Below are 144,179 nucleotides of genomic sequence, written 5' to 3' on the forward strand. Positions count from 1 at the left end.
TCTCTATTATAAGTTTCTTTTCTCAGGCATTATCTCTCGATCTAGGACTGTTATACTCTTAAGATGGCTTCGAAAACATGAAGCTCTGGAAACTTTGTCTGTATTGAGAGTTCTACCATAAAGAAATTGTGAGGTTGATGACGCATAACATACACTGCTACAGATAGGCTAAGTGGTTGGCAGTGAACGCCTTCAAGAATGCTGTTAAATTTCTGATGGAACAAGATGCTGAATGAAAGTGAATAGGCCAATGCATGTATCGTCGTGTAACTAATGCTCTAGTACAAAGCTAAAACAGATGCCCTACACTGATCTCAGTGAAGGTTGTTACGCGAACTATTAAACAATGATAAGTTACTCTCAATGAGTATTCTCATGTTGCTCAAATAATTTGTTTATTGTAAACAAAAATCAGTTTTAAATGCCAGGTAAACATTTCTGACTGTACTGATGTTAGCCTCACAATGATGTAATGTTTCTGTTGTGGTAACAGCAGAGCCACAGCGTCTCCAGCCAATAGGTGATGTCTTCTCTGTGCCCGTGACGTCGACACGTGGTGTTTCTAGTGTATTGGCTGCGCTTATAGTATGCGGATGCCCACCACAATAGAAAAAGAAAACATCGTCAATGATGAGCTGCTGTTATTGCCTGGAAGGTGGGTGTCCACCCCGATACTAATGACTTTGTCGCTGCTGGCTGACCTGTCACAGGGGACATTAGGAGTGTCCAAGACAACCGAGCACACCTGTGGACAACAAAGACACTGATTTAAGTGCTGGTGCCTATGCCACATAAGAGAAATGTCAAATTTCAAGTTTTATGCCAAAACACATAGACCTTACACATAAAGAGTAGAGGGAGGTGCATATCACAAGGAACAGTTCATCAAAAGGAGTCAGTTTCCAAGTATGAAACAAATTTTAAACTGGAAACAATTATTACATTTTAGAAGTTTCGCCTCTTTAGCTGTTACCACGGATTTCAAACGTATAAGCTACAGTTTCTACATTTTATAGTTATACTAGGGGCATCCTCACATTTTAATCTTGTCATGTGGCTTTATGGTTAATGATACTTTGACAAAGGTAATGATATAAATTAATTTTTGCCTAGTGAAGTTACTAGTGCCTATATTTTGTTAATTTTTGTTTGTTTCATTGTGCTCATAATGTTTGTTACTATTTATACCATTAAGTTGCACCATAATATCCAAGAGTGTGAAACTAGCTATGGATGAAACTCAAAAGGAGTCAGTTTCCAAGTATGAAACAAATTTTAAACTGGAAACAATTATTACATTTTAGAAGTTTCGCCTCTTTAGCTGTTACCACGGATTTCAAACGTATAAGCTACAGTTTCTACATTTTATAGTTATACTAGGGGCATCCTCACATTTTAATCTTGTCATGTGGCTTTATGGTTAATGATACTTTGACAAAGGTAATGATATAAATTAATTTTTGCCTAGTGAAGTTACTAGTGCCTATATTTTGTTAATTTTTGTTTGTTTCATTGTGCTCATAATGTTTGTTACTATTTATACCATTAAGTTGCACCATAATATCCAAGAGTGTAAAACTAGCTATGGATGAAACTGGCTAATCGCCTAACATCTTTCAGTACAATCTTCTCGTACTTCCAGCCATGTCAAGAAGTCATACTTCCATGTGTTTCTGGACAAGTTGCTATTAGCCCACTGTGAAGCAGTAACCGACTGTTGCCTGGTTGCTGTCCTCATCTTTACTTAGCCATGGAACCAGCTGCGGCTAAGGCCATCCACATAAGACTTTGAGGATATAGCCTTGGATACAACTCGCAGAAAGTCAAGTTGCTCTTACTACCTTTTCTACAACTCATTCGCTGTCTGTTTCTTTTACAGCAGAGCAATTCAAAGATGCTGTCTTTAGACAAGTGAATGATGTAACTAAGTACTGTAATAATTTACAAATTATCAAGGTCCAATTTTTGAAAGAATATTGGTCTACAGCAATTCAGTGAGAACTGCTCATACATTTCTGGATCGAAGACTAGTTCAACCTGTCCAGGGCACAATGAAGGCAATCTGTAAGTACTGATGTGGGGTGGCTGTACAGTTGTTGTTGTTGTTGTGGGTATAAAACTTTTGTTACCATTCTGTGTTTGGTGAGAACTTGTAGCACCACTCCATGACAATTACGAGAATTATGAACATTTTCTTGAAAGAGTCTAATATTCTCATGGCCCTTACAGTACAGTGCAAAATATAACATAGGAGCTGCGGGAAGGTGGAAGACTCGTGCCACTTATGATGATGTGCATGGCAGGCAACAGAATTTCAATCATTCTGATGACCAGTTTTAAGTAGAAAACTGGCAAGTAATAGTGAGGAACATAAATAAAGTGTATATAGCAGCTGCCACAGGTGACCTTGGTGGGGAGGAGGTGCACTCAGTGGGGGAACAAGATTGCTGAATAGCTTGGTTGGGCAGCTGATGGGAAGTTCTATTGAACTTTGTAAGAATGGAGACACTAATGAGTGGGGGAGACATTCCTGCACCACTGAGTGTGTGTGAAGAGTCACCTGACTTGCATCCCATTTATTATTATGACATAACTGGTGGATTAAATGCTGCTGGTACTATTGGGATAGTGTGACAGTTTGACAAAAAGCAACTGACTGGAACAGGAACAATAAGAAGTAAAAATTCGTTGATGTGGCAAGTGTGAGGACTTCAGGCTCCAGAACAGTATATGAAAGACTGCAAGGAAGCAAGCACTTCTGAACTGCAAGGGAGAGAATTCAAATAAGAATGTTCATTACAAAACACAAGAGTGCCTCTGGACAGCACTAATATGATTTATAAATTCGTATTTGATGGAGATGCCAAATATGACTGCCATCAAGGTTGGACAGCACTCATGCAGTGTGCTTTTAGACTCCCACACTCAATGGTGAATAGGAAGAGCAAAGATAGAAATTCGATGCCTGTGACTGAGTTGGGTAAAAAAAAAAGCCAAAATAAAAGAGTTGTTTTGTGGGGGAGAGCTGGTGCCCATTTCAGCTGATGTCAATCCGATTGTAAAAGTAGCAGTAGGTGGCTTAGAAAGTGAGGTACTGGTTGACAGCTGTTCACAGATTTCAGTGACTTCACCTAGCAAAATGAACACAGTACTACTGCTGACCTGTAACGTTAAAATTTTTGGTGCTACAGGGATGGTGTCCAAAAACAATCCAACATGAAGTCAAACTACTCTTGCAGTTCAAAGTTGTGGTCACAGAATTGCACATGTTTGAGAATTCAGAAACTGTGTTAACATAATCATAGGTATCAATTCTTTAATATAAATTGTTGTGATGTAAATGTCGAGCGGTGTTGTATAATAATGTACATGCAGTGCTAATGTTGGTAATACGCACCTGTGTGTGGTTTTTCTGGATATTGTTTTTCTTGTTGTACGTACTTTGTGTTGAACCGGTACCTAATAAACCATATGTATTTCCAATCATCATCATCATCATTTAAGACTGATTATGCCTTTCAGTGTTCAGTCTGGAGCATAGCCCCCCTTATAAAATTCCTCCATGATCCCCTATTCAGTGCTAACATTGGTGCCTCTTCTGATGTTAAACCTATTACTTCAAAATCATTGTTAACCGAATCCAGGTACCTTCTCCTCGGTCTGCCCCGACTCCTCCTACACTCTACTGCTGAATCCATGAGTCTCTTGGGTAACCTTGCTTCTCCCATGCGTGTAACATGACCCCACCGTCTAAGCCTGTTCGCCCTGACTGCTACATCTATATAGTTCATTCCCAGTTTTTCTTTGATTTCCTCATTGTGGACACCCTCCTGCCATTGTTCCCATCTGCTAGTACCTGCAATCATCCTAGCTACTTTCATATCCGTAACCTCAACCTTGTTGATAAGGTAACCTGAATCCACCCAGCTTTCGCTCCCGTACAACGAAATTGGTCGAAAGATTGAACGGTGCACAGATAACTTAGTCTTGGTACTGACTTCCTTCTTGTAGAAGAGAGTAGATCGTAGCTGAGCGCTCACTGCATTAGCTTTGCTACACCTCGCTTCCAGTTCTTTCACTATGTTGCCATCCTGTGAGAATATGCATCCTAAGTACTTGAAACCGTCCACCTGTTCTAACTTTGTTCCTTCTATTTGGCACTCAATCCGTTTATATTTCTTTCCCACTGACATTGCTTTCGTTTTGGAGATGCTAATCTTCAAACCATAGTCCTTACATTTCTGATCTAGCTCTGAAATATTACTTTGCAAACTTTCAATCGAATCTGCCATCACAACTAAGTCATCCGCATATGCAAGACTGCTTATTTTGTGTTCACATATCTTAATCTCACCCAGCCAGTCTATTGTTTTCAACATATGATCCATAAATAATATGAACAACAGTGGAGACAGGTTGCAGCCTTGTCTTACCCCTGAAACTACTCTGAACCATGAACTCAATTTACCATCAACTCTAACTGCTGCCTGACTATCCATATAAAGACCTTTAATTGCTTGCAAAAGTTTGCCTCCTATTCCATAATCTCGTAGAACAGACAATAACTTCCTCCTAGGAACCCGGTCATATGCCTTTTCTAGATCTATAAAGCATAGATACAATTCCCTGTTCCACTCATAACACTTCTCCATTATTTGCTGTAAGCTAAAGATCTGGTCCTGACAACCTCTAAGAGGCCTAAACCCACACTGATTTTCATCCAATTGGTCCTCAACTAATACTCGCACTTTCCTTTCAACAATACCTGAGAAGATTTTACCCACAACGCTGATTAAAGAGATATCTCTATAGTTGTTACAATCTTTTCTGTTTCCATGTTTAAAGATTGGTGTGATTACTGCTTTTGTCCACTCTGATGGAACCTGTCCCGACTCCCAGGCCATTTCAATTATCCTGTGTAGCCATTTAAAACCTGACATTCCACTGAATTTGATGAGTTCCGACTTAATTTCATCCACCCCAGCTGCTTTATTGCACTGCAATCTATTGACCATTTTTTCCACTTCCTCAAATGTGATCCTATTTCCATCATCATTCCTATCCCATTCTACCTCAAAATCTGAAACATTACTGATCGCATTTTCACCTACATTGAGCAACTCTTCAAAATATTCCCTCCATCTGCCCAAGGCATCCACAGGATTCACCAGCAGTTTTCCTGACCTGTCCAAAATACTTGTCATTTCCTTCTTACCTCCCTTTCGAAGACTGCTGATTACACTCCAGAATGGTTTTCCAGCAGCTTGACCCATAGCGTCCAACCTGTTTCCAAAGTCTTCCCACGATTTCTTCTTGGATGCTGCAATTATCTGTTTGGCTTTGTTTCTTTCCTCAACATAATTTTCTCTGTCTACCTGGGTTCTGGTTTGTAGCCATTTTTGATACGCCTTCTTTTTCCTTTTACAGGCTGCCTTGACTGTATCATTCCACCAAGCTGTTTGCTTCATCCTACTTTTACACACTGCTGTTCCAAGACATTCTTTAGCCACTTCTAGTACTGTGTCCCTGTACCTTGTCCATTCCTTTTCCAATGACTGTAATTGACTACATTCAACTAACTGGTACCTTTCTGAGATCGCTGTTATGTACTTGTGCCTGATTTCCTTATCCTGAAGTTTCTCCACTCTTATCCTCCTACATATGGACCTGACCTCCTGCACTTTCGGCCTCACAATCCCAATTTCACTGCAGATTAAATAATGATCAGTGTCATCAAAGAATTCCCTGAATACACGTGTGTCCCTCACAGCCTTCCTGAATTCCTGATCTGTTATTATATAGTCAATGACAGATCTGGTTCCCCTGCATTCCCAAGTATACCGGTGAATGTTCTTATGTTTAAAAAAGGAGTTTGTGATTACTAAGCCCATACTGGCACAGAAATCCAAGAGTTGTTTCCCGTTCCTGTTGGCCTCCATATCCTCTCCAAATTTACCCATAACCTTTTCATACCCTTCTGTTCGATTTCCAATCCTGGCGTTAAAATCACCCATGAGCAGAACACTGTCCTTGTCCTTTACTCTAACAACTACATCACTGAGTGCCTCATAAAAACTATCCATCTTATCTTGATCTGTCCCTTCACAATGCGAATATACTGACACAATCCTAATTTCTTGCTAGACACTGTCAAATCTATCCACATCAGTCGTTCGTTTACGTACCTTATTGCAACTATGCTAGGTTCCATTTCTTTCCTGATGTAAAGCCCTACACCCCATTGTGCTATTCCTGCTTTGACTCCTGACAGGTAGACCTTGTATTCTCCCACTTCCTCTTCTTTCTCAACCCTTACCCGAATGTCACTAACAGCTAAAACGTCCAGCCCCATCTTACTTGCAGCCTCTGCCAGCTCTACCTTCTTCCCAGAGTAGCCCCCATTGATATTAATAGCTCCCCATCTCATTACCATTTGTTTGCCAAGTCGTATCTTTGGAGTCCCTGGTTTGTCAGTTAGAGGTGGGACTCCGTCACCTCCAAAGGTCCGAGGCATTTTGGTCTGATTGTTGCCAGCATCATATTTAAAGTATCAGGGAAGCAGGTTGCTAGCCTTACTTGCCCCGAGTCCCATTGGGTTTTACCCCTAACCGCTGAGGGGCTAACTGGTGGATTTAGTAGTCTTTGCCGTATGAGCACAAAGGTGACCACGACTCAGAATATGTCCGAGATGCCCAGCCTTATTCCAAAGTAACTGGTATCCCGACTGTCGGGACCACTTACTTGGCCACTCATACGTTGCCCGTGGTTCATGAACTAGGACATGACTACAGGAACCCACACCATGAACCACATGTATTTCCAAATATGCAAATATTTTTTTTTCTAAGAAAATCTCAGCAGGTTATGGGCCCAGGTGTGTGTTAAAAGGACACTTGTACAAAAATAATAACGTAGCTCTGTGCAAAAGGTTTTTAAAGTTATCTCCAAGAAGACATTTTTGAAGTTGTTAATTCCATGCAACCACTATGGATTCAATGAGAATTATCAACATCGGAGTTGTGGAAGGCAAAACAAATTGGAACATTTGGAAATACAAAATAAGTATTTGTCTATGAGGAATTCCTGGTGCACTTGATGTTGTGGAAGGCAGGACAGTGAAACCTAGTATTATTTCAGAAAGTGCTACCGTTGAACAAAGGGCGATCTATAAAAGTGCTTTAGAAGCTTTTAACAAAGTAGACAGCAACGCTCTACTTGTTTTGACTACAATTATGTTGGAAAAAACTTAACAGAAAATAATGCATCTAAATACAGCGTATGAAGTGTGGACAGAATCACACAAAATATTTGATGGTGTCTCTGAAGACAAAGTGTACAACCTTTGTTTGGAGTTCTTTAGTTACAAAAAGGCTCCTGAAGATGATATTGTGACACATATTTCCTAACAGAAATATTTGTGGAGTGAATTGAAACCAGAAATGACCAAAGATATCGTAAATAATTCAGAAATGCCTGATTTGTCTTTTATTTGTAAAATTTAAGGAACACTACCAGAAGACTATTTTTGGTTTAAATCTAGTTGGATGCTAACATATAGAGATGACAGAACAATTGATAATTTAACAAATCAATTGTGTGCATATGAAAAAGCTCTGAGTACAAAGGAGGGTGATTTTAGTAAACAAGAAGCCCTCACTACAGACTCATCAAGGCTGTCATTTCAGCAAGTAAATCCAACAGAGAAAAAGAAATTAATATGTAATTACTGCAAGAAACCTAACCATACAATTAAAGTGTGCAGAAAGTGGGCAGCAGATGGCAAACCTCCAAAACCAGCTACCACAGATACAAATATGCTACTTCTTGCTATGACATCTTCTGTGATGAACTCTGAATGTAGAAATGATGACTGGTATATAGACAATGGTGCAACAAGTCATATTACAAATGACAGGAATTGTTTCAAAACATTTCAGCGTTTTCTAACAAAACAGTCAGTTACTACAGCTAATGGTGACATAATTGAAGCAATTGGAAAAAGGTTCAATAGACATTAAAGCAGCAGTTGGAGGAAAATGGAACAGAATTACCTTGACAGATGTATGGTATGTACCTCAGATTCACAACAACCTATTATCTGTTCTTGCAATAAAGGATAAACATCCAGAAAGTAAATTCACATAAACTGCAGAAATTTGTCATCTTAAGATTGATAATGTTACTAGATTGGCAGTTGTCTGTGATTGCTTTGTAGGCCATTTTAAACTTGCTGTAAGAAATGTGAAACCTAGCTCCCTCAGCGCAGTTAATACCACTAGCAGAGACAATACGTTGCAGCTTTATCATGAAACATTTGGAAACCAGAACAAGCCGCCATGTGAAGTCTGTACTTTGTAGCGAGTTAAATAATGAGGTGGAAATGGACAGTGAACTTTGTGAAGGCTGTATTTATGTCAAGGCTCTTCGTTTGCCATTTGGCAACAGAAAGAGGACAGCAGAACCAGGTGAACTTATTCACGCTGATGTATGTGGTCCGTTTCAAGTACCTTCTGTGTCAGGGAACTGGTATTTTGTTCTTTTCAAAGATGATTGTACAAAGTTTAGGGCAACATATTTCATGCAAGAAAAGTCTGCAGAAAAGTTAAGGCAGTTAATAGCTGAAGCAAAAGCTGCTGGACATACCATCAAGGAACTTCTGAGTGATAATGGGAAAGAATTTGACAACAAACAAGCAAAAGAGATTCTTCACAAAGAGGGTGTAATTCAACGCCTCACAATGCCTTACACTCCAGAACAAAATGGGTGCAGTGAAAGAGAGAACTGCACAGTTGTGGAAACTGCCAGGGCCATAATGCATGCACATGCAAACATTCCACAGAAACTTTGGGCAGAGATGGTGAACACCACAACCTACATTCTAAACCGAAAAGGGCCTTCCAGTATTCCAGGAACATATTCATATGAATTGTGGTATGGAAGGAAGCCTAGCCTGAAACATCCGCAGGTGACAGGCTCCACTTGCTATGCTCATATTCCAAAACAACAGAGGAGGAACATGGACCGAAAAGCACTGAAATGTGTCCTTATTGAATATGATCATAATGAGGGTTACAGAATTTATTGTGGAGAGGTGTGCACACTCATTAGGTCATGAGATGTCATCTTCGAGGAGAGGCCACTGAAGAGTGAGAAAAGTTCAACTCTTCCAGTGAATGTTTTCAGTCATCAGGATCCAGTACCTCAGACTGAAGACCAATGGTATTGATAGTGAGAGTGAAGAGGATGGCAGTTCCTTGGATGTAGATGAAGACCCTCAGGAGGAAGATCAGGAAGACACAAGTGCAGAAGCTTTACCATGTCTGCGTGATCGGTTAACCCTCAGACCTCCACAAAAGTTTAATGATTATGTAATGAACCTCTCAATATCTTTTCAAGAACCAGAAACATACAGCGATGCCATGAAGTCTGTTCAAAACGATTTCTGGAAGGAAGTTATGGATTCTGAAATAAAAGCTCTTCAAGAAAATGAAACGAGGGATGTGGTTGACCTACCATATGCAAAGATGTCCATTCCTAATAGATCGGTGTATAAATTCAAACAAATGCTGATGGCTCAGTCAATAAATTCAAGGCAAGATTGGTGATTAAGGGTTATTCACAGCAGAGATGAGTTGACTATGAGCAGACATTCAGAGCACGTTCAGAGCACTGCTAAGTGTTGCTGCAAGGGAGAGCATGAAACTTTTACAAATTGATGTTTCAACAGCTTTTCTTTATATTGATTTAAAAGAAACCATTTATATGCAACAACCTCAAGAATGTGATGATGGGTCTGGGAGAGTATGTTGCTTGAAGAAAAGTCCATACAGACTGAAACAGGCTCTGCATTGCTGGAATTAGAAGTACAGTAATCATCTCACTAAACTGGGCTTTCTGAGGAGTGAAGCTGATCCATGTCTTTTTGTGAGACAGTAAGGCTGTAAGAAAATATTCCTTGTGCTTTATGTTGATGATGGTCTGATTGCAGCTCACAGTGAACAGGAATTTGAAGACATTGTCAGTGATTTAAGAGAAGAGTTTAAAATTACTTCAGTGCCTGCATCATTTTTCTTAGGTCTGGAAATTGACCAACAAGAACGTGGAACTGTATGTGCAAGTCAGACTCATTACACAGGAAAACACCAGAGCGTTTCAACATGAAGAACTGCAAGGCTGTACCTACACCCATTATAAATGACAATGATACAGAAGAAAGTCCTTGCAACTCTGAATTTCCATACAGCCAAGCTGTTGGAGTACTGATGTTTCTGATGTGTGGGAGACATCCTGACATTGCATATGCTGTCAGGTGCATCATGAAATCAACAGATTGTGATGTAGTGAAAGTTAAAAGAATCTTACAATACCTGAGAGGCACAACAAATTATGGACTTTTATATAAAAACAATTCTAGGAAGCAGGTTTTAGAGTGTTCTAGTGATGCTGACCACATTGGTGGTGATCTTGGCTCTGGGCTCTCAACATCTGGTGTCCTTTGTCTGTACTCTGGGGTACCCATCACCTGGATTAGTCAAAGGCAATCTTCTGCTGCCATATCCACAACTGAAGCTGAGGTTGTGGCTGCCAGTGGAGCTGCTCGGGAAATTGTCTGGATCAAGAAGCTTCTGACAGAATTGGACCAATTGGAGGCAACACCAGTTCTGGAGGTTGACAATGAAGCTGCTATCTGGCTTGCCCAGAATCCCAAGTTTCACTGAAGAACGAAGCATATTCATACAAGGCATTTCTTTGTTTGTGAACTATTTAGTGCTTATGAAATCATAGTTGCAAAAGTAGATACTGTAGAACAACTTGCTGATATACTAAAAAAGCCTCTGTTTTCGATTAGATATCAGTATTTATGTAATAAGATTAGACTTTGCAAGTTATTAAATAAGGGAGAGTGTTAATGTATTTTACATCTTTGGTGTTCTTTAATAACTAAAGTCAGTATTTCATGCTCAGTGGTTAGTAATATGCACCTGTGTGTGGTTTCTCTGTATGTTGTTGTTGTTGTTGTTGTTGTTGTACGTGCTTTGTGTTGAACCAGTAACTAATAAACCATGTGTATTTCCAAGTATGCAAATATTCGTTTTCTAACAAAATATCAGCATGCAGGAAAAGGCAGTCATCAGATCAGCGTAGTTAAACACTGTCAGAGTGAGCTAGAACTTGGACGGTCTGTTGAGCGCTGCTGGTAAGTGGGGTGTACTCAGCCCTTGTGAGGCAAACTGAGGAGCTACTTGTTGGAGAAGTAGCAGCTCCGGTCATGTAAACTGACTAACGGTCAGGAGTGCGATGTGCTGACCACATGCCCCTCCACATCCATATTCATTGATGCCTGTGGGCTGAGGATGACAAGGCGCCCATTTTGGTACCACTAGAACTTCATAGCACCTGTTCATGCTGAGTTTACTTAGGAAAAGGCAGTAGTAACACAATTTTTTTAGTAAAAGGAGCCATTTCTGGGAAATTTTGAACTTCCAAGTAGGACCAAAGGTTGTACCGAAAAAGAAGTATGACAAGATTTTAAACATGGCTGCAGCAGCAACTGTTAAAATTCTTCACAATAAAGGATGGCAGCCAAAAACAGTTGCAGGATAGAATTTTTTTATTAAAATTCTTGACCAAGGTTTCGGTACATATAAACATACCTTCATCAGAAGTACATTTCTGAAATTACATCATGCACTGGAGAATAATGAAACAATTATGCCAAAAGGCGTCGTCAGTAATTAAAATATCATCTCTATTTGTACGACATGTGTAATGGGTACAGGATCAAAGCGAACAGTTTAACAATGTTACTTCGCCTAGGCTTTGATCCTGTACCCATTACACATGTCGTACAAATAGAGATGATATTTTAATTACTGACGACGCCTTTTGGCATAATTGTTTCATTATTCTCCAGTGCATGATGTAATTTCAGAAATGTACTTCTGATGAAGGTATGTTTATATGTACCGAAACCTTGGTCAAGAATTTTAATAAAAAAATTCTATCCTGCAACTGTTTTTGGCTGCCATCCTTTATTGTGAAAAAAGAAGTATGAAATATAAGTTATATAAGTTTATATTGTTTTGGAGTTCAAAGGGAAGCAGAAAAAGGATGTAAGAGTTATCCTCTGGAAGGAGGACCAGAAACAGATCTGTGGAAAGTTGATCAAGGGATGGTGGATGAGGCACATTAAAAAGGGTATGAGGTTTCCTGCTCTATGGGAAACTTCACAGTGAGGCGACTGTGCGTACTTGAGCTGGGTAGAACAATGCATTCTTTCCTTCTTCTATTCTCTTCCTCTTTTGTTTAATATATTGTTGATAATCTTCAGTATGTGCATATAGACAATTGAAGTGGGGAAGTCATTAAAATGGCAAGAGAATATGTGAAGTAAGTCAATGGTTGGATACAGGATGTCATGAAGATATCATGATAAACGTAAAATCCCAAAAGTAGAACAGTGTGAATAGAGTTTTGAAATACAGAGAAAATAACAAGGGGGACATGAAGTGAAAACAAGACAAAATTCTGGGTAAATCACAACATTGGAAGTAACACTCTGATATACAAGTATGAACAGTGTTTTTATGGTTTAAGTGAAATAGGTTACAAGAGGAATAAATATAATACAAATGTTACTTGGAACTAAAGTAACAGTGCGGAATGTGTAATATATACGATTGCAAGGATCTGATGTTAAGAAGATGAGTGATTTGTGTCACAGACAGGTGTGTGACCTGTATATTTTATGTGATTGGCTAAGGAAATAAGAGACTGAGCAGTGTGGAGCACCAGAATAGGTGGACTCAGGAGTGTAAATATAAAAAGATCTAGTGATTGAGTAAATGTAGCAAATGCATACAAGAAAGTATCATTTTCAGTCTATGAAAAACAAAAAAGTACATTAATGGACAGGGAAAAAAGTCTATGGAGTCATGAGTGGTATTCCTTGGACAGAGTAAATCATAATGAGCAATAATGGTAAGCTTCCATCACTAAAGTCATGACTAAAATTATTCTGAAAGTATTTGGAAAATGCAGCATAACAAATTAATCTGTGTGTAGTTAGAAAACAACCTTTGTTACATGGTGTGGAAAATGGTACCATTCAGGTGTCATTGTGAGGCTTATATTCTGAGATATATGAACCTAGCTCACATCTTGAGAAAGAGGGCTCTGGAGTAGCAATTGAAGTGGACCATGGTGTTGATGAGAAAGAAGGTGTCATGGCAGACATGGCGGACAGCAATACTCTCTTTTGTCCCATGCCTAGGGTTACATCTCAAGGTGGAGGATCATAATCACTTACCTCATATCTTATAGGTTAACACACCAGCACTAGCATGTGAAACTGTGTGGTGAAGTTAGATGCGAAGTGTTAAGTGGTACGACAAAGTAACTGTGATAACACTACATACATAGCATAAAGAGATACTCTTACTGAAATATGTTGTATTGGAATTAACTGGTGTTACTATCAGTGCATGTTTTCTTAAGATATATAGTGCTAAATGTTGGGGGGTGTTCTAAAAACTGGTAAGACTTGGTAAAGGAAATGAAAATGCCAGAATTGAAGGCTGTGAACAGTTGGGGCCAGGAGAAAATGTGAGAAAGTAAAATATACCTACATGATGTAGAAATAAAGGAAAGAGAAGTTTATCATGAACCGATATTCAGAGCTCATGGAAGTTTCAAAAACAATGTGAGAAGATTGAGACATGACAGTGGTAGATTCTTCCACTTTGCATGCTCAGCAAACTCATAGCTAATCTCTCGATAAATTAAAATAATGAAGGAGAGTGATAAGTATATGCAGTCACAGGATGATGGGCATACAATTTGATTACAGTAAGTTTTGTGAAAACATGCTTTGTGATTTGAGAGTTAGATCTCAAGATAAATCAGTTTCAACTAAGCACTGACATTAGAATTTGTAGGACCACCTGAAGGCAAGAAGCTACCATTGTTGCATAGGGAGGAAAGGGAGGGGGAAGGGGGGACAAGGGCACCACGTCATTAGAGCTGGCAGGAGAGCATAGTTGCTGAAAGTTTCTGGAGAGCTGACATAAGGTTTCGCTAAGGCACAAACAATTAGTAAGACTGAATTTCTGAGGACAGATATCCCTTGGAAATTAGTGAACAGATGAGTCTAAGGAAAGGACAATCAAGGAAAGAAAAATAGTACATCCGAAAAATGCATTTTAAGACAGTAAAAATGAAACGAAAATTTTTCAGACAGTTTTGCTAAAGAGTATCAAATGGCTCTGAGCACTATGGGACTTAACATCTATGGTCATCAGTCCCCTAGAATTTAGAACTACTTAAACCTAACTAACCTAAGGACATCACACAACACCCAGCCATCACGAGGCAGAGAAAATCCCTGACCTCGCCGGGAATCGAACCCGGGAACCCGGGCGTGGGAAGCGAGAATGCTACCGCACGACCACGAGATGCAGGCTAAAGAGTATCCACTGGAGAAAACAATATAGGACACTGCAGTTTTGATAGACAAATAACTGATAAAGTAGCTTGTCTGCTGTCACAGCAGCCTCCAATGTTCTAAGTAAGACAGACAGGCCATTGAATGGAAGAAAATGTCTTGGGGCTTGGCTGATGTCGGACCTACTTCAGACTGTAATCTGCCTTGGTTACATCATCCACATAGGCAGTCTTTTTAGTTGCCGCTTCAATGTTTATTTTTCCTGGTGGCAATATCTACAGACTTAGATGGAGGTAGTTTAAGAGAACAAAGCATATGGGAGGCCATACATCATGACTCAACCAACTGTCGGTCAGTGGGTTGAGACCTTCATTGGTATACTGGCTCATTGTTGTAACAGGATGTTGACGATGGCCGTGTGGTTGAGTCCAGGTTGTTAGTGTGATTTTTGTTCTGAAGAAATCACGTGATTTTATTAAAGGCAGAGTCCAAAACTTTCCTAAGAGCCACATGGCACAACATCAAAGGGATTTTAAGGTTATCTATGAGTAACTAAATACAACACAATGGGATTGTTTTGTATCCACATAAGTTTGTCTCCCAAACTCCCTGAATTCAGATAAGTACTGTTCTCAATTTTGCATAAATGTTGTGCATTCTTAATGTCAACCACATTGGCAAGTAAGGGGCCTCAACAAAATAGTTGATTTTATCACATAGTCTGTTCTTTCTGTGTTGGTACACTGACCCTTTTCCGAGTGTTATTGTAGTCATGCAAGATTCAGTGATGTGTGCAGACTGGAGTGCAGCATAAAAAGAACTGCCTCATAGGTACGGATTGTGTTGCTGGACTTAAGGCATGCAGTCTCTTAACGTAGGTCTATGATAAAATGAAATTCTGCACTCCTGTTAGATTGTCAATTACCGTCACATGCAAGTTGTTCCATATTATGTTACCGTACTGTGTATTGTCTTGGTTGTTTCTCTCTGTGCAGTCCAGTGTACTTATTTATATTAACATCAAATTGATAAAATATGTTCACAAAATAACCGAGAGAAGGTCAGTTTTAAGTTCTTAACAAGCATGAAACAAAAATTTGTTTAATTCACATACTGTGTAAATTCTCTTATGTCTGTAAATAAGTAAAAATCTGTTCTTATTTTTAAACACACCCAGTGTTACATTAAACTTGTTGAAACTGCTGAAATTTTCCTGTTTGTAAAAGTTAACTTCTTGAAAACTAGCAGTCATAAAGCTTTGGGCAGCGGAAATGATAACAGTGGGATATGACAATGCCAAGCTCCAAATGGTGCGCTGGAGGCGATACCAGTGCAGCATGCTAGTTGTCAGCAGCCAACTGCTTTAAACTTGACCATATATGCCTTCTTGCCTCTATACACCCAAGATCCATATAGCATGTAGGAAGGTAGGAGATGAGGTACTGTTGGAAATGGACCTATGAGGGGCCATCATGAGTTGTGCTTGCATAGCTGAGTCAGTAGAGCACTTGCCCACAAATGACAAAAGTTCCAGGTTCACGTACTGGTCTGGCACACAGCCTTACTCCACAGGAACTCTCAGATCAGTTCTTGCTCTCCTGCACAGTGAGAATTCATTATGTCCTCTCCAAGGCAGGCCATTCTCACATGTGTCATAAGGCCTATAACATCTATCCCTCAAATAATAGTTACCAATAGGTACTGACGTAAAGAAGAAATTGGTGCAGGAACAGCTCTTCATTGTGTCATACAATAAAAGCATATGGGTGATACAGCAAGAATGCATTTATGTATGTTGACATCAGCAAATACTACAGGACAACTTTGGCAGTTTCTTTACAAGCCTTTAAGATTTTCCACAGTAGATGCATTAGCTTTGCTGTGAATGTATTTATTGTAGAACATTTGACAAAGGCAACTGGAACAGCATGCAAAAGAAAATACTCTGTAATGAGTCACTAGATACCAATGATTGCTTATGTCAAAACACTCACTGGATAAAACTCATTGATCTTTGGAAACTTGTCAGCATAGACAGGATTCAAACCACCTAATTGTGTTTCATTGGAGAGCTGGTCACAGAGGCCATGATAATAATTAAGAATCTATTCTCTGCAAAATGGGTTTTTATTATTTCAGAGCCTCATTGCTCACTATTTTTTTAATGAGACAGAAATTAGCATCATCAACAATTTTACAAACATTGATTGTTTGATTTTTATTAATGCACACCACTGTTGCTTCTCTGAGGCTTTGCAGAAATGCAGTGTCTGCCATAGACAGAGGTCATATTGGATGTGGTATGCAATGAAATTAGTTAAGGCTTTCACTTCTCTGAGAGACAGATGTGCTTGTCTTGCACTGAATGACTTTTGAAATTTCTTACATGGTTATGCATTCAGAGTTAATGCCCTACACCGATGCTAACAGCATGCATCCCAGTAACAGCAATGCATTCATGTGTGAAGTCACATAAAGTTGATAACCTATTCGTGTCATTTTGATCAGGGGCATGGAATTTGGGATTCTGGTCTGCTACTCATTTTGTTTACTTAGTAGCATTTCATTTGCAAGTGCTGGAATTTCCAACACTTAATGCAACATACAGAGCTGAGAGAGATCACAGAAAAACAATGTAGGATACACTAGATGCTGAAGAAAGATACCTTGAAACAAAGGCAAATGCTTTTACTTGAGGTTGACAGATGAAGTGAATGTGTCATTGCTTACTAGGCCATTCATTCTTTTCATTGTGTTTATACTTGCTGTACTGAAATAAAACTTTCACAGTTGTGAAACAACTTGAGGTGCTCATAAACAACAGAAGTAGATGAGAAATTGACACTGCACACTTATTGAAAATTACCTATCAAATTATTAAGTTCTATTTGTGCTTGCACAGGTTAAGATGAACATTAAAGATTAGCTGGAAAGCTTCTACTTTATGGGAAGAAACCATTGTTAATACCACAGTTCTCTTATTACTGCTTCTTGCTTTGAATTTACAGAATTCTAGTTATAATTATCACAGAACAAGTCTGCTTTCAAGTAACACTTTTAATCACTTTTTCGCAGAAGAAGCTGACTTGCACTGTGGTGTAGTGGTTATTATACTAAACTATTGAATGGGGAGTGCTGAGTTCAAAACTCACCTGCAGTATACCATTTTAATTTCTATATTCAGTTTGAGTACATTCTAGAAGTATCCACAAATGTCAAGAATCATCGTACTGGAATGTTCTATATATGTGTGTGTGTGTGCGAGTGTATACCTGTCCCTTTTTCCCCCTAAGGTAAGTCTTTCCGCTCCCGGGATTGGAATGACTCCTTATCCTCTTCCTTAAAACCCACATCCTTTTGTCTTTCCCTCTCCTTCCCTCTTTCCTGATCAAGCAACCGTGGGTTGCGAAAGCTTGAATTTTGTGTGTGTGTTTGTGTTTGTTAGTGTCTCTATCAACATACCAATGCTTTCATTTGGTAAGTTACATTGTATGTGGTTTGGCCAAAGGCTCTGTGCTCTTGTACGTGCAAGTGCTGAATAAATCTTCTTTAAGTGAAGTAAGTGTCCATCATTCATCTAAGTACACCTTCTTCTACATGACATTATTCTGGTGGAGATGCTGGGTATTGGAACCTGTGACGACACAGTTGCTCCCATCAGGCCACAACAGAGCCACCGTTAATGTGGCGAGAAACCTGAGTTTGGGCCATATTCAACAGATTGCAATCTACCGGAGACAGAAGAAGAAGAGGATATTACAATGACAGCGACTGTGTGCCACCACATGAGACATCCTTCTGGGTTCTCTGGTGACGATGGCCAAGATCCAAACAAGTGGCTGAAGGTATATGAGCATTTGGCCAAATTTAACAAATGGGATAACACTGTGTGTTTGGCTAACGTATTTTTCTACTTGGAGGGTACTGCCAAGCAGTGGTATGAGAACAACGAGGGGAAGTTAACAAGGTGCGAAGTATTCTGGGTGGAACTGCGCAAGTATTTCAGTGACACACAGTGACAGAAAGGCAAGGCTGATGATAAATTAAAGTGCAGGGCACAGCATCCACAAGAAACTACTGCATCCTACATTCAAGACAGCTTCGAGCTGTGTAAAATAGTGGATCCTAGAATGAAGGAGGAAGATAAGGTTGCACATATCATGAAGGGTGTTGCTGAGGACATGTATCAAGCCCTACTCCTGAAGGAGGTTTCGACAGCAGACGACTTTATAAAATGGTGCCAGTATATTGAGACAATGCATCAAAAAAGAATTACATGCAAGAAGTTTGAATGGCCAGATTAGCACTGTAGACTATCAACCAATAAGCCAGAGAGCATACCATGTGTCAGCAACTGAACGTCAAATAATTTGCGATGAGATAGAGAAAATGACGAAAAATGACTTCATTCAACCTTCGCAGAGCCCATGGTCATCACCAGTGGCCCTTGTCAGGAAGAAGGATGGCAGTTGGTGCTTTTGTGTTGATTACAGGAAGCTTAATAAGATAACTAAAAAGAACGTTTACCCTCTTCCAAAAATTGATGATACACTAGATGGTCTGAAGGAGGCTAAGTTTTTCTCAACCATGGACATGTACCCGGGATACTGGCATATTGAAGTAGATAAGCCTGATCATCAGAAAACTGCATTCATCACCCCTGAGGGCCTGTATGGGTTTAAGGTAATGCCATTTGGTTTGTGTAATGCACCAGCAACTTTTGAATGGATGATGGATAACCTTCTACGTCACCTGAAGTGGACGATTTGTCTTTGTTATTTAGATGACATTATAGTGTACTCAGAGACATGTGATGAACATATCAAAAGACTGAGGGCTGTTCGTAAGTGTCTCCAACAAGGCAGACTGAAAGTCTGTCTTTGGAGCAAAAGAAATCAAAATACTTGGACACCTAGTGTCAAACTACAGTGTGTGGCCAGACCCAGAAAAGGTGAAATCTATAATGGAATTTCCTATTCCTAAAAGTATTAGAAATGTGGGAAGCTTCCTCATATTATATTCTTATTACCATTGTTTTATCAAAGACTTTTGCATCAAAGCCAGGCCACTCCATGAGTTGTTAAAAGCTGATGCTAAATTTATCTGGGGTGGTGCTCAACAAGATTCTTTCAATGTGCTGTGAAAAGTTCTGAAGACTGACCCTGTAATTGGTCTGTATGATGAGAGAGCACCTACAGAACTACACACAGATGCCAGCGGTTATGGGCTTGGTGTTGTTCTGGTGCAAATTTCGGATGGAAAAGAAAAGGTTATAGCCTATACTTCTAGGGCACTTACAAAAACTGAGAGAAACTACTCAACTACAGAAAGAGAATGACTTGCTGTGATCTGGGCCATGTGCAAATTTTGACAGTATCCCTATGGAAGGCCATTCACAGTTGTTACACACCATCATTCATTTTGTTGGTTGACAGAATCGAACAGGACGACTCGCCAGGTGGGCACCATGTTGGGCACCATGTTTTCAAGAGTATGACATTACCGTAGTGTACAAAAGTGGAAGAAAACACCAAGATGCAGACTGCCTCTCAAGAAACCCTGTGCAAGACCATCAAGGCTTGGTGAAGATAGTGACTGTCTCACTACACTTCAGGATCTCTCTGCTTAGCAGAAGAAGGACGCCAATATATCTCAAATTACGCTTGCCCTAAATCAGTCAGAGGATGTGAAAGGACAATTTAAGGTAGTTAATGGATTACTTTGCAAGAAAAACTTTGATCTGTTCGGAAAGAGGTGGCTACCAGTGATTCCTGAACACATGTGCTCAGATGTTCTACAGAAATTCCATGACACACCTGAGGCTGGACATTTAGGATTTGTTAAGACATACGATAGAATCCGCAAGAGATTTTTCTGGCCAGGTTTATTTAGGAGTGTCCGTCACTATGTATCGTATTGCAGAGAGTGCCAGAGGAGAAAGGAAGTTCCTCAGAAACCATCTGGCCAACTCATACCAATTCCACCAGCCGAAACACCTTACCAGCATGTTGGGATTGACCTCCTTGGATGATTTCCAACGTCTGCTAGTGGAAATAGATGGATTATTGTTTGCACTGATTATCTGACACACTATAACATTACAAAAGCTGTGAAAACAGCTGAAGCATCCGAGGTAGCCAAATTCATTGTGGAAGACACTGTATTAAAACATGGTGACCCAAGGTCGTTAATTACAGATCGAGGGAAAGTTTTTCAATCGAATCTTGTGACAGAGATAAGCCGTCAGTAACATTAATCATCACATGATGACTGCCTACCATCCGCAAACTAATGGGCTTACTGAATGCCTTAATAAGACCTTGGACAACATGCTATCATTGTTTGTTAATGTTGAGCAGAGCAGCTGGGAGGGGGTGCTACCTTTCGTGATGTTTGCCTACAACACCGCAAAACAAGACACCACAGGATTTACGCCATTTTTCCTGGTGCATGGGCGTGAGGCGACTATGACAATGGACATTGTGTTTCCATTACATCTTATGGTGTGGACGATGACCACATCAGCCAGGTGTTAACCAGAGCTGAGGAAGCTTGGCAGTTAGCTCAACTCTGCATGTTGGAGGCTCAAGAAAATGATCGCTGAAGGTATGATGTGAGCTACCGCCCTGTTGTCTACCAGCCTGGTGACCTCGTTTGGATCTTCACTCTGGTTCAGAAGGTTGGTCTCTCTGAGAAGCTCCTCAGGCCCTAATTTGGACCTTATAATGTTGTAAGACAGTTGTCTGATGTTACTTAAGTTGAAGATTTTGACCCCGACGCAAGATTAAGAAAGATCAGAGATACGGTCCAGGCCCTTCAAATGAAGCCCTACAAGGATCATGCTACCCAGGGTAAATTCAAAGTTCTGGTGACAGGCAACAAGCAGAAACATGATGAACAGCAGAGTGGCAAAAGAAGTTCTAAGAAGATCACCGCCAGGGTAAGCATCAGTCATCGAGGGTCAGGGTGTGCAGTATCGATGACTCGTTCCCGGACTAGGACAACGTAACACAGAGATGCAGTTCTCTTAAGGAGGGAGCAATATCACAGAACAAGCTGAGTAGTACTGTGGTGTAGTGGTTATGATACTAAACTGTTGAAAGGAGGGTGCTGAGTTCATAACTCATCTGGATTGTACCATTTTAATTTCTATATTCGGTTAGAGTACATTCTAGAAGTATCCACAAATGTCAAGTATCACTGTACTGGAATGTTCTGTAGTTGTACATATACTGTATGTGTTCTAGCTGGAGGCAGTCCTCTCCCCACTCTTATATGTAGAAGTGCTGAATAAACCTTCTTTAAGTGAAGTTAGAGTTCATCATTCATCTAAGTACACCTTCTTCTATATGACAGTATTGTTCTGAACAGAAGTTTTTAATCTACACAGTGGCAATGACTCACTCAGTGATTTGCACCCCATAAAATTACCAAATGTTAATAACCAGAAAGTCAAAACTGATAGTAAATAATGAATTATTTATCAGCAGCTATCAGCAGTTTTGTGAGTATAATTTTTTTCAAAGCCAGTGCAAAAGTTACAGTACAGCTGGTGTATGACTGCCACACTAGTGGCTCTGCCTCAGGTAGGATAAGGTATGCCTGGAAAGATAATGGGAAGTTATGTGCTAGGTAAGAACTTAGAACTGATCTTGCACCTGGGTTTTTTGAAGGAACAGAATCCATTTGGAGATGGGTTGTATTTAAAGTAGAATAATGATGGAGCAAGATATTTTTTAGCTGTGGTGGATGGTGGAATACCACTTTGGGAGGAGTGGGAAAGAATACAGGTAGAATGTATATCAATCCCGAAACCAAAGATGCACTTTTAATAATGTTAATCAACAACATATTTATATTTCAACAGTGCCAATGTCAGTTCCATGTTAAAATTAGGACGCAAAATAGAAATCTCACATTCAGTCTGTGTTGGGAAAAACCAAGTTACATCAACTGAATATTACAGCACCACACATTAGCATACGACCTGATACCAAATGTCTCACATCACTGTATACTTTACGTAAGTGTATTACAACAAATTATATCCATCATTGCAACAATAATGACACCTGTAAAGCTTTGATTAGCTAATTAAGTAACAGAGTGGTACTTCGAAAGTAATTTCTTGAGCAAATTTTAAACAAACAACATAGTTTCATATTTTGATACAACCTATTTATTTAATAAAGAAACAAGTTAACGATAATACCAAGTAATGTATTTGAATCTTAAGGAAATGTTAACTACAACATCTGAACTTTAATTAAAAAGGAAATCATCATTATATATTTTCAGTTATCGTATCCAACATAAAACACTATTTTGTACAGAAAATCACAAAATCCAAGACAATCATTACTATTTATGGATATCAAGTAACACATTGGAGTTCATGAAAACATTATCAACAAAAGCCAATTTGTAATTAAGAATAAGATCAATATTTTATACTTTGCATTATTGGGTCAGAAATAAAAGATTATTTTACACTCTAAAATACAAAATTCACAATTTCAACCACAGAATATCTATCTGGCAATTTGTTTGATGTATAACTGTTGCAGCAAGAACTATTGTAATTAATTTTTTTAACTTTAAGTATTGTATTTGACTGTTTCAATAATTACTATTTTGTTTACTTGATTATTAAGAATATGTTTATATCTGTCAGCTGCAGAGGCAGGAGGTGAGAGATATTAGTTGTTGAGAGTTTTGTTATTTACTGTTGTGGAGTGGAGGAAATTCACAATAAATACCAAGGAGATGTAAAATGGTGTTAATTTTTAGAAAGCCTGGATTACAAAAATTATGATTATTCAGGCTGCAAAGAGAGATTTACACCCTGCATTCTACATGGAGGGTTGTTAAACATAGGATGAGTATTCCATTCTACTAAATTACTCATAGCAACAAATACTTGTTTGAAAGTTCATTGCTGGCCATATTTAGAGCGTAAAGATTCATGCTTGATTAGTAGACGGTATGCTATAAGTCCTAGATAAAGTCCTTGCAGTGGTGGTTCAATCTTGTCTCCCATTGACTTGAAAAGGAGGCTCAAAGTTAGCATCTGCATCATACGAGTTACTATCACGAATCCTAAAACATTACAGAATTGGGTTTTTGTTGTTATGAAGGAGTATGTTTGAGTTTAGAAGCCTTATTGCCTCCTGGCTTGGTGTGGGAGACCAACAGAGGAACAAGGTGGAGTTCCATACACTTGATCACTATAGGATGCTGAGTACGAAGCTAGGCTACTACAGAAAGTGGACTGAAATTCCTGAAAGGATTGTGGTGTTTGAGCCAGCTATAGATATGTGGCTGACTGGTGAAATGTCACTTTCCAGTGACAATATATTATTTATGATAATAACATACACAAGTGGTAAAAGTAAAGTACATGAGGAAATCAAACTGTGCATCTTGATGACTTGAGTTCAGTGGAGTACTGCATGATATGGTGAAAACTTTAATTTTTAATGGACTTAGATCTTTATAGGTAATGATTACAAAACTTTTTAAATTATACTACTGGTAAACCAAAAATACTACTATCATAAACAATATGTCATATAAGGGCTGAACTGCAAATTGAACATGTATTGATATTGTTTGTCTGAAACTTATCTGGGTCTAGAGTATCAATGATTTGATTAAAACCACTTAAATTGAACAGAATCTTATAATGTCAACATGTGTTACTCTGTGCCCTAACCGTTCATGTAAGTGTATTTGCAATCAGATATGCAACATATTTCTGTGCCAAATTAAGTTTATTTTGTTTGATTAGGTTAGGCCTCTAATTAAATCAGCTATGATTCACATGCAGTGTGCTGTGAGAAAACCAAGAGCACCATATAAATGAGCAAGAAACTGTGCTAAGTTTTCATACGCAGTGTTTATGTATGTAGAAACATTTTCTTGTGTTTGCTTGTTTTAAAAGTTTTTCATGATAGCACCATATCATTTTTTTTTTCATATCCAGTGTAAAAAAATAGTCTCGAGTCCATATGGATGAGCCTTATTCATCTTCTCCAGAGCTAAGTTATTTTTAATGAATTTTTGTCAAGAACCTCTGAGGAAATAGTTTGAGGAAAGGCTTGATGTGGCAGACAGATTCTTTAAAAAAGTAACAATGCTAGTCGCAGCAGTCAACCTGCTGTAAATCTAAATGTATTTATTTATTCAGTTTCAGAGTCTGATACTTGCCCACAGGTAAAATGAATGCCATTCAATATCTCCTTTTGAGCTGAATAGAAACTGATGGGGAGGCTGAGATTTGGAATACAATGCTCCTACTGTTTCAGTGATGCAAAATATCAACCATCATTCCACTATTGCATCAAGAAAGACTTTCAGTCTTCAATGAACAGAAAAAAGGAAGTAACTGACCAGGGTGTCTGCTAAAAACCCAACCCTCCATTCACCCCAAATGATATTCTGCATATGCATGACTACTCTGAAATTCACACTTCAGTACTTGCCCAAAGCGTTCAGTTTACAACTTTCACACGCCATCTCTAATGTTTCACTATATAACAGTGCACGGGAAAATCGAACACTTAAATCTTTTCATGTGAGCTCTATTTTTCTTATTTTGGTACAATGATCATTTCTCCCTCTGTTGGTGGGTGTCATCTAAATATTTTCACACATTGGAGAGAATGTTGTAGATTGAAATTTTGTCAAAAGATCTCAAATCAGTGAAAAATGCCTTTGTTTTAATGATTGCCAAGCCAACTCGCACATTATATCCATGACACTCTTTCCCTATTTTGCAATAATACAAAAGGAGCCACTCTTCTTTGAACTTCCTTGATGTCCTCCGTCAATACCATCTGGTAAGGATCCTATACTGCACAGCAGTACTCTTAGCAGAGGATGAACAAGCGTAGTTAGGCAGTCTCCTTAGCAGAGCTGTTGCATCCTCTAAGTGCTCTGCAGAAAAAATGCAGTCTTTGGTTTGTTCCTCACAACATTATCTATGTGATTATTACAATTTAAGTCATTTGTAAGTACTTAGTTAAATTGACAGCCTTCAATTTTGTCTCTTTTATAGTGTAACCGAAATTTAACTGATTCCTTTTAGTAATCATGTCAATACTTTTTATTACTTAGGGCCAATTGCTAGTTTTTGCACTGTAGAGATATTTTGTCTCAACCATTCTGCACTTGATTTTGGTCTTCTGATGACTTTACTAGACACTAAATGACACTATCATCTGCAAACAGCCCAAGAGGGCTACTCGGATTGTCTCCTAAACTGCTTGTAAAAATTGGGAACAGCAGAGGGCCTATGAGACTTCCTTGGAGAACACCAGAAATCACCACTGTTTCACACTATGACCTGCCATCAGTTAATCTGAACTACAATCTTTCTGACACGAATTCACAAATCCAGTCACACAACAGAGACGATACTCCATAGGGACACAATTTGTTTAGACGCCACCTGTGAGGAACAGTATCAAAAGTCTATTGGAAATCTAGATATATGGAAACAACACTTGAGATTCCCTGTTGGTAGCATTCATTACTTTGTGAGAATAAAGACATAGTTGTGTTTATCAAGAACGGTATTTTCTGAATCTGTGCTCACTGTGTGTCAGCAGATTGTTTTCCTCACAGTAACCTTCAAATTCAGTATATGTTACAGAGTCCTACTGTAAATCTATGTCTGTGATATGGACCTGTAAGCCATTGGATTACTCCTTCCTTTCTTCAGTAATAGTGTGACCTACACAACTTTCCAATTTTTAGGAATGTATCTTTCGCGTTGTGAGCTATTTTACATGGTTGTTAAGTAAGGAGCTATTATATCAGCATACTCTGGAAGGAATCTTATTGCGATACAGTCTGGACCATAAAACTTATTAAATGATTTAAGTTGCTTCGTTACACCGAGGATATCTACTTCTAAGACACTCATGTTGGCAGCAGTTCTTAATTCGAATTCTAGAATATTAACCTCATCTTCTTTGGCAAAGAAATTTTGGAAAACTGTATTTAGTAACTTAGCTTTAGTGGTGCTTTCATCGGTAACATTACCATTGTTATCACAAAGTGAAAGTATTGATTGTATATTGTCATTGGTGAACTTAAAATGCGACTAGAATCTCTTTGGGTTTTCTACCAGATTTTAAAACTGAGTTTTGTTGTGGGAACTATTAACAGCATCTGCTACTGAAGTCTGGATGAAATTCAAAGAGTTTGTAAAAGTTGTCCAAACTTGTGGGTTTTATGAGTAAGGAAACTGATGTCTACATAGCAAGACATGGGTTCCAACAGCCCGTGCCCCTAATATGAATGACATGAAGTTACATCGGTTGACCTCTGTCTTTGTGGAAAACTGAGACTTTAGACATGAATCAGCATCATTAGTTGCTTATCTGATTCAGCAGACTATATGATTACAATTAATTATAGGTCTCATGACATACGAGCAGAAAATTAACCGGCAAATGAAGGAAATGAAAAAATGCAACCATGTAGAAATATTTGACAACTTCTAAAATGAGAATGTGTATTTTGGAGAAAACAGCTGTATATTGAAGTTAAATGACCCTACCCAACACTGGAAATAAGTCAAATTGATGAACAAAAATGTTGAGGGGTTGACACAACCAGCGCGCTCAGTTAATAAAAAGGGCATACCCAAAGCTGAGTTATGAACATCCCTGTCATTATCAAATCGGATTTTCTCGTCCAAAGTGTGGCCTACTGAAGGCCATAAACCACAAGCACCTCATACTGATGGGCCTTCTTGCCCAAAAATGGTCCCATGCTCAAACACAGTTGAGTGCCCATACATGGTTTACCAGTGCGTGGGAGCAGCCGCACTGATGGCTGATTGCAGTCCCCCACTGGAATCCCCTCCTGTTGCAAGAGAGGCAGGACTCTGTGTCTCTGCAGGGAGATCAGTGCATACATGGCAAATTCACATTGCGCCACAATAGTTAAACAGTAATGAAATCCTAAACTCAGATTGGAATGTATACCGCAGAGACAGGCTGGACAGTGAAGGGGGAGGCGTGTTTACAGTGATTAGAAGTGCAATAGTATCGAAGGAAATTGATGGAGATCCGAAATGTGAAATGATTTGGGTGAAGGTCACGGTTAGAGCAGGCTCAGACATGGTAATTGGATGCCTCTATTGGCCCCCTGGCTCAGCAGTTGTTGTGGCTGAGCACCTGAAGGATAATTTGGAAAATATTTTGAGTAGATTTCCCCACCATGTTATTGTTCTGGGTGGAGATTTTAATTTGCGGGATATAGACTGGGAGGCTCAAACGTTCATAACGGGTGGCAGGGACAAAGAATCCAGTGAAATTTCTTTAAGTGCTATATCTGAAAACTACCTTGAGCAGTTAAACAGAGAACTGACTTGTGGTGATAACATATTAGACCTTCTGGTGACAAACAGACCCGAACTACTTGAAACAATTAACGCAGAACAGGGAATCAGCGATCATAAAGCGGTTACGGCATCGATGATTACAGCCGTAAATAGAAATATTAAAAAAGGTAGGAAGATTTTTCTGTTTAGCAAAAGTGACAAAAAGCAGATTAAATTGTACCTGATGGCTCAACACAAAAGTTTTGTCTCAAGTACAGATAGTGTTGAGGATCAGCGGACAAAGTTCAAAACCATCGTACAATATGCATTAGATGAGTATTTGCCAAGCAAGATCGTAAGAGATGGAAAAGAGCCACCGTGATACAACAACCGAGTTAGAAAACTGCTGCGGAAGCAAAGGGAACTTCACAGCAAACATAAACATAGCCAAAGCCTTGCAGACAAACAAAAATTACGCGAAGCGAAATGTAGTGTGAGGAGGGCTATGGCGAGAGGCGTTCAATGAATTCGAAAGTAAAGTTCTATGTACTGACTTGGCAGAAAATCCTAAGAAATTTTTGTCTTATGTCAAAGCAGTAGGTGGATCAAAACAAAATGTCCAGACACTCTGTGACCAAACTGGTACTGAAACAGAGGATGACAGACTAAAGGCCAAAATACTAAATGTCTTTTTCCAAAGCTGTTTCACAGAGGAAGACTGCACTGTAGTTCCTTCTCTAGATTGTCATACAGATGACAAAATGGTAGATATAGAAATAGACGACAGAGGGATAGAGAAACAATTAGAATTGCTCAAAAGAGGAAAGGCCGCTGGACCTGATGGGATACCAGTTCGATTTTACACAGAGGACGTGAAGGAACTTGCCCCCCTTCTTGCAGCGGTGTACCGTAGGTCTCTAGAAGAGCGTAGCATTTTCAAGAAGGGACGTCGAACAGATGTGCAGAACTATAGACCTATATCTCTAACGTCGATCAGTTGTGGAATTTTGGAACACATATTTTGTTCGAGTATAATGACTTTTCTGGAGACTAGAAATCTACTCTGCAGGAATCAGCATGGGTTTCAAAAAAGACGGTCGTGTGAAACCCAGCTCACGCTATTCGTCCACGAGACTCAGAGGGCCATAGGCATGGGTTCACAGGTAGATGCCATGTTTCTTGACTTCCACAAGGCATTCGATACAGTTCCCCCCAGTCGTTTAATGAACAAAGTAAGAGCATATGGACTATCAGACCAATTGTGTGATTGGATTGAAGAGTTCCTAGATAACAGAACGCAGCATGTCATTCTCAATGGAGAGAAGTCTTCCGAAGTGAGAGTGATTTCAGGTGTGCCGCAGGGGAGTGTCATAGGACCGTTGGTATTCACAATATACAAAAATGACCTTATGGATGGCATTGGAAGTTCACTGAGGTTTTTTACAGATGATGCTGTGGTGTATCGAGAGGTTGTAACAAAGGAAAATTGTACTGAAATACAGGAGGATCTGCAGCGAATTGACGCATGGTGCAGGGAATGGCAATTGAATCTCTCAATGTAGACAAGTGTAATGTCCTGCGAATACATAGAAAGATAGATCCCTTAGCATTTAGCTATAAAATAGCAGGTCAGCAACTGGAAGCAGTTAATTCCATAAATTATCTGGGAGTATCCATTAGGAGTGATTTAAAATGGAATGATCATATAAAATTGATCGTCGGTAAAGCAGATGCCAGACTGAGATTCATTGGAAGAATCCCAAGGAAATGCAATCCGAAAACAAAGGAAGTAGGTTACAGTACGCTTGTTCACCCACTGCTTGAATACTGCTCAGCAGTGTGGGATCCATACCAGATAGGGTTGATAGAAGAGATAGAGAAGATACAAGCAATTTCAAAGACTTATCAACACAGTAATGGCAAAAAGGTGCAACAATCAAATGATCTTACAAAACATAGAGGAGCAGGCATTAACTGCCAAAGTTTTACGTGTAGTCCATAGAGTTTCTACAACACTAGCATACTAGATTACACTCAAGACAAGTCTGTGAAATTTAGCAGCATTTACAGTTTTCTATGTGCAAAAATATTTGTAAGGTTCTTGTAAGAAGTCTGTATGTTGTTTCTTGAAACCAGCTGCCACATGCATGGACAGATGACGGATTTTAATTTAGGATGCATGAGAGTGTATCATTCCCATCCCAATGTTTTTGTTGTAATCGAATGGAAAGGAAGGCAGATCAGAGTTTAATGGCCTGTCAACAGTGAGGTCATTGGAGAAGGAGCACAAGCTTGGACCACGAAATGATGGCAAGGAAATTAGCCAAGTCCTTTTCAAAGGAACCATCCCGGCATTTCCTGGAGCAATTTAGGGAAATGAGAGAGAGCCTAAACCTGGATGGCCGAAGGAAATTTGGACCGTCATCCTCCAGAATGCAAGTCCAATGTGCTAATCACGGCACCACCTCATTTGGCGCTGCCAACATTTATAGTTTAATATATGATATGATACAAGATACATGTATACAGTATGACCTGCAGATGCTAAATTGTGTATGAAGTATTTTGATTAAAGGATTTACAAAAGAAACGTAAAACAAGAATAGGGACTGTAAAAAAAGCTAAGACATGTAGTTCGCTCACAAAGGCGTCAGGCCCTCTCATGAAAAAAGGATCCCATGTGCATTGACAAGTGAGTGCACTATACAGAGGTGACAGGCAAGAATGTGGTGTAGCCAGTGCCTGGGAGCAGCCGTGCTGGGAATATGATGTCACTAATGGCTCGATGTAGTCCCCAGTGCCAGCTACTCCTCTTGCCAGACAGAGAGGACTCTACGTTTCTGTAATGAGATCAGTGCACGTAGTGGGACTTCACTCTGTGCCTAGTAGCTATCCTGGGAAAGCTAGTGTCTAAGCTGTGTTAACCAGAAGTTTCAATAATCAACTACTCCATAAAACATTGCAGCTATCAGTTGTGTTTAACTATTTACGTGGGACACTAGATAAGATGCAAAACTTGAAAAGAGTTATTGGACACTCAGTTCATTGCTTCCCAAAACAGATGGTAGGATAACATTGAGACAAATTTGTGTTCTTGTTCTGAATACAGAATGGAATCTGTCAAAATGTTGCTCACAGCAACAGGTATGTCACAGACACCACAAACCGGCATATCTCATTCATGCTGGAAAGGGTCATGTGCTATGGGACGCTGCATAATGTTAGTTCCATTCCATTCTCTTAGACAGATTGGAAAGATGTCCACTATTGCCTAGTAACAAGTCTTCCCCTGGCGCATCTCGCTGGTTTGTATGCCCTATCATTCGTTCTTGCGCTAGCATAAAAGTGTTCTTCTGAGGTACGATATGGTAGCATGTAATCTGTCTGGTTGCTGAAAAATAACTGAAATACATGATGTGGAACATCATATTTGTTGTACTCTGTCAAATTCAAATACAATGTTAATTATTTTAAAAGCCATGAGAGAATAGCCATGGGGGTTATTAATGCCATCTCTGGATTTGGACGCTCATCTCCATCATGCCTAAGTTTGTGTGGTGTCTGTTTGACTGAATTTGAAAGGGTCTAGTTCCTGCTCCATAATCTATGAAGGCATGTCCAGCTGATATTCAAGAAACTAGATTAAATACAAATAACTGATGGAACGTCATATTATAAGCGTGTTGGAACTTTCAAAGAGTAGAGAGTGATGGCTTGCCAGCTCTGGTACTTAATGCTAACAGTATGGCTAGTTCTTCAAGCACGTGTATCTCACCAAATGCCCCATCATAGATTCTATGTAACGTTGTTAGATATGGTCTATGTTGATCCAGAGTCACACAGTGGTGGTACACCTGGGGTTGAAGAAAGGCTGTACAAAGCAATAAAAGGGAAAACATGATTGTACCCCTTGTCTTGCCACAGAGGAATTCAATACACTCAGAACCTTAATTTTTTTTAAGAATTTTAAGTTTATTAACTAGCTTGGTTTCTCATAAAAGGTGGGACTGAGGAATAGCTCTTATACTCTGAAACTGAGAACGGTGTCTCCCAGACTCATATCCTGTACATTATAAAGATGACGCATATGGTTAAAATTCATACACACCTATTCTTAGTGGAGAACTAAAACCCTCTAGCTTTCGTCACCACAGTCTTTTGTCTCCTCAGCTTGAATTATATTTGATAGGTAGTGCCTGAAAGAGAGGAGCCAGGGGGGAGGATTCTTCAGTTTTCCACAACTATATGGCAATATCTGCAAAACAGAAATCAGAGTTTTCTATTACATATTGTTTTATAAAATCCGGAAAAATTCATGGTGTTAAAGCCATCACCATCTAATGGTTTCTGCTGCAGTCTTTTATTGAATTTTGAAACACTGATGAACGCAATTTTTCTTACTGATAAAATCTGCGATGCCATACAAGGGTGATGTTCTTGAGGACAATATTATGGAAATGGAAGAGGATGTAGATGAAGAGGAAATGGGAGATATGATACTATGTGAAGAATTTGACAGAGCACTGAAAGACCTAAATCAAAACAAGGCCCTGGGAACAGACAACATTCCATTAGAACTACTGATAGCCTTGGGAGAGCCACCCCTGACAAACCTCTACCATCTGGTAAGCAACATGTATGAGACAGGCGAAATAACTTCAGACTTCAAGAAGAATATAATAATTCCAATCTCAAAGAAAGCAGTTATTGACAGATGTGAAAATTACTGAACTATCCGTTTAATAAGCCATGGCTGCAAAATACTAACATGAATTCTTTACAGATGAATGGAGAAACTGGTAGAAGCCATACTGTTGGAACACGTGGGGCAATACTGACCCTACAACTTATCTCAGAAAATAGATTAAGGAAAGGCAAACCTACATTTCTGACATTTGTAGGCTGAGGGAAAGCTTTTGACAATGTTGACTGGAATAGTCTCTTTCAAATTATGAAGGTGGCAGGGGTAAAACACAGGGAGCAAAAGGCTATTTACAATTTTTACAGAAACTAGATGGCAGTTGTAAGAGTCGAGGGGCATGAAATGGAAGCAGTGGTTGGGAAGGGAAGTGAGACAGGGTTGTAGCATATCCCTGATGTTATTCAATCTGTATACTGAGCAAGCAGTAGAGGAAACAAATGAAAAATTTGGAGTAGGAATTAAAATCTATGGAGAAGAAATAAAAACTCTGAGTTTCACCGATGATACTGTAATTCTGTCAGAGACAGCAAAGGATCTGGAAGAGCAGCTGAACAGAATGGACAGTGCCTTGAAAGGAGGACATAAAATGAACATCAACAAAGGCAAAACGAGGATAATGGAATGTAATCGAATTAAATCGGGTGATGCTGAGGGAATTATATTAGGAAATGAGACCCTTAAAGTAGTAAATGAGTTTTACTATTTGGGGAGCAAAGTAACTGATGATAGTCAAGGTGGGGAGGATATAAAATGTAGACTGGCAATGGAAAGGAAAGTGTTTCTGAAGAAGAGAAATTTGTTAACATTGAGTATAGATTTAAGTGTCAGGAAATCGTTTCTGAACGTATTTGTATGGAGTGTGGCCCTGCATGGAAGTGAAATGTGGATGATAAATAGTTTAGACAAGAAGAGAATAGAAGCTTTAAAAAGGTGGTGCTATAGAAGAATGCTGAAGATTAGTTGGGTAGATCACATAACTAATGAGGAGGTATTGGGGGAGAAGAGAAATTTGTGACAAGAACTTGAGTAGAAGAATGGATCAGTTGGTAGGACGTATTCTGAGGCATCAAGGGATCACGAATTTAGTATTGGAGAGCAGCGTGGAGGGTAAGAATCATAGAGGGAGACCAAGAGATGAATACACTAAACAGATTCAGAAGGATGTAGGTTGCAGTACATACTGGGAGATGAAGAAGCTTGCACAAGATAGAGAAGCATGGAGAGCTGCATCAAACTAGTCTCTCGATTGAAGACCACAACAACAACATTACTCTTGTTCCCCATGTAATTAAAGTGAACTGACGGCTGGTTTTCCCATGGAAAGTTCTGAATCATGTGGGCAGTGTGAGTGGATAATGAGGAACATGTGCTGCCATCATTTAGCACTGCCACAGATCGGGATGCGCACACCGTCTGTTATGACTGGTTCAGTCACATTAGGAAAATGTTCAGCAGTATGATGCAGATAGTATAATAGAATTCTTCTTCAGTCTACAAGATTCACTGTGCCTGTACCTATGTTTCGTCACAGTTATGATGCAGAGACAATTCTTCCTGTTGTGTTTCTTATATAATTTTACACCGTATCGTCATGAATGAAGGGTCAAAAACCTCATTAAGTGAGAGTTTTTTGTACTTAGCGGACGACAACTATGAATACTAAGTGGATGCACCATACAGAAACTTTTTATGTTTACTGCTGTACTTTCTCCCCTCCCAGTTTTAATCCCACAGGATGCTACATTTCTGAGTAACCAGGATTTACTGTGAAGGCAATGAAAATTGTCTGGACTAGAGTCTGGATTAAAATATATTTTGTAACTTCTTTGCTTCTGCATCTTTTTGAAATAATCTTTCATGTCTGTGATTTCTGTTAAAGTGTTTAGTTTCACTGTTGTAACACATTACAAAATTGAAGGCATCCACATCACGACTTATGGTACAGGTCTGCAAGCGCTTAGCATGTTGGTATCATTGGGAAAAACTGCAAACACACATATCATTCTTTCACCTTTTTGACAGTCTGTGAAAATTATTCCACTTGTGTGAGAAACAGTTTCTGACGAATCAAGTCCTTGGTAAGATTTCAGTATGGCTTAAGTGAAATAGTACAATAGTTTGACAGACTGTTATGTGATGATCTTACGTTGGTATTCACTCTCATGCCCAGCATGTATTATGTCTGATCACTGGGACTGTTGTAAGTCTTCTAATCATCCACGTTTCCTACTGATGTACACCATACAACTGTGACAGCCCTTTGATGCTATGTGGCGTGTAGAATGTACAGAGCTTAATATGGAAACACTGCGAGGTATGCATATTTGAACACAAATGCAGATTGTAGTAAAGCCTGCAGACTGCAATACTGTATTTGATCACGAACTGCACCTGTGCAATATCCTCCATTCGTTACAAGATTCACAGTCTGGTGCATTATGTCAGAGCTAACTAAATTCAAATGTGGTAACATTGTTGGTGCTGTTATGTTGGGTACTTCCATAACCAAAGGAGGTGAAGTGTTTGGTGTTTCGAGAGGCACCGTATCGAAGATATTTTGTACCGAATACAGGGAAAGTAAAAAAACGCCTTCTGCTAAGTCACAATATGGACATAAGTGTGTGTTGAGTGATCATGATGTGTGGTCTTTGAAGGGGATTTTGAAGAAAAGTAAGAGGATGACAGCTGCAAAGTCAGTGCAAAACTGAATGTCACTCTCACGAACTCTGACAGCATAAAAACAACATGATGGAAGTTACATAAGCAGGGAATTGGAGGGCAAGCTAGAATTTCAAAACCACTCATAAGTGATGCAAATGCCCGTAGCATGAACATTTGGTGTCAAAGACATAATACCTGGATTATGGAGCAACGGATAAATGTCATTTTGTCTGGTGACTCAGATTTCACATTCTTTCCAACTTGGCTGAGTTTACTTCCCAAGAGTGAACATGATGGGCATATGGTGATGATATGAGCAGCCGTATTATGGTATTTCAAGAGCCCTATAATTACTTTGCAAGGTCTCGTTACTGTCATGGATTATGTGACCAGTTTGGCTGATCAGGTCCAAAAAATGTTCAAATGTGTGTGAAATCTTATGGGACTTAACTGCTAAGGTCATCAGTCCCTAAGCTTACACACTGCTTAACCTAAATTATCCTACAGACAAACACACACACCCATGCCCGAGGGAGGACTTGAACCTCTGCCGGAACCAGCCGCAAGATCCATGACTGTAGCGCCTTAGACCGCACAACTAATCTCGTTCAGCTGATCAGGTCCATCATATGGTAAAATGAGTGATGCTGTGTTGCAAGACAACAGCGCCCCTGCTCTCACTGTTTGTGTAGTCCAGGACCGGTTTTATGAGCATGAGAATGAAACTTCTCTTGCCACCAAAGCCACCAGATCTCAGTATTATTGAGGCTTTGGGGTCGATTTTTGAGAGAAGGAAGTTTGGTTGCTATCCACAGCTATAACGATTTCCTGAATTTGCCACAATTTTGCAGGAAGGATGATATAATATTTCCTTGATACCCATACAGGACCTGTGTTTGTCCATTGCAAGATGAATGGAAATTTCTTTCGAATGCCACCAGTTTTCTGACACTGGTGTGGTAATGTGTTGTATTTTCAGTATTTTCATATTTTTGTTCACCTCTGTACAGTACAGAAAGTCTTGATGTAAATTTTCTTGACCAAAATAAATGTTAATTACCACGATGTTTTTATTACAATGTATTCATACATTGACTTGAAAATGGTACTTCCTGCAGAAAGTAGTCTACAAAAATGCATTGTTAACTGAAAGCAACTTCTGGCGGTAACATGTATTTCTAGGAATAGATTAGTGCAGTGGAGAATGCTTTACAAAAAGAAATAAAAGGTTTTGTATTAAAAGGTGGTGACTGAGCCTGTCCACTACTGATATTCAAAGATATCAGGACCGCGTCGCTTGGTAACGTTTACCCCAGCGGCCTTCTAGGCGGTGGCGAGGCATGTGATGAGGCTTTAAAGTCCTGTATGTGCATTGGCTCGTGGTCTTGGCACCTCCACGGAATGCAAAGGTGAGTTAGTCTTGTGGGACAGCGAGGAAACTGTTCACATGTGAAGCTGACACACGGTGATACCTCCAACGAAAGCTCGGCAGCAGCATTTATGGTAGATGTTCACAAGGTCATCTGCATGTGACGTGGAGTTCAAGCAGTACTTTCGAGTTTAAACTGAGCATTGTCTGGAAGGTGTTATGCTTGCCAGCTCAACTAATTCACCATCAAGATAATGAGCAGGTGTGCGCGCGCACGCTTGAATGAGCTGCTGTAACGTCCCCACAGAAAATACCCTCTACCACGCACCAATTAATCATTGTCAATCAAACCATCCACATTCATTCACTTTGGAAAAGTATCTGATCTGATTTTCTCGTAACATATGCGGCGACAGCTAGACGACGCCAAAGTATTTTCTAGCGCGTTTATTCTTTGAAATAACAGAATGCATATATGCATTCTCCATGGTTGTTAGAGTGGTAACTAGGACAGCTTCTGGAGTAGGAATTCAGGGATTGACGTATTTCTGAGAGATACATATTCTGATTTTCTTCTCGCTAAATCGAGAGAATTAACTTGTGTGCCACTAGCGGTTTGTTTGAATAGAAAGAGAGTGTAAACGGAAAATAATGAAGATGAGGAATCACCGGAGATCTGGACATGTAATGGAGATGGATTTAATACACAATTTCCTTCATAAATAAGGTTTGTGACTTTTTGTTCCGGAGTGAATGAACGAATGAGTTTTTTTCTGAACCATTTGATGATCACGTTGGCCCTGTAATTAGTGGGGAAGTTTCAGCTGTGTCGAAGAGAGCCTGCAATCACTGAGTCCGTGTTAAATCGTCCAAAAAGGCTTCGTACACATCTGGAATTCGCAATCTTTCGTAAAAGGAACAAATTGTCCACACGATTGATTCTCCCGACTGAATACAGTGTTTAACAGTAATAATAAATGTAAAGATCTTTTACAGCAAGCCAGCCGCTGATTACCAAGACGAAGGACTCCACCAAAGATTCTATTTGGCTGATTTCACGTAATAAAATATTATAATAAAAACTGTAGATAGATAAAGGAGAGAAAGAGAGAGAGCGAATGAAAATAGAGATAATATTAATAATCCTCCATTAGTATAACTTTTCGGCTGTCGTATCACGGATCAGCCAAGACACGGGAGGCCCTTACATTACTGTATAGATTTATGTGTGAAGGTGAAAGGGTCTTAAAGACAACAGATTACACGTCTATACAGACAAGACATTACACAAAGTTAGCGGCTAACTGCGTTCATCATCTATTCATAGAGGAAGAGACAACTTAATATTATTAGCTTGTTAAAATGGCCAATCCGTGACAGGACACGTTTTTGGACGTTGCTAAAATAATTTTGTTCTCTGTTTCATGTCAACTACGACGAGCTAACCTAACTGATGCTTGGAAAAGAGAGGAAAGACTTGCAGGTGATATAATTGGATCTACAAATAAATCCGAAAGACAGGACGCTGGGCGCAGAGAAAAGGCCAGATTTATATTTTTATTATTATAGCTTGCTAGTATAGTTGAAGTATACGCTTTTTTCTTTAGTATTATTGGATTTTTGAACATTGATTAACTCTGTTCATGTTAGATGTATTTTCATTGACCTGTCCCAGTTGCATTTATCTGTATATGTACATTAAGAAGGTAGACACAGAAGTACTTATGTGTGAACGGAGTTACATATAGTGACAGTAGAAGGGAGTTACATATAGTGACTGTAGAATATTTATATGGTTTTAACTAGGGCAATGTTTAGGATGAGTCAAGCACAGCAAAGCAGCACGCAACAGCCTTCAGCTGTTAGCACTGATAATAATGATGTAGTAAGAAGTGTTGTAGGACCGATGGCTACAGATAGCGCAATAGAATGCCCTGTAGACACGGCTGGAGGTGTAACAGCAAGTACACAGCAGGGATTAGATCCATTGGTAATTATCATGAGACAGATGCAGATGATAACCGAGAGCATGAATACTTTGAAAACCGATATTAACGCGAAATTAGCCTCAGTTACTGAAGGGCAGGAAAATCTGAAAACCGACATTAATGCGAAATTGGCCTCAGTTACGGAAGGGCAAAATGATTTGAATACGAAATTAGCCTCAGTTACTGAAGGGAAAAATGATTTGAATATGAAATTAGCCTCAGTTACTGAAGGGCAGGAAAATCTGAAAACAGATATTAAAGCACAATTAGTGACAGTCATTCAAACACAAGAAGAAATGAAATTAGTCCAGACTGAGATTAAGCGGCAGTTACAAGACAGTTTTTCCGAATTAGAGCAGCGGATAGAGGCGAAGACTAAGGAACTCAAAGATCAGGCCGAAGAGACGGAACGAAAATTAACTGCACAATTAGAATTGGTGAAAGTACAATGTGAGGAATCTACTCACCGCGTACGTGTCGAAATGAAGGAGTATGTGGCTATTAAGATAGATACTGTACGGGAACAAGTGGAAATGGTTCCGCAATTAATACAAAAGCAAGACGCCATGTCATGTGCAATTGCACAACTTCCTGAATTGGCACGTACACAGGCTAACCTAAAGGAAAGCGTTGAACATCTGACAGAGCGTCAAGAAGTTATAGACCACCAAATTAACGTATTAACGGGTAAATTATCCGAAATCACATTAGAAAACAAAAGGCTAATGTGTGAAAACGTTGAGCAAAATGTTAAGGCAGCATTCCAGAGTGTATCTGGCAAACAGGAAGAGAATTTGCTTGCGAAAGGACTTGAGGAGGTGCGACACCAGTTAGGTGCTGATTTGGAGCATTGGAAACAAACGATAGAAGAGTCGATGCGCGCTTCACAACAAAGCTCAGAACAAATGAATACAGGGCAGCAGCAGAAGTTGGCAGCGACTATAGAGCCCGTTACTACCCATTCGCACACAATACCAACTTGTGGAAGTAATTCAAACATTAAATTGCCACAAGCTGGCTGTTCACGTGAAGTCTTATCTAACGGAGATTACGAAAGTCTTTGCCATGCCGAAGAAAAAATGATAAAGCATCGGCAATTCCAGATTTTTAACCCTGACAAAAGGGGGGTCCATCCAATTGTTTTTATTCGAAGTTTCAGAGGCGTGTTACCCAGAAATTGGTCGGAGTGGCAGAAGATCAGTTTTGTTACAGGATATATACAAGGTTCGGGGCAATCTGGGCCTCGGACATGACTTCTGTTTGCTCGACATATGACGATTTTGAGAAGGCGTTTTTAGCAAAGTTCTGGTCAGAAGGGGTACAGGAGCGCCTAAGGCAGGAGGTGCTCTACCCAGAGCCTTTCTCCTTTTTGAAAGGAAGCCTTAGAAAGTATTTCGAAAAATATATAAATAAAACAAGATACTGGGACAGACCTATGCCTTTGCCAGACATAATAAACATACTTAAGGCAAGACTACCAACTAGCATCCGGAATCAATTGATTTATGGCAACGACAAAGACTTGGAGTTGTTCCTCACGACGTTAGACCATATAGATATTATCGAAGAGAACAACCAGAAAGCCCATAATAACAGATTCCAATATAGGGAGATAGAACCTCCGCCAAACGGTAGGCAAGGTGGAAGTATGTGTTATGCCAATGGCGATCAATCGACACTTAGAAGGAATGAACAGAGATTGTTAAGTAATGGAGAAACCCCTCAAAATCTCAATAGTAATCCCAGCAATGGTCTTGTGAGGGGCCATTCAAGGAACAACAGGAACGGGAAAAGATACAATCCCGTGTGGGGGAACGAAAGAAATTTCAGACCCCAAGCTTGGAATAATAACGATAATAGGAAGTGGAATCAACCAGGAGGAACGAATTCAAATAGCCAACATCAGTGGGGACGGACATCTATGAATCAACCGGTAATTACCGAAGTGACGGATGATGTCAACCAGCAGACAAATCAAAATCCAACAAACTTGTAAGGACCCACTCGTGCCCCGGAGGAGTGGTCAACAATTGGTTGAGGGGTAACAGGATATGTGTACCCATGTTAACGTATAATGATGGATGATTACTGGCAGATGAACTGACCGAGGACTTAGAACCACAAGATGAGGATAAGGAACAGGTGGCAGTAGCCGAAGTGCAAGTCATTATGGAGACCGTACCCATAGTGGCGGTTTTAGACACAGCTGCAACCACAAATGTTATTTTGGAGGCACTGTTCAACAGGATCAGAAATATAAGACGAGTACCAATTTTTCCAGTTCAAAATTGCAGAATAATAGGCGCCATTGGGGCTCGATCGGCTAATGTAAAGGTGCAGTCACTACTTGGTGTGGAAGTCGGAAATGTAGCAATATTAAGCACATTCCTTGTTGTGAAAAATTTGGTGGTAGATTGCATTATCGGAGTCGACAGCCTACGTCAATACGGATGCAGAATAGATTTTAAAACAGGAAAAATTTGGTTGAATGTTAATAAACAAGAAATTGAGAAACAAAAGCCTTACGAGAAAATATAATTGTGGGATCAGTGTGCAAGTAATGAGGACGGCCCAAAATTCGAAAGAGCATGTAATTAATGAGTTCCAAGTCAAAGAATATTTCGGTCAAGTAGTGTTTGAAAAGTCAAATGAATCCGACTGCATTATCGAAGATCAGAAGAAGCAGCTCAATGAATTATTATTAACATATGAAAACGTTTTTGATGAAAGGCCAGGAGTTATTAAGGGATACATATGCCGTCTCTACGTTAAGCCGCACGAAACGTATTGTAGAACTTTCTATCCTGTTCCCTGGAGGTTAAAGGCTCAAGTTCAAAAGGAAATAGATCACATGTTGAAATGGGGTTTGATCGAACCCTCTACAAGCCCATACTGCTCCCCATTGTTAGTCGTGCCAAAAGCAAATGGGACGGTTAGACTGGTACTCGATGCCAGAGAAATAAATAAAATCATAATTCCAGTGAGAACACATCCGGAAAACATAGATGAACTTATACAATGGTTCCAGGATGCTCAATATTTGATGAGCATTGATTTGCAGAGCTCTTATTGGCAAGTCAAGCTGGATGAGTCATCAAGGAAGTATACGGCTTTCATTTATTCCGGAAGAAGTTATCAATTTACTGTAGTTCCTTTCGGACTCAACATTAGTGCCGGAATCTTTATAGCAGCTCTAGATTATGCACTAGGCCCAGAACTCAGAAGCAGGATAACAGTGTTTGTTGATGATTTGCTTATTGCATCGAAAACTTGGGAGGAGCATATTACCTTACTGAACCGAGTGTTGGACGTGTTCAAAACCATGGGAATAACTGCTAACCTACAGAAATCCCATTTTGCAGTAAACAGAATCAAGTTCCTGGGGCATATAATTGACGCAAAGGGAATTTTACCAACCAAGGAGAAGCTAATTGCGATTAGTAAGTTTCCAACACCCAGGAATAGGAGGCAATTAAAAGGGTTTATGGGCCTTGCCTCATTTTTTAGAAGATTCATAACAAATCAGGCGATGAATGCAGCGGCTCTAAATAATCTGTTGAAGAAGGATGTGCCCTGGCTCTGGGCATTAGAGTGTCAAGAAGCATTCAAAGAGATAGAGAAGCAATTAGTAAATGCACCGCTTTTGTACCATCCGGACATGCAAGAAGAATTTTACTTGTCAACAGATTTTTCGAATGTGGGTATTGGAGCGTGCCTTTTCCAAGTACGCAAGATAAATGGAAAACTCACCTTCTGTCCTATTACGTTTGCTAGTTGTGTTTTGTCCAACTATGAACGAACTTACACGACGACAGAATTAGAGGCTCTTGCGGTCATCTGGGGATTTAAAAAATTTCATTGATATCTATATGGGTCAAAGACTATCGTATATTGTGATCATCAATCATTAATGTTTTTACAAACGTGTAAACTGTTACACCCCAGACTGGCTAGATGGACTCTCGCTCTGCAACAATAGCAATTTAAGATCGTGCATGTCTCAGGACAGCAAAACATTATTGCTGATGCTCTATCAAGGTCACCACAGGGTTTGACCAAAGAGATTGAAGTAAATAATAACTCAGAATTCCCTGTATTGCTGCTGCAGGAAAATCCATATAAGATGTACTATGTCAATTTGTGTGCGCATATGGCACAGTTACAGAAAAGAGATGCTCAATGGGGAAGTGTCATTCAAAGGTTACAACAGCAACCTTCGGATCAGATGGCAAATTATTACAAGCTGGTAAATGGCGTATTATTTTTCCGCTGTGGAAGGCCAAACAAAGTCCGATGGTGTGTTTGTATACCTGAGGCGCAAATAGAGAAACTTGTATGGCTCACCCATTTAACCTGGGGACATTTCGGTGCGACAAAATGTGCAAACAAGATAAGTGTGTACTGTTATTTTCCCAGCATAAAGCGCAGAGTGGATGAGGTCTTGAAGAAATGCATAATCTGTCAAAAAGCAAAGCCGGATTCAAAAGGGAGTAAGCACCCATTATGCTCTATATTAGTCCGAGAACCAAAAGAATTAATTTCGTGCGATCTGTGTGGACCGTTACCTACTTCAAGAGGAGGTGTTAGATATGTGTTGGCATTTCTCGATGTGTGTACGAAATACGTAAAGCTTTACCCGATAAAGGCGGCTACAGTAATTGTATTAAGATTGATAAGGGATTATCTTCCACGTGTTGGTATACCTAAGGCGATAATGACAGACAATGCTAAGATATTCACGGGACTCCGATGGAAACAGGCTTTGTCTCAAGTCGGTGTGAAACACATACTAACATCATTTTACCACCCACAAGGCAATTTGGTTGAGAGAATTTTTAGAGAGTTCAATCGATTTATGAGAACCTATTGCCATAATAAGCAGACTGCGTGGGCAAATTATGTGGAAGAATTTGAACAGATATACAACAACATGCCCCACTCCTCCACTGGATATACACCTCATGAATTGATGTTTGAGGCAAAAGAAGAAAACTTCTGGACTGAACATATGCCCAAAACTCAGGAAACTGAGATGCCTTGGGAAGAAAAAATAAGGCAAGCCATCATAAATATGACACAAAAGGCTGATCAGAGAAAACAACAATATGACAAATTAATAAAAAGGGTACAGGCGTACCACGTCGGAGAGAAGGTACTAGTCAAAAGACATACCAAATCATCCTTAATTAAGAAGAGTATAAATAAATGGGAGTTATTATATACTGGCCCATACATCATTCTACAAATTCCGAACCCTGGGGCTTATCTGTTAGCATACCCGGGATATAACAAAATTAAAGGGTTATTTTCCCATAACGACTTGAAAAAATTTAATGAAGATTAGAAGATAGGGAGGAATGGTGTTGCGAGTGACAGAGATGAACGCTCGAAAAAACATAAAAATAAACTGTGTGTGTTTAGTGTTAGAAAACTTTAAACTGAAATAATTAATCAGTGAGACAGATTGTAGAAATAGTGACTGAGTATTACTATCGAGTGCTGCAAAGAAGACAGTGGAGATAGGCTTCACCTGTGTTTGGGTAAACATGGAACTTTAGCATTGCTAATGTCATCAAGATTTATAAAGGATCTGAATGACCTTCAAGAAGAAAGAAATGTTTTCCAAAAATGACGCTGCATATTCAAAAGAGGTTCCCAGTGAATGTTCATATATAATTTCAAGTGCACGCTTGGATGTGTAAACGTGTGAAGTGATGCGTTTAGGCAGTGGATCACGAGTGAAGGTTAATGCCGAAAAGATAATTTCCCGCGCAAAACAATTGACGCCGGCGCGAGAGTTAGAATCGATATAGACGACACAGATATGCTTCGTAAGAGACTCGCATCAAACGCGAGGGGAAACTGATTGATGTTGAACTTCAAAAAAGTGTCATAATTAGACGTTAAGAGTTCTTGATTTATTGTTGAATGTCAAAAGAAAGTAATATTCATAGAATTAGTAGTTATTTAATGGGTCTTATTCACTTTGGAATTTTGTTTGAAAATCCATTTCCATATATGTGCATGTATGAATGCCGGATGAATTAGAGAATAAATGAAAGAAGAGAATCCACATTCCTCACTACTAATAACTTTTACATTACAGCAATCAAGCGGAGAAATATAGGTATTTAGGATAAAATTTTTATGAGTATAGATAAATGATATGACTTTTCAAGGAAATGATGGATTATGTCTTTGTATAAAATGAACCACACTTTCCATTATTCGATGATTTGAATCCAAAATCTACTGCAAGTTGCATGAATCCTTTAAATTACGAAGAACAAATCATTGACAGAAATGTGTCAGAATTTTTGGACTTACAAGCACAAATGGTGATGCGAAGTCCAAAAGAAAATTCAAACTAGAGTAATTATTATGATGTTTTCGGCAACAGCATTAGTCAATGGATAAATGGAAACTTTAAGTCAATGGCTAAATTCCTTGCAGTACATCGTAAGAAAAAGGATGCATGAAGCCATAGGGATTTTGTTTTCAAAAAGGAGAATCTTGGACGGTGGAACCTAACCAGTTCTTTTACAGGAAGAGTTTCCCTTTCGGTCATTGCTAATTCTTTTGGAATGATTGTTGCATGTGAAATCTGGTATCCCTGTTCCTTCTACTCTTCCCATTGTGGGCTGCGTAGAAGACAGACTACAAATGTGGATGTCGGGGACATGCAAGATCCGGGGGAGTTTCAGCATCGCAAGATATTGTCCTGGGAACAAGATTGTAAAATAAAGAAACTTGAGTTATTTATTGTAAATTTTTTTTGCTAGAGGCACAAATCACTCTTCTCCAAATCGTTATATAAATCGATCCCTATCTTTCCTTTAGAGATCAACTTCAAAATTATTTTTTCTCTTCTGTAGGCTTTCCTATCTTCTATGTATCGTAGGCTGGGCATCTAGGCTTAAGAGGTTTTCCAAGGTTTCCCTGCTTAAGAAAGTTCCCGAATGGGTAGACCCTGATAACAGTCTCATGAAAGATCATCTTCCTTGGTTGTGCACAGCAAACATAACACCTTGATGCACATAAAAGCAATACAGCCACGGTACCTGTCTCTTCATTTCTTCTGTTTCCAATGTTTATTTTCTTCGTCTGTCTTAAACATAATTAATCTTTTTCAGTCGGAGGACTGACACTCATCACTTCCGGGTTACCCACACTAATAGATAGCTCGCGAAGTGTGTTCGTTAAATCAAAATTAGGCTCACAAACTTCGCTCGCTGCGTGGGGCATTGTAACGTCCCCACAGAAAATACCCTCTACCACGCACCAATTAATCATTGTCAATCAAACCATCCACATTCATTCACTTTGGAAAAGTATCTGATCTGATTTTCTCGTAACAAATGCGGCGACAGCTAGACGACGCCAAAGTATTTTCTAGCGCGTTTATTCTTTGAAATAACAGAATGCATATATGCATTCTCCATGGTTGTTAGAGTGGTAACTAGGACAGCTTCTGGAGTAGGGATTCAGGGATTGACGTATTTCTGAGAGATACATATTCTGATTTTCTTCTCGCTAAATAGTCTTGTCTGTACTAATTTAATACATCGCAACCTGGCACTGGTTCCTTACCTTTCTTGGTGCAATCAGAATGTTAATATCATTGTGGGTTAGTTTGCTGTGTTATGAACCTTTAGAGCACAGATGAGAGGGAGAAAATCTCCTTGGTTGTAGGGTGGCTAGGTTACAGAAGATTGATAATTCTCGTGGATTTGGTAGAGATTTTTGCTGCAGAGGCAAGATATTACTCTTTTTTAACCAATTTATTGTTATAACGAACACATTTGCTCAGTGAGGTGTTGGACCAAAACCACTTATCAGAGTGTCAGATGCTTTCAATAATTATTAGAAAGGATCTCTCTCAGAGACAAGTGTTTGGTTGTCACTCAGTCTGCTAACTGCTGGCCACTCGGTCTAACTAATCAATCAACACTGGGAACTACATCACTAGTACTTACAAGCCATTTCACCCACTGTACAAGTGACAGGTACCAAGCAATAACTTGTTCCTGGTATTTGATGAAATTCCACTAGTCTAACTTTTTGGGACAGAGAGAGAGAGGGAGAGAGAGTGTCTCTGTTCAGCACTATTCCAATGAATGTTGTACAGCACTACTTAGCTTATATTTGCTGTGTGTTCACCAGAGTCTGGCACCATCTTATCTTACACTAGATGAAGTGTTTACAGCTCCATTGGGTGCTGGTGCAGAGCATCCCTGCCCCCTGAATGCTCTGTACTGACACTGAGAACCTCCCTACTCACTGCTGCAGGACTCTTTTATAATGTTATTAATTGACTCTGATTGCACACAGCTCTCTTTAATTTCTTTCTGGATCATTCCTTTGAAACCTTCCCATGACATGTGATCTCCTTAGTTCTTGACTGTCTCTCTATATCGTACGCGAGGTTCTTCCATTACGTGTTGTGGAAAGTTCTGTATGATTCCATTGACAATGACCCCCTGCACCGTTGGTAAGATGTCAAGTATTCTGCTTGTTCACGTGTTTGACCAGCCTCAAAAAAGGAAATAGTGTGCAGCTCCTTTGTGGAGTATTATTTGCTCTCGATATACCATTCAGCTCTCCTCTATGATGCACGCAGGCTGTCTTGCATACGGTATCCAGCTCACTTCTCTTGTTATGATCTGACATGTAATATAATTTATTAAACTCTTCTAAGGTCATCACAAATAGCTTGTATTACATTATTATTATTATAGTGTACACCAATAACCACTAAGTGATACCAAATTAAGAAGTATTATTGGAAACCATTTTCAAGTCAAAATCTATTTTAAATAGAGCCTATTGGCAGTTAAAATGTATTTCCATTTTCAAGACAGGGAAAATTGTTATGAAATCAGAGGGACTCAGCTAGTTTACAAATATTTTGTGTTTCATTGTTGAAAAACTTCTTCTGTTTCAGTTTACTATATAGTGTACGACTGACCAAGTATGGCTTCACTGCCTACACATTATGTAACTAGTTTCAAAATTACACTGAATTTTACGAGCAATGAAAGTATGTAACTGAATAATTAAAATACACTCCAAATAGCTTAAATGTATTTCACAGCCCTTAATGTGCAGATCTTGTAATACTGGCAAATGCTGCTCAAACATAGCCTCATGTCTCACTCCAACAAAAACTGTAGAAAATGACGGAAACTGCTGATAGTGCTTCCTACTGTGTATACCTTCACATGATTCACATGATGAGTCACAGTCACCGACCAGTCAGGTGTACTATCCTTCAGCTACAACTCTCTTCCCTCCTTGTATTGTCTATAATGTTGATATAGTAAGTGACAAAAGGTGAAGAGATTTGTGATACAAATTGCACCATGGCATCAGGATTGTCAGAACAAAAATCACTAGGCACATTGCTTCCAACGTAGCTGTGTAGTGTCACAGGCCAATCATGATATAAGGGAGATAGCCACACACATATGTGGAGTGCAGCTCAACTGAACTTCAGAGCACCAGGCAGATAACTAGTCCCAGGAGACATTATGTTAACACTGTGTGATACTGCCTCTAGACTTGATAATGTCCTCAATTCAGCACAGAAGAGAGTCAACAAGTTTTCTCAGTTACGCCATGTCCAGGTGAAACCCCTGACGGATTAGGTTCCATAGAGTCAAGGGTATGCAGGGATATTGATCCCTTCGTTTCACCTTTTTTATCCAGCCAGCCCCAGGCATTGTCAGTGGTACTAAGATTGAGTTATTTAGCTTTCACCTGGACACGCCGTAAGTGAAAAAACTTGTTGACTCTTTTCCGTGCTGAATTGGGGACATTATCAAGCCTAGAAGCGGTATCACAAAGTGCAACAGTGCCTCCTCTAATTATTCTTTACATATTATTGAACTTATTGATATATGATTATGAACTTTATTCATTTTATAGTGTTGTAACATTTCTGCCGGTGTGTACCCGGTTTGGTTTGGATACATGGGTCAGTCCACACATTGTAAGCATAAGCCCTAATATTTTTCATTATTTTCTCTTCTCATGAGCCAACATATCCTTACATACTCTGGTTTATGTACCTGATTAATTTTGTGCTATACTCCTACTTGTGATCAAGTATATTCTTCTGGGCAGTACCCATCATTGAGAATTTTTGAGCTGGCTCACTCATCATACATTTAGACTCCGAAATTTTTTCTTCTCTTTTGATGATTTTGAAGGTGTAACTTCATAGATGTAAACTTGCAATTTTTAATTCTAGTACATCAAGTTGTTTCTGCACTTATTTCTATATTTTAGTGTTGCAATGTTGCAGTTTTGACTTTGTTTAATTTGTTATGGAACAGAATGTTCCATAGGTCTGAAAATCTGAATGCTATGTCCTTACATAAGTATAGATTGTGACGTGCATAGTAGATATTTTTGTTATGTTTTGCGCAACTTCATGTGAATTTTGCCCACAATTTTGGAAACTGTTGCCATATGTTAATTTTACCATTTCACTACTCAGGTTTCACACTTATTTGGACTATAGACAAATTGTATGCAACAAGAACTCTGTTTATTGTAAGCAGAAATTTGTCAGATGCCTTTTGCAGTTTTTTGTAAGCTAACCTATACTTGTGTTCATAGGGAAGTGATGATCATTCAACCTTAAATTTTCTTGTAATTTCAGAATTTAACTTTGAGAATCTGTATTCTACCTTTTGGCATTATTTTGTGCACCATTTGGCAAACCTTACAGTAGGTCACAAAATATTGTAAACACATTATTTCCATATTATATGAGGGGGATGTTGTAATGGCAACTACTGCTGTAGATATACTTTTCCTCAACAGTAGTTGTTGATTGAAGTTTTATTTTTTGAGTTTTGGACAGGTCAATAATGTCTCAGCTGCTTTTCTGAAAACTTCCATATAATTTTATACACAGTAGCATACCATATGTTATAGTTCAAGATAAAATTTAAGAAAAGGAATTACTTAACAAAATATTTTAGTTTTGATGTTATAACCTGTAAGTACAGTTAAAATTATTTTCTTTGAAACATGTGAAATTACGAATTATTGGCACACTTAAAATTTGTATTATTAATTACACAATCCTGTACTGTTTAGTATGTTTATTTCTGGATTCATTTATGATATAATAATTGAAATTAATAATGTAACAGAAACTAATAGAAATTCATTTGATAAGAAAAACTGTAAGCCCTTAAGAATATTTTTATTTCCACTCAGTGTGAGAGTCCTAAATATGTCTCTGAGGTGCGGTCAGATGTATTTTTGCATGAACAATGTAATTCCAGCTTTGTTAACATGAAAAATAAAAATACTGTATGGTATACTAAAATATGAGAAAATATATTTGCATAAAAAAGCAGCAACAACAATCTTCAGATTTATTTAATTCAAACAAACCTTGAGGACCTGATGTGATTTTTTCAGTTTCAACAATCAGAACCCTAGACAAGAACAACTGGAGCCAACTCAACATGACAAGCTAAGTAAACTAGAAAGTTTATTGTAAGTTTTGCTCCTCTCAAACCATCATAAAAGACTTTGATGGACATTGTTTAATGTGGAAAATAAATTGGAATCAGGAAGGAGGCAGGGGGGGAGATTAAAGGCTCCCCATGCTACTCTATCCTGTGCAAGTATCTTGATCTCTAAGTAACTGCTGCAACCTACATCCTTCTATCCTTCTGAATCTGCTTAGTATATTCATCTCTTGGGCTCCCTATATGATTTTTACCCTCCACACTTCCCTTCAATACTACATTGAGGAGACCTTGATGCCTTAGAACAAGTCCTACCAACTGATCCCTTCTCCTAGTCAAGTTGTGCCACAAATTCCTCTTATCCTCAATTCTATTCAGTACCTCTTCATTAGTTACACGATCTACCCATCTAACCTTCAGCATTTTTCTGTAGCACTACATTTTGAAAGCTTCTATTCTCATCTTGTATAAACTATTTATTGCCCATGTTTCACTTCCATACACGGCTACACCCCATACAAATACTTTCAGAAAGGACTTCCTCACTCTTATATCTATACCAAATTTCTCTTCTTCAGAAACGCTTTCCTTGCCATGTCCAGTCTACATTTTATATCCTCTCTACTTTGATCGTCCTCAGTTATTTTGCTTCACAAATAGCAAAACTCATCTAATACTTTAAGTGGCTCATTTCTTTATTCAATTCCCTCAGCATCACCTGATTTAATTCAACTACATTCCATTATCCTCATTTTGTTATTGCTGATGTTCATCTTACATTCTCCTTTCAAGACACTGTCCATTTTGTTCAAATGCTCTTCCAGATCCTTTTCTGTCTGTGACAGAATTACAGTGTCATTGGTAAACGTCAAAGATTTTATTTCTTCTCCGTGGATTTTAATTCCTACTCTGAATTTTTCTTTAGTTTTCTTCACTGCTTGCTCAATTACAGACTGAATAACATGAGGGATGGGCTACAACCCTCTCTCACTCCCTTCTCTACCACTATTTTGTTTTCATGCTCCTCAACTCTTATAACTGCCATCTGGTTCCTGAACAAATTGTAAATAGCCATTTGATCCCTGTATTTCACCCCTGCCACCTTCAGAATTTGAAAGGGAGTATATTTCATCAACATTGTCAAAAGCTTTCTCCAATTTAGCAAATGCTAGAAATGTAGGTTTGCTTTCCTTAGCTTATGTTCTAAAGTATGTCATAGGGTCAGTATTGCCTTGTGTGTTCCAACATTTCTATGGAATCTAAACTGATCTTCCCTGATGTTGGCTTCTAACTGTTTTTCCATTCATCTGTGAAGAATTTGTGTTAGTATTTTGCAATCATGACTTATTAAACTGATATTCAGTAATTTTCACACCTGCCAACACTTGCTTTCCTTGGGATTGGAATTATTTTATTCTTCCCGAAGTGTGAGGGTATTTCGCCTGTCTCATACATCTTGCCCACCAGATAGAAAAGCTTGGTCATGGCTGGCTCTCCCAAGGCTATCAGTAGTTCTAACAGAATGTTGTCCACTCCTGGGTCCTTGTTTCTCCTTAGATCTTTCAGTACTCTGTCAAATTCTTCACGCAGTATCATATCTCCCATCTCATCTTCAACTATGTCCTCTTCTGTGTCCTTAATAGTGTCCTCAAGTACATCATCCTTGTATAGACCCTCTATGTACTTCTTCCACCTTTCAGCTTTCCCTTTTTTGCTTAGGACTTGTTTACCATCTGAGCTCTTGATATTCATACAGGTGGTTCCCTTTTCCCTAAAGGTCTCTCTAATTTCTCCATAGGTAGCATCTATGTTACCCCTAGTGATATATGCTTCTACATAATTACATTTGTCCTCTAGCCATTCCCACTTAGCCATTTAGCATTTCCTGTTGATCTCATTTTAGAGACATTTGTATTCCTTTTGGCCTGTTTCATTTACTACGTTTTATAGTTTCTCCTTTCATCAATTAAATTCAGTACCTCTAGTCCTCATCCTCTTACCTACTTCATCCTCTGCTGCCATCACTATTTTGTCTGTCAAAAGTAGCCATTCTTCTTTCATGGTATTCCTTTCCTCTGTTCTTGTCAACTGTTCCCTAACGCTCCCTCTGAAACTTCATACAACCTCTAGTTCCTACCTTTCTGCAGTCTCTTCAGTTTTAACCTTTAGTCATAACCAATAAACTGTGGTCAGAGTTGACGTCTGCCCCTGGAAATGTCTCACAATTTAAAACCTGGTTCCTAAATCTCTATCTTACCATTATATAATCTATCTGACACTTTCCAGTGCCTCCAGGTCTCTTCCACATATACAACCTTCTTTTGTGACTCTTAAACAAAGTGTTAGCAATGATTAAGTTACACTCTATGCAAAATTCTACTAGACAGCTTCTTCTTTCATTCCTTACCCTCAGTCCATATTCACCTACAACTTGTCCTACTGTCAAATTCCAGTCATCCATGACTATTAAATTTTTATCTCCCTTAACTATTTGAATAATGTCTTTTATCTCATCATACATTTCTTCAATTTCTTCATCATCTGTGGATGTAGTTGGCATACCACTGGATTACCCATATTTGATTTATATACATGTATTCACCTGACCTGAAGTCTTTTTTAAATAGGATGCCATCATCATGTAACCACACAGTAAAGCTCGGGAAAAATTAGGACTGTAGTTTCCCCTTGCTTTCAGCTGTTCACAGTACCAGCACAGCAAGGCCGTTTTGATTGATGTTACAAGGCCAGATCAGTCAATCATCCAGACTGTTGCCCTTGCAACTACTGGAAAGGCTGCTGCCCCTCTTCAGGAACCACACATTTGTTTGGCCTCTTAACAGATACCCTTCCATTGTGGTTGCACCTACGGTACGGCTATCTGCATCACTGAGGCACACAAGCCTCTCCACCAAAGGCAAGGTCGATGTTTCATGGGTGTTACTGAATAATATTTGGGGAAAACTGGAAGTATCAAGAGAGAGAGGTGGTCAGGTGGCGGGTTGGGGTGGGGAAGAGAGAGAGAAAAAGAGAGAGAGAAAGAGAGAGAGAGAGAGAGAGACAGAGAGAGAGAGAGAGAGATAAAATTGTTTGGATTTTTACTACAATTACCATCGTTCAGTAAGTTAATTCTACGTATTGCTGAACAAATGACAGCGTCCTAAATTTTTTAAAGGTCAACCATGGCACTGAAGAAGCAAGAATTCATTTGTGTTTTTAGGCTTTCCTGGCAGATGATAGTATGTGGTGCGGATGGCCATGGCCACCTGAAAATGGACAGTTAGCATCCTGAAATATTGGACCATTTGGATGATGGCACCAGGTTTAATACCTGAGATTCTGAGAGTTTATTTAACTAAAATGTCAACAGTGTGTACTGTGAAACACATTGTGTATTATATCCATTTGCAGTGATCTGGAAAGTATTCTTATTACAATATGGAGAAAAAGATCTCTCAAGTAGTATGCTGAAAAGCAAATTACTCTGTTACAAGCCTTTAGAAATTCAGAGGTACTAATAACAAAACACTCTGGAAATAAACCTAATTATTAGTGAAGCTAGATGTCAGGGAGGAGGTGGCAGTCTTAATATAATTTACTGAACAAAAAATTTTAATGTAATATCTTTTAACGCATAGACCACAATTTTCAACTCATAGTTAAAGGACAGTGACTAGTTTTGGTTGTTCTTCACAACCATCTTCAGATCATAACTTCACAAGATGATGATAATAAAGGTTGAAAACGCCCAGTGTCACTAACAAAAATTTGCATCGCAGGCCCATGATTTGCAACTGTATAGCATGTGTTATAGTGAGAGCAGTACAAGCAAGGGTAACAAGAATTGTCAGCTGTTCCATAGCCTAGCTAGCAGAGAAGTGATCCAGCATGGCATATAAAATAGTCATCTGCAGTGGTATTTTGGAACGTATACTACGTTTGAACATTATGAATTACCTCAAATAACATGACTTATTAACAAATAGCTACAATATATTCAGAAAATACTGTTCTTGTAAAATATAATTAGCTCTTTATTCTCATGAGGTAATGAGAGCTATCAACAGCAGATGTCAGACTTATTACATATATTTTAGATTTCTAGAAGGCTTTTGACACCATTCCTCACAATTGTTTTCTAAAGAAATTCTATGCGTAATGAGTATTGCTTTTGTTGTGTGAACTTGGTTCATGAGTTCCAGTCAGAAAGATAACAGTTCATAGTAACTGACAGAAAGTCATCGAGTAAATCAGAAGTAATAACTGGCATTTCCCAAGGAAATGTGATAGACCTTCTGCTGTTCCTGATCTACATAAATGACGTATGAGACAATCCGAGCAGCCCTCTTAGATTGTTTGCAGATGATGCTGTCATTTACCATCATGTAAGGTCATCAGCTGATGAAAACCAAATGTGTAATGATTTATACAAGTCATCTATATCATGTAAAAAGTGGTAACTGACTCAAAATAATAAAAAAGTATGAAGTCATCCACGTGGGTGCTAAAAGACATCTGCTAAATTTTGATTACACGATAAGTCACAGAAATCTAAAGACCATAAATTCAACTAAATACTTAGAGATCACAATTACAAATAACTTAAATTGGAACAATCACATAGACAATGTTGAGAAGAGAGCAAACCAAGAACTGCAGCAGTTTATTGGCAGAACACTTAGGAAGTGCAACAGGTGTACGAGACTGCTTACACATGCTTGCCTGTCCTCTTCTGGGGTACTGCTGTGTGGTGTGGGATCTACATCAGCTGGGAATGGTGGAAGACATCAAAAAAATTCAAGAAGGGCAGCTGAGTTTGTATTATTGCAAAATAGCGGAGAGAGTGCTATTGACGTATGTCAACTGGGGTGGTTATCATTAAAAGAAGGGCATTGTTCACTGTGTCAGGATCTACTCATGAAATTTCTTTCTTTTGAATTTCTTCAGTATCCCTCTTTCCATTTAAAATTAAAGTTTCTGATTCATAAGACATTTAGGTTTGATTACAGTGGTTAAAAGCCTAAGTTCACTGAATTTAGAAAGCGATTTTTTATTATAAATATGTTTTTCATGCCTCAAATGAGCATGTATAGCAAATTTATGCCCTGAATGCATAAATGTTCATACCATATGGTCTATGGGTAATACTTTTTTGAAAATAAATTGCATTGAAGATACACCAATAAAACTGAATAACTAATAACAGAAGGCCATTTCCCAGCAGCTCAGTTCATTTCGCAAGTGGAGGAAAGTAAAGAACTGTGGTTAATGTAAACTCACCTGACTGTATTCAGTTTCTGGCAGTGACAATATAATCTGGTCATAAGAGCACTTAAAGGGCTGAAAATTATGGTTACAAAAGAACGTCTTGAAGGCTAGATTCAAGCTAAACATATTAGATTAAGAAAGGCTAAATATCAGGTGTATGCAATACTTTGTATCAAAGATGTAGCCATTAAGGGGCAGGCGAAGGTAGTTGCCCCTCTCTTCTTGCCTACAAAAAATCACCACAAATCAAACTTGCACCATTCCTAACCAAGCAGACAGATGCCACAACATGTTGTGAATATTCATTAAGAGAAAGTGCACCCAGAATCATTTACTGTGATATCTCAAAACTATTTCATCATTTGTCCAAAAATTAACATCTACTATCTTTCTGCCCCCCCCCCCCCTCCCTCCAGACCTGAAACTCAGATTTTGAGTATACACTTGCTTTGCACTTCATGACAGAATCAATGAATGACTATGAGTAGCAACTCCATACGCAAGCATGAGTTTTGTGGAAGTCCTGCAGCATCATGACCAGCACTGAGTCAACACTGCTGTGAAACAAGTGAGCACAGAATAGAACAGTGTTCTGCTAACTGAAATAAAATCTCATGTGAGTGCAGTGCTTGTCACCGCAGTTGGGAGATAGGAATATTCTGAACATCAAACAATGCTGACTTGTAGCCTTGGCCTGCTCAGTCACCATGTACATCTCCAATCGAGCATGTATGGGAAATCATCAGATGACAACCAGCTTTATCCACAACCAGCATTAATTATCCCTGTATTGACTCTGACCAAGTGCAACAGACATGGAACTCCACTCCACAAACTCATATCCAGTACCTGCACAACAAAATGAATGCATGTTTGCATTCAACATTCTGGCAGTTACATCAGTTATTAATGTACCAACATTTCACATTTGCAATGGTTTTTCTCATGTTTACATTAACCAGTGATTTTTCAACATTAATCACTTAAATATGTTACCTAGAAAAAATGTGTTCCTGAAATTTCATTACTCAACAGTTATTATTTCTTGGTGTTGGAACTTTTTATTCATCAGTTGACTGTTACAGCCAGTTCCACAAAACCTCATTTTATCTAGGAGGATATTGTGATTTACACAATCAAACAGCTTAGACAGGTCATGCAAAATGCCAACCTGTGATGTTATGTAGTATAATGTACATCGGTCAGTGTGTTAGTTGCTGTTGTGAGCTTTGCTTCTCCATGAAAACTATTGTACACAGCCATTATTGAAAAGAAATTGTTTCACTACTATGGTGGGCTCAAAAGAGCAAATTACTCCTATTAGGGTATAACTTTCCAGCTGTTTATGGCAGCTTATGCTCCATAACATTTATTTGACCGAAACTAGTAGTGAAGCGAATTGTGCAGATGAAGGTCCACGATGAATTTTAACAATTATTTTCCAGCTGAATATCCCCATCTGCAAACATACGTAGATTAAAAACATACCTGCTACCTAGGACTGATCATGTATAGCCCCTCCATTTGAATCAACAATGATGCTGTCCTGTCCCTCATTTCACTACGTTCCATATAGGACTACATTCAATATGGATTATGTCTATTGTTGCAATGATTTTTGATGTAAGGTGAACATTTATTGGTTTTCAAATGACTTTCTTAGTCATTTTGAGTCATTTCTGGAGTATGCAACTACTGCAGGATCTTTACCTGTTCTTGCCAACAGATACACTTCTCTTTGCCTTTCACATTATGCTTTAAACCAGATAGTGATCCATGTTTCTTTACTTGGATGTTTAATGTTCTTTTTGATTATTTTATGAGGAAAGCTGTTTTCAGACAACAATATGACTTTATCATGAAATAAATTAAATTTTATTTCACCATTTAATTCACTATAAATTTTTTCCCAGGTCATGTGTTGTAAACTATTCTTAAAATTTGTTGCCTCAGAATCATTAAATATTCTAACTTATTTACACTGAGGAGAATAAACGGTAAGCCACTACCATGTATATCTTAACTAACTGTGCATCGTGATCATAGAGTGTACAGTTATTTTCTAGCTTTGAGCTTCATCAAAGAAAACATGATCAATTATTGAACATTATTCTACTGTCTTTATGCTGTCATTTTGGAAATTTAATTATTGATATCAAACTGTGATGATATCAATAATAAAATTTCCAAAATGACAGCATCAAACTGTCATAGCTAACACTTGGTTCAAGAATCATAAAAGAAGGTTGTATACATGGCGGAATCCTGAAGATACTAAAGGTATCAGATAGATTATATAATGGTAAGACAGAGATTTAAGAACCATGTTTTAAATTCTAAGACATTTCCAGGCCAAGAGATGAATACACTAAGCAGATTCAGAAGGATGTAGGTTGCAGTACGTACTGGGAGATGAAGAAACTTGCACAGGATAGAGTAGCATGGAGAGCTGCATCAAACCAGTCTCATAACTGAAGACAACAACAACAACATATCAAACTGTGAATACCAAATAAGGTGTCCAGATGTCTTTTTCTATATTCACAAAATGCACATTGAAATAACCACAGACTGTTAACTGCTTCTTGTTGTCTCATAGATAGCATGATAAGGAATCCATATGCCCCACAAACAGATCAAAATTGCCCAGTAGAAATCTGTATACAGTTACAATTAAGGCTGAACTATTATTCAGTATTATTGAACAAGCACTCACTTCTACATGTTGATTTCTATAGAATCTACTCATTTCAATGTTTTTGCACTTGTGTTCTGTGTTTATATAATTATGTAGAACCTTAACCTTCATGCACATTAGTTCTACATAAGTAAGATGCCAGAGTGCAACCTTTATATATAACTGCTTTAACTGTGATGTCATTTAGTGTTCAGATAGGCACAAAACTCAGCTCTCACTAACTTTATGAAGGAGATGAAGATCCTTTTTACCTTATTACTCAGTCCTCTAATGTCCTGATGAAGGGAGCTAACATTATTTTTCTATGCATTGTTAAACATTTGCATTGATGGACTGTTATGAGAGTTCTTGGTAGAATATTTTATACATTATGAATGAAGACACATGTGACACCAATGTAATATTCTACAATATTGTAGAATACTAGTAAGTTCCTTCACAACAGGTTGCCTGAATCTTTTGCTAACCTAAAACACCACCTCACTGACACTAATAACCACAGGGATTTTGCTTTGCATGATTTTGGCCCATTGTGCATAGCTTTCTAGGTCAGTCAATTTATCAAGCTTTTGGAGCCAGTGGCTCCTCCTTCTGGCAGAAGAGTTGAAGGGGAAGAAAGAGGAGTGAAGGGAAAGGACTGGAGAGATTAATGGAAAGGGGTACAGTTTAGAAACGTCATCCAGAAATCTAGTTCTGGGTGACTTTTGTAAACTGTACCCCTTTCGTGTTTGCCTTACGGAGCACCGGTAATGCCAGTTTTATTCTGGGCACCACTCTGTGTGGAAGGTGAATCTAGATCAAGAAGTGATCACCAGTAAAAGTCATCAACCATTTTCCACTGAGCAGTGGGCATGTGGGATGGAGAGCACACAGAAAGATAAAGAAGAATGAACGACACTAATGCACTGCTGCAGTGAATGCTCCACCCTCTGTTTAGGGCTGTGTTGTTTATGAGAATAGTCACTCCTTCTTCAGCCTTCTCTGTCATAAGGACATATTTTTTTGTGGTAGCCACAACCATGTAGTCCAAGGGTGTCATATAGCTTAAAATGTATCTGCTGAAAAATTACACACTTTGATCTTCCCTAATTTAATAGTCATAGACCCACCACATGCGCCCAAAACCAGTTGATTATCCATTGTAGTATGAAAGCCGCCTTAGCAGTGAGGTTTTTCTGCTGTTTTCCCATTGTTATTCCTCCTTGGTGGGGAGTCTGCAACAAGGGAGGGTGAGAGGAACTTCTGATCTCCAAGGCAGACATCAACATTGATACCACCTATAACATGGTCATCATCTGATTCATCAGATAGGATGAAGATCACATGGACTGATGGTTTTGGACCTGTTTTTTCTAGCCTGTTGTTTTTCATCCTCAGGTTCAAGTTTTGGGACATTGGTAAGGCTGTTTTAACAGATTTTTTTTTCTGTTTCTCTCTGACATGAAGGTGTATTATTCTTCCCAACAATATGTCCTGCAGCCACCATTGCTTCAGTTGTAAGTGGAAAGTTCAAGGGTACATATATAAGTGTAGGTTTGGCTCTGTTCAGCTGTTAGTGTCTGGTTGCCACTACAAGTCTTTTGTACAGGCTGGTATAGTTTTGAGATGAATAACTTCACTGAAGTAGGTGGCTGTGTGGCCCTATGTCTTCTTCACTTCAAAGTAAGAGAAGCATTGGTAAACTTTATCTCCTGGATTCTGTGCTCTTCTTGGATTACCATTTTGCTTCCTCCAAAATGAATGGTAATTTACACACATGTGTGGGGTATTCATTTAGGACATCATTCATGGGCAGCTGAACCACATGTTCCGCATATAACCTGACCTTTGCAAACCATGGTGGTGTGATGTGTTGACATTTAAAGCTGCACTTAACATGATGTACATTTGGCAGCAAAAATAGTGGGCCACTGCTGAATACAACCAATGTAACACAGCTATGTTGCAGCTACTCTGAATGCTGAAATCCTGTGGGGTTTAGCCACCTGACTATACACAGCAACTACCACAAGAGACCACTGGATACCACTGCTCATAACGGCAGTCAGTCCAGATGTAAAATAATACCACAATACAATAAATATTAGAAAACAAGTATCAAACAATAGAAAATCCATGGTGGAACGTAACAATATGTGTGGCTTCAGCTGCCAGAGGCTGTAGTCATGTCTGTGAGAGTTGCATTTGTGTGTGTGTGTGTGTGTGTGTGTGGGTGTTATCTGTTTTCGACAAGCGCCTTGTTGGCCAAAAGCTTATATTGTGACAGTCCTTTTGTCATGCCTATCTTCGACTCAGCATCTTCACTGTATGGTGAGAGAAAACAAGTTATTATAGATGAGACAGTCCCTAACGTTTTTAAATTAAACTTCATTAGAATATGTGACACTTCAGAAGTCTTATCCTGCTCTTTAAATGACATGTGTTGTCGTTCGTGATACGAATTTGAACCCACTGTTAACCAAACAAAGCTTGCATGTCTGATTGAGACTCGACTAGGCAATTAAGATGCATACACTATCGAAGTGTTCACCAGTATTGGTTTACGAGGCTAAATGTCCAGACTGGGAGATAAATGACAATACATTTCACACTGCACCGGCAACCCCATGACGCTTTCACTGGGCCTGAGAAATAACCCCAGAAGGTATGTAATAAAGTGCAACACACAAGTGCGTAACCCCATGAAGTGAAGTTGTGGTGATGGACGAGGAGTAAAACTCAGTACCTATATGAATTGATCAGGTGTCAGATATTAAGTATGTTCACCAATAGCATGATACTGGAACCTGAAATGACAATACAAATGATTTTTGCGTGCCAGGGATTCGAACCTGGTACCTTTCACTATTTTCTTGTGACTACAAAGAGACATGAAATGTTTATTGTCTCTTCACCAGTAACAAGATGTCACATTTTCAGGTAGAGGTAACACAATTTATAGTTCTGTGCTGCAAGGGACTCCAACCTTGCACATCTCATCATTGTTGACCCCACGTAAAGTGGTGTCAGCTGCCAAATTGAAAACTCTTTGGACAATGATTAAAGTAATTAAATAGGGGTTTACTGTAAATTAGTGAATAAACTATGTTGTTGTAATCCTTCCCTACCTTGGTGTAATGATTCTTTGCTTCCTGGTCCACTCATTTCTACATCTTTCCTGTCTTGGCATTCTGTCCCAGCTTGGTCACCCATCATCTACATCTTTCTTGTCCTACGGTTCTGTTCCAGGATGGTTATCCAACATCTACATCTTTTCTGTCCTAGAATTCTCTCTCAGTTTTGGTCATCCATCTTCTACATCTTTACCATTGTATAAGTTTCTGTGCTGAAGGATGCTTAGTCATTTGTTGAATAACACAATTATAAGCACTGTATACAGCCTACATTACATGACAGAATTTCTAAATCTTGAGTATACAAATAAGATATCAGAAGATGGAAACAAATGATGTTTAAAAGTTATTTCAGAAAAAATGTGATGCAAAATTGTCTTATATATGTTTGGGCGATTAGTAATATTGATGAGATTTGGGAAAATAATGGCAAGATATCTTTGATTTTACTGTCTTAAGTTGAGTGTGCAATCAGCAAATAATATAGCAGCTGCAGTAGCCACCAGAAAGATCACAGGAGGCGCACATCGACACGCCCCAATTCTGTAGTAACACGGTTCACGTTTTCCGTCGCACTTCTGAGTAGACCGGGAACTGTCTCATAGGCATTCCCGATGTGAACTCACTGGACCCGGCCCATGCTGCCTGAGTTGTTCTTGTTGTTCCGCTGGCAGAGATCGCGGCCAAATTCTCGTGTGCCCTCTGGTGGACGGGACTCTATTTGCGGCAACTACCGTCCGTGACGCGCCGTGCCGATGTGCGCCTCCCGCGATCTTTCTGGTGGCTACTGCAGCAGCTGCAACAGTAAATTTACTATTGTTCTGACAGAAATAAAATCAGTTTATCACAATATGTCAGTGTTCATAGCTATATATCAGTACCTTGCCGTTCATGCTAGAATAAATAATTTTGGGATGAAATAAAAGTGCTACCTAAACTAGGACAATGAGAAGCATTTGTGATAAAAAAAGGTCAATCAGGCACAATGAGAAAAAAAAAATATTTTTAAAAGTAAAACCATTTCATTACCTAAGCTAATGAAATGTAATATACAAGCTTTTATCTCTTAAGAAATAGAGAGAGATGCTGTGTTAGGTAATGGGATTGGTTTATTGCTGTAAATGTGATTTTGTATAGTCAGTTTTGTAAAAAAGGAACACAGCATGGATTTTTATCATTAAATGATTATATGATGATGTAGAAATGTATCAATGGCAATGGAGTAAGGAATCAACAAAATGCTGTGACATAAATAAAGTGACAAAATATGGTAAATATGAGTTATATTATATGCAATAGAGACAATGAGGATCTGTAACATTATCCAGTCTTCATACTATTTTGTGATTGCCAATACACTCTTTCAGTTGACAAGGTTTCTTAGGAGAAGTAATTAATGAAAACACAGGCATAAGCAAATAATAAAGTCAACTACATAAAGGGAAATATGATTACAATATGGTAAAATATCTATGTGTGTCTAGGTAATGTTTGGTACTGTATGTGTAATTTATGGCACTTTACATAATAAACTGAATGAAATATTAATGTAAACTAAATACTACTACATAGTTTATTTTCTATGATGTTGAAAATTTCCTATTTATATCTTTGGTACTAGCAGTTTCATGTAATCATGCACAGAAAGAAAATATGTTCTGATAATTGGCCAATTACTGTATATGAAGTAAATGTGGGTGTTCTGACAGAAACGATCATAATAAAACCGTAATTTCCAAAAACATTGAGTAAAGTTTAATAAAACCAGTAATTTTTAGTTTAAATGAAAGAGACTTGAAGAACAGCTTCCACAATGTTTTGAAATATCTTGTCCTTCACACTATGGTGCCCTTCACAGGATTGGTGGAACAGGCGATTGGTGAAGAGGAGGAGGTTGGGCATGGAGGAGGAAAGGAGCACAGTGGCATAAGGATGAAAGACATGTGCGTGGTATCGATGAGATAGGAGTGGTTGTTGGGAAATGAGAAGGGGCGGGGAGGAGATGGTGGTATCGTTGAGGCTAAAATGTGCAGGTGGAAGAGGGGGTGGGTTAGGTAAAGGAGGGTGGAAAAGGAAAAAAGGGGTGAAGAGAAATATGAGGAAAGGAAGGAGAGGGAACCCTGATGAGGTAGAATGGGTGCCGTGTTTAAAGTTGTGTCATCAGTCTTATGACTGGTGTGGTTGGTTGGTAGTGTTGGGTCTTCCACAGCATATTTAGACAGAGTTTAGTTTTTCTTCATTATTTTGTAAAAAGCTTTTATATACAACTGAAATCTTGTATTTGATACATAATTGGATTTTAATCATTTTGTAAAGGCTTAGAAGTAAGCTGTATTGCTTTACTAAAACAGGATGTTTTATGTATTTCTCCATATATGTATGTGCTGAGAAAAAGTGCAACTGACGACACTGACAGCAGTACCGCAGCCAAACTCTGGGACTTCAAAATGAGTGGACAGAGTGCACAATGACGTGTAGATTTAAAGAGATTTCAGCTGGACAGTGAGCCATATAAAATTTTTTAAAAAGTCAGCAAGAATTTAAGGAAAAATAGTTGTAAAATAAATCACATTTGCTTCAAAATTTCTGTTACCTCAATATATATGTTTGTCTACAAAACTGAACAGTACCTCTGTAGTTTTAGAATACTGATGATGAAATTAGTGTGGTATTGTACTACACATATTCTCAATGTTTTGGATGTTATGTAACGTGGCGTGGATAGTTACGATGCCACAACGTAGGTGCACGCTCTCGTAAGTAGGCACTAAGAGGGGAGACTAACTATGCCAACAACAGCGCACTCTGGCCGACGCTGTGGTGCTCAGCGAGGGCTGTCTTGATTTCTGGCTGTTTTTCATCAAGAACAGACAGCCTGGAAATATCGCTTCTGCCACCGAGTGGGCTAGTTTGCTATTGAGGCTTTGTATTAGTTATGTTCAGTTAGAGTCTGGACAGCAACAAGTATTTGTTAGTTTTGAGATTATGCAAAACAGTCATCCTAACTTCACAGGATTAGATGTCTTCACACCTATGTGCTCATCCTGTCCAAAGTTATGTATGAATTCAATATTTACTTGTGTTTTTGACTCTATTAAAAGTGCTAAAGTTACATGCAGTACCAAAGTGCTTCACCTCTCCTGCTCCTACTTGCTCCTTCACTCTCAGCCTATATTTTGTTTGGTACTGATTTATCTTTTTTGTGCTGTCTCCGCGTGACTGAGTGCATGTGCACTCCCACCATTCCCTCTAAGAAATCATTTTGTGTCAACGATGGCTTCACAACAGGAACAGGCTTCACTGTTCGATATTGTACGGTTTCAGGCTCAGCAAATGACACCACTGCTTGCTGATGTGAATAGACTTGTCACACTACGAATTGCAGCTGCCTCGGCATCTCCGATGCCCCGCCTGTGCCACAGATGACGCATACCGTGCTGCCATTCCGTGCCTTCAATCTGGACTCTGAATGCTGGCCAGAATACACTGCCCAGCTTGAGGCTCAGTTCACCGCATGCAACATACCAGGTACAGAGCAGCTTGCCTTTTTCATTGCTAATGTCATAGTTGTGTTATACCCTGTGCTCATAAAATTGTTTCCGACCACCTGCTCAGAAAATAAAACTTTTGCCAAAGTGATAGCAGCTTTAAACTCCCACTTCTGTGACAGTGTAAATGAGGTGGCTGCATGCTACAAATTTTTCTGTCTCCTGCATGGTCCTACTCAGTCAAATAATTTGTGGTTAGCTGACCTAACATCTGATTGTGACTTTAATTGCTCCTGTGGACTCTCCTATGTGGATATCATGATTCGGGATGCTACAACGCAGAATGTGGTGCATCACTGCATCCACGAACAACTCCTAAGATTTAAAAACCCGTCTTTGCTGTGAGTAGTACACTTCCTAAACAGACAAGATACATTATGTATGGCTACTTCCACATTCTACGTGACCTCGGGTGTGAGTACTGTTAGCGAGGCACAACACGTGTCCTCCAGCCCTGCCCCGGCACACGGAGCTACACCGCACCGCTCGCATGCAAGTAAACAATTTTTCAACCAGGCACCCACTAAGCAACTGAAATCTTCTCCGAATTGCTTTCATGCCCAACCACGGGACAGTTGCCCATCCTGTCATGCACAGTATTAAAGGACATGTGCAAGCTGTGTGTAGTAAGAGGCACTCTAATTCTCAGACTGTTTCACATTGGCGTGACTCGAGTGGGGGTCACCACAATGGAAACTGCCATGATCATAGTTCCCATCATCAGCCTATGGACATTAATGCCATTTCTTCAAGGCCTTCTGCTTCACATGCTTCTACAGCTTGTAGTGTGCATGAATAAGCTTTGCCAGACGCTTCCTCTTGCATTCAGCGCAATGCGAATAACCTTTTTGTGACTTTGAACATTTGTGGAAATTCTGTTCGTGTGCAGTTGGACATTTGTGAGTCTGTTTCTTTACTCAACAGATCAACTTATGACATGCTTGGTTTGTCCCCACTTCCATGCTGACTGCATTTCCTGGACAGGCCTTGGTTATGCCACAGACTTTGCAGCGCATATTGTAGTTAGAGACAATGCCATGGCATTCTTCCGGCGCGCACACCTGGTACCACATGCACAGTGCGACGCCGTGGCTGCTGAACTTCAGCGTTTGCAAGACAGTGGTGTCATTGGACCTGTTTCTGCTTTGCAATGGGCTTTGTCTATAGTGTGTGTGAAAAAACCAAATGGTCGTCTCAGTATTTGTGCTGACTTTGTCTACAGTCAATCCCCAGATAGTGGGAGCTACATTTCCCTTATCACATCCTGAAGACATTTTTGTTAAGCTTGGTGTGAGTATATTCTTTTCCAAGATTGACTTGCGGGATGCATACTTTCAAATTCCACTCAATGAACAGTCATGGCGATATTTTATGATCAACACCCACCTTGGATTGTTCAAGTTTCTCCACCTTCCATTCAGTTGTGCTTCGGCTCCTGCTATTTTTCAGTCTTGCTTGCAGCAGTTGTGTGTTGGTTGTTCCAATTATATGGATGGTATTGTGGTATCAGGTCACACCCCTGACAAACATTTGCAGAATTTGGGGCTTTATTTACTGTACTTTTGCAGGCAGGATTCAAGTGTAACAGAGACAAGTACAAATATTTTCAAACTGAGATTCGGTATTTAGGGCATATGATTAACGGACAGGGTATCCACCCCTCACCATCACATCTCCATGCGATTAGGGACTTGCCAACACCCAGGAACTTGAAAGAACTTCAGCCTGTGTTAGGCAGATTCACATATTATGTTTGGTTTATACCAAATGCAGTGCCTTCGGTTTAAGAACATTCTTTTTGTTTGGTCTTCAGATTGTGATGCTGCTTTCCACAACCTTAAATCTGCTCTGCTGAGTGATCACTGTTTGATTCCTTCCGATCACTGCAAACCAGATGTTTTGGCTGTCAATGCATCTTCTCATGGCATCAGGGCAATTCTGTCCCACCGCATTACTTCTGTCGAGTGCCCGGTCGCTTTTGCGTCTAAATTGCTCAATTCTGCCCAGCAAAACTATTCTCAAATTGAGAAAGAGGCTTTAGCTATTGTATATGGAGTGACCAAGTTTCATGATTTATTGTACGGTCCCAAGTTCTATTTGGTCACCAACCATAAGCCTTTGACGTTCTTGTTTCACCTGTCAAAGCCAGTTCCAGCCCATACTGCACAACAGTTGCAACGTTGGTCTTTGTTTTTGTCTAACTACAATTATGAAATTTTGTTTTGGCCTACAGCCAATGCTTTGTCGTATCTACCTATCAGTCCTGACGAAGTGTTTGATTCTACCGAATTGCCATGCACGTTCATTGATTCGCAAGACAAGGATTTCAATGATGGTTTTCCGATGGATTTTTGTTGCATTGCTTCTGCGACAACCGCTGACGCTTCTTTGCAGTACATTCAAACTCAATGGCCTCTGTCTGCTATGCGGATTAGTGATCCCCTTGTTCGACATTACTTTGCGCAACATCTCAACTTGTCTGTACACCAAGATGTTATTTTGTTACGAACTGACACTGATCAGTCTTGTGTGGTTATACCTCATTCATTGCAGTCGGAAATCCTCCTCTTACTGCATGTCATTGGGGAATAATGAGGACGAAGCAATTAGTGCGTTGTCACTGCACTTGGGTCAGTATTGATAACCAATTGAGAATTTGCTTGCTAACTGTCGCTCTTGCATGGAGCACCAATTTGCTCCTTGCCAGTGCTTCTTCACATGACCGACTCCTACTGCACATTGGCAACATGTGCATATTGATTTTGCGGCTCCTTTCTGGGGCACCCACTGGTTGCTAGTCATTGATGCTTACAGCAACTTTCCTTTTGTTGTACCTATCTCTTGTACCACATCTGCCAGTACTATTCAGACCTTGATGTCTATTTTTTGCATTGAGGGCCTTCCTGAAGTCATTGTCTCTGACAATGGCCCCCCAATTTGTGTCCTCTGAGTTTTAAGTGTTCTGCACTGCTAATGGCATTCGCCATCTGACCTCAGCCCAGTTCCACCTCCATTTGAACGGCAAGGCTGAACACTTTGTGCATACATTTAAGTCGCAGATGAACAAGCTGCATGCCAAACACTCTCGCAAGCGCTCCCAGCTGTGTGGCACCCATTCCCCAGTGCAACTGCTACATGGCTGCACACATCGGTTGCTATTGCAGGTGTTGCACCCGCCACTGGAAGCTCCCTTTGCTTTGCCTTGTTATGGCTGGGCGCCACATTATTTGGTTTTCTATCGTGTTTTCTCTGTTAGGCAGCACTGGGAGCAGGGGCGCATTCTTCGCCAGCTTGGCCGTGTCTTGTTTGTGATTTCTGGTCCCTCTGGCACTGTCAAGCGACACCAAAACCAGATCTGATTGTGACGTCCTCGGTTTTTTGCTGCTGGTTCTTTTCTGGCAGAATTGGATGTTTTGCAGCTTCTCCTGCCACAGCCCATGACTCAACTGATGGCATCTCTGTTGCTTGTGCCTAAGGTGCGGGTGCCCCTGACTGCGCCAATGGTCCGGTCTACTGTGCCGGACGGGTGCCACCTGTCACCGCCATGGCCCCACCTCCAGCTGCCATTGCTGACGTGTTCCTCCACGGTGCCTGGGCCAATGGAAGCTGAGGCTGACATGACGCCAACACTGTCGTCCATGGAGGTTGTTGCTTCGACTCTTTGTCTGAGCATACCCAGTGGCGGTGCGCGTCCCAGGCAGGTTTTGCAATGGGCATTTTCCTCTCCCCCTCGCAAGCAATTCGGGGACGCAGGTGGGCAGCCGTCCCTGCAATTCAGTTGTCCGCCCCCTCAATTCTGCCACCCCTGGGTCCCTTACCCCACTGTCAGAAGCCCTATTCCATGACGGTTCACTGTTTCAGGGGGGAGGGGTGTGGCATCGATAGTTACAATGCCACAATGCAGGTGCACACTCTCGTAAGTTGGCACTACAAGAGAAGACTAACTAGACCGACCACAGAGCCCTCTGGCCGACACTGTGGGGCTCAGTGAGTGCCATCTTGATTTCTGGCCCATTTCATCAAGAGCAGATGGTCTGGAAATACTGCTTCTAATAAAAAGTGGGCTAGCTTGGTGTTGAGACTTTGTATTAGTTCCCTCTCGGCCTATATTACAGAAGCAGTTCATAGGAGTAGATCCACACACTGCCTATCCAGGCGATATTCAAAATGTAAAGTTTCACTATGTGTTACTGATAAAGCTGTATCAATTTTCCAATGAGTGTATCGCAGGTCCAAAGACTATTTGCTTGGCCCAGAGTGGGTACACAAGCAGCAGGCTTTTAGAGCAATGTGAATTGTTGAGCTGCAATCTCTCTTGGAAGTCTGATAGCTATGGAGAGAGGGCGCTGATCAAAACAGTGTGGTCAGCCAACACCAGTATAGTGGGAGGGGAGCAGAGTACATTTGACTAATGGGCCAGTCGGTGTAAATGTTTCCATCAGGCAAAGGCACAACATGAGCTGCTGTGAAGTGTTGTTGTTTGAAATTCCTTTTCTGGCGAGTGGATGTACTGATTAAATTATGGCAACTTTTGACTGTTAAACTGTCTGACAATTTGATAGAATTATCTGGTACCCATGCAGCTCTGCTGAGGAGATGAACTTTATTCCTTGACATTTGTTTTGCTTGTTTAGGTTAAGACAAGTGGGTTAATATGAACCTTGTCACTGACCTGTGATTGCCAGTTAATGAAAGACATTGTTGACCCTTCATTCCTGATGTTGTGCAATGTTGCACTCACCTTAGCAAGTCTACATGTCTAGAAGCTGGCACTGCAGCAGTCAGAGGATCCTTAATTGGCATATTATTAATTGGTAAGTTTTCTGTTGTAGAAGTTTATAAATCGGTGTTGATGTAACACTGGTCTCAGTGACAGACTGTGAAGGAGTGGGCTGGATTTGATCCTGTGGTGTTGTGCAACATGTCCCCCCGTGAAGCAGTGGCCATGTTGATTGAGCTCCAAAGCAGCCCCAGAGCACTACAATACAAGTGGTATGCCTACGAGGGTGAAGAAATTAGTTCTGTCTGTTGAAGTCAAATTGTTCTAGTTTGAGTGTTTCGTGATGTTCTTGGTTTTTGACTCTATTATGCTTGCAACTTGGAAGTAACTGAAGGTATTGTCTGTAGAGATGTTTTCGGATAACTTACTTGGGACAGAAATTACAACACTTTTGGTTGCTTAATGTATTATTGAAATTTATGAGCCTAATCATGCAAACCACACAAGGATATTTAAAATTTTGATTATTTTATCACTGTTCTGCTGGACTGTTAAGTTTTGCATTACGAAACTGGAGTGAGGTGTTTTAAGCATTTTAAAGATTTATAGAAGATCCAAGTTATTGGGGATGATTCTGAAAGGTCAAGGTATGTGTGTAATGACAATGGTAAAATAATTGTTATGTTACATAATTAATCCTCTATTCGAAAAAGAATCCCATATTGAAGTCTGACCCACTCAAACGATCACCCTCCCATATCCTTTTTTGTCCAAGGGGATTTGAATTATGTAGATTGTAATCATTTGCAGACTGTTGAATTATCGAAGCAACTGTTTCTTAATACCTCTCCAGGGTTGCCACAAGTTTCCTCAAGTGAAATTCTCTGATATTTCTCTGATTTCCAGATAAGTTTTAGCATTTTTCCCTGACAAATTTTGATCTCAAGAGTAAGGAAAGACGTAAGTTGATAAAAAATGTAAGGACTTTTGCATTTCTAAACTTCTGAACAAAAATGTTAAGTACTAACATCAACATCTTTTGTAATGAACTGTTTTTAGATGGAGAAAGCAAGCAAAATGGTATATATGTTTCATTAAGACCACTGATGTTACTTTATTTCAATAAAGCAAAACACATTTGATGACAAAAATAGGCATTTTGCTGGAGTTGCAAGACAGATTTAAAATACCTTCACTACTTCCAGAAATAGACCCAGAAAAAAGTAAGCCTCTTGAAGGAAATATGTAAGTTGGGGAAGAGTTGTGTAAACTAACACTATAAGTGCCTGCCAATAAAATGTTGCTTCTACTACATTTGTTATTGTCAGTTATTATCCACTGTGTTATGGCAATTATTGTACAGGTATTGTGTGATTTTTCTATCAAGAAATACATGAGTACATAGCATACAAACTGCAGCGATTGCCACAACTTTCTTTTTCTTATCATCCATACTTTCTAATATATAAACTACTTTAGAAGTGCCAAAATGTACTAGAATAAACAAAATGTCTATAAAATGCTGCACTGTTCAATTTACTTGCAGTGAGACAGTCGCAATTCCTGAAATCCATCGCCCATGGCCTCTGGCCTGCTGAGGAACACCAAAGTCCTGGGTCCATGGTTAAACCATGAAAATCCACACACAGCCTGACGACTGGTTTGGTGCAGCTCTCCACATTACTCTATCTCATACAAGGCTCTGCATCTCTAAATAGCTGCTGTACTCTACATCCTTTTGAAGCTGAGTACTGTATTCATCTCTTGGCCTCCCTCTATAAGGTACCCCTCGCACTTCCCTCCAATACTAAATTTGTGATCGCTTGATGTGTCAGAATGTGTCCCATCAACCAATCCCTTCTTCTAGTCATGTAGTGCCACAAATTTCTTTTTTCTCCAATTTTATTCAGTATTTCCTCATTAGTTACATGGTCTACCCATCCAGTCTTGAGTATTCTTCTGTAGCACCACATTTCAAAAGCCTCTATTTCTTCCTGTCTAAAATGTTTATCATCCACTTACATACAGAGCTACACTCCATACAAATACTTCCAGAAAAACACTTCCTAAAATTTAAATCTATATTCAACATTAATAAATTTCTCTTCTTTAGAAACACTTTTCTTGCCACTGCCAAGCCACATTTTACATCCTCTCACTTTGCTCATCATTAGTCATTTTGCTGTTCAAACAGCAAAACTCATGTAATACTTTAAATGCCTCATTTCCTAATCTGATTCCATCTGCATCACCTGACTACATTCCCTCATACTTGTTTTGCTTTTGTTAATGTTCATCTTTTAACCTACTTTCAAGACACTGTCCATTCTGTTCAACTGCTCTTCTAAGTTCTTTGCTGTCTCTGACAGAATTACAATCTCACTAGCAAACCTCAAAGTTTTTATTTCTTCTCCTTGGCCTTTAATTCCTGCTCCTAATTTTTCTTTGGTTTCTTCACTGCTTACTGAATATACAGATTGAACAATATCAGGGATAGGCTACAACCCCATCTCACTCTCTTCTCAACCAATGCTTCCCTTTCATACCCTTTGACTTCTGAACAAGTTGTAAATAACTTCTGGATTCCTGTTTTTTAGCTGTGCCACTGTCACAATTTTATTCCACAGCATTGTCAAAAGCCTTACAAATGCTGTAAATGTGGGTTTGCTTTTCCTTAATCTATCTTCTAAGAAATATCACGGAGTCAATATTGCCTCACATGTTCCTACATTTGTCTGGGATTCAAACAGATCTTCCCCAAGGTTAGCTTCAACCAGTTTTTTTCATTCTTCGACAAAGAATTCATGTTAATATTTCACTTATTAAATGTACTGTTTGGTAATATCCGTTGGCCAGTGTGACCGAGCGGTTCTCAGTGCTTCAGTCTGGAACCGCGCGAACGCTACGGTCGCAGGTTCGAATGCTGCCTTGGGCATGGATGTGTGTGATGTCCTTACGTTAGTTAAGTTTTTAAGTAGTTCTAAGTTCTAGGGGACTGATGACCTCAGAAGTTGAGTCCCATAGTGCTCAGAGCCATTTTTTTTTTTTTGGTAATATCCATACCTATCAACACGTACTTTCTTTGGAATTAGAATATTATGCTCTTGTTCTTTTGTTAGGAGGGAAACGACTATTTGGAAAAAAGAAAAAAAAAAAAAAAAAAAAAAAAGAGAAACCACTTCTCCCATACATTAATTAGCTAGTATTTTAATTTAACACTTCAAACAGAGTGTTTCAGCAACTTTATGCAGACCACAACCTGCTGCCTACATACTTGCAAACATAAACACAACTTATATTATTGTGTATTCTTGAGTACCCTTGAGTATACTGCACATAGAATGGCTACTACATTCTTTTATTTTGACTGTAAATATTTGAATATTTTCATTTTCTTGTCATAAGTCAATTTATAACCAATTATAACTTTTTGCACCAGAATAAATAAGCTCCATTTTGAATACTAGAGATTGATATGTAATCTATATAAGAATTGTATTTAATTCTAATATTGTGTTAGTGAATTTATGAATTCATCCTAAATTAACTTTTTATCATGAACCAGAAATACCAGTATGGATTATATGTACTGACATGTAAGTATATGAATTCTTAGCTCCCTGAAGAGGCTTCTTCAAGAAATTTAATTGTCAACTTGACAAAATGTTCTTATTTCAACTTCTGTAGCAATAATATTTTTTTCATTTAAACTTCAACAAGTTGCAGATTATACCATAGGATAGAACTGAGTACATGAAATGTATTTGTAGATGCAAATATTGACAAACATTAGCTGTATAATGGAATGACAATGAAAATTTTTTTTTGATTGACCTAGACTTGCGGCAGGTTTCTGGCTTATTAATAGCTGTCAGTTTACCATTAGGCTACCCAAGCATTCTCCATGGCTAGACCCAAACTTCCATATGTTGTCAATCTGCACTTGTTCATCTGTTATGTATATTCCCATACAGGAGAGATATTTTAGTTGAAAGTCACTAGCCCAGTATTGGTGGATAAATAAAATATTGCAGTGGCTTTGTTGTTCTGAAGTACAATGCATGTTCCTTTAGACATGCACGCATGTGAAAAGGAACAGGCACAGCATGGACAACCATCAGCTGTATAACTGAATGACAATAATGAAAATTTGTGCTGTACGAGGACTCAAATGTGGATTTCCCACTTATCAGGAGTGGTCACTTTATAATTAGGCTATCTGAGTGTGACCCACAGCCATGCATTTGCAACTGGCATTCATATGTTAACTATGTATATTGCCATACAGGGGTGACATTTTTAACTGAAAGCCACGTGCTAAGTGTCGGTGGATGGTTACAATATTGCAGTGCCTGTGTTGTTCATAATTATGATGCAATGTTCCTGAAATCGGAATGATCACATAGATAATATTTTGGGGGAGGCAAACCAAAGACTTCATTTTACTTGCAGAGCACTTAGAAGATGCAACAGGTCTACTAAGGAGATTGCCTACATTATGCTTGTCCATCCTCTGCTATGGTATGACTGTGCAGTATGGTACCCTTTCCAGATGGGATTGACGAGAGGACATTGAAAAAGTTCAGAGAAGGGCAGCTCATTTGGTATTATCAAAAATTCGGGGAGAGAGAGATGGACATGATAGATGACTAATGATTCCATTCATTAAAACAAAACTGTTTTTCAGAGCAGTGATATCTTTTCAGCAAAGTCCGTTTTTCCCATTCACTGTTACAGAGTGGAACGGTAGAGGAATAGTAAAAGTGTTTTGATGAACCCTCTGCAAGACACTTAAAGGTGACTTACAGAGTATTCATGCAGGTGTAGCTCAAGATGACACTACCTCAGAGGTGCAATGAGATTTATTGTTACTTCAACTGATGTTGCTAAATAAAATGATGTACTATCATGTAGGAGGTATTTTATGTACAAAAATTAATTTTGAATCGTGATGATAACTGCGGGTCCAGATGCGATGAGGTGAACAAAAATTATGTCATACTCCTGTGTCATGTCTCACAACAGGACTTGTATGTAGAGCTATCATCACTATATGACTGCGTATGGGCTATTCTTGGTGTTGTGGTAGATAGTTGCAGATGGCCTTGTGATCGCGATTGAACGGGGAAACACAAAAGCTGCGTAGAATCTTATTGTGAATGATGTTTTGCAATATCTTGGCTATTTGTGTATCAAGTCATGGCAATATAGCTGTTGTGCAAACATCATGGACAAAAAGTTCGTAATTTTTGCGAGATGTGTCTCTGCCAAGTAATATGGTTCAATGAAATGTGGGCCACTCATATAAAGAACTGCTACAGTGTAGTGGAGGTCAGTGAAAGAAGTGCGCAATGAGAAGACTAGAAACAACAATTTCATTCAAAGTAGAATGTAGACTAAAGTGTCCGCGTTTCATGATGGTCCCCAGGTTTACAAATGGCGGGACATGGCTCTTAATGGAATGTGTGATAATCACTGATGACAGTGCATGCTCTATTGCGTCCCCCTATGCTGACCGTAAGGTTGGTAATAAGTTTTTGTGCCAGGGCCTTCGTGGCACCAACATCTCTACTGCTATACCACGTGACTATTGGCAAAACAATGGTGGTATCCTGTTGTGCTTATGGTTGTACCGATCGTTTTGTGAAGGGAAGTAACATTAAATTTCACGTGTAAGTATTATTAGTTTAATTTAGCGGCATTTCTTGAATACTGATAAGCTATTGTGTGTATCATATCCTTACCCAGAACGCCACAGTTACGTAAATTGGCGGTTTGAAGTGCTGTGTGTGTTTCCAGGCGTACATTGCAATTGTATATATTTCTTGAAATGGTAAGCTACAAAGCTGCTTTTTCTCTTTTGTATAGATTTCCAAAGGACGAAGGGCGCAGGCAGATGTGGATACAGGCAGTGAAACGAAAAGATTTCAAGCCTACTGCGCACACACGCATCTGTTCGAAGCACTTTGAAGAAAAAAAAAAAAAAAAAAAAAAAATATATATATATATATATATATATATATATATATATATATATTTTATTTATTTATTTATTTATTACCAATAACCCTTCCCACTCCAAAAGCAATGGCAATGTGCATTGCTACTACATAAGAAGAAAGGATGATTTTTGCTATCCTGGATTAAATCTGACTTTGGTACAAAAAAGGGGTGAATTATTATTTTAAAGAACAATTTGCAAAAACAAGTTAGGGGTTTGATTTCTCATCAGAGTTTAGTTTTATTTTGTACTTCCCAGTTACAAAACATACGAATATCAGAAACAGATACTGAATACCATTTGCAAAAAGGTAGTTGTATGGCCTATGTTAGTTTCCAGATAATAAGCTGTAATGTATGGGATAAATAATATGCTGCTACAAAAATCTTTGGTCATTTACCAAAAAGCATTAAAAGCCTGACAGATAGCCAACCAGCATTTAAAATCAAACTAAAAGAATCTATGAATGACAGCTCCTACTCAGTAGACGATTTTTAGGTATAAATAAGTGATTGGAAGAATTGTCATGTAATGATAGGTCTACCTTTCATTAAACTGACACATCGTTGCGAAGTATCGTATTCATGTAAGTAGGTACTGATTTTGTAGATATCTTATTTGATACATCTACGAAACAAACTGTTTAAACCAAAAAAGACCTTTCAAATGAAACTGCTTTACGTTTTGTGGGTGTGTTTACGTTACAGGTTTCGTTGTTTATGCCGATTTATGAAGGCCAGGGCGTTTGATTCATCTACCAGCAGGATATGCTGCAATACGTTTCCCTAATGCATCTCACACATGTTCGATGGGGTTTACGTTACGACAACGGACAGGCCAGCCCATTCGCCAAATATCCTCTCACTGCAAGAGAACCCCCAACAGTGCTTTTCGATGCGACTGGGCATTATTATTCATCAAGGGCCTTGTACGAAACTTTAGCGCTTTCATAGTTTTAAATAACGGCAGTATTTGGGATAAGGATAGTTGTGTGAACTGAAAAAATCTTTAAAAATAAACCAAAAAAGCGAAATAAGGAAATACAGAAGCGTCCGATCTTACCCGTCGGCTTTGACCCATGACGTCACAAATACCGCGGAAACGACTATAAACAATTCCAATATGGCGGATATAAAAACATCGCATACGTATTGTAAACACTGAAATACACAAGTTTCACAAAAAGCCTGATGACTGTAACGGGACAAGCGTGGGAAATTAGGGGTTTTTGGGTGCGGAGAAACTAAATATACAGAAATGTAGCCACCGACCGCCATTCAAAACCACGCAAAACAACGAAATAAATCAACATCACAAAACTGACCAAATACCAAAAAACACATTCCTATCCATAATCGGACACTTCCCTTAACCTATATAGCTCAACAGAACCTACCGATCACATCCCCCAATAGAAAACTAAGAAACGAAAGCTTCCCTTACACCTACATACATCGGCACTTATGCAGTTTAGCAGGTACGGAAAAAATTTTTCATTTTTTTTCAAAATTTGATCATCATGTGTCGTTATGCGGTGGGGGGAGTCTGCAGTGCCCCCCCATCCCCCCACAGGCTTCATTAGTGTCAAATCAATATTTTCGAATCATAGGCGGCCGCTGCCGCGGCCGCATTCCAAAAAAAAACTCCCAACCTAACCTCAAGTGGGCTACGCTACAGATCAATATGTTCATCAAATTGCTTCATATTACGTATACATGTTCATTAGTGTCAAATCAATATTTTCGAATCATAGGCGGCCGCTGCCGCGGCCGCATTCCAAAAAAAAAACTCTCAACCTAACCTCAAGTGGGCTACGCTACAGATCAATATGTTCATCAAATTGCTTCATATTACGTATACATGTTCATTAGTGTCAAATCAATATTTTCGAATCATAGGCGGCCGCTGCCGCGGCCGCATTCCAAAAAAAAACTCCCAACCTAACCTCGTATTCAGGGCTACGCTACAGATCAATGTGTAGGTCCCTTACGTCACGGGTCAAAGCCGACGCGTGAGATCGGATGTTTCCAACCTATACCCAATACACAAAACATACATAAATAACCAAAAAAAAAAACGGAACTTACCTCAAAAAAGTTCCAGCTCCACAAACTAGATTGGCCACCACAATCACACACAAATGCACACACGCACGCACGCACACACACACACACACACACACACACACACACACACACACACACACACACACACACACATACAAAAACACACACACACACACCAACGAAAAAATACTGAACTAAAATAAAAACCCAATCCACCCAAACGTCAACCCCCTCCCCCACAACTCCAAAATACAACACACAAACACTATACAACAAAATAAACCACCCACCCACCTACCCAGCCCACCCTAACTAACCACTTTCGGTCTATACATTTTACCCACAGCCCTTAAAAAAACCCGAAGAATGCAATAGCCCTCTGGGACACTCTTCTGCCAACAGTACTCATCTAAATGAGACTGAAGGTTGGAAGAGCGCCTCTTCCCCCTCCCAAGAACTGACTTAACCGCTCCCCACATCCCCTCAATTGTGTTAGTGCAAGCCCCAGTATCATAATTCTTAAACTCTAGACTGTGGTTCACTACTAAATGATTAAATCCCCTCTCACCCAACCCCCTATATGAAGAAAACGCATCTGAAACTACTGTGGACCCCGGCTCTACATACTCCTCAATTAACCCCACTAATTCAGGCTTCGACCTCCCCTCCACAACCCTAAAAACACATTCAGTACCCCCACCCCCCTGAACAACAGCCCCCCACACCCAAAGACCAGCCACAGACTTCCCCCTCCCATACTTCCTTTTACCAAACTGCGACTCATCCACCTCCACAAGCACCCCATGCCCACCCAACTTACCCCTGTACTTAATAAATTCGGAACACACCTCACGACAAAAGGAATACCAGTCTAAAACAGTCCTCTCACTCACACCAGTCTCAAACGCGCAAAAACTCTGCCCGCAACTATAACAAAAATAATACGTAATAAGCACAATCTCACGCATGGCCAATCTAGACTTCTAGAACCAGGTACCACGCCTTACAGAACGCCATACGCCATCTTTCCAGCAACACCACATGTATCCGTCCCTGGTTCGAGAGTCCGGAACTTTAACCAATTTCATAGGTTCACGGCACACACCGCACTTCACGACCTCGGCAATTAAGCCAAATAGCTGAAGAAATTTAATCAGCTCTAAAGCTGTCTCCCCCATCATCGCCCTCAACCGAACACTGTTAAGGCGGTCTTTCATATCCATTCCTGAACAAAAAACCACAACCAAATACACTCAATAACAAACTCACCCGACGTACAGCAATGAGCATTAAATTAACCATTAACTCACTAATAGAAATTCCGCTTCAAATCCAACACCTGAGCAACAGAAAACTGACCCCACCACACGAAACAAACGAAACAAACGAAAACCATGAACACACCACCAGAGAGCACGACAAACAAAAACAAGACATCTACAAACACGCCACAATCGCAAATCAAACTCCGCGCCGTAATGACGTCACACACCACAACACGCTTACGTCACGGGTCAAAGCCGACGGGTAAGATCGGACGCTTCATAGTTTTAAATAACGGCAGTATTTGGGATAAGGATAGTTGTGTGAACTGAAAAAATCTTTAAAAATAAACCAAAAAAGCGAAATAATAATCATCATTTTATGACGCACCCTTTTCTATATATTTCCACAAAGAAAATTTGAACGAAATTCTTTCCAGAGCGTTAGAATACCTCATTGTAAACGATACATCGTATAAGAATTTGAGCTTCATGGACTTTTTATTTTTGATTTTCCTTAAGGGATACGAAAATGTTAGTTGATTTAGTTAGTCCTGAAATGGCTACATACAACTGCCTGCAAGTAAGGAATGGATAAGGTAAATATGATCCTGCGTTTTGAAACTTTTGTCCCTGTGACTTGCTTATAGTGACAGCAAATGCAATTTCAATTCGCTTCTTACCTGATATTCACTACGACCTCAGTAAATTCTAACTGTATTTTGGGTCTTTGATTGCATTTATTACTTCATGTAAGCACGTTAATCCGTAGCAGCAATACGTAATTCACAATTTATGTTGACAATGACTAATACCTTTGTTGTTTCGTATTAAGTATTTACTCTATGTCGTTTCGAAACGTATATTCGTTGAGAAAAGTCAACCTGTACGACGGGCAGAGATAATGACTACTGCAGTGGTCACCGTTATTATCAGTGACGCTGCTGTATACAAATTATCTAGTTAATAATGAGTTATTTGTAATAGGATAATATGAAAAGTGAGTCTCTTGTTCGTGAGTAAGAGGTTAGCTTCACAAAATACAGGTATGATGCCGGGCATCCATGATGCCCTTTTCCCTATGATAGTTCAAAATTTTCGACAAACAGTAAGTTTTTAGCGCAAACTCGGTATGCAGTATGAGAAACAATTAAAAATTTTCTAACGATGCCTCGTTCATCTCTGTGCGATTAGAATGTCTTGAAGAGGGATGTTGAGTTGTGAAATAATACATACGAATGAAACTGAAGCCAGTGCCGAATGCAGCTCCGGAAAGACAAACGAGGGAAACAAGTACAGTGTCGCAATAACGATGACAGGTGGGTGCGGAGGTCAGTTCGATCAAGTAACATTATGCCTTTGCCTACCATTAACACCTGCACCACGAAAACAATCATGTTCGACAATGTTCCTGAATGTATTAACAATTACTAGGCTACCTCTCGCCACATGGGGGAAGATACAGCTTCCCAGAAATAGTGTTTTGGTACAGGAGTCGATATTTACTATGTGATGCGCAATACTTGACATGAATTTACATTCCCCTGTAAGCTAAAAGTATCAGTTTGCTGCAATGGAAGAGTAAAAATAATGTATTTCACTTTCTGACTTTCAGTAATAGAAAAAGATCCAAAAATGTTGTGTGAAAGAGCTGTTGGCTGTGGTCCAGCTCAAAACACTGTGCTCTAGAGTTTAGTTTGTCACACCAGACTCCGGCCACCAATCATGGAAGTCGGCTGATAGGGACCAATGTCCACTCAGGTGACTGCAACACGTCATTTCCTGAACCAATGATGTATGCTGGTGCACTCGCTCTGCCAAGCATGAAATTATTTCCTTTTTATTATGACTTACCACGTGAAATATATGTGACGAAACGAATGAACACAGTGCAGTAACTAAATTGGCGTGCCCATTTCTCAGGCAGAGTATGTCATGAGGGATGTTTAAGAGTTAAGATTTCCATGGGAAAAAAGTCAGGATTATTAGTTTGTAGCTGTGTCTGTGACAACCACAGATAAACTCTTCTCTATTATAAGTTTCTTTTCTCAGGCATTATCTCTTGATCTGGGTCTCTTATACTCTGAAGATGGCTTCGGAAACATGAAGCTCTGGAAACTTGATCTGTATTGAGAGTTGTGCCATGAAGAAATTGCAAGGTTGGTGATGCATAACATACAATTGCTACAGATAGGCTAAGTGGTTGGCAGTGAATGCATTCAACAATGCTGTTACATTTCTGATGGAACAAGATGCTGAATGAAAGTGAATAGGCCTATGCATGTACCGTTGTGTAACTAACGCTCTAGTATAAAGGTAACAATAGTTACACTCAATGAGTATTCTCATGTTGCTAAAATAATTTGTTTATTGTAAACAAAAATCAGTTTTAAACGCCAGGCAAACATTTCTGACTGTACTGATGTTAGCCTCACAATGTCATAACACTTCTGTTGTGATAGCAGCAGTACCACAGCGTCTCCAGCCAATAGGTGGTGTCTTGTCAGCATCCATGACGACGGCACATGGTGCTGCTAGTGTGTTGGCTTCGCTTACAGTAGTCAGATGCCCACCACAATAGAAAAAGGAAACATCGTCGGTGTTGAGCTGTCCCCGTTGCCTGGAAGGTGGGTGTGCACCCCGATAATAATGACTTTGTCGCCGCTGGCTGACCTGTCACAGGGGACATTAGGCCTGTCCAAGACAACCGAGCACACCTGTGGACAACAAAGATGCTGATTTAAGTGCTGGTGTCTATGCCACACGAGAGAAATGTCAAATTTCAAGTTGTATGCCAAAACACATAGACCTTACACATAAAGAGTAGAGGGAAGTGCATATCACAAGGAACAGTTCATCAAAAGGAGTCAGTTTCCAAGCTTGAAACAAATATTAAACTGGAAACAATTATTGTATTTCAGAAGTTTCGCCTCTTTAGCTGTTACCACGGATTTCAAACGTATAAGCTACAGTTTCTAGGTTTTATAGTTATATTAGGGACATCCTCACATTTTAATCTTGTCATGTGGCTTTGTGGTCAATGATACTTTGACAAATTTTTTACTAGTGAAGTTACTAGTGCCTATATTTTGTTAATTTTTGTTTGTTTCAATGTGCTCATAAAGTTTGTTACTGTTTATACCATTAAGTTGCACCATGACATCCAAGGATGTGAAACTAGCTATGGATGAAACTGGCTAATCGCCCAACATCTTTCAGTACAATCTTCTCGTACTTCCAGCCACGTCAAGAAGTCATACTTCCATGTGTTTCTGGACAAGTTGCTATTAGCCCACTGTGAAGCAGTAACCGACTGTTGCCTGGTTGCTGTCCTCATTTTTATTTAGCCATGGAACCAGCTGCTGTTAAGCCCATCCACATAGGACTTTGAGGATATAGCCTTGGATACAACTCGCGGAAAGTCAAGTTGCTCTTACTACCTTTTCTACAACTCATTTGCTGTCTGTTTCTTTTACAGCAGAGCAATTCAAAGATGATGTCTTTAGACAGGTGAATGATGTAACTAAGTACTGTAATCATTTACAAGTTCTCAAGGTCCAATTTTTGAAAGAATATTGGTCTACAGCAATTCAGCAAGAACTGCTCATAGATTTCTGGACCGAAGACTAGTACCAATCTGGTCAGGGAACAATGGAGGCATTCTGTAAGTACTGATGGGGAGGTGGCTGTGCAGTTGTTGCTGTGGGTATAAGACTTTTGTTACCATTCTGTGTTTGGTGAGAACTTGTAGCACCACTCCATGACAATTACGAGAATTATGAACGTTCTCTCGAAAGAGTCTAATATTCTCATGGCCGTTACATTATAGTGCAAAATATAACACAGCAGCTGCGGGAAGGTGGAAGACTGGTGCCACTTATGATGATGTGCACAACAGGCAACAGAATAGCAATCATTCTGATGACCAGTTTTAAGTAGAAAACTGGCAAGTAATAGTGAGGAACATAAATAAAGTGTGCATAGCAGCTGCCACAGGTGACCTCGGTGGCGAGGAGGTGCACTCAGTGGGGGAACAATATTGCTGAATAGCTTGGTTGGGCAGCTGATGGGAAGTTCTATTGAACTTTGTAAGAATGGAGAAACTAATGAGTGGGGGAGACATTCCTGCACCACTGAGTGTGTGTGAAGAGTCACCTGACGCAACGACAGTTATTATTATGACATATCTGACGAATTAAACGCTGTTGGTACTATTGGGATAGTGTGACAGTTTGATAAAAAGCAACTGACTGGAACAGGAACAATAAGAAATAAAAATTCGTTGATGTAGGGAGTGTGGGGACTTTTTGCTCCAGAACAGTATATAGAAGACTGCAAAGAAGCAAGCACTTCTGGACTGCAAGCGAGAGAATTCAAACAAGCTTGTTCATTATAAAACGCAAGAGTGCCTCTGGACGAAACTAATATGATTTAAAAATTCGTATTTGATGGAGATTCCAAATATGAACTGCCATCAAGGTTGGACAGCACTCATGCAGTGTGTTTTAGACTCCCGGGCTGATTGGTGCATAGGAAGAGCAAAAACAGAAATTGGATGCCTGTGACCGAGTTTGGTAAAAAAAAAAGCCAAAATAAAGGAGTTGTTTTGTGGAAGAGAGCTGATGCCCGTTTCAGCTGATGTCAATCCGATTGCAAAAGGAGCAGTAGGTGGCTTAGAAAGTGAGGTATCGGTTGACTGCTGTTCACACATTTCAGTGTCTTCACCCAGCAAAATGGACACAGTACTACTGCTGATCTGCAACGTTAAATTTTTGTTGCTACAGGAATGGTGTCCAAAAACAGTCCAACATGAAATCAAACTACTCTTGCATTTCAAAGTTGTGGTCACAGAATTACACAAGTTAGAGAATTCAGAAACTCAGTGTTAACATGATCACAAGTATCGATTTTTTTAATATGAGTTGTTGTGATGCAATTGTCGAGTGGTGTTTTATAATAATGTACGTACAGTGTTAACGTATTTGGCGCTCTTTAACAACTAAATAACGAAAGACGGTATTTTATTTTCAGTAGCAGTAGTAATACGCACCTGCGTGTGGTTTTTCTGTATATGTATAGTTGTTGTTTATGTTGTACATGCTTTGTGTTGAACCGGTACCTAATAAACCATCTGTATTTCCAAATACGCAAATATTCGTTTTCTAACAAAATCCCAGCGGGTTATGGGCCCAGGTGCGTGTTAAAAGGACACTTGTACGAAAATAATGACGTAGCTCTGTGCAAAAGGTTTTTAAAGTTATCTACAAGAAGACGATTTTGAAGTTGTTAATTCCACGCAACCATCGAAGGATTCAACAAGAATTATCAACATCGGAGTTGCGGAAGGCAAAACAAATTGCAACACTTGCAAATACATAATAAGTATTTGTCTACGAGGAATTCCTGTTTTGACTGCATATATGTCGGAAAAAACTTTGCAGAAAATAATGCGCCTAAATACTGCGAGTGAAGTGTGGACAGAATTACACAAAATATTTGATGGTGTCTCTGAAGACAAAGTTTACAACCTTTGTCTGCAGTTCTTTAGTTACAAAAAGGCTCCTGAAGACGATATTGCCGACACATACTTCCAAACTGAAAAATTTGTGAAGTGAAATGAAACAGGAAATTACTAAAGATATCGTAAATAATTCAAAAATGCCTGATTTGTTTTTTATTTGTAAAATATTAGGTACTCTACCAGGAGACTATTTATCGTTTAAATCTAGTTGGACGCTAACCGGAACGTCTAGAGATGACATAACAATTGATAATTTAACAAATCAATTGTGTGCATATGAGAAAGCTCTGAGGACAAATGAAGATGTCTTTAGTAAACAAGAAGCCCTCACTACAGACTCATTAAGTCTGTCATTTCAGCAAGTAAATCCAATGGAGAAAAAGAAATTAATATGTAATTACTGCAACAAGCCCAACCATATAATTAAAGTGTGCTGAAAGCTGGCAGTGGATGGCAAATCTCCAAAACCAGCTACCACAGATACAAATATGCTACTTCTTTCTGTGACATCTTCTGTGATGAACTCTGAATGTAGAAATGAGGACTGGTATATAGACAATGGTGCAACAAGTCATATTACATATGATAGGAATTGTTTCAAAACATTTCAGCCTTTTCTAACAAAACTCTCAGTTACTATAGCTAATGGTGACATTATTGAAGCTATTGGAAAAGGTTCAATAGACAATGAAGCAGCAGTTGGAGGAAACTGGAACAGAATTACCTTAACAGATGTATGGTATGTACCTCAGATTCACAAGAATTTATTCTCTGTTCTTGCAGCACAGGATAAACGTCCAGAAAGTATATTCACATCAAGTGCAGAAATTTGTCATCTTAAGATTGATAATGTCACTAGATTGGTAGGTGACAGTGATCGCTTTGTAGGCCTTTTTAAACTTGCTGTAAGAAATGTGAAACCTAGCTCCCTCAGCGAAGTTAACACCACTAGCAGAGACAATACGCTGCAGCTTTATCACGAAAGATTCGGAAACTATACAAGCGCGATGTGAAGTCTGTACTTTGTAGCGAATTAAATATTGAGGTGGAAATGGACAGTGAACTTTGTGAAGGCTGTATTTATGGCAAGGCTCAACGTTTACCATTTGGCAACAGAAAGAGGACAGCAGAACCAGATGAGCTTATTCACGCTGATGTATGTGTTCCGTTTCAAGTACCTTCTGTGTCAGGGCACCGGTATTTTATTCTTTTCGAAGATGATTATACAAAGTTTAGGGCAACACATTTCATACAAGAAAAGTCTGGAGTTGCAGAAAAGTTAAGGCAGTTCATAGCTGAAGCAAAAGCTGCTGGGCATACCACCAAGGAACTTCTGAGTGGTCATGGGAAAGAATTTGACAACAAACAAGCAAAAGAGATTCTTCACAAAGAGGGTGTAATTCAACGCCTCACAATGCCTTACACTCCAGAACAAAATGGGTGCAGTGAAAGAGAGAACTGCACAGTTGTGGAAACTGCCAGAGCCATAATGCATGCACATTCAAACATTCCACAGGAACTTTGGGCAGAGATGGTGAACACCACAACCTACATTCTATCTGAACAGGGCCTTCCAGTATTCCAGGAACAGCTCCATATGAATTGTGGTATGGAAAGAAGCCAAGACTGAAACATCCGCAGGTGATAGGCTCCACTTGCTATGCTCATATTCCAAAACAACAGAGGAGGAACGTGGACCGAAAAGCACTGAAAGGTGTCTTCATTGGATATGATCACAATGAGGGTTACATAATTTATTGTGGAGAGGTGTGCAAACTCATTAGGTCATGAGATGTCATCTTTGAGGAGAGGCCACTGAAGAATGAGAAAAGTTCAACTCTTCCAGTGAATGTTTTCAATCATCAGGATCCAGCACCTCAGACTGAAGACCAATGGTATTGATAGTGAAAGTGAAGAGGATGGCAGTTCCTCAGATGTAGATGAAGACCCTCAGGAGGAAGATCAGGAAGCCACAAGTGGAGAAGCTTTACCATGTCTGCGTGATTGGTTAACCCTCAGACCTCCACAAAAATTTAATGATTATGTAATGTACCTCTCACTATCTTTCCAAGAACCAGAAACAGACAGCGATGCCATGAAGTCTGTTCATCACGATTTCTAGAAGGAAGCTATGGATTCTGAAATAAAAGCTCTTCAAGAAAATAGAACGTGGGTTGTGGTTGACCTACCATATGCAAAGAGGTCCATTCCTAATAGATGGGTGTATAAAGTCAAAACAAATGCTGATGGCTCAGTCAATAAATTCAAGGCAAGATTGGTGATTAAGGGTAATTCACAGCAGAAAGGAGTTGACTATGGCCAGACTTTCAGTCCTGTGGCTAGAGTGTCTACCATTCGAGCACTACTAAGTGTTGCTGCAAGTGAGAGCATGAAACTTTTACAAATTGATGTTTCAACTGCTTTTCTTTATGATGATTTAAAAGAAACCATTTATATGCAACAACCTCAAGGATGTGATGATGGGTCTGGGAGAGCATGTCACTTGAAGAAAAGTCTATATGGACTGAAACAGGCTCCGCATTGCTGGAATGAGAAGTTCAGTAATCATCTCACTAAATTGGGCTTTCTGAGGAGTGAAGCTGATCCTTGTCTTTTCGTGAGACAGTAAGGCTGTAAGAAAATATTCCTTGGGCTTTATGTTGATGACGGTCTGATTGCAGCTCACAGTGGACAGGAACTTGAAGACATTGTCAGTGATTTAAGAGAAGAGTTTAAAATTACTTCAGTGCCTGCATCATTTTTCTTAGGTCTGGAAATTGACCAACAAGAATGTGGAACTGTATGTGTAAGTCAGACTCATTACACAGGAAAATACCAGAGTGTTTCAACATGAAGAACTGCAAGGCTGTAACTACACCCATTATAATTGACAATGATACAGAAGAAAGTCCTCGTAACTCTGAATTTCCATACAGCCAAGCTGTTGGAGCACTGATGTTTCTGATGTGTGGGAGATGTCCTGACATTCTTAGGTCTGGAAATTGACCAACAAGAATGTGGAACTGTATGTGTAAGTCAGACTCATTACACAGGAAAATACCAGAGCGTTTCAACATGAAGAACTGCAAGGCTGTAACTACACCCATTATAATTGACAATGATACAGAAGAAAGTGTTGTATCATGAAATCAACAGATTGTGATGTAGTGAAAGCTAAACGAATCTTACGATACTTGAGAGACACAACAAATTATGGACTTTTATATAAAAACAATTCTAAGAAGCAGGTTTTAGAGTGTTCTAGTGATGCTGACCACATTGGAGGTGATCTTGGCTCTGGGCTCTCAACATATGGTGTCCTTTGTCTGTACTTTGGGGCACCTATTTCCTGGATTAGTCAAAGGCAATCTTCTGTTGCCATAGCCACAACTGAAGCTGAGGTTGTGACTGCCAGTGAAGCTGGTTGGGAAATTGTCTGGATCAAGAAGCTTCTGACAGAAATGGACCAATTGGAGGCAACAACAGTTCTGCAGGCTGACAACAAAACTGCTATCTGGCTTGCCCAGAATCCTGAGTTTCACTGAAGAATGAAGCATATTCATATAAGGCATTTCTTTGTCCGTGAACTAGTCGACGCTTATGAATTCACAGTTGCAAAAGTAGACACTGTATAACAACTTGCTGATATACTAAAAAAGCCACGGTTTTACATTAGATACCAGTATTTATGTAATAAGAGTAGACTTCGCAAGTTATTAAATAAGGAAGAGCGTTAATGTGTTTCACATCTTTGGTGTTCTTTAATAGCTAAATAACTAAAGTCAGTATTTCATGTTCAGTGGTTGGTAATACGCACCTGTGTGTGGTTTCTCTGTATGTTGTTGTTGTTGTTGTATGTGCTTTGTGTTGAACCAGTACCTAATAAACCATGTGTATTTCCAAGTATGCAAATATTCGTTTTCTAACAAAACCTCAGCATGCAGTAAAAGGCAGTCATCAGATCAGCGAAGTTAAACGCTGTCAGACAGGGCTATGACTTGAATGGGTGACCATTCGGTCTGCCGAGCACTGTTGTTAAGTGGGGTGTACTCAGCCCTTGTGAGGTAAACTGAGGAGCTACTTGATGGAGAAGTGGCAGCTCCAGTCATGTAAACTGACTAACGGTCAGTGGTGTGATGTGCTGACCACATGCCCCTCCACATCCGCATTCAGTGACGCCTGTGGGCTGAGGATGACATGGCGCCCAGTCGGTACCGCTAGAACTTCATGGTGCCTGTTCACGCAGAGTCTAGTTAGGAAAAGGCAGTAGTAACACAATTTTTGTAGCAAAAGGAGCCATTTCTGGGAAATTTTGAACTTCCAAGTAAGACCAAAGGTTCTAATGAAAAAGAAGTATGAAATATAAGTTTATACCGTTTTAGAGTTCAAAGGGAAGCAGAAAAAGGATGTAAGAGTTATCCTCTGGAAGGAGGACCAGAAACAGATGCGTGGAAAGTTGACGAAGGGATGGTAGATGAGGCACATTAAAAAGGGTATGAGGGTTGCTGCTCTATGGGAAACTTCACAGCGAGGCGACTGTGCGTACTTGAGCTGGGTAGAACAATGCATTCTTTCCTTGTTCTATTCTCTTCCCCTTTTGTTTAATCTATTGCTGGTAGTCTTCAGTATGTACATATAGACAACTGAGAAGTGAGGAAGTTACTGAAATGCAAGAGAATATGTGAAGTAAGTCAATGGTTGGATACAGGATGTCATGAAGATATCATGATAAACGTAAAATCCTGAAAGTAGAACAGTGTGAATAGAGTTTTGAAATACAGAGAAAATAACAAGGGGGACATGAATTGAAAACAAGACAAAATTCTGGGTAAACCATGATATTGGAAGTAACGCTCTGTGATATACAAGTATGAAAAGTGTCTTTATGTTTTAAGTTAAATAGGTTACAAGAGGAATAAATATAATAGAACTGTAACTTGGAACTAAGGTAACAGTGCGGAATGTGTAATATACACGAGGGCAAGAATCTGATGTTAAGAAGACTAGTGATTTGTGTCACAAACAGGTGTGTGATCTGTATATTTTATGTAATTGGCTAAGGAAATAAGAGACTGGGCAGTGTGGAGCACCAGAAAAGGTGGACTTAGAAGTATAAATATAAAAAGATACAATGATTTAGTAAATGTAGCAAATGCAATCAAGAAAGTATGATTTTCAGTGTACGAAAACCAAAAAAGTACAATAATGGACAGGGAAAAGTCTATGGAGTCATGAGTGGTATTCCTTGGACAGAGTAAATCATTATGAGTAATAATGGTAAGCTTCCATCACTGAAGTCATGACTAAAATTATTCTGAAAATATTTGGAAAAAGTAGTGTAACAAATTAATCTGTGTGTAGTTAGATTACAAACTTTGTTACATGGTGTGGAAAATGGTGGCCTTCAGGTGTCATTGTGAGGCTTATATTCTGAGATTTATGAACCTATCTCACATTAGAGAAAGATGGCTCTGGAGTAGGGATTGGAGTGGACCATGGTGTTGATGAGGAAGAAGGTGTCATGGGAGACATGGTGGACAGCAATACTCTCTTTTGTCCCATGCCTAAGGTTAGATTTCAAGGTGGAGGATCATAATCACTTACCTCATATCTTATAGGTTAACACACCAGCACTAGCATGTGAAACTGTGCGGTGAAGTTAGATGTGAAGTGTTAAGTGGTACGACAAAGTAACTGTGATAACACTACATACATAGCATAAAGAGATACTCTTACTGAAACTTGTTGTATTAGAATTAACTTAAAAATTTTATATATGTATCCTCATGACAAATAAAATGATGTACCTATCAGTGCATGTTTTCTTTAAAATATATAGTGTTAAAAGTTGGGGGTGGGGGTGGGGGGGGAGTTCTAAAAACTGGTAAGACTTGCAAAGGACATGAAAAGGCCAGAATTGAATGCTGTGACCAGTTGGGGGCAGGAGAAAATGTGAGAAAATGAAATATACCTACATGTCGTAGAAATAAAGGAAAGTGAAGTTTATCATGTACCGATATTCAGTGCTCATGAATGTTTCAAAAACAATATGAGAAGGTTGAGACATGGCAGAGGTAGATTCTTGCATGCTCAGCACACTCATAGCTAATCTGTAGATAAATTAAAATAATGAAGGAGAGTGATTAGTATATGCAATCACAGGATGATGTACATACAATTTGATTAGAGAGGGCCTTGTGAAAACATGCTTTGTGATTTGAGTGTTAGATCTCAAGATATATCAGTTTCAACTAAGCACTGAAATTAGAATTTGTAGGACCACCTGAAAGGAAGAAGGTACCATTGTTGCATAGGGAGGAAAGGGAGGGGGAAGGGGGGACAAGGGCACCATGTCATTAGGGCAGGCAGGAGAGCATAGTTGCAGAAAGTTTCGGAGAGCTGACACAAGGTTTCGCTAAGGCACAAACAATTCGTAAGACTGAATTTTTGAGGGCAGATATCCCTTGGAAATCAGCGAACGGACGAGTCCAAGGAATGGACGACAAAGGAAAAAAAATACTACTTCCGAAAAACGCATTTTAAGACAATAAAAATGAAGTGAAAATTTTTCAGGGAGTGCTGCTAAAGAGTATCCACTGGAGAAACCAATATGGGACACTGCAGTTTTGATAGACAAATAATTGATAAAGTGGCTTGCCTGATGTCACAGCAGCCTCAAAAGTACTAAGTAAGACAGACAGGCCATTGAATGGAAGAAAACGCCTTGGGACCTGGCTGATGTCGGACCTACTTCGGACTATAATCCGCCATGGTTACATCATATGCTTTCTATTTGCCCATTTCATATTAAATAAGACTAAATAGATTCAATCACATAGGCAATCTTTTTAGTTGCCGTTTCAATATTTATTTTTCCTGGTGGCAATATCTACAGACTTAGATGGAGGTAGTTTAAGTGAACAAAGCATATGGGAGGTCATACATCATGACTCAACCAACTGTCGGTCAGTGGGTTGAGGGCTTCATTGGTATACTGGCTCATTGTTGTAACAAGATGTCGAAGATGGCCGTGTGGTTGAGTCTAGGTTGTTGGTGTGATTTTTGTTCTGAAGAAATCGTGTGAAGGCAGAGTCCAAAACTTTCCTAAGAGCTACATGGCACAACATCAAAGGGATTTTAAGGTTATCTACGAGTAAATAAATATGACACAATGGGATTGTTTTGTATCCACATAAGTTTCTCTCCCAACTTAAGGCTCGCAGTCACTCAACGTAGTTCTACGACAATGAAATCCTGCACTCCTGTTAGATCGTCGGTTACCGTCACATGCAAGTTGTTCCGAAATACGTTACCGTGCTGTGTATTGCCTTGGTTCTTTCTCTCAGTGCAGTCCAATGTATTTATTTGTATTAACATCAAATTGATAAACTATGTTCACAAAATAACCGAGAGAAGGTCAACTTTGTTACAGTTTAAGTTGAAATTTCAATGAATGTTGTTGATCAGTAGAACACAGGTAGCTAACACAAACAACAGTCGGAAGTTACCGGTAAATAATGGTTTGTGTCTATTAGTGTGGCTTTCACAAAGTGACAATCTGAGAGAGAAAAGGTTGTAATGAAATATTTCTATCTGTAACATTGCTAACTGTGGTGAAAAACGGACCAAATTTGTGAATGAGCAACTCTGTAGGTTTAGCCCGAACTGAAAAGTTAAGCAATGAGAAACAAATAACGGAATGGTCTACAGGTGCTTACTAAGATGTGTGATCGCATGTAGAATGGTGATATGGGAGGAAATAAGAATAGTCCAACGTAGTTGGGAAGACGTTGACACTAATCTGTGTGTGCTCTGGAGTCAACAAAAAGTCTTTCCCACCCAACACGTCTAAGTACACTGTGAATGAAAGCATTAAGTTTCATCAAACTGCACTGTTGTCGATGAAGGTAAATAAATCACCAAGTGTAAGATCGCAAAATCGTAGTAGATTGGAACATATACTCACCATTCTCCTTGTTCTCGAGGCTGAAGGCCATTCTGCATGGTGTGCGGAATGCTGATTTCTGCAAGGTAAAATTAGCTCCTTCCCGGCCAACATTTCTGAGTAGTAGTAGACACCGAAGACCAATTTGTCTAGCTAGAAGGGTAGTTGCTGTTTTGGACCAAAATGCTCCTCGCCGCCAAGTAGGCCTGATTAGACAGTGAAGAAACTGGTTACATTTCATAAAAGTGTATATTTATAGATCATGGTAAAATTGCAGAAGAATATAAGAACACAGTATCACAACGGACTGAAACATGTACTCACAGTCCCATCTCTTGCACTCGAGTTTGAAGACTGTTTTATCTAGTGAGCAGAATGGTTGCTACTCTGCGCCAAATTCAGCTCCTTTCTAGTCACCAGGCCTGAGTAGTACTTGGCCATGAAGGCTGTTTTGTTAGCGAGCAGAATACCTGCTGCCCTGGACCAATATAGTCGCCCTCCAGCCAGCAGGCTTGAGTAGACTGTGAACAAAAACGGTTACTTTTTATCAAAATGTACCCACGTAGTTAGAGGTAAAAAATATAAACAAGTGTGTGAACAAAATATCAAGCAGACTGGATCATGTACTCACCATCCTACTTCCTGTTGTCTGAACACAATCTTGCCTGGTGACAAGAATGCTTCCTGCAGTGGGCTGAAATCAGCTTCTTCACGGACAATAGATCTGAGTAGTGGTTGGCTCTGAATGCCGTTTTGTCAAGTGTTCAGAACAGTTTCTGCTTTGGGCCAAAATCAGCACACTGCCAGCAAACAGGCCTGAGTAACTGTGAACAACAAAACTATGTTTCAATAAAATAAACCCCAGTTGATCAATGTGAAAAATATAAACCAGTGTAAGAAGACATTATCACAGGACACTGGATTGTATACTCACCATTTTAGCTCCTTTGGTCAATTTCGAAGGCCGTTTTGCATGGCGAGCAGAATTATTGCTGCTCCACGCTATAGTCAGATCCTTTCAGGCCAACAGCCCAGACCAGTGCTTGGTCCTGAAGGGTGTTTTGTTTAGACAGCACAACACTTGCTGCTCTGGGCCAGTATAGTCACTCTTCTGTCCAGCAGGAATGCGTAGACTGTGAACAAAAAGGTTACATGTTATCAAGATGTACCCATATCGATAGGGGTAAAAAATATAATCAAGTGTGTGTACAAAATATTAAGCAGACTGAATCATATACTCACCATCCTACTTATTTTGCTCTAGTCTGAATGGCGTTTCGTGTGGTGAGCGGAATGCTTGCTGCTCTGGACTAAATCCAGCTTCTTCCCGGCCTACAGGTCTGAGTAGTGCTGGCCCTGCGGGCCGTATTGTGGAGTGTGCAGAACAGGTGTTCCTTGGGGCCAAAATTGGCACACTTCCGGCTAACATGCTTGAGAAGACTTGCTGCTCCACGCTATAGTCAGATCCTTTCAGGCCAACAGCCCAGACCAGTGCTTGGTCCTGAAGGGTGTTTTGTTTAGACAGCACAACACTTGCTGCTCTGGGCCAGTATAGTCACTCTTCTGTCCAGCAGGAATGCGTAGACTGTGAACAAATAGGTAACATGTTATCAAGATGTACCCATATCGATAGGGGTAAAAAATATAAACAAGTGTGTGTACAAAATATCAAGCAGACTGGATCATATACCCACCATCCTACTTATTGTGCTCTAGTCTGAATGGCGTTTCGCGTGGTGAGCAGAATGCTTGCTGCTCTGGACTAAATCCAGCTTCTTCCCGGCCTATAGGTCTGAGTAGTGCTGGCCCTGCGGGCCGTATTGTGGAGTGTGCTGAACAGGTGTTCCTTGGGGCCAAAATTGGCACACTCCCGGCTAACATGTTTGAGAAGACTTGCTGCTCCACGCTATAGTCAGATCCTTTCAGGCCAACAGCCCAGACCAGTGCTTGGTCCTGAAGGGTGTTTTGTTTAGACAGCACAACACTTGCTGCTCTGGGCCAGTATAGTCACTCTTCTGTCCAGCAGGAATGCGTAGACTGTGAACAAAAAGGTTACATGTTATCAAGATGTACCCGTATTGATAGGGGTAAAAAATATAAACAAGTGTGTGTACAGAATATCAAGCAGACTGGATTATATACTCACCATCCTACTTATTGTGCTCTAGTCTGAATGGCGTTTCGTGTGGTGAGCAGAATGCTTGCTGCTCTGGACTAAATCCAGCTTCTTCCCGGCCTACAGGTCTGAGTAGTGCTGGCCCTGCGGGCCGTATTGTGGAGTGTGCAGAACAGGTGTTCCTTGGGGCCAAAATTGGCACACTCCCGGCTAACATGCTTGAGAAGACTTGCTGCTCCACGCTATAGTCAGATCCTTTCAGGCCAACAGCCCAGACCAGTGCTTGGTATTGAAGGGTGTTTTGTTTAGCCAGCACAACACTTGCTGCTCTGGGCCAGTATAGTCACTCTTCTGTCCAGCAGGAATGCGTAGACTGTGAACAAAAAGGTTACATGTTATCAAGATGTACCCATATCGATAGGGGTAAAAAATATAAACAAGTGTGTGTACAAAATATCAAGCAGACTGGATCATATACTCACCATCCTACTTATTGTGCTCTAGTCTGAATGGCGTTTTGCGTGGTGAGCGGAATGCTTGCTGCTCTGGACTAAATCCAGCTTCTTCCCGGCCTACAGATCTGAGTAGTGCTGGCCCTGCGGGCCGTATTGTGGAGTGTGCAGAACAGGTGTTCCTTGGGGCCAAAATTGGCACACTCCCGGCTAACATGCTTGAGAAGACTTGCTGCTCCACGCTATAGTCAGATCCTTTCAGGCCAACAGCCCAGACCAGTGCTTGGTCCTGAAGGGTGTTTTGTTTAGACAGCACAACACTTGCTGCTCTGGGCCAGTATAGTCACTCTTCTGTCCAGCAGGAATGCGTAGACTGTGAACAAAAAGGTTACATGTTATCAAGATGTACCCGTATCGATAGGGGTAAAAAATATAAACAAGTGTGTGTACAAAATATCAAGCAGACTGGATCATATACTCACCATCCTACTTATTGTGCTCTAGTCTGAATGGCGTTTTGTGTGGTGAGCGGAATGCTTGCTGCTCTGGACTAAATCCAGCTTCTTCCCGGCCTATAGGTCTGAGTAGTGCTGGCCCTGCGGACCGTATTGTGGAGTGTGCAGAACAGGTGTTCCTTGGGGCCAAAATTGGCACACTCCCGGCTAACATGCTTGAGAAGACTTGCTGCTCCACGCTATAGTCAGATCCATTCATGCCAACAGCCCAGACCAGTGCTTGGTCCTGAAGGGTGTTTTGTATAGACAGCACAACACTTGCTGCTCTGGGCGAGTATAGTCACTCTTCTGTCCAGCAGGAATGCGTAGACTGTGAACAAAAAGGTTACATGTTATCAAGATGTACCCATATCGATAGGGGTAAAAAATATAAACAAGTGTGTGTACAAAATATCAAGCAGACTGGATCATATACTCACCATCCTACTTATTGTGCTCTAGTCTGAATGCCGTTTCGTGTGGTGAGCGGAATGCTTGCTGCTCTGGACTAAATCCAGCTTCTTCCCGGCCTACAGGTCTGAGTAGTGCTGGCCCTGCGGGCCGTATTGTGGAGTGTGCAGAACAGGTGTTCCTTGGGGCCAAAATTGGCACACTCCCGGCTAACATGCTTGAGAAGACTTGCTGCTCCACGCTATAGTCAGATCCTTTCAGGCCAACAGCCCAGACCAGTGTTTGGTCCTGAAGGGTGTTTTGTTTAGACAGCACAACACTTCCTGCTCTGGGCCAGTATAGTCACTCTTCTGTCCAGCAGGAATGCGTAGACTGTGAACAAAAAGGTTACATGTTATCAAGATGTACCCATATCGATAGGGGTAAAAAATATAAACAAGTGTGTGTACAAAATATCAAGCAGACTGGATCATATACTCACCATCCTACTTATTGTGCTCTAGTCTGAATGGCATTTCGTGTGGTGAGCGGAATGTTTGCTGCTCTGGACTAAATCCAGCTTCTTGCCGGCCTACAGGTCTGAGTAGTGCTGGCCCTGCGGGCCGTATTGTGGAGTGTGCAGAACAGGTGTTCCTTGGGGCCAAAATTGGCACACTCCCGGCTAACATGCTTGAGAAGACTTGCTGCTCCACGCTATAGTCAGATCCTTTCAGGCCAACAGCCCAGACCAGTGCTTGGTCCTGAAGGGTGTTTTGTTTAGACAGCACAACACTTGCTGCTCTGGGCCAGTATAGTCACTCTTCTGTCCAGCAGGAATGCGTAGACTGTGAACAAAAAGGTTACATGTTATCAAGATGTACCCATATCGATAGGGGTAAAAAATATAAACAAGTGTGTGTACAAAATATCAAGCAGACTGGATCATATACTCACCATCCTACTTATTGTGCTCTAGTCTGAATGGCGTTTTGCGTGGTGAGCGGAATGCTTGCTGCTCTGGACTAAATCCAGCTTCTTGCCGGCCAACAGGTCTGAGTAGTGCTGGCCCTGCGGGCCGTATTGTGGAGTGTGCAGAACAGGTGTTCCTTGGGGCCAAAATTGGCACACTCCCGGCCAACATGCTTGAGAAGACCTGCTGCTCCACGCTATAGTCAGATCCTTTCAGGCCAACAGCCCAGACCAGTGCTTGGTCCTGAAGGGTGTTTTGTTTAGCCAGCACAACACTTGCTGCTCTGGGCCAGTATAGTCACTCTTCTGTCCAGCAGGAATGCGTAGACTGTGAACAAAAAGGTTACATGTTATCAAGATGTACCCGTATCGATAGGGGTAAAAAATATAAACAAGTGTGTGTACAAAATATCAAGCAGACTGGATCATATACTCACCATCCTACTTATTGTGCTCTAGTCTGAATGGCGTTTCGTGTGGTGAGCAGAATGCTTGCTGCTCTGGACTAAATCCAGCTTCTTGCCGGCCTACAGGTCTGAGTAGTGTTGGCCCTGCGGGCCGTATTGTGGAGTGTGCAGAACAGGTGTTCCTTGGGGCAAAAATTGGCACACTCCCGGCTAACATGCTTGAGAAGACTTGCTGCTCCACACTATAGTCAGATCTTTTCAGGCCAACAGCCCAGACCAGTGCTTGGTCCTGAAGGGTGTTTTGTTTAGACAGCACAACACTTGCTGCTCTGGACCAGTATAGTCACTCTTCTGTCCAGCAGGAATGCGTAGACTGTGAACAAAAAGGTTACATGTTATCAAGATGTAGCCATATCGATAGGGGTAAAAAAATATAAACAAGTGTGTCTACAAAATATCAAGCAGACTGGATCATATACTCACCATCCTACTTATTGTGCTCTAGTCTGAATGGCGTTTCGCGTGGTGAGCAGAATGCTTGCTGCTCTGGACTAAATCCAGCTTCTTCCCGGCCTACAGGTCTGAGTTGTGCTGGCCCTGCGGACCGTATTGTGGAGTGTGCAGAACAGGTGTTCCTTGGGGCCAAAATTGGCACACTCCCGGCTAACATGCTTGAGAAGACTTGCTGCTCCACGCTATAGTCAGATCCTTTCAGGCCAACAGCCCAGACCAGTGCTTGGTCCTGAAGGGTGTTTTGTTTAGACAGCACAACACTTGCTGCTCTGGGCCAGTATAGTCACTCTTCTGTCCAGCAGGAATGCGTAGACTGTGAACAAAAAGGTTACATGTTATCAAGATGTACCCATATCGATAGGGGTAAAAAATATAAACAAGTGTGTGTACAAAATATCAAGCAGACTGGATCATATACTCACCATCCTACTTATTGTGCTCTAGTCTGAATGGCGTTTTGCGTGGTGAGCGGAATGCTTGCTGCTCTGGACTAAATCCAGCTTCTTGCCGGCCAACAGGTCTGAGTAGTGCTGGCCCTGCGGGCCGTATTGTGGAGTGTGCAGAACAGGTGTTCCTTGGGGCCAAAATTGGCACACTCCCGGCCAACATGCTTGAGAAGACCTGCTGCTCCACGCTATAGTCAGATCCTTTCAGGCCAACAGCCCAGACCAGTGCTTGGTCCTGAAGGGTGTTTTGTTTAGCCAGCACAACACTTGCTGCTCTGGGCCAGTATAGTCACTCTTCTGTCCAGCAGGAATGCGTAGACTGTGAACAAAAAGGTTACATGTTATCAAGATGCACCCGTATCGATAGGGGTAAAAAATATAAACAAGTGTGTGTACAAAATATCAAGCAGACTGGATCATATACTCACCATCCTACTTATTGTGCTCTAGTCTGAATGGCGTTTCGTGTGGTGAGCGGACTGCTTGCTGCTCTGGACTAAATCCAGCTTCTTGCCGGCCTACAGGTCTGAGTAGTGTTGGCCCTGCGGGCCGTATTGTGGAGTGTGCAGAACAGGTGTTCCTTGGGGCCAAAATTGGCACACTCCCGGCTAACATGCTTGAGAAGACTTGCTGCTCCACACTCTAGTCAGATCCTTTCAGGCCAACAGCCCAGACCAGTGCTTGGTCCTGAAGGGTGTTTTGTTTAGACAGCACAACACTTGCTGCTCTGGGCCAGTATAGTCACTCTTCTGTCCAGCAGGAATGCGTAGACTGTGAACAAAAAGGTTACATGTTATCAAGATGTAGCCATATCGATAGGGGTAAAAAAATATAAACAAGTGTGTCTACAAAATATCAAGCAGACTGGATCATATACTCACCATCCTACTTATTGTGCTCTAGTCTGAATGGCGTTTCGTGTGGTGAGCGGACTGCTTGCTGCTCTGGACTAAATCCAGCTTCTTGCCGGCCTACATGTCTGAGTAGTGTTGGCCCTGCGGGCCGTATTGTGGAGTGTGCAGAACAGGTGTTCCTTGGGGCCAAAATTGGCACACTCCCGGCTAACATGCTTGAGAAGACTTGCTGCTCCACACTATAGTCAGATCCTTCCAGGCCAACAGCCCAGACCAGTGCTTGGTCCTGAAGGGTGTTTTGTTTAGACAGCACAACACTTGCTGCTCTGGGCCAGTATAGTCACTCTTCTGTCCAGCAGGAATGCGTAGACTGTGAACAAAAAGGTTACATGTTATCAAGATGTAGCCATATCGATAGGGGTAAAAGAATATAAACAAGTGTGTCTTCAAAATATCAAGCAGACTGGATCATATACTCACCATCCTACTTATTGTGCTCTAGTCTGAATGGCGTTTTGCGTGGTGAGCGGAATGCTTGCTGCTCTGGACTAAATCCAGCTTCTTGCCGGCCAACAGGTCTGAGTAGTGCTGGCCCTGCGGGCCGTATTGTGGAGTGTGCAGAACAGGTGTTCCTTGGGGCCAAAATTGGCACACTCCCGGCCAACATGCTTGAGAAGACTTGCTGCTCCACGCTATAGTCAGATCCTTTCAGGCCAACAGCCCAGACCAGTGCTTGGTCCTGAAGGGTGTTTTGTTTAGCCAGCACAACACTTGCTGCTCTGGGCCAGTATAGTCACTCTTCTGTCCAGCAGGAATGCGTAGACTGTGAACAAAAAGGTTACATGTTATCAAGATGTAGCCATATCGATAGGGGTAAAAAAATATAAACAAGTGTGTCTACAAAATATCAAGCAGACTGGATACTCACCATCCTACTTATTGTGCTCTAGTCTGAATGGCGTTTCGCGTGGTGAGCAGAATGCTTGCTGCTCTGGACTAAATCCAGCTTCTTCCCGGCCTACAGGTCCGAGTTGTGCTGGCCCTGCGGGCCGTATTGTGGAGTGTGTAGAACAGGTGTTCCTTGGGGCCAAAATTGGCACACTCCCGGCTAACATGCTTGAGAAGACTTGCTGCTCCACGCTATAGTCAGATCCTTTCAGGCCAACAGCCCAGACCAGTGCTTGGTCCTGAAGGGTGTTTTGTTTAGACAGCACAACACTTGCTGCTCTGGGCCAGTATAGTCACTCTTCTGTCCAGCAGGAATGCGTAGACTGTGAACAAAAAGGTTACATGTTATCAAGATGTACCCATATCGGTAGGGGTAAAAAATATAAACAAGTGTGTGTACAAAATATCAAGCAGACTGGATCATATACTCACCATCCTACTTATTGTGCTCTAGTCTGAATGGCGTTTCGCGTGGTGAGCGGAATGCTTGCTGCTCTGGACTAAATCCAGCTTCTTGCCGGCCAACAGGTCTGAGTTGTGCTGGCCCTGCGAGCCGTATTGTGGAGTGTGCAGAACAGGTGTTCGTTGCGGCCAAAATTGGCACACTCCCGGCTAACATGCTTGAGAAGACTGCGAACAAAAGGGATAAAGTTTATCAAAATGTACCCAAATTGACAGAGCTAAAACAATATAAACAAGTGTATGAACGCAATATCACAGCATTGTTGATTGTATACTAACCAGTCTACTTCTCATGCTCAACCTCCAGCGAGCAGAATGCTGGCTCCACATCGGGCAAAACAAATTCCTGTATATCTGACATGCCTGAGTGCACTGTAAAGAAAAAGATTAACTTTCATGAAAATGCACCCTTGTTTACAAAGGTAAGAAATATAAACTGGTGTAAGAACACAATAAAATTTACAAAACTGATTAGTTAGCTGTGCAGTAAATTTAATCTCAACTGTTTACACCAAGAGAGCTGTAAGTTTACAGTGTAGAAAACATCAGGTAAAATGTTATTGTGATCAAAACACAAATGTCGCGTGAGTATCTACAGCAAATAGCTTATTTCTTGTGTTACATGCTGAGCAGTGGTGGAGCAATTTTGTAGTGTTTTGGAGAGTGGATAGTAAGCATTTTATCCATTGCTGTAAATTTTATTTTATTTTATGCTGGTTAAGACAGTCATACAGCCATCCAACACACCATACAAGCAGTTCTATCTTTGCAGCATAAGTTCAGAGAATTTTCATCCCTCGACTACACTATCTCACACACACACACACACACACACACACACACACACACACACACACACACACACACACAAAAAAAAACATTAATTTCAGAGTTGCTGACTGCATAGGTCATCACAGTGGGTTTATTTTTTTTTTGAGGAATAACTGTCTTATTTCCATATTGTCTGTAATGAGGATGCTCGATAATAGGTTCAAGGCAATGACATCGGTATCAGGCAGAAGTGGCGGGATGGTGGAAGGTCTCCTGTACCCCACATACAGAATCTGATGAAGTAGTATGCATGTTCCGTATTTCCGTCGCTGGTAGGCAAATACGATGTGGTTAACGTCATCTCACACTCTGTATTGCAATATAGTGAGCCCACTCTCCTACTTATGTAAACATGTGGTTTAAATTGTTATTGCTTGAATTTTAGAAGTGCCAACTCTTCATAAGCACCTTGCACTATAGTTCACCTAGTATACATGTGGAGTTGTCGTATATCCACTGCCTTATAAAAAAAGAGTGAAACTCCCAGAAACCATGGTCAGATAACAATGTAACTGCGTCTATGTTCACACAATCCATGCATTTAAAACTTCCTGACAGATTAAAACTGTGTGCCAGACGAAGACTTGAAGTCTTGAAGTTTCATATTAGCGCACACTCCTCTGCAGAGTGAAAATCTCATTCGGAATCCACGTATTTCTAAAAAATTTGTGTAGCAATTCTCTAAGACAGAATGGCCACCAAACTGTGTTAGTGGTGTTCATGTTTGGTGTTGTACCAGAACTGGTAGGATATATAAGGAACGTGAACAGCTTCAAATGTTGAGTGGTCACTGTAAATGACATTGATATGCTGCGTACACATGAGAGACAGCATTACCAGCTCCTGACTGGACTGAAGGTAGCCTCACAATGGGCGTCCATTGGGTTGGATGGTCAAATAATGCAGTGTCAAGATGTCACATTGGTTTAAAATTGAACACACACACACACACACACACACACACACACACACACATGCGTAGGCTACTGTTTATACTACAACACAAATGGATCCATCTGGAGTGATGCCATGACTGGGAAGTACAGACTGCTCACGAATGGCTTTGCACTGAGTTCAGCAATAAAGCGTTGTTCTACGTTACCCTGACGACTATGGTCAACGAGTGTGGTGGCGGCATGGGGAGTGGTCCCATTCATCCACTGGTTTGGATAGACACAATTTGTTTGCACCTGGTCTCATATTGAGAGGAGCTATCAGATATCATTTCAGGTCATAACTGGTAGAGATTAACTGAACTGTGATAGCACACTGGTTTGACATGGACATGCTGCACTATCATGCATTATCTCTCATGTGACAGTATCATGTTGCATTTTTTTAACAGCACAATGCCTATCTACACATGGACATATATCCTGTCTGCGTAACTGAGATACCCCTATGGCCTGCAAGATCCGTAGATCTATCTCTGATGGTGCATGATTTAGACCAGTTCAAACATCAACGACGTTGTCATTCCTGTATCCAGAATATCAAGTTCGATTACAATCGTTGTGGGTTGGGATACCTCAGGAGAAACCCTTTCTAACCAATTTAGATCATGCATCCAGGCAGGAGGGAGTTCAGCATCTTGCTGATAAATGAAGTAATTTTGACTCAGTGTGTTAATCACTGAAATAGCATCATGTATCCTCTCAACTCATGAAATTTCATTTTGTCTCCTCCACCTTTTCTGGGCATTTCTCTATTTTAGTCAAACAGTGCAACTTGGACTCCACTACAGCGATGTCCTCTGATAGAGGAAGATGTTATCCGTTTGTGTCTTAATGCTTCATTTTATTTCGATTACAGATGACATGTTCTGGATCTCATCGTACTCTTGACTGCTCCTGATAATCTCTTATTTCGCTAACCTCTCAACCATGTTAGTCCAATTAGGATGACTATTTATCCTATCTGCAAAAAGGGACAAAAATATTGTTTCGGGCCATTGGAGGAAGTGTATCTAAAACAGTAAATTTTATCAATGGTGTTAGTTCCTCTGTGATTAATATTTATAGAAAGGGAACTAACAAGAACTTATTTGGAAATGAAAGTATTTGCATGTGTAAATGCAATTGGCTTCTTGCAGCATCAATTGACAGTGAAAGTAACATTTCAGAAGACGTTTCTATCCTTACATCTTTTCATTTTGACAACTGACTTTTCATGAATATGAATTTTTCACTTTTATTCATTAATTACTTCTTCTTCTTTTGAGACTGCCTTTGTTCTGCATCATGCACAGGGTTGGCAGTGTTTAGTACAGAACTGTCATGGTTAATTTTATGGGATGGCCGGATTACTTTCCTGCCACCACCCCATAACCCCCTCTCCCCCCTCTGGGATGGAATCAGTGTACCCCAGCTGCCTGCGATGAGAGTAAACCATGAAACAGTGCGAGCAAGAGCATCCTAAGACTTCGCCGTAAATATCTCAACTCTAGACAAAGGAGTGCACCTCTTGTGGGTTAATTTTAAGGGGTTGCCAGATTACTGGACTGGGTGCATGTATTGGTTCAGTACAGAATTGTGTCATAAAACTGTTGACCCAGTCCTGACACAAGCTAGCTAGTCCACAGCTGATGTAACTGGTCCTTGATATCTTGGATAGTTTCACTGGGATTGAGATGGCGTACGAGCTGATGTCTCATATATTCTAGTGGGTACAGAGTTAATAACTAAACATAACACAGAGAGCTGATGGGGACGCATGTTGCATGTGGACGATCGTTGTCCTCTTGAAAAATGGCGCCATGATACTGTCTCATAGAAGGCACCATATGAAAATGCAGGATGTAAGTGACATACTATTGTGCTGTCAGAGTTCCCTTGGTCAATACCAGCCATGACCGGAAGTGATACCCGATTTTTCCCTACACTGGAAGAATCATGCAGTAATACTCCAAATGCAGCCTTTTGTGTTGTAGTGTTAATGCCAGCCCACACATGGCATAGTAATCCCCTAGTCTGGCTGCTGGTTGTCTCTGACCAATGTTGCAGGATGACACAGAATGTAGAGGGAGTCCATTAACTGTTCTCAGATAGCAGACAAGGATATCTAAGGGTTACAATATGTTTCGTGCACAATAAGGAGAATCTCCCTTGTGGTGTAATCATAAGTGTTTCATTGGAATCATGATGATGAGTATGCCTGCCCTCATATTCCCTGCCATGCAGGATTAGCCGAGCGGTCTAAGGCGCTGCAGTCATGGACTGTGCGGCTGGTCCTGGTGGAGGTGGGAGTCCTCCCTCGGGCATGGGTGTGTGTGTTTCTCCTTAGGGTAAGTTAGGTTAAGTAGTGTGTAAGCTTAGGGACAGATGACCTTAGCAGTTAAGTCCCATAAGATTTCACACACATTTTATTCACATTCATATTCCCTTGCAGTCCACCACCGGGCCACTGTCACATCTGAATGTTTCAAAAACTTACACCTGCCATGAGGACTCTTTGAATCTCTGTCAGGCGCTATAACTCCGTTTCACATCAGTTCACAGAGTCTCTGTGCCCTTCACAGTCATCACTTAATGTTGACACTGTTTTGCCTCTTATAATTTTACCAGGCCTAGTAACAACACTAAATATGAACAACAGTAATGCAAGTATGTATGTACAGTGTCTGTTCTTTCTAACATATCCAAAAGAACAGATACCTCAAAATAATATCTTCTGTGGGGATGCACTTACTTGTCTGAATACTTGTGCGACTCATGTGATGGGTGATAATGGACAGAGGACACTACATCTGTAGTGTGTGGCATGTAGGAATTTGGGCAGGGCAGGAGTTGTGCTCAGGTGCCTTAAGTGATTAAAGGAACTGCTATAGAGAAGTGGAGCATCCGGATTCGAGTTCTGGTCCAACACAAATTTTCACATGTCGCCATTGGATTTAATACAATGCCTGTATGTAGCTATGTCTGTAAGATTTCTAACACTAGGGCACTCTGGTGGGCCATTCTACCAGTCACAGAGAACTGCCACTCTAATCGTTTACTTACCATCGATGGTGTACAGGTATACAAAGTCACACTTGACATCCAGCCAAGTCTTCTGGGTGCTTCATTAATTAATTTATTTATTTTCAGGCAATATAATTTGTAGTCAGTTTGGAAGTGATTTTGTTAAATATATGCTTTGTCAACTATCTGTCGACCTAACTGTTGATATCGCAGTGGAAGAGTACTGCATTAAGATTCTACAGTTTGATGGAATGGTAGATATCACTGTCTTCCCAACTCCTTTGTCGCGCCCGCCCTGCTCCGCCCCCCCCCCCCCCTTTTCTGTGCCCTCTTCCTCTATTGGCTTCCCCCTCCCCCTTATTTGCCCCCCCCCCCGACCCCCACCACTCCATAACCATATGCCATTGTACTCTATAGTGCAGTATTTTCCGTGAGTGTTCAGTGTTGTACGTCCCCTTTTTAAAGTGTTGCGAACAGAAACCAGACTGTCACCATGTTTTTTAATTGTGCCTGTCTGTTTCCTAAGCGTTTTTAATCAGCCTCACTGACCTCTTTGCTTTTTATTTTTCTTCACAACTTTTTTGCCATGTACAAGTTTTAAACAGTCACCATTTTATCACCTCTTTATACTGTTATATCATCTAATTATGTTTTTTAAATTTATCTGTAGGCTGCAGAGCGGCGTATTATGCTGCTGCCAGCCTGCCCCCCTTCTGGGGGGGGGGGGGGGGAATCAAAATACAATAAAGGAAGAAATAAATAAAGAAAGAAAAAAAGGTAGACATCTCACAGGAAATGAATTTTTATCTTAAGAACCAGTTTCGAAATGGGTGTTCAATGTTGCGAATGTAGAAGCGAAATGCCCTAAGGAGAAACTTCAAAAGTGCATTTAAAAAGCTCAAAGTCAGTTCACAGGTCTCTCAGCAAAGATGAATTTCTGTAGGTTAGTCATGGATCAATCATTACTCCCTGGAGAAAAAAAAAAGTGAACTTAAAACAGTAGTTTTGCGAAAATGGTGAATACCGTTTTGCTAATGATTGAAGTGGCAGAACTTCATTAAGGTTGACACAAAAATCATATGCTACTTAATGTGGGGCGGTTGACTATACTTTTGCTATCGCATTAACCAAAGCTCGTTTCTGATTTAATTCACTATGTGCTTGGGTCAAAACCGGAGCACAAAAAAAGAATCTGCGACAATTTTATCATCTGCCGAATAAGTTCTTTACTCAGACAGAGGTATCGAGGAAACCTCATCAGAAGCGTTTGCTACAGTCAAATGACATGTTTCATCCACATTTAAACTTATTCGGCACAGAAAAGTGTAAGAATCTATTGAACCTTCACAGCTCCATGAAGCCAACTAGAGTTCTGAGACCTATAGCTATATACGATCATAGACTTTGGATGAAACTTCTGAAGTTCCTCAAAACGGTTTCCATAATTTTTGCATTCGCTGGCAAAATTCTGCAGACTGAAGCAAAGGCTAGGTCACAGGATTGGGTCTAAACAGTACAGTGCTTGCCTCACATGAACGTTTGTGACTTTTCCAGGGTGTGGTACAGGTGTGCAGGAAGTAGCGGCGCCTACTAAATTGCATACAAGAAGTTGCCCCACTTACCAGCGACAAGGCTCAGGCTGTCCACGGACATCTCTCTTGCAGCACCCTCCTCTGCTGCTGCTGCTGCTGCTGCTGCTGGTGGTGGTGGTGGTGGTGCAGCAGGTGGCCCAGACCAATCTTCGTTCTTCGCTACCCGTTCATCAGACTTGCTGCAGGGACGAGAAACATGCTTCAGTATATGACCAGACTGCACATTGACTAACGTTTCTACAACTTCCACTACTATGGACACCCTGGTAATAAAAAAGAGAGTCATGCTCATTAGATTAGCACAGCTAACGAAAGCTCTTAGTGCTCTGCCTAATTTTGAAGAATGTCTTTGGCCTAGCTTGTTCTCAGACTAGTTTCCCTAAGGTTCTTCCACTCTAGTTCTAGGACTGTTTGCTGGCGTTATATCTTGACGAACCATTCCTTAACAGTGGTTGGAATTTTTAACGCTTGCCTTCCAGATTACTTGTGTTGACACATGCTATTGAAGAAAAAAGTGAGTCACATGTGTGGCCTAGGATTTAGATGAAGTGGCGTTTGGACTGAGAGCTGTGTACATGTGGGACTCAATTTATTTTGTTTAACATCAACAGACTAGAGATACAGTTTCCTTAAGTAAGATATTTCTGTAGCCTATAAAGATCCCAACACTGGGCTCCAAACAACCAATAAAAAGTATCTTCCATCAAATAACCTTACCTTAGGACAATCGTACACAGCTAACAATGACAAAAATTTACAATGCTTGGCACATAACGAGTAATAATATGTGAGACAACTTCAGTAGCAAAAGACAGAATATAAAAACACACTATTACCTAACTAGGATCATAACACAAAACTGCGTATTTGTTTACTACCAACACTGTCACCATATAATACCACAACGAACTACACATTATGCTCTGTAAAAGTTCATTTGCACAGCAGCTCTCTCAACAAGAGAGTTATGTTCACAGCATAATTTAAGCTGACATTTTAGGATCAAAACAATTAATCACACTCACATCATGTAGTTAACAAACTAAAGTGCTCTCACTCACTGCACACACACACACACACTTCTATGTGCAATCAATAACCAACCACACCTTGTCACACAACAACCACAGACTTGCAAGTGGAACGCTTTTGCTATCAGATGTACCCAATGTACAGCTAGTATACCACATGATACACTGTACCAACCATAAAGTCACCAGCATGCAACTGTCAGCTGCAAAAGTTCTCAGTTAGTGCTCCTCTTGATATGCCGAAGCCAGGTTCTCTGCCTCAACTGGGATCACTGTCCATCTGGCTGTGAACAGGCACCAACCACTCCACCAAGTTGTTGTGTCCACACAGCGGCCATGCCCCTCACAGACTGTAGTGACATTCAGGTGACAGAAGTGTAGTGCATCAAATTCTTGAGTTCCTCAGGAACAATTCTGCCCAGAACCTGCACATTCGTCTCCATGTAGCTGCTCAGTAACTCCAACTTCTTCAGGTCCACCCCACGGTATGGACACATTGGCCACCATGACATTTTGGCCGCTGGTTCTTCGCTGTAGGCTTATTCGCCTCATAAAAATTGGTGATTGTGCTGGAAGACATTGCTGGTTCCTCTAGTTGCAGCTGACTCATTATACCACCATACATGCTCGATACTAGCTCGACCACAGTGGCACTCACAGCAGTCACATATCTGGGCTGTCTGCCATCTTGGGTCCACAGAATGACACTCCATTCAAACTTACTCTCTGGACACAGCAAAATAAATCATACCACTCGTCTTGGCACCCATGGTTGCGATACACTGAACAGAAGAGCATACATGGCATAGGATCTGTGATATCAGTACATATGTCACCATTTAGCCAATGTTGTGAGGACACAGCACCGATTCAAGAAAAATCACTACCTCTACAGCCTTTCGTCGACATGTGAACGCTGTATTTACACTGTAATTTGTTATTGTCAACTGTCGTGGCTTGTGACTGTGGATTGATGGATAATAATGCAGCGACTATTAGCCATTTTAATGCTGGACGACAGCATCCTGCCAACAGCCATATCGCCATATCCATGTGGCAGACAATTCATCGCTCCACATGTGTACCTACACTCGCTGCACAAAACAAGCACCGAAATTGCTGTGGGCACAAGAAAAATGTTATGGTTCTATGTCCCTTTGATGCTAAGAGTGCTGCAGGTTGGGCACAAGGCTGGATTGGGAAAGGATGGGGATGGACAGGTAAGGAAACTGGTTGCTTTCTTTCTGAGGGAATCATCTAGAAATTTACCGTAAGCTATTTAGGGACATCACAGAAACCCCAAGACAGGTTTGTGAGGGATGGAGCTGGAACTTCTGTATTGTCAAACGCAAGTCCAGTGTCTGACCACAGCACCACCTCGCTCAGTCCCAACTATCTTATCAAGAGGTGTGAAGTGTACTCTGAATTGCCGACAGTGGTCGAAGTGTTGGAGATCGGAAGAATATTTGCCCTATAAGCTTGGAAAATACACATCAGGAGTAACGTGTCACGATATAAGTTGGTGCACGCCAATGGCAGTGATCAAATTCGTTCAAGCCACATGTTCAGTACGCAGGATGAAAAGAGGTGTTTGATGCACTACTATCATCTTCTCCCGGCCATCAGTACCTTAACCTACTGTTTGATTATAAGTGCGTAAATCTGTTTCACCACCTTTAGCGCCCAGTGTTGACTTGTAGTTTCAGGAGTCCAATTCATTACTTTTGTCAGTTAAGTGTGAATGCTTTGAGGAACACTCCCCACACATGAGGCCACTTGTGTAAGTTTTCATGTCATATGACACTGGTCCTATTAAGTACACCTGGGAGAGCATCGAGCGAGATGTCTATGTCTTGGAGATAACTCCAGCTGATCTACTCCAGTTGTGGTAGCAGTTCGACTTCGCAGAATCTTCTCTCTGTTAGACGAAGCATTGTTTTTAAAGATACAATGACACTCCATCCAGCAGTGGGCGGGAGGACCACAGGGCAGGTAGAGATCTGTATAGCTCATTTCCACGTAGGAGCTTTTCATTCCAAATAAAACTGTATGACGTATTTGTGTTTCTGTGGAAAATAAACCGAGGCCAAAAAGACAAAAAGTTGTTAATAATTTTATAAATGTTGCCTATATAGACGTTACGTACATGAAGATTCAGAGAATTTTGACACGCCTTTGGAACCAGCCTCTGCGGCTGTAGCTATGAACAGGATGTGTAGGCGTTCAGTCTATGACTTTTCCATATAATTCCTAGTGATACGAGATGTTTCCATAGGTTTCCATCAGACTGATGTTCAGACATAGTCTTGCATACTCTCTGGTCACCAGACTATATGTCTGCGCCCTGGTTTCAATGCCCAGGCATTCTGCAGAGACGTGTTGAATTACTGGGTACAAAAGTGTCAGTTGTGGTTCGTTGGTCATATTGTGACATCATGTTTATTGCCCTCTGGTTTGATACTGGAGAAGAAGGAGTTAGCTGTGATATCTGCTGTCACTTCCTCTTTCACCATCAAGGACACAAAGTCACCTCTACACTCTACACAGCTTCATTACAACCCTCTGCACTAGACAAATTCATATGATACAGCACTTGTATATACACAAGGATTGCTGCAAATGTATGTGAAGAAGATATCCCTTCCCAGTAGTGGCCTAAACCACATTCTGGAGTCCTGAAGCCTACATCATCCTGGGACATATCATCATTTCTTTGACATCTGGTACAGTCAGGGATTTGGGGCCCCAGAGTAAGTCCACATACTCGTTTAATTTTGATGATGAAAGGAATGTAATCAAAAGGAATGTACTTTACCTGTGACCAGGCAAAGTACTTAGAAATATCTATGGATAATGTAAAGTAAAAGTAAAAAGCTAAAATGGGTCTTACCGATCCAGGACGATACAGGTCCACCAGAGGAACCTGAAACATGAGAAGTTTAAATATTAGACTGTATACTGCAGTAAACGCAAGACAGTCAGAGTGTGTTACAGTGCGTGCGACAAGTGTTTCCGTGTCACTGTCTGTATGAGCAGGCTGTGTGGCCAGCCTTGTTCTGGTACGGCCCTGCTATCTGCTTCTGCTGTCTGCCGTCTGTGTTATGAGGAGCTCCTGCAGCAAAGAGGCTGCCACCTCTCTTGTCAGCGCCTGTTCATACACTGGGAAGGACTTCCACACCTCCAACTGTTTTGTCAAGTACAAAACTCAAACCACTCTTCCAGCTGTACCTTAACCATCGTCCCTTCCGATTTATAAACGTTTACATATTTTAAGGGCTTTTAGTAATTAACAGAAGATTTGAAAATGAAAGTAAAATTTAATTGTAAAAGCTGTAGAAGTTGGCCTATATGTGAGACACGTTAATACTACGCATGAGAAAAATCTAAAACAGTTCAGCATACTGTATATTTGTATATTTAAGCACCTACCTACATCCTAAGATACCTATGGCAAAATAATTAACATTTATGTAGATCTCGTTTCCCCAGGGTTGTGTCTTACGTGACTTGTTCATCTCTCCCAGACAAACGTTATTTTAAATAAATTTTTGTCAGTAACCTCGTAGGAACCAGCTTGGGAAAAGATTTGATCTTGGAGACAGATATTTATTTTATTCAAGGTAACAATTCAAGCCACAGCAGTCAGTGGGGCTTAGGTTAAGTGTCTTTATTTCTTTATTCAACAGTTTTTGTAGGAACAGTTCCCCTTAGCATCTGATACTTCGCCACATGTGAAATGAATCCCAGTCAGTATCTCTTTTTCCGATGCGTGGAAATAAATAAGGGAGATTGATTATTTGGACAGCGCTTTCAGGGATGCGCAATATCAACGATCCTTCCATTGTTGCTTCAAGGAAGGAAGACTATAGACTGAAGTTTGGTCGACTGAACGATATTTAGAGTCAGAACACTTTCTTCACTAAACAGAAAAGAAGAAGTAAACTATCATTGTTTGCTAGAACCTTAACCCTCTATTCACCTCAAATGACATCCGACATATATATCTATATAACTGCTCTCCAATTCACACTGAAGTGCTTGACAGATGGTTCATCGAACCTCCTTCACACTATTTCTCTACCGTTCCACTCACTAAGAGCACATGGTAAAAACGAACATTTCAATCTTTCTGTGCAAGCTCTGACGTCCTTATTTTATTACAATGATCATTTCTCCCTATGAATGTGGCTGTTCACAAAATATTCTCGCACTTGTAGCAGAACACAGTATATTGAAATGTCATGGGAAATTTTGACTGCAATGAAAAATGCTATTGTTTTACTGGTTGTCACCCCAACTCAAAAATAGTAGGCCAAGAGCCGTGTCTGTGCATTTTGTTAGTGTGGATTGCCTGCATCAGAGGCTAGTAGGCACTCAGGATCAACCTGTTGTACTGACAGGTCATTAGCCTAGTGTTTTACTAACATGATCCTTCCTGTTGATTGGCAGTTCCTTAACAGATTGTTCCCCACCTCTCCCTCTCCTCCCCTCTGAGCCCTCAGGAAACCTCCAACCCACCCCCTCCCCTCACTGAGACAGGTACACTTGCAGCTCTGAGTTATTTGAATAATCCCCTCTTGAGTCCCATAGTGCTCAGAGCCATTTTTGAACCAATAATCCCCTCTCATTCTTCTCAATATCATTGACTACTTAGTTAAACTGATCAATTAGTCCTACCTCTCTGGTAAACATCCCCATGCCTCCAGCCCCCCCCCCCTCCCCACCCTTCCCCTACCGGAAAATTGGTGGCTCTGCGATGGAGAGGAAGGACCTCATAACAGGAAATTCAAGGGTATATTGTTTATTTATAAAAAAATCAGTTTGTGCGGTTGGATTTCTCTCGTTCGTTGTTCTCTGCTGTTAGGAAAGATGCAGGCCGTGCAAGAAGTAATCACATTGAAACTTCCTGGCAGATTAAAACTGTGTGCCGGACCGAGACTCGAACTCCCGAGTTCGAGTCTCGGTCCGGCACACAGTTTTAATCTACCAGGAAGTTTCGTATCAGCGCACACTCCACTGCAGAGTGAAAATCTCATTCTGGAGTAATCACATTGATTGATTTACTTTTTTTATTCCGATTGTGCGAGGAATGTCATCATCAAACACTTATGACACGTAATTATACTGGTAAAAATCTTTCAAACACGAACCATGTGCTGTCTACTGGACTGCACACAACACCACCACACACACTGCCAGGAGTCAGGGTGTACTGGCAGCCCCACAAAGCAACGATGTGGCTATCAGCTGCCCTGCCATGTGCAGGTGTCTGTTTAGGTCCCACAAGCATGAGATGGTGGCAGCCCTCTTATACTTGACACATGAGAAATCCCTGTCGAAGCAATTGCTTTCCTACCCACCATGGCTGACGCATAGCTCTCATAGGTGCGGCTCACCCTTGCAGGTGCAGCTAAAAGGCTGACAGTGTTATACTGACGTCACATGTCTATGTAAATAACAGCCAAGTCTCCCTCTGTTTATGAAAATATCCCAGAATAACACAAGTTGCATTCTTTCTACCGATCCTAATGGGACAGCCTGTTCATCATGTGTTACGCTGCCGTGCCTTCAAAATACGTCTCAGACATGGTAAACGTTCTCACCACTAAAAGCCTTCATTACGGCTGTGCGTAGTTGCGAAAACTCCGTTTATTATAAACGCATTCTTGTTGTTTGGGAAGAGAGCACTGTCTAAGCAAAGATGGGAAATTCAGAACAATTTCACAAACAGAATTCGAAGCTCTGACCTACAGTGGAGTTGTCCTAACGCCACAATCCTGCCAGGGATGGATGGTATGCTTCATCCTGTCTTTGAACACTTGAACAAACAAGACATCACATTACTCTCAGAACTTTAAGTAGATACCTTGCCCCCATCTCGTTTGAACCAGTCTGTAGAGGCTAGTGTGTCCCAGCACAAAGGAATTCTTGTGAATGAATGGAGCATTCTGGTTAGCTCTTCCTGAATTCAACCGCCAAATTACTGCCGGTGTGGCAGCACTGTTTGCCATTCTCTTCTGCAGACGAGACTTTCAGTGGCAAACCTGTTTTGTACAGGGCGCCATATTGCATTGACAGCTAAATTCTTCATATAGGTACGAAAAGGGGCTCACTATACTTTCAGCTACCTAGTTTCAACTACTTTTCAAGGTCATCAGCTACCCACTTTCCACATCTGAAACACATGCCCATGGATCATTGTATTTAGGAGATATCTTTGGATTTTTGGTAGATTAGCGAACAAGAGAAGCGGATATTCTTGTACCAAATCTTCATTCACTTTAGCATACACTTTTAGATACAGAAAACAACTCTTTCCTTATTTTTATTAGATGTAGTTTTAATGGTGTCCAATTTGATTTTTAATTATTAAGTTAAATCCACATCTGAATTTTCCATCTGTTCTTTGACAGTGCTCTCTTCCCAAATAACAAGAATGCTTTTATGATAAATGATTTTTTCGCAACCATGCACAGACATGATGAAGGCTTTCAGCGGTGAGAATGTTTACCATTTCTGAGATATTTGTTGAAGGCAGTACATCGTAACACGTGACGAATGGGCTATCCTGTAAGGATCTCTAGGAACAATGCAACCTGTGTTGTTCTGGGATATTTTCGTAAAAGTTTTCTGAATACATTGCATCAGATTTCTAGAGTATATCCAGAGGGAGACTTGGGTGTTATTTACATAGACGTGTGACGTCAGTGTAACACTGACAACCTGTTAGCTGCATCTGTGAGGGTGAGCCTCTATGCAAACATCTCGATCGGTACTGGACCTGCAGCTATGAAAGCCATGCATCAGCTTTGGTGGCTAGGAAAACACTTGTTTCGACAGGAATTTCTCAGGTGTCAAGTGTGAAAGGGATGCCACAGCCTCATGCTTATGGATCATGAATGGACTCCTGCACGTGGCTCGGCAGCTGATGGCCGCGTTTGCAGGGGCTGCCAGTGTACCCTGACTGCTGGCAGTGCGTGCGGTGGCATTCTGCGTGGTCCAGTGGATGGTTCATGCTTCGCGATTGAAAAATTTTTACCAGTGTAATTACATGTCGTAAGTGTTTCATGACAGTATTCCTTGCATGATTGGAAAAAAAATGAGGAAAGCATTTGATGAAATACTTCCTACAAGACCTGCATCTTCCCAAACAGCAGAGAACAATGAGCAAGAGAAATCCAACCCCGCAAACAGAATTTCTTATAAATAAAGAATATACCCTTGAATTTCCTGTTATGAGATCGTTTCTCTCTGCCGCAGAGCCATCAATTTCCAGCTGTGGGTGGAGCAGGGAGAGGGGGAAGGAGGGATGTGGGGGTTTACCAGAGGGGGAGAGGTTAATTAATTGATCAATTTAATTAAGTAGTCAGTCAATTGATAAGAATGAGAGGAGGCTATTCGAATAACTGGGAGCTAAAAGTGTACCTGCATCAGCGAGGTTCAAATGGCTCTGAGCACTATGCGACTTAACTTCTGAGGTCATCAGTCGCCTAGAACTTAGAACGAATGAAACCTAACTAACCTAAGGACATCACACAATCCATGCCCGAGGCAGGATTCGAACCTGCGACCGTAGCGGTCGCTCAGCTCAAGACTGTAGCGCCTAGAACTGCACGGCCACTCTGGCCGGCCGAGGGGGAGGGGATGGGTTGGGGGTTTCCTGAGGGTTTTTGGGGAGGACTCGGTGGAGGTGCCGGGAAACAATAGGTTAAGGGCCTGTGAATCAAAAGGAAGGATCCTGTTAGCAGAACAGTAGGTTAGTGACCTGTTAGTCATAGGAGAACAATCAGTTTGCCCCTGAGTGCATCCTTGCCCCTGATTTAGACAAACCGCATTAACCAAATGCACTGACGCCACCCTTCTCCTACTACTCTCGAATATCATATCCATGACACTCTCTCCCCTACTTTGCGATAGTACGAAATGAGGTTCCCTTGTTTTGACTTTTCCAATATCCTCCATCAGTGCTATCTAGTACGGATCCAATACTGCAAAGCAATATTCGTACAGGGGTGGACAGGTGCAGTGTATGCAGCCTCTTTACTAGACCTGTTTCGTCTTCTAAGTGTTCTGCCCAGAAAACACAGTTTTTGGTTTGCCTTCCCCACTACATTGTCTATATGATCATTCCAATTTAAGTTTTTCATAATTGCATTTCCTAGACCCGTAGTTGAATTCACAGTAACATCGTGCATCCAAAATTTAACAGATTCATTTTGGTAGTCATGTGGATGACCTCACACTTTTCTTTATTTAGGATCAATTGCCACTTTTTTCAGCATACAGATATCTTGTATAAATCACTTTGCAAATAGTTTTGTTCCTTTGATTACTTTACTTGACGTTAAATGAAGCACAATCTGCAAACAATCTAAGAGGGCTGCTGAGATCGTCTCTTAATCCTTTTATATAGATAGGGAACAGCAGATGGCCTGTAAGACCTCCTTGGGTGATCCCAGATATCACTTCTGTTTTACTCGATCACTTTCCATCAATTACTACGAATTGTGATATTTGTGATAGTAAATGATGAATCCAGTCACAGAACAGATACGATACTCTACAGGCACGCAATTTGTTTAAAAACAGTTTGTGAGGAACTGTGTCAAAAGCCATTTGGGAATCTAGGAATATAGAAACAACTTGAGGCTCCCTGTCAATAGCACTCACTATTTCGCGAGAATAAAGATCTAGTTGTGCTTGTCAAGAATGGTATTTCCTGCATCTGTTCTGACAGATCGTTTTACTCGAGGTAATTCATAATGTTGGAACGAAAATTAAGTGAAATATCGTGTGGCTAGGGCCTCCTGTCGGGAAGACTGGTCGCCTGGTGCAAGTATTTTGATTTGACGCCACTTCAGCGACTTGTGCGTCGATAGGGATGATGTGATGATGAAGACAACACAACACCCAGGCCCTGAGTGGAGAAAATCTCGTACCCAGCAGGGAATCGAACCCGGGCCCCTTTGCACAGCATTCGGCCGCGCTGGCCACTATTTTTTTTCGTTATCTTATTTTGTTCTGTATTGTTCGTTGAATTTGTTTGTGGCGGACGTACGATGACACTCGTTCAGCTTGTTCGTTGATCTGTTCACTCAGTTTTTTTATTACAGAGGGTAGGTAAACGCTCTGACCGAACATGCTGAGCTACCATACCGGCGTCCACTCAGCTACCGAGGCGGATTTTCGAATGCAGTACATGTTATAAAATCCTACTTCAAATCAACGTCAGTGATACAGGTCTGTAGTTCGTCGGATTACTCCTACTTCTTTCCTGTGACCTGAGCAACTTTCCATCTTTTAGGCACGGATCTTTCGTGCAGCGAGCGGATGTGGTGGTGGTGGTTGTTGGGATGTTTAAGGGGGGAGAGCGGATGTATATGATAGTAAAGTACGAAGCTTTTATACACTACTGGCCATTAAAATTGCTACACCAAGAAGAAATGCAGATGATAAACGGGTATTCATTGGACACATATAATATACTAGAACTGACATGTGATTACATTTTCACGCAATTTGGGTGCATAGATCCTGAGATATCAGTACCCAGAACAACCACCTCTGGCAGTAATAACGGCCTTGATACGCCTGGGCATTGAGTCAATCAGAGCTTGGATGGCGTGTACAGGTACAGCTGCCCATGCAGCTTCAACACGATACCACAGTTCATCAAGAGTAGTGACTGGCGTATTGTGGCGAGCCAGTTGCTCGGCCACCATTGACCAGCCGTTTTCAAATGGTGAGAGATCTGCAGAATGTGCTGGCGAGGGCAGCAGTCGAACATTTCCTGTATTCAGAAAGGCCCGTACAGGACCTGCAACATGCGGTCGTGCATTATCCTGCTGAAATGTTGGGTTTCTCAGGGATCGAATGAAGAGTAGAGCCAAGGGTCGTAGCACATCTGAAATGTAACGTCCACTGTTGAAAGTGCCGTAAATGCGAACAAGAGGTGACCGAGACGTGTAACCAATAGCACCCCATACCATCACGCCGGGTGATACGCCAGTATGGCGATGACAAATACAAGCTTCCAATGTGCGTTCACCGCGATGTCGCCAAACGCGGATGCCACCATCATGAGGTTGTAAACAGAACTTAGATTCATCCGAAAAAATGACGTTTTGCCATTCGTGCACCCAGGTTCGTAGTTGAGTACACCATCGCAGGGTCTCCTGTCTGTGATGCAGCGTCAAGGGTAACCGCAGTCATGGTCTCCGAGCTGATAGTCCATGCTGCTGCAAAAGTCGTCGGACTGTTTGTTGCAGATGGTTGTTGTCTTGCAAACGTCCCCATCTGTTGACTCAGGGATCGAGACGTGGCTGCACGATCCGTTACAGCCATTCGTATAAGATGCCTGTCATCTCGGCTGCTAGTGATCTAGTGATACGAGGCCGTTGGGATCCAGCACGGCGTTCCGTATTATCCTGCTGAACCCACCGATTCCATATTCTGCTAATAGTCATTGGATCTCGAGCAACGCAAGCAGCAATGTCGCGGTACGATAAACCGCAATCGCGATAGGCTACGATCCGACCTTTATCAAAGTCGGAAACGTGATGGTACGCATTTCTCCTCCTTACACGAGGCATCACAGCAACGTTTCACCAGGCAACGCCGGTCAGCTGCTGTTTGTGTATGAGAAATCGGTTTGAAACTTTCCTCATGTCAGCACGTTGTAGGTGTCGCCACCGGCGCAAACCTTGTGTGAATGCTCTGAGAAGCTAATCATTTGCATATCACAGCATCTTCTTCGTGTCGGTTAAATTTCGCGTCTGTAGCACGTCATCTTCGTGGTGTAGCAATTTTAATGGCCAGTAGTGTATCAGCATATCCCGGAGGTAATCTAAATAGTATATAATCTGGACCGGAAGGCTTGCCTTTATTAAATGAATTGAGTAGCTACGCCACTTGTTCGCTACTCATGTTGGCAGCAGGTCTTGAGTGAAATTCTGGAATTTTTACTTTGTCTTCTTTGGGGAAGGAATATCGGGGAACCATGTATAGTAACTCCGCTTTAGTGGCGCTGTCGCCGGTAACATTACAATCGCTATCGCGAAGTGGAAGTATTGATTGTGTCTTTAAGCTGGTGTGCTTAACGTATGACCAGAATCTCTTTGGATTTTTTGCCATATTTTGAAGCAGAGTTTCGTTGTGGAAACTATTAATATCGTCTCCAAGTCCGCGATAAATTCCGAGCTTCAGTAAAATTTCGTCAATCTCGAGGATTTTTCGGTTAATGAAACTCAAGTCTGCATAGCGAGACACGGTTTCCAATGCTCGTCTCCCTAAACACGAACGACAGGTAGTGTAATCGATTCTTCTCTATTTTATGGAAAACTGAGACTGTGTATGTGAACTGGCATCATTAGTTGCTTATCTGAATCTGTATATGGTTAAATTAAATTACGCGTAGAAAATTAATCAGGAATAGAAGGGAATGAAAAACTGTAACCACTTAGAAACGTTTGACAACTTCTAAAATAAGAATATGTGTTTCGAAAAAAGAGCTTAATATTGAAGCTAAGTGTTCCCTCCCAATACTGGAAACAAGACGTGATGATGAAAGAAAACGTTGATACAAGCTATGTACTTAGCTAATGTAGATGGCTTGCCTGATGTCAAATTATGACCCTCGCTCTTGAGCAAATCGGGTTCTCTCTTCTGTGCCACAGTAGCTATCCTGGGAAAGATACTGTCTGATCTTCGTTAATCAGGAGTTTCCGTTATGCTGTTATCAATACAATTGAAACCTCGGTTTCAAAACTAGTCTAAAAAAATATAACCATCAAATAATTTTGTTTTTCGTCACAGCTATACACTATTCCAATTTCCTATTTTTTTCTTTGTTATTTTTTTTTCTTCAAACGAAAGTCATGGTTTCTTGTGGCGTCCCCCCATGAATTCCTCTTCTCTTCCAGCCTCTTCATCTCAGAATAGCACTTGCACCATATCTCCTCAATTATTTGCTGGATTTATTACACACTCTGTCTTCCTCTACGTTTTACCCTCTACACCTCCCCCTGGTAACAGGGAAGTTACTCCCTGATGCCTCAACACATGTCCTGTCATTTGGTCCCTTGATGGTGTCAGTGTTTTCCATGTGTTGTTTTCTTCACTGATTCTGGAGAAAATTAGTTCATTCCGTATCTAGTCAGTTCATTTAATTTTCAACACCGTTATATAATGAGCCGTATGGGCACGATCTTCAGTCGATTAGCCCCTCGTCGATTATCTTTGTCTGGATAACTTTGGAGATACGCGGCTTGCGCCATCGGTGGGGACAGAAGCTGCGAAGCAGGAAGGTTTTGGGCAGTGTGTATGTGTGGTGTGTGGAGCGAGTTGGCCGGGATCGCGAGAGGTTTGGAGTTCAGGATGGAGCACGAGAGAACGTATCGGCTCCTGTGAAAGCACCGAGTCTTATTTTGACTGTCGTTTATCAACTGCCCTGCGAAGCGGTTTCTGAGCGGTTCGACGCTAGTGAAGGCGGTCCGGTGTCTTGGACGCTAAAGGGGTGGAAGGACGGCAACCATCCCGTTCAAGATAAGTAACTTCCATATTTGTCTTTACCTCTGACTCTTCCCCTTCCCCCCCCCCCCCCCCCGCACTTTCCCTGTCCTGTGGACATTATGCTACCACCACTCATAATTAATAACAGCTGTATAAAAGTCATTTGGTCCAAAACTGCTCAGTGAATTTTGGCTTATCGTAGATGCCTACTGAGCGTCCGTTAATTTTTTTTAAATTCTGTGTTTTGTTGTCTATTAAACGACAGTGAGTTCATAATTTATAGTAGTTGTTTAATAATCATTTACTTAAAATATGATCAGTGAATTTTCGTTAACAGTAGCTGCCTATTCAGTGATTGTTAACTGGTTTAAAATCCTGTTCCTTGTGTGTGTTCAGAAAGACAGTGGGTTATAATTAATAACAGCTGTTTATAAGTCATTTGCTTAAGATCTGATCAGTGAATTTTGGCCAACTGTAGCTGTTTATCCAGTGACTGTTAACTATTTTTAAGCCCGCATCTCGTGGTCGTGCGGTAGCGTTCTCGCTTCCCACGCCCGGGTTCCCGGGTTCGATTCCCGGCGGTGTCAGGGATTTTCTCTACCTCGTGATGGCTGGGTGTTGTGTGCTGTCCTTAGGTTAGTTAGGTTTACGTAGTTCTAAGTTCCAGGGGACTTATGACCACAGCAGTTGAGTCCCATAGTGCTCAGAGCCATTTGAACCATTTTTTTTGAACTATTTTTAAAATTCTCCATTTGCTGTCTGCTGAATGATAGTGGATTCATAATTAATAACAGCTGATTAAAAATCATTTGCTTAAAATCTGATCAGAAAATTATAGTTAACTGTATGTAACTATTCATTGACTGTTAATTGTGTATAAAATTCTGTATCCTTGCTGTCTACTGAGCGACAGGGGGTACATATTTGCTGCTGTACTTAAAAAAACTGCTGAGTGAATTTTGATAACTGTAGTTAGTTTTGCCGGCCGGAGTGTCCGTGCGGTTCTGGGCGCTACAGTCTGGAACCGGGCAACCGCTACGGTCGCAGGTTCGAATCCTGCCTCGGACATGGATGTGTGTGATGTCCTTAGGTTAGTTAGGTTTAATTAGTTCTAAGTTCTAGGCGACTGATGACCGTAGAAGTGAAGTCGCATAGTGCTCAGAGCCATTTTTTTGTAGTTAGTTGTATTAAAATTCTGTACTTTTGGCGTATAGTTAATGACTGGTGGCTCGTAATTGGTGGCATTTTTCTAAAGCCTCCTCAGTCAATTTTGTTGTTGATTGTGTTTTTAAACATCTACATCTACATCTATACTCCGCGAGCCACCTTACGGTGTGTGGCGGAGGGTACTTATTGTACCACTATCTGATCCCCCCTTCCCTGTTCCATTCACGAATTGTGCGTGGGAAGAACGACTGCTTGTAAGTCTCCGTATTTGCTCTAATTTCTCGGATCTTTTCGTTGTGATCATTACGCGAGATATATGTGGGCGGTAGTAATATGTTGCCCATCTCTTCCCGGAATGTGCTCTCTCGTAATTTCGGTAATAAACCTCTCCGTATTGCGTAACGCCTTTCTTGAAGTGTCCGCCACTGGAGCTTGTTCAGCATCTCCGTAACGCTCTCGCGCTGACTAAATGTCCCCATGACGAATCGCGCTGCTTTTCGCTGGATCATGTCTATCTCTTCTATTAATCCAACCTGGTAAGGGTCCCATACTGATGAGCAATACTCAAGAATCGGACGAACAAGCGTTTTGTAAGCTACTTCTTTCGTCGATGAGTCACATTTTCTTAGAATTCTTCCTATGAATCTCAACCTGGCGCCTGCTTTTCCCACTATTTGTTTTATGTGATCATTCCACTTCAGATCGCTCCGGATAGTAACTCCTAAGTATTTTACGGTCGTTACCACTTCCAATGATTTACCACCTATGGCATAATCGTACTGGAATGGATTTCTGCCCCTATGTATGCGCATTATATTACATTTATCTACGTTTAGGGAAAGCTGCCAGCTGTCGCACCATGCATTAATCCTCTGCAGGTCCTCCTGGAGTACGTACGAGTCTTCTGATGTTGCTACTTTCTTGTAGACAACCGTGTCATCTGCAAATAGCCTCACGGAGCTACCGATGTTGTCAACTAAGTCATTTATGTATATTGTAAACAATAAAGGTCCTATCACGCTTCCCTGCGGTACTCCCGAAATTACCTCTACATCTGCAGATTTTGAACCGTTGAGAATGACATGTTGTGTTCTTTCTTCTAGGAAATCCTGAATCCAATCACGAACCTGGTCCGATATTCCGTAAGCTCGTATTTTTTTCACTAAACGTAAGTGCGGAACCGTATCAAATGCCTTCCTGAAGTCCAGGAATACGGCATCAATCTGCTCGCCAGTGTCTACGGCACTGTGAATTTCTTGGGCAAATAGGGCGAGCTGAGTTTCACATGATCTCTGTTTGCGGAATCCATGTTGGTTATGATGAAGGAGATTTGTATTATCTAAGAACGTCATAATACGAGAACACAAAACATGTTCCATTATTCTACAACAGATTGACGTAAGCGAAATAGGCCTATAATTATTCGCATCTGATTTATGACCCTTCTTGAAAATGGGAACGACCTGCGCTTTCTTCCAGTCGCTAGGTACTTTACGTTCTTCCAGCGATCTACGATAAATTGCTGATAGAAAGGGGGCAAGTTCTTTAGCATAATCACTGTAGAATCTTAAGGGTATCTCGTCTGGTCCGGATGCTTTTCCGCTACTAAGTGATAGCAGTTGTTTTTCAATTCCGATATCGTTTATTTCAATATTTTCCATTTTGGCGTCCGTGCGACGGCTGAAGTCAGGGACCGTGTTACGATTTTCCGCAGTGAAACAGTTTCGGAACACTGAATTCAGTATTTCTGCCTTTCTTCGGTCGTCCTCTGTTTCGGTGCCATCGTGGTCAACGAGTGACTGAATAGGGGATTTAGATCCGCTTACCGATTTTACATATGACCAAAACTTTTTAGGGTTCTTGTTTAGATTGTTTGCCAATGTTTTATGTTCGAATTCGTTGAATGCTTCTCTCATTGCTCTCTTTACGCTCTTTTTCGCTTCGTTCAGCTTTTCCTTATCAGCTATGATTCGACTACTCTTAAACCTATGATGAAGCTTTCTTTGTTTCCGTAGTACCTTTCGTACATGATTGTTATAGCACGGTGGATCTTTCCCCTCGCTTTGGACCTTAGTCGGTACGAACTTATCTAAGGCGTACTGGACGATGTTTCTGAATTTTTTCCATTTTTGTTCCACATCCTCTTCCTCAGAAATGAACGTTTGATGGTGGTCACTCAGATATTCTGCGATTTGTGCCCTATCACTCTTGTTAAGCAAATATATTTTCCTTCCTTTCTTGGCATTTCTTATTACACTTGTAGTCATTGATGCAACCACTGACTTATGATCACTGATACCCTCTTCTACATTCACGGAGTCGAAAAGTTCCGGTCTATTTGTTGCTATGAGGTCTAAAACGTTAGCTTCACGAGTTGGTTCTCTAACTATCTGCTCGAAGTAATTCTCGGACAAGGCAGTCAGGATAATGTCACAAGAGTCTCTGTCCCTGGCTCCAGTTCTGATTGTGTGACTATCCCATTCTATACCTGGTAGATTGAAGTCTCCCCCTATTACAATAGTATGATCACGAAACTTCTTCACGACGTTCTGCAGGTTCTCTCTGAGGCGCTCAACTACTACGGTTGCTGATGCAGGTGGTCTATAGAAGCATCCGACTATCATATCTGACCCACCTTTGATACTTAACTTAACCCAGATTATTTCACATTCGCATTCGCTAATAACTTCACTGGATATTATTGAATTCTTTACTGCTATAAATACTCCTCCACCATTGGCGTTTATCCTATCCTTGCGGTATATATTCCATTCTGTGTCTAGGATTTCGTTACTGTTCACTTCCGGTTTTAACCAACTTTCCGTTCCTAATACTATATGCGCACTATTTCCTTCAATAAGAGATACTAATTCAGGAACCTTGCCCTGGATACTCCTGCAGTTTACCAATATTACGTTAACTTTTCCTGTTTTTGGTCTCTGAGGACGGACGTTCTTTATCAACGATGATAATGTCCTCTCTGGTAAGCCGTCAGGTATTTTATCGTTTCGCCCAAGGGGGGGTCCCTCTAACCTAAAAAACCCCCGTGTGCACGCCACACGTACTCTGCTACCCTAGTAGCTGCTTCCGGTGTGTAGTGCACGCCTGACCTGTCTAGGGGGGCCCTACAGTTCTCCACCCAATAACGGAGGTCGATGAATTTGCAACCATTATAGTCGCAGAGTCGTCTGAGCCTCTGGTTTAGACCCTCCACACGGCTCCAAACCAGAGGACCGCGATCGACTCTGGGCACTATGCTGCAGATATTAAGCTCAGCTTGCACTCCGCGTGCGATGCTGGTTGTCTTCACCAAATCAGCCAGCCGCCGGAAGGAACCAAGGATGGCCTCAGAACCCAAGCGGCAGGCGTCATTCGTTCCGACATGTGCTACTATCTGCAGCCGGTCACACCCAGTGCGTTCAATAGCTGCCGGAAGGGCCTCCTCCACATTACGGACGAGACCCCCCGGCAAGCACACCGAGTGCACACTGGCATTCTTCCCCGACCTACCCGCTATTTTCCTGAGGGGCTCCATAACCCGCCTAACGTTGGAGCTCCCTATAACTAATAGGCCCGCCCTCTGTGACTGTCGGGACCTTGCCGGAGAATCGGCCACTGGCCCAACAGGCGAGGCATCCTGTGGTGGCTCGGAAACGATGTCATCACCACTAGGAAGCACCCCGTACCTGTTGGAAAGGGGTAAGGCAGCTGCCACGCGGCCAGATCTCACCTTTGCCTTTCGGCCAGGCACGCGCGAGCCCACCACTGTCCGCCATTCACCCTGGAGTGATGGCTGACCGGTAAGATGCTCACTGCCGGAAGACGCAGCGACATCAGGGGTTCCATGTGATTCCAAGGCCACCGAAGTAGGCATAGGTCTCACCACAGTTGCCCCAACGCCACTACGAGCCGACGCCTGCGCCTCGAGCTCGATGAGCCTAACAGACAAAGCCTCCACCTGCCCCCGAAGAGTGGCCAATTCTCCTTGCGTCCGCTCACAACAACCACAGTCCCTACACATGACTATGTTTACCCTACTCTATACGGTGACAAATTCCCAAGATAATCTTCTGATGAGCTACTCTGATAATCAAGAAACACTCACTGAAATACGAGACGCGAAAACTACGCTAGGTTTTCCCAGAAAAACTATTTAAAAGCTAAGCGCAGCAAATAAGTACAAAAACGCTTTATACAAACAGTACTCGCTGCTGCTGGTGCTCTCGCTCTGGCTGTCACAAGACAACTGCTGGTTCAAGTGACTAGTGGCTAACGGCCGCGAAACAAACAAAAGACGGTTTTAGGGCGCTTTCTGTTCTAAACGATCAAGAAAACACTAAGAAATCTAACACGAAAACTACGTAAAGTTTTATCAAGAACTGTTAGTTACTATGCAGAGCAGATAAACACAAATAGAATCCCTTCCTTAGTGGAAGGTCGTAAACAAAATGCAAAATAAACGCTTTATACAAACAGTACTCGCTGCTGCTGGTGCTCTCGCTCTTGTTTGACTTTAATAAAAGAAAGTTATGTATTAAAGATGATGAACGCTGAAGCAGTTATATGGGGTCCCCATCCTTCCATTACGGTGATCCGATCCCAAATCTTCCCAGCCGAATTCCTAGTTATCATTCGTACAGTCTCAGAAATGCCTTCCCCACAATAACGCTGATGTTTGATACGAACAGGCTTCTCTTGGACAGGATTACCCTCTTCGCCTGTGCTGGCCTGCTTTCCATGCTTTGTTTGCTTCGTCCATTACGTGTGGTTTTGCTTCCAAGGTAGAAGAAATCCTTAACTTAGTTTACTACGTGGTCTCAATTTTGATGTTAGATTAGTCACTAAACTCATTTCTGCCACTCCACATTACGTTCGTCTTTCTTCGTTTCACACTCAATCTGCATTCTGTAATCAATTGACTGTGTCTCAAATTAAACAGATCCCTTAATTCTTTGTCGCTTTCACTGAGTATAACAACGCCATAAGCGAATCTCGCCACTGATATTCTCTCAACCTGAATTTTAATCCCACTCTTGAAACTTTCTCTTACTACTGTCATTGCTTCTTCGGTGTATAAATTATCGCCATTACTGTCTAACTGCCTTAGTGTGTAACAAGACCTGTCATTTGAATTACCTCAAATCGACTGTACAAATCCGTAACTATTACACCACATCATTGAATAGGACGTCATACAAATTCAGTAACCAGTAAAGCTGAAATTTCTTGCTGGTTGATAACCAAACTAATGTTAGTTATGTATAGCTTGTTTTTAATTTATGTAATCTAGAAAGTGGAAGAAGAATATTGAAGTGGGCCATATCCAGTTCTTTCTTTTATGTTTCTAACTGCATCCAAGAATGCACAAGCCATCTACAAGATATATAAACACAACGAAACAACTTTCGCTTTCAGAATTCTTAAAAAAAAAGAAAGTGCAAGGGCGTTTCTGTCACCAGATAGCGCAAGGCACCGTCAGAAAGTGGACCGACAGCCCATAGAGTAACTATGGCACTTGCCGACTACATTATACTCAAGGCAAGTCTGCAAAATTTAGCAGCATCTACGGTTTTCTGTCTGCGAGAATTTTTGCAGTGTTCTTTTAAGAAGTCCGTGTGTTGTTTCTTGAAACCATCTGTTACATTGATGATGGATGTTTTTGGTGTCATAAGAAAAGGAAGGAATGATAGAATTTAACGTCCCGCTAACAATGAGGTCGCTGGGAAAGGAGCACACGCTTAGGTGCGAAAAGGAAATCGGCCGTACCGTTTGCAAAGGAACAGCCCCGGCATTTGTCTGTAGCGATTGTAGAGATTTAGAAAAATCACGAAAAACCTAAACCTGGATGGCGGGACGTGTATTTGAGCTGTCGTTCTTCTGGGTGCGAATCCAGTCCGTTAATAACTACGCCACCGTGTTCGATTCTGTCGGACACTTATGTTTTAATAACATGATACGATAGGAGACGCGTACGTACAATCTGACATGCAGATGCTAAAAACGACGGCGTGTTGAAAAGTAATGCCTCCGAATATTTTATTATTTCTCAGTATCCATTGAGGTATTATGTGTCAACTTTCCCGCTTTGCTGACACTGTTAACAACATGGTCTCTCGTTGGAAGGAATATGTTAGTCATTAGGGTGGCTATCTTGACAAACAGGTATGTAGACATGAAGGTAGGGATTGAAAGGGTTGCAAAAGAAACGTAAAAAAGAATCGGAAGTGTACAAAAAAGCTAAGAAATATGGTTCGTTCGCTAAGGAGGTGTACCTATTAATCAGCTACTCCGAAGAACGTTACAGAATTCTAGTTCTTCTTATCAGTTTAGGTGGGAGGACAGGACACATATAAAAATTTAACAGGTTTTGCACATTAAATTCATTGCTTCCCAGAACAGAGGGTAGTGTACTATCGAGACAAATTTATGCTCTTCTTCTGGATACACAACGGAATCAATCAAACCAGTGAATCCTATCCATAACGAAGACGACCATGCGTTATGCAGCAGGCCTTATTCACAGTCTTGTTAGTTTCATTCCTTTCCCTCAGAGTGATTGGAATGGTGTCCACCATTTCCTCGTAATAAAGCTTTACCTGACGTAACTCTTTTATTTCTATCCCCAAGCACTCATTCACGCCTTGGCATATAGAAGCTCTTTTAAGGGTGTGAGATGGTAGCATGTAACGTAGTGAAACACTGCAGTACCACATTAGCCTCACAGGTATTCCTGACTGCACTGTCTGGCTTCTCAGAAATAACTGATACTTGTTTCCAGTGATGCTGGATCCCAAAATGTCTCATTGCCACTCCATAATCCATGAAGACATGTCAAGATGATGTTTGGAAACTAGATTAAATTCTAATGACTGAAGGAATTTATATTATAAGCTGAGTACCCAGCGTGTCCTGGGTATGTATTTTTTTCCCCTCTCTTCCTTTAGTCCATCCCCTCCTTTCCCCTCCCTCTGTCCATCACCTCCACCCCTCTCTTTGTCCACCCCCCCGTCCCCCAATCTCTGTCCATCTCCTCCTCCTCCATATCTGTTTCCATCATCTCTTCTTTGCACCATGCTGTCTGTCCATCTTCTCCTGCTCCATTCTCTCTCCACGTCATCCATCTCACCCAACAGGAGGATGGTGGTTCTTATCTCTTCACCTCTCACCCCCCCCCCCCCCCGCTACACACACACACACACACACACACACACACACACACACACACACACATACACAGTTTTTGCATGTAAATCGTAACTGACATATGTAACAAACTAGTTGATGTAGTTTCAGGTCTTTAGAATGAAATTTTTACCATTGGATTTAACCACGCACACACATGTCAAAAGTATTTCACAGATAAATATTTAACATATATCACACGTGTTTGTACACATTTTTCGCCTCTACCTCTAGCTAATTTCGCTCTGTAGTTTCATTTTCACTCAGTTCAATACTTACGATGTCGTATCCTCTGAACTAGGTCCTGTACAGTAATAAAATATTGCAGGTACATTCAGCGGTGTATGTGGCTACAGTCTGTGAAATGTAATGTGAACAGAGCTGTTTTTGTGGTCTTCAGTCGACAGACTGGTTTGATGCAGTCTCCACGCGACTCTATCCTGTGCGGGCTTCATCTCCAAGTACCTACTGCAACCTACATCCTTCTGAATCTACTTCATGTATTCATCTCTTGGTCTCCCTCTACGATTTTTACCCTCCACGCTTCCCTCCAATACTAAATTGGTGATCCCTTGAAGCCTCGGAACGTGTCCTACCAACCGATCCCTTCTTGTAGTCAAGTTGTGCCCCAAATTTCGCTTCTCCCCAATTCTATTCAGTATCTCCTCATTAGTTACGTGATCTACCCATCTAATTTTCAGCATTCTTCTGTAGCAGCACATTTCGAAAGCTTCTATTCTCGTCTTGTATAAACTATTTATTGTCCACGTTTCACTTCCATACATGGCTACACTCCACAGAAATACTTTCAGAAACGAATTACTGACACTTAGATCTATACTTGATGTTAATCAATTTCTCTTCTTCAGAAACAGATTCCTTGTCATTGCGAGTCTACATTTCATATCCTGTCTACTTCGACCATCATAACTTATTCTGATCCCCAAGTAGCAAAACTCCTTTACTACTTTAATTGTCTCATTTCCTAATCTAATTTCCTCAGCATCACCCGATTTAATTCAACTACATTCCATTATCCTCGTTTCGCTTTTGTTGATGTTAGACACAGTGCGTTCCGTTCAACTGCTCTTCCAAGTCCTTTCTTGTCTCTGACAGAATTACAATGTCATCGGGAAACCTCAAGGTTTTTATTTCATCTTCATGGATTTTAATTCCTACTCCGAATTTTTCTTTTGTTTCCTTTACTACTTGCTCACTATACAGACTGAATAGCATTGGGGATAGGCTATAACCCTGTCTCATTCCGTTCCCAACCACTGCTTCCTTTTCATGCCCCTCGACTGTTACAACTGCCATCTGGTTTCTGTACAAATTGTAAGTAGCCTTTCGCTCCCCATGTTTGACTCCTGCCACATGCAGAATTTGAAAGAGGGAATTCCAGTCAACATCGTCAAAAGCTTTCTCTAAGCCTACAAATGCTAGAAACGTAGGTTTGTCTTTCCTTAATCTATCTTGTAAGATAAGTCGTAGGGTCAGTATTGCCTCAAATATTCCAACGTTTCTACGGAACCCAAACTGATCTTCCCCGACGTCGGCTTCTACCAGTTCTTCCATTCGTCTGTAAAGAATTTGTGTTAATATTTTGTAGCCGTGACTTGAAGTCTGAGGATATTTCGCCTGTTTCATACATCTTGCTCACCAGATGGTAGAGTTTTGTCAGTGCTGTTTCTCCCAAGGCTATCAGTAGTTCTAATCGAATGTTGTCTACTCCCGGGACCTTGTTTCGACTTAGCTGTTTCAGTGCTCTGTCAAACCCATCACGCAATACCATATCTCCCATTTCATCTTCATCTACGTCCTCTTCCATTTTCATAATATTGTCCTCAAGTACATCGCCCTTGTATAGACCCTTTGTATATTCCTTCCACCTTTCTGATTTCCCTTCTTTCCTTAGAACTGGTTTTACATCAGAACTCTTGATATTAATACAGGTGGTTCTCTTTTTTTTGAAAGGTCTTTTTAATTTTCCTGCAGCCAGTATCTATCTTACCCCTAGTGATATATGCCTCTACATTTTACATTTGTCCTCTAGCCATCCCTGTTTAGTCATTTTGCACTTCCTGTATATTTCAGTTTTGAGACGTTTGTACTTCTTTTCGCCTGCTTCATTTACTGCATTTTTATATTTTCTCTTTTCATCAATTAAATTCAGTATCTCTTCTGTTACCCAAGGAATTTGAGTAGCTCTCGTCCTTTTACCTACTGTTCTTGTCAATCGTTCCCTAACGCTCTCTCTGAAACTCTCTCCAACCTCTGATTCTTTCAGTTTATCCAGCTCTCATCTTCTTGAACTCCTACCTTTTTGCAATTTCTTCAGTTTCAATCTACAGTTCATAACCAATAAATTGTGGTCAGAATCCACGTCTGCACCTGCAAATGTCTCGCAATTTAAAATCTGTTTCCTAAATCTCTGTCTTACCATTATATAATCTATTTGAAACCTTTCTGTGTCTCTAGGCCTCTTGCACGTATAGAACCTTCTTTCATGACACTTGAAAGAAGTGTCAGCTATGATTAGGTTATGTTCTCTGCAAAATTCTACAGGCGGCTTCCTCTTTCATTCCTTACCCCCATTCCATATTCACCTACTACTTTTCCTTCTCTTCCTTTTCCTACTATGGAATTTCAGTCCCCCAAGACTATTAAATTTTCGTCTCCCTTCACTATCGGAATAGTTTGAATGTTGTTAGAAGCAAAAAATAAAAAAAAATAAAACGTCGCGCATGACGCGCCAGTTTTTCGTGCGTCTCAGTATTCGACGTCACATCTCCTGAACTATGTGCTGTATAATGACACAATTTTGATGGTACGACCTGTGGTACATGTGGATACAGTTAGTAATAAAGATATGATAAATTAAAATGTAATGCTTCATGCAGCAGTCTTATTGCACGAACAGCGAAAATGTAGTAAGAGACAAACGTTTTTCACTTCATCGTCAGCAAGAAAATATTTCGTAAAGATATGAAATTATAAATAAAGTTTGTTGCAAGTCTGTAAGTGTTCTCATTCTCAAATTCTGGATGCCAAAAGTAACTAGTACTGAGATGACATGGGTTCCTCTGGTTTTGCACCCCCACCCCTTTTATACGTAGGAGGTACTTACCTCCACAGAAAATCTTTCCAGAGAGAAAGTGATATGTGTAACAAGTTTCGTTTTAATCCGACCAGTGGTATAGGAAGAGTATATTGAATATACGTTCGTACACATATACGTGCATCTGTTTTTATAGTAAGTATTGATTGAACCCTCAGGATCTCTCGTATGTTGTAGAGTGATGGCTCACAAGCTTCGGCAGCTAATGCTGTGCCTGGCTTGTTTTACAGGCGCCTAATGTCTCATAGCGGGTTGTTTATAACACTGTTAGATAAAATATTGCCGGTCGATAGATCACGTACCGGAGGTCCAACCGGGACCGAAGAAAGGCTTTGTAAAATGAAAAGAGGGAAGACCTGTCTTACCCGTTGTCCTGTAACGGAGGCACTACGAAATATTTGGAACCTTTAACGTTTTCGTTTTCATGGTTTTTGGAGTGGTAACTAATTAGATTTCTCGTCAGATCAGAGTCTGAGCAGTCGCAATGATACTTTAAAGCTGAGAATGGCGTCTCCCAAGTACCAATGTAAGTAAATTAACAAGATGACATAAAATTAAAATTAACACCTACACTCTTCTCACTGGAGAATGAAAGCCCTGTGGCATTCGACGCCAAAGTTTTTCCTCTACTCAGTTTCAGTTACGTTTTATGGGTAATGCCCGAGAGACCGGAGACAAACGAGAAGATCGTGCAGTCGTCCACAACTATACAGCGATATTCGGAGAACATAAATGAGAGCTTTCTGTTATTTATTGTTTTATAAAGCCTGAAAAAGAGTATGGTGTTAAGACCATTGCCATGAAATGATTTCTGCTACAATTTTTATCGAATTTCGAAATAACGATTAACACAGTTTTTCTTGCTGCCTACAGATGACACTTTCGGTGACAGCTGTGTCATATTATACTCGAGTGTACTCTCACACTGACCTCTTTGTGACAGTGCATCAGCAGTAGATTCTAACATAATGTTCAGTGACCACGATGTTTTATATTTAGTTCCTTTTCGACTATTAAAGATTTGATTCCCGAAATCGTTAGAAGCGAGTACGTTGGTCTGAGTTTATTTTCAAAAGTTAAGGCGAACTGACTAGGAAAAAAACACATAAAATGTAAAGATCTTACACATGTTATGTACATTTTTCTGTTATTACTGTTGTCCCCCATGCACTTCTAGTGCTGATTTTCCCTGCAGAAAGTTCTGAATTGTCTGGGCAGTGCGGGCGAACAATGACGAACGAGTTACTACCGTTCAGCGCTGCCGATCCAAATGTCCACTACGACTGTTCCGAATTCAGCAGCGTTAGCAAATCGTTTGGCGGTACGATACAGGTGTTAGAATAGATGCTTCTCACACTTCGAAATCTATCGAGAGACTGCCCATGTTCCGTCTGAGATATGATGCGAAAAAATTCCATGTCTTGTGCTTGTGATATTTTACACTCAAAAAATGGCTCTGAGCACTATGGGACTTAACTACTGAGGTCATCAGTCCCCTAGAACTTAGAACTACGTAAACCTAACTAACCTAAGAACATCACACACATCCATGCCCGAGGCAGGATTCGAACCTGCGACCGTAGCGTATTTTACACTGACGCGGTGTGAAATGAGTGTGGAAAACGTTATTAAGTAAAAGTTTTTTTTGTACCTAGAGGACGACAGCTGGAAATACTGAGCGGATGCACCCTACCGAACCGTTTTATCATTATTCCTCCACGTTCTCCCTTCCGTTTTCTAATACCCAAGGACGTCACATTTGTTAGGACAAATATTTATTTTGATGGCAACGAAAATAGTCTGGAATTAAATTTTATTTCATAAATTCTTCGCTTCAGGGTCTTGTTTTGGAATTATCTATCTTGATTGTTCGACGAGGCGACTCTGTCATTTCGGTTAATGTGTTTTTCATGGATGTATCGCATTAGAAAATCGAAGATATTTACATCATCATGTCTTATGCTACAGATCAGCGTAATGGTATGAGTGAAAAATGGAAAAGCAGACGACGTTCTGTCGTCTCTTCGACAGACGGTGAAAACCATTGCCACGAGTGTGAGATATAGTTTTTGATGAATCAAGTCCTTGGTAACATTTCAGTGCAGTCCAATTGTGAGATATTACTACGTGAGACTGTTACATCAGTATTCATTCTCATGCTCAGCATGTATTATGTCTGATCCCTGAGCATGTCATACGACTAAGTCTTATCATCGTCCATGTCTTCTATGGATGTACGTCGTACAACCTGACAGGCCTGTGTTGTTGTGCGATGTGTGTAATATACAGGGGTTGGACAAAAATATCTGAAGAGATCGAGAAATAACTGTTTGAAAGTAAACGCAGATGCTAGTAAAGCCTGGAGATTTGCCATGTTGTATTTGGCCACGAACGGCGCCAGCGCAATTTCCTCAACATTTTTCGTCAATATGTCAGGCGTGGCCAGAACAGTGTTCGATGTAGTTGTGAGTACGTTACGTGAGGGCTAAGTGAATTCGAACATGGGCAAATTGTTGGTGCTTGAATGGTTCGGTCATTCGTAACCGAGATTTTTGGTGTTTCAAGAGGCACCGTATCGAAAATTTATACCGCATAAAGGGAAAGCGTAAAACATCAGCCGCTAAGCCATAACAAGGACAAAAGTATGTGTGTGTATAGAGTGATCGTGAAGGAGGGTCATTGAAGGTGATTTCAACGAAAATTAAGAGGACGACAGACGCCAAAGTCACTACAGAACTGAATGTCGTATTCGCGAACCCTGTCAGCAACAAAACATCACGAAGGGAACTCTAAAAGTTCGGAATTGCAGGGCGAGATATAATTCCAAAACCACTCACCAGAGATTCAAATGTCCATAACAAGTAAATGTGGTGCTAAAGGCATAATACCTGGTGTATAGAGCAAGTGAAGTGTGCCGTTTGGTCGGTTGAGTCTTGTTTCACACTGTTTCCAACTTCTAGTCGAGTTAACATCGCAACGGCAGTTCATGCCCGAGGTTCGGTGGTATTCCAAGGGCCCAATTGGTACTCTGCAAGATCGTATTACTGCCAGGGATTGTGTGACTACTGTGGCTGATCAGGTCCATCCAGTAGTACGATGTTTGTACCCCAGAGGTGATGTTGCGTTTCAAGAGGATAGGGATCTGTTCACACAGCCCGCATCGTCCACGACTAGTTTTGTGAGCACGAGGATGAATTTTCGTATCTCCTCTGGCCACAACAGACATCAGGTCTCAGTATTATTGGGTCTTTGTAGTCTGTTTTGGAGAGAACAGTGCGTGAACGCTAGCCACCTCCATCGTCATTACCTGAAATTGGCACAATTTTCCAGAAAGTATGGTATAACTTTTCCTTGCAAACCACGCAGGACCTGTATTTGTCCAATCCGAGACTATTCGAATTTGTTTTGAATGCCAACGGTTTTCTACGCCATAGCTGTCATGGCAATGTTGTGTTTTTGGTGTTTCCATATTTTTGTGCACCCCCTGCATAACACCAGTAGAGAAAGTTTTGATGTTAATTTTCTTCACCAAAACAACTGTAAACTATCAAGATCTGTTTATTGCAACGTGTTTTTACTTCAACTTGAAAACTGTACTTGTGGTGATAACATGTGTTTCTTGGAATTTTTTAGCGCAATGGTGCAAGTTTTAAGAAAGTAAAAAGTTTTGATGGCATTCAATACTATATGAAAAAATAAGCACTATTTCAGTCGGAACAACAAAGAGTTCTGCAACACTGAATTCGAAGTTTAGTCATGAAATTAAAAGTTCATTTAGAACAAATAAAGTTACGTACTCAGCTTTTTGATTATTTACAACGACTTGTCTGCCATCCTGGTAGAAACTGCAGTACCGTAGCACTTAACTAGGATAACCAAAAGAAAATGGCGCCCATTTCCACTTTTATCAGTAGGCTGCGCAATATTAATTGGCAACTTGCTCTAAATGTTCGGAAATGTAAGATAAGATTTCAACGTTGTGCACAGATTAACTAGTTGCTCTAAATGTTCAGAAATGGAAAAGTTTGCACTTCACAAAACGAAAAAACGTATTGCCCTATGACTATAATATCAATGAGTCACCGTTGGAATCGTCCAACTCATACAAATACCTGAGTGTAATACTTGGAAGGGATATGAACTCGAATTATCACATAGGTTCAGTCGTGGGTAAAGCATGTCGTAGACCTGGAAGATTCTTGAAGACAGACGCAAACTATCCCGAGAAAGTCTATTAACAAAGTTTCAAGACCCGGCTTTAAATGATTTCTCTGGGGTATACTGCAACTCCTTACGTATGCATATGGGTGGTGAGGATAAGATTAGAATAATTACTGCATACTGAGAGGCATTCAAACAGCCATTCTTTCTGCGCTCCATACGTGAAAGAAACAGGAACAACTCTTAATTACGAGTTACAGTGGGACGTACCCTCTGCCATCCACCTCACGGTGGTTTGCAGAGTACAGATGTAGATGTAGATGTTGATTTCGCTCACGTAGCGGCGTGACACGGTACTGCGGCGCGTGGCTATCAGTGTGAACCAGACCTGTAGGCAGCCCTGTAATAGGAGTTTAATGTATTTTCGTACTCATTTTGAAACGTTCGCATTCACCTTATGCTTGCTGCAGTCTGTTTCTGAAGCTACAAAAACTACTCAGGGAAAGTAACGGTTTTCCAAAATTGAAAAACCAAATGCGAAAAACTGTTCCATGATAAAACACGGTTATCTATCTAGGAACAAACATTATAGACAAATTTAAAAGTCTTGCACTCGAGAAAATCCTGTCAGTACTGTGTGTAATAGTCTGTGTGTTCGATTGTTGCTCTTCTACATACCAAGAATCAGTAAGTGATATGAGAAGTGATTTCAAAAACTACTTACAAGTGAAAAACATTTTGAAGCAGAACCTACTGGAAATAAAAGCAAATTTCCGTTCTGAAGACAGGGAAAATTGTTAAGATATTAAATAGGCACAATTAAAAATAACACTTGTGTCATGGGAGAAAACTTCCTGCCATTTCAAGACCAACGAAATGTGGCTCAATCGTCCACGTGTTATGCAACTAGTATAAAAAATATACTGAATTTTACTTGCAATAAAATTCTGTAACTAAATAATTAACAATATGCTGCATATTGATTCAAAGTGTTACACGGCGTTGAAATATTCTGAACTCATAATACTAACGCCGCACAACAGAAAATCTCATGTCTCTTTAACAACAAAAACTGCAGAAAATGGAATGGCGGAAGTTGCTTACGGCGCTTTCTATTGCGTATTCCTTCATGCGATTCTAAAATCACTCGGTAAACTAAAACGCCGACCAGGAAACAATATGTGTTCGTAGATGCTCTGTCATCCAGACACAACACTCTCCTCTACTTTCGCAGAATAAATTAATTATCTACTTTTATTTTTTCGAAACGACCATTAAAACTCTATGGCTACCTGCGACTAAATCATCTTTAAAACTCGATGTGCACGAAACTGGAATGTAAACATCGAAGAAAATATAGTACTGCAGATATACTCTTCGCATGATGCATTGTGAAGCTGTTATGCAACAAACATTCTAACCAGATGCGGAAAATACGTTACACGGATTGTAGAAGGAATAGCACTAAATATGGAAACGTGTGGCTAGAAAACTGCGAGACTTCACTTCTAATCGTTTCGAATCCTTGTTAATTTCGACGCACATACACAAATCATCTTTGAAGTTTCTTACACACCCGACTTATTACTACACAAATCATCTTTGAAGTTTCTTACATATTCGATTTATTACTAATTTCACGTGTCTAGAAAACCAGGAACGTATCCATAGCAGCAACCGTCGTTAAGAAATCTACTCCAAAATGTGGAGCCTACTTCTACTGTTCATCTGTCGCTGATGCCGAAATTGTCAAGTTAAGTTTAAGAACTGAGCTACTGGCGTCTCAAGCATAGCGCTGAAGCAACTTACCACCCAATCACGTTATACATCACGAAAAGAGCAATCGCGACCGCGCTGGCAATCTCCATTTCGGCGATTCTGTACCAACTATGACGTTTCCTCGGTTGCACCTCTTCGAAAGAAGCTATTGTTGACACTGAATAATAAGCTTATCTCTCCGCTACGTACCGTATTAATACCACATTGTGAATCAGTAGCTATGAATAAATGTAATAGGATGTGGTATTCGTTAGGTAGTCCATTCGAGCACGAAATGGCTATATTGATGAATGCACAAAAGAACATAACGGAAACTGACCCAAAATGGTTGCGACCTTTTCACTACTAGCTTTTCTGCAGCGTCATAAATAAAGGATGACAGCCTGTGAAACTGTTCAAACGAAAATTATTAAAATTATAAATTATACTCGCGTCACTAATACAGTTTCGGATTTTCATTCTAACGCACTCAAATTGTTCAGACACGTGGGAAGTCTCTCACCTTCTCTTGCAAGAAGTCATGTCAGGTCCAGATGAGGACGTAGACTCAGGAGTGCAATATTGCAAAAATTAGCAGGCTCGCTCGCGTTCTCTGACTCAAATAGATGATTGTACGCAGTTTCCTCCCATCACTGTAAGGTATGCTGGAGAGATAAGACACGACATTTGTATCCGTGAACCGCATGTTTCCCACCTGCGTTTGGGTATCCCCGTTCAGCTATTTCGTATTTCTGTAATCATGCCTCGTGGACGATGGAAGTGTACTATAGATATAGTTAATAGATCTCATTATGACATTAAATATAACACAGTATATATCTACATTTGTTCTGTAACGTGGTTTGGCTTTCCCAAGCTTTTGACTATTTTCTTGCGTCAGGTCACTCACATTCAGTAGATCATGAATAGGTATTGCATTAGACCACTCTGTTATATTACATAAGAGTATGAAGTAACGTGGACATCTGAAAAGTGAGGATACATTATCAATACGAATCGCTTCTTTATTCGTTGAGCGATCAGAAGATTAACCTACCCCTACACTTGACACTACAGAATTGACTGGAGGTAATGCCATATAATGTGCTGAAGTGAATGAAACGCCTAATATACGCTTTTCAGTAAACTTGAAGAGGAAATAATATTACATGAAATATTACGCAGGAAGAGTACTACAATCATTCCAGACTTACAGAAAAAATACATCTAAACATTTCTATAAATAGAATACGCATTTATTGAAAGATGCATTTCGCGGGCGTGGTTGTCTGATAGTTGTATTTACTACCCATGTGCGTCGCAACGGAGTTGCTGGAGAATGTGGAACCCCAGCAAGTAAAATTATCACAGGAACAAAAGTCGATGCACTGGTCGTATCAATTGATAGAGGAGACACGGGAGCGAAGTTAGCCTTTAGTGCAGCCTTTATGAGGTGCTGAGCCTAGGAAATTCATGAATGGTCATTTTAGAGAGTCAAGATTAAGGACGAGAAAACCTATAGAATTAAGTTGAACATATTCCAGAACTGCATATTTGTAAATACTTATTAGGAGGAGTATCGAAAAAACTTACAGGAAATCACTCACTCTGTAAAAATCGTGACGTGGACGGAACTGTCAGCGATGTGACAGTAGCAGCTTCATATAGGGCATTAAACTCTGAAATCAGTAATGAATCGAAACATTTTTATTGGAATCAATTTGATATAGTAATGATATAACGAGTGATAAATGGTGAAGATATCTGAAGTGATTGTCAGAATGGAAATTACTTGCTACGTTCCTTCCTACGAAGCCATGCATTGGCACAGGCCTTTCGTGACGTCCTGCTGACGGCCACGCACTTGTGCTCTGTGCAGCTCAGCAGAGCTTGAGAACATCAGGTAGATACCTAGTCACTGCCGGAAACGTCACGCTAAAACCGTGTGACTCCGCCTCTACTCTTAGAAATGCCCTCAAAACAGTGTGGAAGAGGATCAACAAGTGTCCGCAGTTACGTCATGTCCTGCTGAAAACTCTCATTGATCAGATTCCGTACAGGTACCAAAATGCAGGAATGTTGATTAGTTCGCTTAATCTGTTAATCCAAATAGTCCCAGACATTTCAATGGTGTTGATATCGCGTTATTTAGCGGACCAGTTGAGGAGTAGTGGGGTATCTGAGAGTTCATCAAAACAGGGCAGTACCGCACACATTCAGCCCTATGAACACAGCTGTTGTCTTGGAAGATACGAAAGTCGGCAGTACACTCAACACGGTACTTTCCTAGGCTCATGGATCTGTCAGAAATGGTATGTACCATATCGGTGCATGCCGAATTCATTGAACGCAGTAGATGCCATACAACTAAGTACTCGGCTAGTGCCGCCAGGGTAGTGCACGAAATTACAATGTACGGTCGAGAATTCAAAATAGAGAACAGACGTCAATGGCTGGGAAAACAAGTCGAAACTGCAATCCAAAACAGAACCATATAATCACTGTGTAGCTACATTCAAGACTGGAGGTTGAAGGCAGGCGAAGCTGAAGGCGTACAGGCACGACTAAACCGCCTGCCAAAGACTGAGGCAGCGCAGATACAGGCGGCTGGTCGCTGGTGATTGGTCACCGGCGAGAGGCGTGGATCGGCTTGCAGCGTTCCTCTCTCACCGTTGCACACAGCATTCAGCGCTGCTCTGCTGAGCGTGCTAGCCGTATTCCACTGCCATCGTCTGACACGTTGGATACAGCAGCACGCCATTGCCTCCCTCTGACTTTTAACTGGCTCGACTTTTGAATAATTATCCGAGATTGGTGTTGTTGTCCTTGGTGGTGGCTCAAATGGCTCTGAGCACTATGGGACTCAACTGCTGACGTCATTAGTCCCCTAGAACTTAGAACTAGTTAAAACTAACTAACCTAAGGACATCACAGACATCCATGCCCGAGGCAGGATTCGAACCTGCAACCATAGCGGTCTTGCGGTTCCAGACTGCAGCGCCTTTAACCGCACGGCCACTTCGGCCGGCTCCTTGGTGGTGGTGTTTGGGGAGGGGTGAGAGGGGATGTACCTACAACGAGAACTTCGAACGGCAGTGCACCTTGTCATTTTTCAAATTAGCAAATAATTTCCAGAGATGTAAGAAGCGGGAAGTCGCAGAAAAAAGTTCCTAGTACTGGCCTAGGGTTGAACTCCTGACATCCGCATTTCATGACTGTTATTTAGCCACTGAAACTACTGATGTAGCACTGTTTCGCATGTTAGTTTTAAACGTATGTGTCATGTTACAAAAACATAAAAGAAATGTTTACAACACTTAAGCGTGACAGCTGTAGATACAGCGCTACCACAGGAAGTAACATCAGTGTTTAAGGTCCTGTTGATGACAGAGCCATTACAGATCAAAAACGTGCTCCAACTGGGGAAAGTTGAGAGTGGAAACTGGCTGACGTCTTACTAGGGCAACCATCCCAGAATTCACATTAATGTTTTATACGTAGTCCTCATAAATCTAAATGTGCTTGTATGAATGGTAAATTTAGCCGCCTCCCCCCCGAATGCGATTTCAGTGTATTACAACTATACCCAACACGTCCATTATTACAAAACGAGATTTTGTCGCAACATCTAGATGAGGACGCATTTCTCTATGAGAAGATACAGAACTGTGGTAACAATGTCAAAACAAAGCCACTGAAGTTAAGGAGGAAGAAAGCATTCAACTAAAATACCTTCCTGTCTGCCGAGGAAATTGAAAGTATTAGTAACCAAACTTCAGATATGAGTGATATGCAGAGAAAGTGAAACAAAGTAAAGGATTTATTTAAGTAGACAGTGACCCCAATATTTTAACTAGTTTGAATGCATGGAAACCCACATTAGTGGAACAGAAAGTACAATCTGCAGTTGAATCTGTAGTTGCTACACCAGGCTTGTTGTGCAGTGCCATGGAAAACTAAATAGCAATTATGTATCATAATGAAATACATAAGTATACAATTATCATAAACCTGCCTATGAAAAATATTTATACTGTACCCACAATATAAATACAGAACTGATAAATCATTTCTCCACTTCCAACGAATTGGGCTTAGTAGTAAAAATATCCATAGGTACAATACACTTAAGCTTCATGTTAATAAGTGTGGGAAGGTGAATGGATCCTCAAAGAAATTTTTAAGCTACAGTGAATTTTCACAAGAAGATTTCAACTTTCAATGTAGCATAGCTAATAAAAGTAGAATATGATAAAGATACTCAATATATTCTAGTTTTAAGTTTTACTGCAGCAAGCGTATGACTTGGAAAGATTTCTTTTTGCTTCAGAGTAGCACTCGCTACCTATGTCCTCAATTATTTGCTGGATGTATTCCAATATTTGTCTTCCTCTACAGTTTTTATCCTTTAACACTATGAAAATTACCCCCTCATGTCTTAACAGACTTCCTATCATCCCATCTCTTCTTCTTGTCAGTGTTTTGCATACAGACACCAAAAAAAGTTTTGCATCACCCCGGTTCCCAGAACTCCTGAAGAGAGACGTCGATTGTGGATACTGTATCACAGACACAGTCCCTTTGACTGTTGAGAGATGTCACTAATCCTTGCCAAAGATGTAAACAACCATGCATGAGCAGTGCCTATTAGACTTAGGGGGTCCGACAGCCGATCAATTCCAGTCGTTCCACCAGGAAGGATGTACACGGCTCAAGTTCTCTGTAGTTCAACCATGCCTAGATGATCAATACCACAGTTCAGTTGGGTCTGCATTGTTACTTTGTGCCAGGAAGGGCTCTCAACAAGGGAAGTGTTCAGGCATCTCAGAGTCAACCAAAGCGATGTTATTTGGACGTGGAGGCGAAACAGACAGACAGAAACTGTCGATGACATGCCTCCCTCAGGCCACCAAAGGGCTACTACCGCAGTGGATGACTGCTACATATGGATTATGGCTTGGAGAAACCCTGACAGCAATGCCACCATGTTGAATAATGCCATAGGACATCGTGTTACGACTCAAATTGCGTGCAATAGGCTGCATGATGCACAACTTCACTCCCAAAATCCATGGCTAGGTCTGTCTTTGAAACCACAACACCATGCAGTGCAGTACATGTGGGCCCAACAACATGCCAAATGGACTACTCAGGACTGGCATCACGTAGTCTTTACCGATGAGTGTCACATATGTCTTCAACTGGACGATCATTGGAGATGTGTTTGGAGGCAACCCGGACAAGCTGAACGCCTGAGGCACACTGTCCCGTGAGTGCAGTAAGGTGGAGGATCCCTGCTGTTATGGTGTGGCATCATGTGTGGCCAACGTACACCACTGGTGGTCATGGATGGTGCTGTAATGGCTGTACGATACTTGAATGCCATCCTCCGACCGACAGTGCAACCATATTGGCTGTTTATGGATGACATGACCCATGAACCACTCTCAGGGATCTACACCAAACTGCATTGAGGAGTGGGAAAATCTGGACCAACAGTTCCTTGATGAACCTGAGAATAGTATGCCATGAAGAATACAGGCATGCATCAATGCAAGAGGACATGCTGTTGGGTATTAGAGGTACCGGTGTTTGCAACAACCTGGACCACCTCCTGTGAAGGTCTCATTGTATGCTAATACAAAATGTAATGTGTGGTTTCAGGAGAAATAAAAAGAGTGAAAATTATGTTTATGTTGATCTCTATTCCAGTTTTCTGTACAGGCTCCAGAACTCTTGGAACCGAGGTGATGGAAACCTTTTTTTGATGTGTATGTATTCCTTTCCTCATTGATTCTGGGGAGAACCCCCTCACTCTGCACCTCAGGAATCCACTTAATTTTCAACATTCTTCTGTACCACCACATCTTCAATGTTTTGCCTCTTTCCAGTTCTTGTTTTACCACTGTCCCTGTTCATTATCATATAATGCTGCACTCCAAACATACATAACAGAAATTTCTTCTTCAGGTTAAGACCTATGTTTGATACCAGTAGACTTCTCTTGGCCAGAAATGCCCTTTTTACCAGTGCTAGTCTGCTTTTTATGTCTTTGTTGCTCTGTCCCTCATGGGTTATGTTGCTTCCTAGGCAGCAGAATTCCGTAACTTCATCTACTTCATGATCCCTAGTTCTGATGTTAAATTTCTAGCTCTTCTCATTTCTGCTTCTTCTCATTACTTTTGTTTTACTCTGTCTTACTCTCAATTCATATTCAGCACTCACTGGACTATTTATTTCTTTCAACATATCCTGTAATTCTTCTTCATTTTCACTGAGGATGGCAAAATCATCAATGAATCTTATCATTGATATCCTTTAGCTTCAATTTTAATGCCACTCTTGGACCTTTATTATATTTACATCATTGCTTCTTCGAATATATGGACAGATTATTGACCTATAAATGCATGTTATGTAAATTAACCACATTATTTACAGTTTGTTGGAAGAGCAACGTATATGAATAGTGGATCCTGTATAACAACTTGCATTATAGTTGCTTTAATTAGTTCCCAGAGGAGAAGCTAGCTTAGAAATTTGTTATATATATATATATATATATATATATATATATATATAAAAAAAGAAAGATGATGAAACTTACCAAACAAAAGCGCTGGCAGGTCGATAGACACACAAACAAACACAAACATACACACAAAATTCTAGCTTTCGCAACCAAT

At 40.7% G+C, this 144,179-nt stretch overlaps 2 long non-coding RNA genes across 5 annotated transcripts; one reads left to right on the plus strand and one right to left on the minus strand.

The window, feature by feature from the left end:
* Positions 1-646: 646 nt before the first annotated feature.
* Positions 647-79,550, minus strand: LOC124712542. Of its 3 annotated transcripts, none has more exons than XR_007005594.1 (4): positions 79,351-79,550; positions 61,065-61,282; positions 31,888-32,034; positions 669-745 (listed from the first exon to the last, which is right to left on the minus strand). It is a non-coding gene; the product is annotated as an uncharacterized LOC124712542 (long non-coding RNA). The 3 variants fall into 3 exon arrangements; XR_007005596.1 differs by having other exon boundaries at positions 61,065-61,866; XR_007005595.1 differs by lacking the exon at positions 31,888-32,034 and having other exon boundaries at positions 647-745.
* Positions 79,551-79,647: 97 nt separating this feature from the next.
* On the plus strand, positions 79,648-107,132 carry LOC124711203. 2 transcript variants are annotated; one of them, XR_007005441.1, is made up of 3 exons: positions 79,648-79,713; positions 80,720-80,826; positions 106,529-107,132. It is a non-coding gene; the product is annotated as an uncharacterized LOC124711203 (long non-coding RNA). The 2 variants fall into 2 exon arrangements; XR_007005440.1 differs by lacking the exon at positions 79,648-79,713 and adding an exon at positions 79,819-79,986.
* Positions 107,133-144,179: the final 37,047 nt, after the last annotated feature.

Source organism: Schistocerca piceifrons, chromosome 8, assembly GCF_021461385.2.
Source record: "Schistocerca piceifrons isolate TAMUIC-IGC-003096 chromosome 8, iqSchPice1.1, whole genome shotgun sequence".
Taxonomy (NCBI): Eukaryota; Metazoa; Arthropoda; class Insecta; order Orthoptera; family Acrididae; genus Schistocerca; species Schistocerca piceifrons.